This window comes from Drosophila gunungcola (assembly GCF_025200985.1).
Source record: "Drosophila gunungcola strain Sukarami chromosome X unlocalized genomic scaffold, Dgunungcola_SK_2 000039F, whole genome shotgun sequence".
NCBI classification, from domain to species: Eukaryota; Metazoa; Arthropoda; class Insecta; order Diptera; family Drosophilidae; genus Drosophila; species Drosophila gunungcola.
In genome coordinates, this window is record NW_026453190.1 from 61,540 (window position 1) to 188,081 (window position 126,542).

General features: G+C 37.9%; 6 protein-coding genes and 2 long non-coding RNA genes across 11 annotated transcripts; 5 read left to right on the forward strand and 3 right to left on the reverse strand.

The window, feature by feature from the left end:
- Positions 1–7,540: 7,540 nt before the first annotated feature.
- LOC128260774 (decreased expression in renal and prostate cancer protein) lies at positions 7,541–8,027 on the forward strand. Its single transcript, XM_052994012.1, has 2 exons — positions 7,541–7,677; positions 7,749–8,027. Exons 1-2 carry the CDS (start codon positions 7,615–7,617, stop codon positions 7,866–7,868), a joined length of 183 nt encoding a protein of 60 aa, XP_052849972.1. The 5' UTR covers positions 7,541–7,614; the 3' UTR covers positions 7,869–8,027.
- Positions 8,028–8,248: 221 nt separating this feature from the next.
- Positions 8,249–9,013, reverse strand: LOC128260777 (uncharacterized). Its single transcript, XM_052994014.1, has 3 exons — positions 8,722–9,013; positions 8,525–8,660; positions 8,249–8,469 (listed from the first exon to the last, which is right to left on the reverse strand). The coding sequence occupies exons 1-3, from the start codon at positions 8,938–8,940 to the stop codon at positions 8,336–8,338; spliced, it is 489 nt and encodes a 162-aa protein (XP_052849974.1). The 5' UTR covers positions 8,941–9,013; the 3' UTR covers positions 8,249–8,335.
- Positions 9,014–40,713: 31,700 nt separating this feature from the next.
- Positions 40,714–41,770, forward strand: LOC128260783 (uncharacterized). The gene has a single exon (XM_052994020.1). It carries the CDS (start codon positions 40,762–40,764, stop codon positions 41,725–41,727), a length of 966 nt encoding a protein of 321 aa, XP_052849980.1. The 5' UTR covers positions 40,714–40,761; the 3' UTR covers positions 41,728–41,770.
- Positions 41,771–52,088: 10,318 nt separating this feature from the next.
- LOC128260784 (uncharacterized) lies at positions 52,089–58,193 on the reverse strand. 3 transcript variants are annotated; one of them, XR_008268180.1, is made up of 5 exons: positions 58,039–58,193; positions 57,889–57,978; positions 53,276–53,457; positions 52,723–53,212; positions 52,089–52,665 (listed from the first exon to the last, which is right to left on the reverse strand). XR_008268180.1 is itself a non-coding variant. In XM_052994021.1 (3 exons), exons 1-3 carry the CDS (start codon positions 57,962–57,964, stop codon positions 53,108–53,110), a joined length of 363 nt encoding a protein of 120 aa, XP_052849981.1. In that variant the 5' UTR covers positions 57,965–58,145; the 3' UTR covers positions 52,691–53,107. The 3 variants fall into 3 exon arrangements, 1 of the variants encoding a protein (XP_052849981.1); XR_008268179.1 differs by having other exon boundaries at positions 52,090–52,665; positions 57,889–58,145; XM_052994021.1 differs by lacking the exon at positions 52,089–52,665 and having other exon boundaries at positions 52,691–53,212; positions 57,889–58,145.
- Positions 58,194–59,397: 1,204 nt separating this feature from the next.
- On the forward strand, positions 59,398–60,163 carry LOC128260786 (uncharacterized). The gene is made up of 3 exons (XR_008268182.1): positions 59,398–59,688; positions 59,753–59,912; positions 59,983–60,163. It is a non-coding gene; the product is annotated as an uncharacterized LOC128260786 (long non-coding RNA).
- A 13,835-nt stretch (positions 60,164–73,998) lies between these two features.
- On the reverse strand, positions 73,999–121,612 carry LOC128260782 (uncharacterized). 2 transcript variants are annotated; one of them, XM_052994019.1, is made up of 9 exons: positions 121,494–121,612; positions 120,727–120,788; positions 76,131–76,409; positions 75,714–75,987; positions 75,353–75,553; positions 75,073–75,294; positions 74,767–75,015; positions 74,420–74,551; positions 73,999–74,094 (listed from the first exon to the last, which is right to left on the reverse strand). In XM_052994019.1, coding segments are annotated over exons 3-9 (1,329 nt in total). In that variant the 5' UTR covers positions 76,380–76,409; positions 120,727–120,788; positions 121,494–121,612; the 3' UTR covers positions 73,999–74,092. The 2 variants fall into 2 exon arrangements, with proteins under 2 accessions (XP_052849979.1, XP_052849978.1); XM_052994018.1 differs by lacking the exon at positions 73,999–74,094 and adding an exon at positions 74,227–74,366.
- On the forward strand, positions 96,348–96,785 carry LOC128260802 (uncharacterized). Its single transcript, XM_052994044.1, is given in 2 exon segments — positions 96,348–96,672; positions 96,675–96,785. Coding segments are annotated over 2 exon segments (348 nt in total). The 5' UTR covers positions 96,348–96,435.
- LOC128260785 (uncharacterized) lies at positions 101,701–102,465 on the forward strand. Its single transcript, XR_008268181.1, has 3 exons — positions 101,701–101,991; positions 102,055–102,214; positions 102,277–102,465. It is a non-coding gene; the product is annotated as an uncharacterized LOC128260785 (long non-coding RNA).
- Positions 121,613–126,542: the final 4,930 nt, after the last annotated feature.

A 126,542-nucleotide genomic window follows, 5' to 3' on the forward strand; every position in this document is an offset into this window, starting at 1 on the left:
GTCACTTGCAACCTATTTTTCGCCTTTTTGAGGCAGCATTTCATTTAATTTCATAGTTATCAGGACAAATTAAAATAAGCAAACCGAAAACGAATTGGCGAAATTGTGACATTCCAAAATGGGCTCCAAATCTCCCTTGACCGCCCCCCAAAGAAAAAAACCCCTAACCATCAAAAAAGAAAATAGAGTGAAATTCAGTTTTGGTATAGTTTGGTAGGAGTTCTTTCATCTACCAGCTGAAAACAACAACAATACAGTCGACAAATATGCGCAGTTATGAACACGTATTCCCGGAAAACTGGGTTAACCCATTATTAACAAAGTGGTCAAAAACACAACAGAAATTGGTGTATTTTCAGAATAAAATAAAATAGATATAATTAAAGAATATTATTATAAGATGAGCAAAATCTACACAAAAAAGTTAAATTTTTTAAAAGAAAAATTAAATATAGAAAATCTCTTGATACATTTTTAAGTGAAATTTTTTTGTAATATCATTTTTGCAAAAAAAAAAATATAATTCTTTCTGAAACTCTGACAAATGTTTAGTTTATTTAGTCTTAAATTCAGTGGTTAAGAGTATTGTGGGGGTTAAGAATTGTGGGTGATGGGTTGACTGTCCAGTCGTGCAAATTATTGTGAAATACACAAGAAGCGCAGGGGAACGAGAAAAATGAGAGAAGCCATAGCATACTTGACCAAAAAATGAAGTCATCGAGCAGGAGATGTTTTTCCCACAACGGGTGGTGTGGGGAAGTAGGATGTGAGTCCTGTGTGTGTGTGTGTGTGTGTGTGTGTGTGTGCTGCATGGAACCCTTAATTAAATAAATTCAATATGCGCAACGGGCAGTCAAAAGCCACCCAAAAAAGAGTCCCTGCTCGGGCGCCATTCCATAGCACCCATAGCACCCAACCACCACCCCCCCCACTCCCACCCCATTCGCTACTCAAAGAGCAAACTGAAAACCCAAATAACGTCCTGGGCCAACTACAAAATTATATGGCGAAAATGTTCGTTGGAAATCGTCATGGATTTTAATATTTAAAAGCGTTTTCAAAAATTGTCCCCAGCCTGACGAAGTAAAAGAGAGAGGGAGAGAGAGAGAGAGAGAGAGTGAAAGAGTTGGGAACAGGGGCGGGATGACAGAGAAAAGGGTTGGATATTATAGGTGGCAACCGGTCTGGACATTTGCTGACCAACAGGGTCCCAGTTCAGAGGGCAAACGCATCGACTTCCTCCGGTTCTCCGGCTCTCCGGCTCCCCTGCCCCCCCCCCCATCTACTCCATCCATATAAATAGTATATCCCCGTCCTGCTTGGTCGTGTCCCAAAAGTCGACCCAGACCCGAAAAGGGTACCCAAACCACCCGTTCGACAGGCAGCGGCAACATTTTGATAAGCGCCGCATGGACAGTCGCCTGGGCATGGGCATCCCCCAGCCACCATCCAAAAGCCATCTGAAAAACCACCCACTGACCAGCCATCCAGCCATCCAGCCGTCCAACCGTCCAGCCATCTAACCATCCAACCAACCAGGCAAGGAAATAAAAAAGTAACAGCCTCGCCCAGGACACTCACTCACACTTACAACTCGCTCGTCGCCAAAAAGGATATTATTTAATGAGCTACACTTAAAGCATTGGACATGGAGGGCTTCAAAAATTAACGGGGGGATGGGGATGGGGATGGGGATGGGTCGAAATATGGGTTCTGGACACAAATTGAGTTGACCTGTTCGAGAATGAGTGTGCACTGCAAATATGTTTCAATAATCATGTAAGTTATAGGAACTTTAGCTTCAGTACTAATGCATTTATTGGCTTATGACTTTTCTAACCTATCAAAACATGTGGCTCACTTCTCTAAAAATTGGTCTTAAAAAATTCGTCGGTTTTACATTTTTGGGAAATGGCCTTTCAGAAAGAAAAGTAAACAAAAATCTGCAGTTTAAAGTGCATTACTTTTCTTACAGACATCCGATTTCGATGTGGTATATCCTTAAAGTCTTGCGGCTAAAGTTTTTAAAAATCTGCATTTAAAACTTGTTTTGTAGTTTCGTTTCGAATTTGTGTCATTTTTATGATGCTAACACCTTTATAAATTTCTAAAACTGGTTTTGCGGAAAAGTGGCCAAAAACCTGCAGTACTAATTCAATAACTAGTCTTAAAGACATTCGATTTCGATGTGGCATATCTATAAAGTCTTGTGGCTAAAGCCTCTAAAAATCTGTGTTCAAAATTATTTTGTTTTTTCGAGTTTTGGGTTTGTAAAAAAGTTACCAAAAACCTGCTGTTCTAAGTCCATAAATTTTCGAACAGACATCCGATTTCGAAGTGGTGTATTTTTAAAAACATGTGGTTTAATTATCTAATATACTGCATTTCAATCATTCTTTGTAATTTTGGGTCGATTTATTGTCATTTTTATAATGTAACCGCTTTCTAAGTTTTTATAAAGTGGCTTTGCGAAAAAGTTACCAAAACCCTGCAGCTCCAAGTCCACAACTTTCATAATGAAGTCTGATTTCGAAGTGAAATTAAATCCTGTGCTGAAATTTAAGTCGATTTTTAATAACCCAAATATAACAAAGCAAACAACAAACGATCAAAATTAACCTCTTTTTTTTGCTGTGCAATTTTATGTCTGTATATTTGGTAGTTTGGTGCATAGTTTTCGAGTCCCAGCCGCTTGGCTTGCATATTGAATGGAGGCTTTTGCTCTTGTTTTGAGACCGACTCCAAGCGATTGTCCTGCGAGTGAGTTTTGGGGTCAGGGGTCAGGGGTCAGGCGTGTGCGTGATTAAAAATTCAATACCGAAACGAATGTGGAATTGAACGGTAAATTAAATGAGTCGAAGGGGGAAGGGTTTAAAAATGGGGGCAAGTAAAACCCAAGAAGGGAAATTGTAATGAATCTAAAATTATTTCAAGCAAAAGGGGAGGAATATTGCACGATTTATAACTAAAACTGCAAATACAAAAGCTATATTTATTTTAATTATAAAAAATTACTAAATATATTCTCTGATTAATCAAAAAGCAGTCTATTAAGTTAATATCAAATATAATATTTTACTTTCCAGATATTATTTTATATTATTATAATAAAACCACAATTTTATTGCCGCTGGCCAAAGCCTTAACGTTGGCCCCTATTAAGAGATCTAAATAAAAAGAGGGGAAATTCGAATAGAGTTCCGTGACTAGAATCCTTGGACTTCTTGAGCCTTCAAAAGGGTTAGAAGTGGTGGTGGTGGACTATGTGGGCCACAAGGGCTGAGGAGACAGGTTCTTATCGTAATGCCCACCTTGGCAGTGCCATCAGTCTGCTCCGGCGAGGAATGTTTACATAAATTCATAAAATTATTGCCATAATCAACATTATGCATTTGGAAACAAACAAAAAACAAAAAACCAGAAACCGCAAAAGAGTTTTCCACCCACGGGGGTGGAAAGTGTACTATGTTGGGATATGCAGCTTCAGCTTCAGATTCAGCTTCTCGTAATTATGCTCGCTTGATTTGCCAGCAACATTTTCTTTTTAATTATTTATATTTGGGGATTTTAGGTAGTAGGCAGTAGGCAGTCAGGCAAAACGATTCAAAGGCCTTCCAAGTTTTCCCCTTTCCCTCGTATGTTAGGGATGGTATTTGCATACATCAGATTGCCTGACTGACTGGCTGACTGACTGAATAACTGACAATATCTTTTATGCTTTGGCAGCCAGCCACCCCTCCGTAACACTCCGCACCAACCATTGGCTCGCTTTTTTGGGCATGTGTTTTATTAGGCATGTTAATTAAAAGACATGAAATGAAAATAATTAAAAATATGAATAAAAAAACACACACACACACACATACACAGTTGTTCGCATCTGCATACGTGCGATATTTGTAAGTATGCTTTATGTACAGCCCACACACAGATGCATAAGCACTTTTTTAGAGAGAAAGAACAGTATCTATGGGCACACAAGATATGGCTGTCGAACAGGTTCCACTACTTTATGAACCAGATTGCCATTGAAAGTGTGGATTTGTGAATTCAATTGGGTATATAGGGCTGGGTGGTGTGAATATGATTGTTAATACAATGCAGATAAGAAATTAAAATGTATAAAAATTTTCATTTTAAAAATATTGTGACATATTTAAACAAAATTATTTAAAAAATAATAAGAGATATTTTATGTCTGGGGAACTTTGTAATTCATAGTTCTATATTTTGTGAAAAAGGGTGTTCCTTTAGTATCATATGTTTTTCTTCTTCTAAATTCATATGTGACCATGTGCAAATTACCTTTAACCAGCTAATAAAGGAGCACATTAAGTTACATGATTTATGAATTGAAAAAAATGTTTGATTTCTAAAAGGGTTACAAAAACAAAAAAATAATAAGTGAGGGAGAGGGAAGCACATCAATTTTCCGGGCCACTTTGCGCCAGATCGCCTTATTAACTCATTGCTGTGGTGTCAATTTACACGACAACGGCACCAAAACAGAACAAAACAAAGGCTAAAATATGGCAACATTACTTGCCACCAACCAACCAATCCCCAGTCACTTTTCGCTCCTTTGTCTTAAATTTCCAAATTTCGGGGGCGGGGGGGTGGCGTTGGAAAAAAGCTACCCCAATCCAACGATTCCCAATTGCTGGCGTCTTAAGTGTTGCTAATAACGCCTACAACTAAAAACAGCTGCGGGGTCAAAAATACTGGATGGGTGGTGGTGCCATGGTTGAGCGACACTTTTAAGAAATTGCAAAGTTTTCGTAACAAAGGCAACTTGAACAATACTTTGATGCGATTTTGCGGATATTAGGTGTTAATTTTTCAAAGAGCCAACGACATTGTACTCCCTTCCCTTTGGTGTTTTAAGACCTCCCACCATCGCCTCCTCACCATCCCATTTTATTAGCCCCCCTTTATTTTTCGTTGGTGGCCTGGTGGCCTTGTGGCCTGGTTGCCATTGCCATGGCACTCTGCCTTTTGTAATTTTAACTGCTTTTGGTTAACACTTTTACGCATTGCCAACTGTGGTGGCGTAGCTCCAACTCCTGTTCCTCATTCACACCATCGATATCACATGGCAGCACACCACTCGTAACCCCTTTGTCTTTCAGCCAGCAAGTCATCGATGGGAAAACTTTTGCCAACTTTTTCTCGGCCAGCTTTTTTGTGTATTTTAATTGCCCCCAAAGGGGGGATTGAATTGGTGGATGGGTGTTTGGTGCTAAAACAAGCGCTGAGTTACTGTTCTGGGTGTAGGGGTATGCCATTTATTGAGCATTTTAGCCTTTCATCGATGCTTTCAGCTAAAATTATTTTGCTCATTTTAATTATTATAACCGCCAAGTACAGCCCAGCAACAACAATGGAACAATGCCATTGTGAGTGGGTATTGTAGCACCACCCCTCCCCCAAAAACACAAATTTTAACGGTTATGCCACGGCGAAAAAGGGTCCTTTGGCCCCTTCTTGTGGTTGTTGTTGCTGCTGATTGGGGGGCGATCGTTTAGTGGGCGGGGCCATTTTGCGGTGACGTCCCTTAAGACTTCTTCTCAAGCTCCAGACGAAAGATAAAATGTCTTGTAGACGATGTGACGCAAGGAAGAGAACCACGTTAGGCACTAAAATATGCTGAAAATGCAAGACGATGATATTTAAGACTTATTTATGAATTAATCTAAAGAGAAAAACAAAATTAAAAACAAAATAAACAAGGAGGAATATCAAAGAAAAAGCCCTACGTTGGGCGCCACACCTCTTAAGCAAGCATGAAACAGTTTTAATAACTATGCATGAATAAAATTTAAGAAAATAATGTACAAAATAAATATACAGTAGCTCATTCAGATTCGTTTTAGGTCAGAAAGTCAGACTTTACTGCCTTTCAAGTCAAAACTTTAATTACACAACACACACGAATCACGTTTTCGATCTGGAGCTTTCTGAGGGATCGAAGCGATGTGCATTTGCTTCTATGTTATAATCGCCCTGATTATCCTGCTCGTCATAGTGGTAGCATCGGTGAACTTAACCCGCTAATGGACCGAAATCGGAGGAATGGAGTTCAAGTTTCACTAATCCAACTAGTGGAATAAGCAATGTGACCGCCACTTACCCCTTTGGTTTTGAACGTTTTTACTCTGTAACTCTCTTCTTCGGTATTAGATAGCCGGCAAGTTTTTGGTGTTTATTACTGTAAACATTTGCATACAAGACTGCTCTGCCTCCGCTCCTCGCTGGTTACTATAATTAACTGAATATTTATTACTGCGGTAGATAAAATGTTATGCGGCTATTATTTTAGTTTTACGGCCAACCAAGAAGCCAACAAGCCAACAGGCAAGCCCGGCTAACTGAGCTTAAGCCTCAGACGGAACATGAACATGGCAGGCCACCAAAGTGGCGGTTCGTACATGAATATGCAATCCGAGCCAAAATGCAGTCGGCTTCCCCCTCTGGCCACGTGTGCCACGCCACCTGAACCACCTCTCGGCCATCTCTTAGCCACCTCCATGGATAAATTCAGCCGGGATACACCTAAGCCATTGAACAGGCGGCGCCAATTAAGCCAACAAAAGAATCGGCTTAGGGTTTGCAGTGATGATGAACTGTAGGCTGTAGGATGGTTATTATTTTATTACAGCCTTTAAAATAAGTTGCCAATTTATATTGGATGTATTGGATTCATCGTTGTTAATTCTAAATATAACAAATTATCAATATTAAATAATATCATATTTATATGTATGCCATGGCTTTATTATTTATGTCTTAAATATTTGAAGATTTATGTATAAGACCTTGTTCCTTGTTCCTAATTTTTTAGTGATAGCTTATTAAATATTGATTAATTATTAATAACGATTGATTCTTAAAATATACATTTTGTATAAATAATTGTATGATGCCTGCCAAAACCTGACGATTAACTGACAATAAAATTTAGCTTAAGTGTAAGCCTTCTTAAGGCGCTGAAAATAAATTATTTAAGAGACAATAAAAGCTCCGCCATCTCCAAGTTTTCAACACAATTCCTGGTGTAGAATTCTCCTGCGCAAAAGGTGAAACAATCGCTAATTGTTTTAGGACCTTCGCTCCAGATGCGAAGGCAATAAGGTGTGAAATTCCAGACCGGGTTTCGACTGTTCGCTCGCGGCACAAAACTTTTTCACCCAGCCAAGCGCAAATTACGCATACGCCGCGTTGTCTTATATGGAGTGCGGGGGGCAAGTGGATATAACTCATACGTCACGTAGATGCAGAGTAATTATAATCATTTACTGAAGAGGCCTGTTACCGGAGTTATGAGAGCTTCACTAATACGCAAATCGCACACCCATTCACCAGTTGATCTATAATGATTTAATACAGATACTCTGATTGTTTTTCTGGCCACAAATATAATTGGCATCTGTCAGACACGAAAACAATTTCCCCAATTTCACACCACGGCTAAAAACTCAATTCGTATTAATTGGAAGTGGATCGCCGTGTTTCGTAATGACAATTCGACACGCTCGGCAGATTTAAACTGGGTAGCTATAAAAGCGGCCAACGAAAATAGAACGAGCAACAGTTAACATCCGAACAACTGGCAAGATGCATCTGAACCTGAACTATTTCATTGGGCTTTTGCTGGTGCTGCTTTGCAGCACATTTGCGGTGAGTTGGAGCCTCAAATTGTTATTGATTTTGATTGGTGGCTAATCTATAACAAATTGTTGTCCCTGCAGATGGCCTATCCTCAGGGTCCTGGCTGTGGGCCACCACCCAGTGGAACTCCTCCTCCGGGACCTCGCCCATCGGGTCCTCCGCCTGGCTGCAGACCTTCAACCACGGCTTCCTCCGGTTAAAAAGATTCCGATTTCGATTGCCATCTTCCGATTCCCGACTCCAATCCGCATCACAAGGCTTTCCTGGCTCGACATATTCCAAAATCCTTTAGCTAAGTCTCCGTTTTTTTTTTTGTTCGTTCGATTCAATAAAATATTTGCGTACAACTATGTAAGAAATGATTTTCATTAGAGGTTCGGCATATTGTTCAGAAATATGCAGGGCAAACATTTTACAGATGCCCTTTCAAAGCAATATAATTTTAAACAAATTCATTTTGTTCTCGGTTACATATGTGTGTATAATTTCTGGACTTAATATTATTGGATTTTATAGACACTCCTTCGGTGAAAAGAAATTGAAATGCATATTTTGTGGCGCTTATTTACACTTTAACATATTCGACATTCATAATTCATTGTTAGTATAATTTACAATTTAATTTTGATAAAACAAATGCATATAAATTAAACAGTTAACCTTCTTGTCAGAAATCTAAGCTATTAATTATTATTGATCCCTTTTTACGCAGATCAGGCGAGGTGCCGTCATCTTTGAAGACATCCTCCTTGCACTCAAAATAGAAAGCAAGGGCCACGATCCAAATGTAAATGCCCAAAACTATTGAAGAAAATTAAACATGTATAATTTCTCCAATTCGTTAGCTTTTACATACCAATGCCAAGAATAGACAAGCTTATATCGACGATATCTGCATTCCAAATAACAACTTCCGCCACCAAAAAGGCAGGATACAGCAGAGTGTGCAATGAGCTTGTGGCAAGAAACAAAGATACGAGAACGGATGTTTTCTGGTGAAGCAGACAGGTAAAGTAAAAAGGAAATAAAGCAATGTGGGCCACAAAAACTCACTACGAACGAGGCCACGAACAGCATCAGGCAGCCCACGAAGTTCACTATTTCCAACACCCTATAGACAACTGCAATGACTCCTTCAAAGGAATCGCAGCAGGGCTTAGCATTCCTCAGAGGAACGGCGATAAGTTCGAAAAATATCAATAACAGGGCACTGATCATACAACCCACTCTAAGGGAAATCACGCAGCAGCACTTCCTCAAACCGCATATCATGGTTTTTGATTTGTTTCGTTGTATATTAGTTGTATTTGTTTTGTTTATGACGGCTGAAGCCCAGATTGCTTATAGTTTAAAACTGTTTTTGTTTTATTATATAATACAAAAAAATAGTTGTTTATGGTAGACAATTATAATATTTTATCGGTTTTTTTATATTTATATATTTTATATTTTTATTTTAAGCAGTCATCACAAAATGCTTTTCTTTTTCAAATGGTTAATTGAATTTAGTTAAAATGTATTCAAATTTGTAGATTTTATAAAAGTATAATAGTTAGAAAGTCATAGTTCTCTTAATACCAACATTTTCGGCTACTAAATATGTTACCATTTCGTCGCAATTTTTCCGTTGGAACTTTCGGTATTCCCCAGTCAATATGCAACTGGCTGATGAGGAATTTCCCTGGCTTTCCACAATCCATCCGCCCATTTTTCGACCCCGCCCGCTCATCTATTTTGCATATTTTCCGAACTTTTGCTAGTTGCTTGTACAATGAGTAAAAGTAGAATTTCGCAGACTTTTCGAGACTGTAAAATATTACACCACCCCCAAAGCACCCGCCAGTCGATATTAAAAAAGATAAAGTTTTATTAGTTGTGCGGTGAAAATGGACGTCCAATGGGTGGGGGGGCGTAAAATGTTCAAGGGGCGAGATGTAATAAAAGTAATAAAAGAAAATATGCAACACACACACACACAAGCAAATGAAGATGCAGATGAAGTTGAAATGTAAATTTCGTCCGAATGGAAAGTTCCGTTTCAATGATTGCAAACGGAAGCGGAACCACTCCCCCTTGGAAAATCCCACACACCAATCCCACTACGGGGAATGAATGGCAAATGAAACGCAAGTAAATACGATAAATAAATGTTTAAATAAATAAGTAAATAAATATGTGGACAGTCGGCAACAGGAACCGGTCCAAAAAGCCAGCAAAAAGGCTCCGAGGGGGCCAAAAAGTCCAAATGTAATAATTAAATTGCATTTTGCGTCTGCGGCCAAACAAAATGGCGGCCAACGTTCGAATAAGTGAGTATGTGTGCGGTCGAAAATGTGCGGAAAGTAGTGTCAAATGCCTCAACACCCTGTACATAAATTTTAAGATACTAATATATTAAAATATATATAATAAATAAGAGAGAAATCGAACTAGAACCCAATCTTATTCAAGGTCAACACAAAAAAACAAGCAAGCCTTTTACAGAAATAAGATGCAATAAATAGCATAGTGCTAAATAAATGGTATATAAAATTGCAAGAAATTTGTAAATGGTTTTATGCATACATTTAGATACCTCTTTTGTAAGTCAAAAGTCTATTTAACCTCGAAGTTCCTTTTAAGTGCCCAGTATAAATATTTATATGCCTTGGCCACAATCATTGGTTCATATAAACACAAACATACATTTATTTATTTTTTCAGATTTTTGACTTATTTCTTTCTCCAGATTCCATTCCTCGTAATTTACAATATTATATTCCTCAGTTTCGCTGATTGTGTGCATCAATTGTTGGTTTTTTGGTGTATGGGAAAAGGCTTAAATTTATTTACAATTCAATTAAATATTTAAAATACCAAAAAATGCTTTCACCGCCAGCCAACTTATTTATATTTTTACGCCCACACACACACATGCCACACACCTTTAATATTGAAATTGAAATCATAAATAAATGAGAAAATTTGCGTTGGTTTGGCGAGCGCGGGTTTTTCCGCAGAAGAGAGGGAAAATGGGGGAAAATTGTGGGCGGTTTGTTTATTTTTGCCGCGTATGCGTAATATGTACAAGTGCGATTCGCATTCGCTGTAAATTTTATTGTTATGTGTATATATTTATGCCCACATATGTTTTTTTTTCTCTTGTGTATTTTCACTGCATCGCTGCAATGTTTGTAAAATTAATTGACATTTTATTTGTTAATTAATTGTTATGGCCGCGTATTGTTGTTGTTGTTGTTGTTGTTTGGTTGGCCAGGCCAAGAGTTCACAGTTTTTGGCCCGGGCTAAAATGGCCAAATGACCAAATGGCCAAATGGCTTTTCATTATTGTTATTACAAATGCCGCGGTCATTATTATTTGCTCGTTAAGCGCACCTCTGCAGCTCCCCCTTTGTTCAAACGCAATGCATTTGTAATTTAGTTTTGTAGTTTTAATTGCAAAAATTGTTAATATTCTGATAATTTATTTATGCATTTGATTATGTTTAGCCATGGAAAACATTTGGATAAACTGGAAACAGTCGCGGAGTTTTTAAGCTTCAAATTCTTAAATATTATTTGTCCAATATATTTTGAAGTATAAAAAGACTGTGACTTCCGTTACTTATTATTTCTTTATTTTATTTAATTTTTTTTTTAAGCAGTAAAATGTTTCCTAATACACAAAATAGAAAATTAATAAAAAAAACGTTACCTTAATAACTAAAACTTACTGACTAAAACTAAAATCTCACGAATTGTTAGATAAAAAATGTTTAGCTTTTTTGATTAATAAGTAAAAAAAAAAACAATTTTCTTAGATGTTTTTTTGTTTTTACATTGGCCAGAATAAGAAGCATATAATATACATCCTCGGTCGATTTTATTTATCAGGAGTTCGAAACAAAAAACGATATTTTTGTCCAAAATGAAAAAGATTTGATTTTACAACTTGATCACAAAGTATAAAATACATATACCCACGGCGAAGACCTGTGGATAAGTGAAATATCCTAGGCAGCAATCCCGGACAGTGCGAACCATCAATTTTTACAACTTTAAATACCAGCAGGAAGTAACTTAGGAATTCAGGATCAGCTCCCCAAGAGCAACATTTCGAATGGCAATAAGAAAAAAGTCATAACAAAATTTTACGACAACTTTGGCGGCGTTTTCATTTCGCTGTTGGTCCGCCGAAAGGAGGTGGATGGAATGGAGCTGGATTTTTGTTTATATATATATATATTTTTTTTTTTGGGTAATACGAGATACGAGATTCGGGATTCGGATGGATGGACTGGATGCAAAATGCAAAACAAAGGGAAAATTACCAGACGACCGAGAAAAAGCGGCGTATTCTAATGGCTGCCATCCCGCTGGTTTCCCTCCTTTTCCTTTTCTTCTTTTCTTCTTTTTTTTTTTTGTCTTGGGGGAGTGGGGCATATAATAATCATCTATATTCATGGATTTGGATTCAATTTTTATGCCACACGCGAGAAGGTGAAATGGAAAAACCGGCGAGAGAGCAATGAGGGTTAAATTGAAAATAAAGCGTTAGCCAAGAAAAGAGAAGACACAGATATACCGAAAATGCGATGGAGGAGTGGGGGGAAATTATTCAAAAATTTATGCAAGAAAATATTACCAAAGAGCTAATAATTTTCCCCAGCCATCGTTCCCGAAAAGGTGGCAAAAGCGCCGCGTGGGGGCCGCCAGGGGGTGGTGGGTGGGTGTTGGGTGGTTTTTAGCTGGTTTGGGTGGATTGGTGGGTTTTGTATTAATGAATAATATCGCGGCTAAGGCGAAGGCGAAACGCGTTCATCTTTTTCTTTGGTGTTTTTTTTTTGTTTTTATTTTTTTTGTGGCACGCCACAGGGGTTAATAAGTAATCTGCATTTTTTGACATTTATTTATGTCTTCAAATATGTGCGAGGAGTCTTGTCGTTGTTTCTCTCTTTTATCGCGGGGCCAAGGAGCAAGGGAAATCTAACAGCTGTTCAAAGTGTCATTAGAGCGAAATATGCCCGCGATGTGGACCCATCCTTAATTTTCATCTCTGCGCAAAATGGGAATTATTTTATCACCAGATATACATATACTTATCCTTGGCCCTCTTCAATCTTGATTGTTTTCATTTGATTAGCGGGGGATATAGGGAAATGAAGGTGCAGAGAAGGTTATAAATAAAGTCCTTTTGCAAAACCTGTATATTGTGCTTCACTCAAAAAAAATAAACATATATTGAATATATAAACATATATTGTATATATATATGTATATATATATATATATATATATATATATCCCCTTATACTTATTATACAATTTAAATAACTATGTTTGTGTAGATATTTTAAATACCAAATAAAACAAAAGATCTAAGGTTTTAAAAACATTTTATCATCACAACTTTTCATTATTTATATTTATTGAATAATAATTTATTTTTATTCAAAAATCAAATTCTGAATACTATCTATATTTAATACAAATTTGTGTATTTGTAGGGATATATGTTAGAGTTTAATTAGTTTATTTAAATAAAGCTTAGACTAAAATACATATTAGTAAGTTATATAATGTTTTTATATATGAGCGTGACATTGTACTCTTGTTACCTACATGTCTGCCAAAATCTATATTTACGATTATGGAAGTTTATGGATGTGGCTTCTTCGACGTTTTAGTGTCATTCAGCGTTGGGCTGTAAAGGCCGCATAAAACAGGGGGATTGGGTGGTGTTTAGGAGGTGGCAGTGGTTGGCAGTGGGTGGGGGGTGGAGCAGTCCTAATGACAAATGCCCATATGAAATGGTCACACACGCAAGGACCTTCCCCTTCCGCTGTTTTTGCTTTCGCAGCTCTGGTGAAAGTGAAATTGTCATAAAAAGTGAAAGGCAACTGGGGAACTTGAGGGGGGAATGTGGGTGGTTTTCACATGTCAAGGTAATTTGGGCGCACTTTTTGCACTCGCCTCGTTTTATGGGCGAATTCAAATAGTTCTTTAGGCCACGCCCACACGCACACACACACACATATGTAATTACTTAGTTTATTATATTGCAAGTATCCAAGTGGACCAGCGAACTAGTACGCCTCTGTAAGCCTCCTTTTTCTATGTTTTTTTTTTTTTTATTCACCCCCTCCTCGAAAAGCCCTTCCCCCTTTTATAGTTTGGCAAATCGTAAAAACTTTTACAACATTTACATGCAAGGCAAAATTTAAGAGGGGGCGGCAGGGTTGCCCTGTGAGCCAGAGTTGTCGCCGCAAAAGTTTGCACTACAGTTGCGCTCTCTATTTGTCTTTGGCCTCCAGTTTTGTGCCACTCCTCCATTTTCCCCGCAATTTTCTGCCCACTTTTCCACAGACGATGCTTTTTCAATTACTCAGGTCTGGCCTTCCTGGTAAAAACCCCCCCTTTGGCCAATTGAGTCGCCACTTAAGTCGCCTGACCAAAAAATCATTAACTATTTTAATTTCAGTTTGCAAATTCCATGCAATTTAAATGCGGAATGGCAGGGGCGTGGCTTTACTCTCTGTGTATGTGTGTGTTCGTGTGTGTGTGTGTGTGTGTGTGCGTGTTGTGTGTGCACTCTGGCCAAAATGCTATGCAAATACAATTAAAGCGTCTAAGAAATAAGCCAATAATTAAAAATGCACAAAACCAAAAGTGAACACTGCCCTTCAAAAAAGAAGGACTAAGATGTTTGGCAAAAGCTAAGTGAAATAAAAAATGGTCGAAGAAGTTTGGAGAAAGGGAAATTGAAAGCAGTCAACTGGATTGGCGGAGAGTCCAAAGTAAACTCATTTGTTGGTTTAGCTGGCAAGTTCGAAAATGTCCAAAAAGTACTCGGCAAACTTTAAATGAAATTTCAATTTTTTTTGTTCAGTTTCCCATTGATTTTAGGCAAGGAGTTTAAAATATAAATGTGGTGAAAAAATCTGTTGATTCTTGAAATCGCATGCAAAGGTGTTCAAAAGTATGCTTCAAACAATCAATTTGTAGTCCAGAAGTACCACGGATCTTTTAGAAACAGCGTTCCTAATTTTCATTGCATACTCTTAGACTGTTTTTAAATCTTTTAAAAACCCAATAAAAGGGCTTAAAGAAATATTGCACATTTGGCTGTGAGAAAAGTTGTGTTATGCTTAAGAAACAGTGCTTTTTTAATAGCTAAAAATTCGAATTGCCTTTTTCGTTTGAAATTTACCATAATTTGCCCAACTCTTTTTTTCCGGCTAATCTAATCGAAGGCGGACATCGACGACTTTCCGCTGAGGTGGCCCAAAAAACAATCGAGGTGGACCAACAAAACGGATGCGAACGCAAACACGGAAAAGGACACGGCATATTTTCCACGCAGTTACTTGCGTTAATTTCCACGGCATAAAGCACTGGCAAACAACAAGAAAATAGACAAAGGCGACTGGGGAAAAGCGTGGAAAATAAAAAATAAAAAAGGGTCGCCGGTCGCTTCCGTTTTGTCTCACGCGTTTTTATTTACTTGGCGCGTTTTTCTCATTATTTTGGTCAGGTGGCTTGAGGTTTTCAATCCTTTTTCGTTTTTTTTTTGTTTGTTGCCCAGCTATTTTTATGTTGCATACTTTCCGGTGCGGTTAGCTGGAGGGTCACACACACACAAAAAAACACCGACCGAATGGTAATAATTAAAAATTAAAATTTTCTTTTCTGTTGCTGTCCCGCCGCTTAATCGGATAATGCGAATTTTTGTAATCGAAGTTTGTCGAGTCCTTGTAGTCGAGCTTTCTCCTTTTTCCTTAACATTTGTATGCCCTTCTGTTCGGTATTTTAGATTTTGGCAGGGGTTTACAAGTGAAATGAGGGGAAACTAGACCCATTGTCCTTTGACCTTAATGTGTTTCTATGGAGATTTGGAGACTCAATTTAAAAGCTTTTAATATGATCCGTTCATCCTTTCTATTTTGGTACATATAAGGACTAAAGAGATAGACTGTAAATATTTTATTAGGGAAATTTACTAGCTAGGTTTAAAATCAATCAACATAAAACCTTTCTATTTGTGATTTGTGTACGATCGAAAATAAAAATACAAATCACAAGGCATCGAACCTAAGCTTTTGAAGGTTATCTTAGGTCACCTGAAATATTTTTGTATAAACTTATTTTTAAGTTTGCTTAGTTTAGAAACTAAAAGGGTATTTAGACCGCGGCTCACCTCATCTAATTTCCCTGCTCATTTTCTACCAAGTTTACTTTGGTGTACATGACTTGAGTCAATATATGCAGTATTTTATGAAAAGTTAACCCTTTTCTCGATTTGCATGTCGCGGCACAGACGACCCCGAAAACCACCGTTTTCCCACCCACCAGCGACTTTTGTTTTAATGTCAGCGACGTCGCTGCTCAATTGTCTAACATTATCTGATTTAGCGTTTAATGCTTAACCCTTGCCGACACACGCTTCGGGAAAAGTTGAAAAAAAAAAAACGACCAGAAAGAAACCAAGCCCAACACACAGCAGAGGCGCAAGGATAACGAATTAAAAAATTAAAAATCGAAAGGCAACGACGACAACGAGACGACAACAAAAGGTAGAAAAAAAGAGAAGTGAACCGAAAGGGGTGAAATGTGATTAGGCCAAGGGGGTGGTGGGTGGTTGGGCGGTTGGGTGGTTGGGTGGTTGGGTGGTTTTCCCTGATATACCGCCGCTGATTAGGCAGCGCTCCAGGGGAAAAATCGAGCGGGGTTAGGGGGAGGGGCGACTGGAAAGCATAATTAAAACTCGCAGCGCCGTGTAATAAATGCCAAGGCAGGCACAGCCAATAAATAGCAACAAGAAAGGAAAGACAGGATGCGGAACTGGATATAAGCAACCCTTTTCCTGGACCGCCAGCACCACACCAACCCTTCCGAATAAAAGAAACAATCGAATTTTAATCAATTCGCACACCGTCCTCGTCCTCGTCCTCGTCATTTGCATTTGCATTTCGTAGGCTTTGTCTCTAGGCAACCAAGCATCCAACCGGGAAGTAAATTCACCGAGAACTCCGCTTCACTTCACTCGAGTCCCCAAGAACTCAAGAAGCGTTGTGTTCTATGGGTCTAATTCCGATCCCCCGATTATTTCGCACTCTCGAAGCCCAAAGTCCTCGAACAAGGGCTATTGAGAACCTATAAAAGGAGGTCTAATTGGGAATGGAAATCAATGGTATGTTATTATGCAAGGATCGAAGTTTCTTATTTTCAAAGGGGTTTCTTTCACAGGGTGCAGTCTGAATGATCTACAATAATAAATACATTTTTTATCATATACCAATTTTATGCTTCATAAACTCAAACAAAGTTTACCAATTTAATCAATGAACAAATACCTTTTTAATTATTTTGTTTTATTCCTAGACTAAAAAAAATACAAACTTAAAGCAATTGCATTTACTTATATAACTATTTTATTCTTATTGTCATCAATAATGGTTAATAACTTTACATTAGCATTTAAAGTTGAAATTTTAAATATTTAACATTGACTTATGTCCTTTATCTAGACTTACATAATTCATGTTTTATTATTATTTTCTTTCAGCTGCAATAATAATAATCATTTTAAATTTACGATCATTTTGCTTCTTTGTCATTTCAGTTCGTATAGTTTTAATCCTTTGTTGGTTTTGCATACAAAACTTTTATTAATTTCCTGGATTATAAAACACGATAGCCCCGTGTGGAAAATTGTCCAAAAATTATAGCAATAGTCTGGACTATGACAACTTTGGCTCCTCTTCCTTTTTTCACAGCCATTGCATTGTTGTGGACCATTTGCTTTGGCAATTTCTATTCATTGCAACTCATCAGTCGCTCCGTCTACATATTGCACTGGCTTTCTTCTCGTTTCGCCGCTTTCTCCTCCTATATAGAGTCATCATCTGGTCTGTGGCACCTGATTCTCCATTTTCCGGCTCCATCTGTTTGTTATTGCGGCTCATCATCTTTTGGGCTGCCAACTCCCCCTCTCCCTAGCTTTCCATGGCCAGTCTTTTGGCCATCCGAGTGGCAGAGGTAGGTTGCCTCCATTTCCTCGGAGTTTTCCGTTTTCCATTGCCAGTTTGGTCGTTGCTGCTGTTATTTATAATTTTCGTTTATTTGCATTCGCATCCAATTTGTTTGTTCGTACCTGGTCTTCTGGTCCTTTCGCATATTCCTCGGCTCTGTCGTTTTTTATTTGGCTCCTGTGCAGAAGGACCGACCCCCTTTGGATTTCCACACACAAACACACAAACACACACACACACACACAAATAGACACATATATATTTCCACTACTTTCGACTTGTATTTTTCTCCGTGTCCGGGTTTTCCGTCTGCCTTCAACCATTTTACGCCATTATCAACGTCATCGTTGCTCTCGTTCCAATTCGTTGGCATCTTCTGTTTGCGTTTTGTGGATCGTCTACACGGCGAGAAATGCTAGTCAAAAAAATATTTCCTTAAGTAGCTTGGGCTTTCAAGCTTATTCCTTTATGAGAAAGTGCAATTTTGTATGCAATTTGTAGTAAAATATCAATTCGTTCAGAGTACAATTTATATTTTTATTGCTTAGTTTCACAACATTTTTATTGTTTTTTTTCATTTGGTTAAAAACAAATTTGAACAATATTCAAGATCAAAATGTCCTCTTCAAATTTCATTAGCTTAAATAACTTCAATATATTTATTTTGTTAATTTATAAATAACAAAATGGTCAAATTATTTATTTTTAAAATAATAATCTGTTTACAAAGTTTATATTTATTTTGATTATCATCAGCTTTCAACGATTAAGTATTCTGCCATTTTATTTATAGATATTTAATATTGAGTAATTGATTTAATATATAAGACTGTAGCATTTTAAACTAGTAAGTTACATTTTACTGAAGTATTAGGCCTTAAATTATATTTTTATATTAAAACCAATAAAGTTCAGAATGCTAGGTTAAGTTGCTGTAAATAATATTTTACCCTAAGTGGCTTGCATATTTTAAAATTCTTTAAGTGCACTGAGGCTGGCATTGTTGGGTTTGGTTTGGTACACCTTTTGCCGACTGTTGTCCCATTGTTGTCGCAGTTTTCCCCCGGCCATTTCCCACCGTTTTCCCAGCACCCAGCCCCCCATTTTCCACACATTTCCTCCTGACCTGCCAGCCTGTCCAGCTGTCAGGGCATATTATTGGTGTGCGGAAAATGTTCGCGTAATTGGAATGTTGACATTCGCATTTTCAGATGGGGCGTTCTCCGGGTGGCTCCCCATCACCGCACCCCCGGAATCCAAATCCAGCATCTATTTGAGTGACATGACTCCTATCAAAGTGCATCCAATGACGCCGAACAACACGGATATTGCCTCGAGGCCAGCCGGAAAATCTTGGCGTTTTCCCAGAGTGAGACATCACCCTGAAAAAGTGAGTCCTTCGAGCCCTGCAAGTCCTGGTAGTCCTGTTGACTTGCACCCTGGTCGTGACACTGCTAAAGCTTCGACAACTTGTCAAATTACCTTGAGCAAGCCGCCGGGCGGACATTTCCCTCCGCCCACTCTCGCCCGTTTGTCAATATTTAAAATTGAAAAATACAAAAATACACCCCCCGTCAGGTATTTTCATATCATTTCAATATCATTGATGTCAAAATGCTGCTCGCTCTGCTAATGTGCACATCGCGGAGCAAAGACAAAAAGCAAGTCAATGAAAGCTTACAAAAATAGATGATTTAAGAAGGTATCGAACATTTGGATACCATATAATAAAGATTACTCTTCGGGAACTATTTATCCCGAGCTTAGACTTTATTTAAAGTACTCTTAGTTACAAGACTGTATGATCTATGTGCAATTACCTATATTTGAAAGGCTTATGAATATATTCTAAGCACATATAACTTAGTTTTCCTCCTAAATCTAACACCTAAGTATTTTTTATTTAATGTTAAATATTTATTTATATCCACCGTTGTCTGCAAACTCCAAGCCAACGAATCGGATACCCTGTAATGAGGCAAACCTGGGTTGAATTGGTTCAGTTAGGCTGAAATTATAGGTGGGGTTATGGAAAAGACACGACAACGACAACGACAACGTTGACGACAATCGGAAGACACCCTTAGACACGGAGTCACCAAAGTCACCGGGGGTAACCATTACCGACATCCATCCATCCATCCATCCATCCAACCATCTATCCATTCATTCTGTCGTATGTATATTTCATATGGATCGGGAAATGGTAATGGGGGAGGCGCGTCTTAGCATTTCTCGATGTACTCGAAAGCGATTTATTAAAAAATATCTTTGGCACGGCGGCGGCAGCCAGGCAAAACAACAAGCAAGCTTATTAAAAATTTATTACCGAGCTTAAAAAATGTTACCCCAGTCGCCTGCACAATATATCCGCATCTATGTATATATATTTATATATTTGTTCCTTGGGACCCGCAGGGCATTTCCTTCAATGAGAATTTAGATGCGGGGTGGCGTTGAGCACCTTCGACGACAGCGGAAAACACACAAAATGCCGGGGGCGGAGATATTGAAAGGTATTTTGGCTGATTTGTTTGAGTTGGAAATTTAATTTACAACTGTAAATGGTTTTAAGCGGGCCAACGGTGGAAATGGAAAAGCCCCTGGCTAAAAACTGATGAGCCCGGGAGTTGGGGCTTAGAAATATACACCTGGAAACGCAGGTAAAAGTATTTTAAATGGCAGAATGCTAGACAGATTAAATCCAATTTTAAACTATCAAAAACTAATCAAACAACAAGAGAATTTAATGATAAATGAAATAGAAAAACCCCTTTCACATATCCTAATGAGGCGATGCCCAAATGCGACCCTGGAAAAAGGGATCCATTTCCCCCGATACAAATATGCATATGTATATATATGAGCCTATCTGCAAGGCCATTAAGTGACATATCAGTGCCAGGCAGAGCTGTAACCTTTTTTTCTGTTTTTGGGCATTGGTCATCATCATCATTAGTAATGAGCGAAACCCAAAATTGAGCCACCACCATCGCCACCACATGACCCACCCAAATATATATGCCATATAAAGCCCCTGATTCCGATTCCTATTCCTATTCCTATTCCTATTCCAAACACTGTCTCAAGTCCAATGACAAATGATCAAATGTCACACATGGAATTTAAAGTAGCTGCAGCTGTGCGAGGATTGGAGTGGAATTCCTTGGGTTGGAGGTGGAAATTTCAGGGAATGGGGATGGGGATGGGGATGGGAATGGGAATGGGTTATTAGCCAGGGGTTGGCTACCACTATTTTTGATAGCTGAAACTCATCAGCGACGTTGTGTCATCATTTTTATGATTTAGCCGAAATGATGAAACGAAAGCCCATGAAGGCTTAAGTGTCAGGCACACATGGGCGGTGGGAAGGGGGTTGCTGCCGACACACATGTGGCGGTAAGCTCCTAGGCATTTTTCAATATTTGACAAACATTCGGTGGTGCACGGTCCGAGTCCGCAGTGCCTATGAAAAATGGCAACTTTGACAGCTTGACACTTGATCCATCGTATCCGGAAAATCCGGTTCGTACAGTTAAAGTCAAAATATTAGGTGAATTTAAATTTTCAATATTTAAGTATTTACTTTAAGCTTTGAAGAAGATAATCATAATATAATTAAGGGCAAAATTTATCTAGAATTTACTATTATTTGTTTAATTAATCAATTATTTAAGAATTTTTTAAATAACACTTTTAACCGCAACTGTAAGAACGCACACTGGGTGTTTAAAAAGATACAAATTAAACGCTCTTCCTCTTCAGTTGACAAAAACGTGTTTTTTTTGCCTTCTCTTCGAATTTGACACAATTTTTGGGGTTACGGAATTCTTGGCGCCCTTTTTCCCACCCATACCCATGCCCATACCCCTGCCTTTTCTCCGCCCCTGGAGCCACCCATTCCGCTGGTGATTGGCTGATATTTTGACAGCCAAACGTCACAGCTGACAGCTGAACCATTTGTCAAGAGCCCAGGAGCCCTACTCTGAAGCTTTAATTAGTCGATTTCTGGACGGGGGTTAGCTAAATGAAGATGTCTCTGCAAATGTACGAAAATTAAGGGGTCACTTAATTGGCAGTGAGAGAGGAACTTAAATGAATATATTGTTTTATGTAATAAGTAAATGGATAGTTGGGGTATCTTATAGATTTGTTACATGATTCATGAATCTCGAATTGGCATTATGTAACATAGTAAAGAACTTATTTTGGGGAAACCCATGCAGGGACGAGAATTCTACAACAATGATGCTTATATTTACAGACACAAACACAAACTGGCATTGATGCTCTCAATTTTTAATTGTGATAAAAATACTATAATATTGACTTGCCTAACATCTGATCCTAAGCATATTCCTACCTGAGTAAATGTCGCCTCGTGTCGTTTTCCCCACTCATCTTCTTCATCTTCATCTGCAGCGCCTTGTATCAACTCATTAATTTCTATTTCTGTTTGTTTTAAGCCCATGAGAGAGTGCAATGAGCTCTGGCCCCTCCAGATCCACCACCCCTTTACCCATTTTTAACCCCCCTTGTAACCCCCCCCCCCACTAGTAGCTCCTCGTTTTAAGGGCGACCTCCTCCTCTTGGGCCCTACTACACATATCTGAAATTATACTTTGTCCCTTCTATAACAATAATTATTATTTTGCTTCAAGCATCAGCTACAGCTACAGCTACAACGAGCAAGGACCAAGGAAAAAAGCAGGGGTGTCGGTTGAATTGGGGATGGGCGAACAAGGGGGGGAGCCAGCAGTCAGCCCAAACAATCAGAATGCTCTCTGCGAAAAAAAGGGGTTTTCGGGGGTGTCGGAGACGCTTACTGGGCAGAGCCAGCAAACACTTAAAATGCTAAATAAAACATATTCCACTTACACACACACACACACACACACAAATAGAAACAGCAGGGGTTTGGGGGCTCTGTAGGGTTAAGAGGGGGCTGTAGGGGGTTAGGTGCCAGCTCACAGGTGCCGCTTGTTAAGGAGCAACTCGGAATGCACTGCTAGAATAAACGTAACATTTGCTTAGTAATAAAATATGACCTTTATTTGCATTTTCTTCTATATATAATATCTACTAACTTCAAGAATTTATCGACAAGAAGTTATACTGTATAAAATAAATTTAAATGCATTTCAAAAAAAATATATATATAAATACAGTGATGGTTTTAAATTGTTTCAATATTTGTTTTATTAATTTGCTCAGTGTAGGCCCCAAAAAGAGGCTGGGTTGGCTTCTATTTTTTATTTGTGGAATGAGTTTCGGTGTTTTGTGTTGTTGGGCTGGTGGGCTTGGGTTATTTGCAATTCACATACAGCAGACATCGCACACACACGCAGTGAAAAAAATAATTTGCAAAAGTAGCGTCGTGTGACAATTGCCGAGCCTCAGACCCAGCCACGCCCCCCAATGTTAGCCGCCCCCTTTTTGGATCTTGAGCCTAGGACTTTCTGGGAAAGCAAAAAAAAAAAAGGGGGGCAGGGGCCTGCTTTTCGTGCCCAACTACAGTTGCTGTGTTGTTGCTATTTGAATTTTGAGGACATTGTGATGAGGCTTTAGTTTGCAAATCTCTTGCACACATACACACACACACACACACCCACACACACTTACATCGAAATAAAACAACAACAGCGGCCAAAGATGAGCGCCCGTTTCTACAACCACACAACCATTTTTTCAACGCTACTTCAACGCTTGATATCACATAGCCATGGCCAGAAGTTCCCATTTTGCAACTGCTCAGGTGTGTTTTGGTCTGCATTTGGCGTTGCATATTTTTGAGGGCATCGCCTGTTTGAATCCAAGATGAAATCAAGGGAAGTAAGCGAAAAGCTGATACAAAATAATTATATTCAAAAAAGGTATGTCTTTGTTTAAAAAAAAAAAACGTATATATATTTCATTAGGCCATAAAATTGAGGACTTTCTTTTTAAAATAACGAATTTTGTTTGCTGTGTGTAAGCCAATGAACCAATATTAGAAAAATTTGAACAGTTTTGCAATAATATTAAAGTTGAAGCTAAAATATTATTTATCATAATAGTATAAATTATGACTATATTTCATTAAATATTTATAACAAGCAGCTGATTGTCTTTTTTACCCACAATACTCTCATTACATACAGCCCTTTTCCATACCTTCATAATCTTGTCTACTTTGATGTTCCAAACAGCTCATTAACTTGGTCTATAAGTGTCTTAAACTCTTACCCACTGGGCTCTAACACTCTATTCCCTATTTTATTTTCTTTATATTCCTTTTGCCATTTCTAATTCTTTAGAGCTTCTGCAATATTTTTTATAATAATAATTTTTCGCCCGCCTTGCTGAGCACTTGGCGGGAAAACGGTGAAAAGCGGGGGAATGGGGCCTGTTTTTAAATAGTGGCTGAAGGGACAGAGGAGGGGGAGGTGTGGTGGTGGTGCAGGTGTCACGCCCAGTTTGGATTCTCGAGTGCGCTTATGGCTGTCATGACGCCCATAACATTGTCATCAACATTAGTTTTCCCTCTATGTGTGTATGTGTGTGTGCGTGTATATCGCATGTTGCATGCAAGTGTGTGTGTGTGTGTGTCCTTTGGAGTGCGTGGAATGGCCGCTAGGTGGCGTTACGCCTTTCCTTTCCTTTCCCTTCTTTTCTTGTGTTTTTCGCTTGCTTGTGCTGTTGACATCGTCACGAAAATTGGTGCAAAACGCTTCAGTCTTCTTCACTGCGCCTTTGGTTGCACCGAAAGAAATGTTATAGCACACATACATATATCAACAAAAAAACACTTAATAAACTAATATTATTAATACTCAAATACTCAATACTCAAAATATTATTACTATATTAATAACATGAATTAAGCTTAGCTCGGCTAAATATAAAACCCCATAAAATTTTCAATTTCATCTGTTTATTCTAAGATCATGGTTTTTATAAAAAAAAACAATTTATTTTTATAATCTTAGGATGATTTCGTTCAGTTTACTTTATCCTTGTCTCGTCCTTTTTTTCGCATAATTTATTGGTAGCCGCCGAAAGTAGGCTACTTACACACAAGGAAATCACACACACTATAGTTCAATGGGGTGGACCACTAAAAGCAAATTTTAATAAATAAGTTGCTTTGGTATAAGCATTGGTTAACAATAATAAATACTTTCAATGTTATCTCATCCTAAATATAAAACAGGATTTAAGATAGATCTTTAAGACAAAAAATAATGTTTTTTAAACATATAAAAAAGTGCATTTTACAAAGAAGTGCTCAACCAATTTTTTGTGTTGTTTTTAAGCAAATACAAGTTTTTGGTTTATTTATTCTCAGTATAAATATTTTGGTTATTAATTTTTTTACCAACTTGTCCGAAAAGTAAATGTTTAATAGTTATCCCCTGGGCTTAACATTAATCTCCGGTCCTTCTTAATGCCCCACACCCCACACTCCACACACACACACGCACACACACATACACGGACACACATAATTAAGCGTTGACTATTTGTAATTTTTAATAAGACAGCCAGGGTCCTGCTAACATTCCCATACCCCCATTTTGGCTCCCCCCTTTTTCCCCGCCCCGTTGTTACCCCTTTTTCACCGACAAAGCAGCGCCCATACACAATATAAAATAAGCATGAATAATTAGAATATGTTAAGTGTTTGGTGGGTGGTGTTGGGCGAAATATGCACCGCATATTGTATATTTATATACAGACAGTGAGTCAAGCCACGCCCACCGCCCCCCCCCCCCCCACACACAGATATATAAATATATATGTTTAGGTGTATATGTATATACAGGTGCTTGAGTGGTGGCCCACCTGACTTTTTGTCATTCAAATGAAAACTGTACATACGTTGTCGTCATCGTTCTCAGATTCTTTGTCGACACAGTCATCATCAACAGCTCAACACACACGCACATACATCATATACACACATACACACACACAAACCTAACACACACCCACACAGTTACACCTGCTCTGATTGCTTTGTTCAGCATTTTTTCTTCATTTTTTGCAGCTTTTTCGCTCACAATTCCTTTTCTCTGTTTCAGTTTTCTGCATCTTTTTGCATTGCATACACTTAGGCGCGACTTTTTCACTTGTATGTGCGTATGTGTGGGTGTGTTTTTTTTTTTGCACATGTATTGCCGGTGTGTGTGTGTGTTGCATAGAAAAATTTACAATGCAATTGAGTATGCAAATATTGCCTACTTGTCATGTAGACAAATACACATTCAGCGCTTTCTTGCTCCTTCTCTCCTTCTTTCTTTGGGTCCCCATCTCTTTCGCACACTGCCCCATACATATGCAAAAGCCGAGATGCATATGCATATGTGTGTATGAGTGTGGATGTGTTTGTTATTGTTAGGAGCACTGCATTGTGATTGTTGCAATTTTCGAAATTAAAATAACAATATGGCTAAATCTTGGCGAGCACAACTGTACCTTATATCCTACAAAGATACAATAAAAAAACAGATAAAATTCTCATTACAGAAAAAATGTTTGGGTATATTTTGATCCTTCAATAACGATCCGAATTCCTTTGAGGACAAAACCATTTTTGTTACCTAGAAAGCTGTATCCCGACCGTTTAAGTCAATATCAAATTATACAAAATTTCTATCCTTTTTTTTTATAAAAAAAAAGTAAAGTAAAATAAATCTTATTTAAAAAACTAGGTATCACGTATTGTAATGTTAGTTATTACTAAGCAATCTCTTAGTATTAAGTTAATTTTTTTTTGTTGACTAAAAAAAATAAAACAAAGCGCATTGATTATAAATAGGTATTCTGCTTTAGATCTATTTTAAACCATGTTCCAATAAAATCAAACAGAATTTCCAAGTACCAATAACCACTGTACTAGCATCCCGTCGTAGCTTACATTTATACCATTGCCATTTTATTTATTACAAATTGTTTGATATTAAAAATGTATGCCGACAAAACTTTTTGCTTCGAGTAAATCATTATTCTGAGGGGCTCATGAAATTTTTGTGAGGGTTGCATATGCATATAGAATGTCAAAAAATTAATGGCACTTGGCGGAATTTATGAGCATTCTGATATTTATGCGTCTTCTTCGTGAGAGGTCCTTGGAGAGACCCGCAGCTCGATATATTATTGCTCAAAGACTTTACACAGTCATCACGGCTCAACCAAAAACCCAACCCACTTACCCATTCCCATTTCATTAATGGCCTTGTTAGGACTCTACTAACTTTTGGTATTCTTATTTTTTTTTTTGGCTTTCGCCCTGGGTTTTTCCGGATCTTGTCAGTGAAAAGGGTTTTGTTTTTTCCTGTAAATAAATTCAATTTACAAAATTAGTGCGTGTGTGTATGTGTGAAGGTAATGCAATTTATTTGGACTCGTAATAAAATTAATAACGAAAACGTGTCGGGCCAAAAAGTTGAGTTGCTATGTGCCACTAATATGACTTGGCACAAACGAAAAAATATAATAACAATAATAGCAAAAAGGGGCTGTATTTTGTAGCCAAGGTCCGGTTAGTGCCCTTGCATATTGTCTATCTAATAAAAATCAAACAAATTATGCTAACAAACTAGATTTCATTGCTGCTGCCGTTCGTTCCCTTTTGTCGCCCGGTGATTTGCTCAATAACCCTTGTAATATAAACACAAAACCCACATATATAAATACCCACACACACCCGACATGACATGACTTTCTTTTTGGCAGCAGTCCATCAGGGTGCAAACACCAAACACCAACAAAGAAAAAAGGACATGACTTGAAAATCACTTAATCTACTTGGCCGACAAAGAAAGCGAAGAAATGGAGAAATGGAGACGGAGGACAAACAAAGAAACCAAAAGCGAAACCGAAACCGAAACCCTTTCGACTTGAGGGCCCCACTCCAAGAAAGGGCCAAGAAAAAAGGACAAAAAGAAAGCACATACGGGCTGCAGAGTGGCTGCACTTGGAAAAAAGTAGCACATATAACATAATTTTGATGTTTGCAATGTAACAAATAACACAGCCTCAAAGACCATAGCGTTGTTCTATAATAGAAAACTATCTAAGCATCAGCCAACCTTACAAAAAATTATATACACATTTTTTTTATTAGCAATATTATTATGGCATTAATAAAATTGTTTATTAAAATATTTTGTAACTCATAATGTTGAAATTAAAATTTTAGAATAACATTAATAAGTCAACGTAAGACACTTAAAAGTTTTTAGTTTTTAACTTAAAAACCACTTCTAAAAATGTATACAAATTTATAATAATAAGAAAATGTTAAGCTCTAAAAATAACGTTAGCATTAAAATTTATTACAAACTATAACTTATTTTCATTTCTAAACGGAAGGGATAATATCCCAATTTTAAGGGGTTTATTGCAACAGTGATATATTACCTAAGAAATGTTTTCCATATTTTTTCCCAGTGCATCGCTGGGTGCTTTTTGAGTGGGTTAAGGATAAGGGTCTGGGGTTAGCCGAAGGACATCCGCACTGAATAAACAAACCATGACAACGGCATATTTCACATGTGAGCCAAGGCGCGCATCGAAATTATTGCAAATCACTAAAACCAACAACACAAAAAAAGGCAAAGAAATTGCGAACAAGGCGACATCACCCCAAACAATCGGCGAAAGGGGTTGGCGTTGTAATTGAATTCAATCAAAATTGTTTGGTCCATCAAACAGACAATTACAAGCAATACATTCTGCCAAACATCCCAGAGAATTGGCAACAATACGGGATCATGGAACAACATATACTATATATATTTTCGGGTTATATTCCACCCTCTCAATGGGCTTCCAAATATAGTTGTCAGTAGTCCACACACGAACCACCAGGAAAAATCGCATTACGATGGCAAGAAACCGAGGAACACACACGTAGACAACCAATTTGTCAATCGCTCGATTTGATGGGCTTAACATTCGCATCCGCATTCGCATCCGCATACGCAATACAAAATCCACAAATTTCTGAACCCTCGCGATGAGTTGGTAAAAAAAAAAATAAAACTCCCAAAGAGTTGCAATTTATCGAAAGGGAGTGCCCGAAATTTGGCCAAGCACTGGGTCTTTGGAAGTGGTTTAGTTTTTGGAATTTGGGTCACATTTTTATATATTATCAAAATTATTTTTGGGATATATAAGATATTTTAAAGATCATTAGTTGAATTTTAATCTAACTATAATTAATAAGAACGAAATAACATGTGGCCTGCACTGTTTTCGATCCGGAAGTTCAGTTTTCAACCCCGGCCAGAAGCTTCCTTTATCGCTTGACCTTCTGACCCCATCCCAATTTCATCCACATGGCCTATAGCCTCCCTTATACCCGCATCTTTCGGTCCATTTTTGTGCAAAATCACTTGACCAATTTGTCAAGTGGCACTAAAGCGTGTGCGTCTCACTTTTTTGGGGTATATTTATTTTTTTGGGGTTGCCGCGCTCTACTTTGTCGTCATAGTCGTCCTGTCGTCTGGTTTGCGGTGGTCTTTTGAGAGTTTGCCATTATCCTTGTTACAATTTGCATGCATTGTGGTGCCATTCGGCCAAGTTACACCCACAACCCTCTGTTTATACACATGCAAAAATTAGCCCACTGGACACAAAAAAAAAAACCTTAAAAATCATGTTTTTTTATTTTAAGAATATTTTTTATTAGCGAAAATAAGTTTTACACAATGACATTTTGGGACAGAGAGTTGTGGAAAATTGTTTAGCCAATATTTTTAATCAATTTAAAAAATTTTAAAAGTTTATATAAGATTTTATAGATTTCATCATTATATAATTTGACTAAACCCAATTTGAACTGATTGTTTAAGAATTTAATAATTAAAATCTCCGCAATTGAACGCTAAAACTTAAATGGTAAATTTTTTCCCATTGTGTATTCCAATACCAAAGCCTCTTTATCTAGGCAAAAAAAAGAAAAGAGAAATGAGAAAGCCATTCATCCATACATCTATTTTCCTTGGGCTATCGAGGCCGGCGCCTTCTTACCGAGGTTAGTGATAAAAAATCCACTTGTCATTGCCATCCCAGACCTTAACCCTCTGGCCACTTATGCCCGGCTATTTGCTTATTTTTTATGATTTTATTAGCTGCAAAAACAAGCAATCCTGCAACAATGTTTATTGGTTATAGTGTTCTTCGGGGGATCCAACGCAAAAGGAAAAGGGGTTCGGTCTTTGATGTGCCCTTAAAAATCATAAGCGTGAGTTATGCTTTATGCCCGAGATTTGTCAGATCTCCGTGTGTGTACGTTTTGGGGTTGTTGGCCCATGTTTATGGCATCTATATGTCCATATCCATATCCATATCTATATAGACGACTTGGACTCGATGTTTGCCAACGGCAAATTGCGACAGCGATTTGGCCTGATTTGTGTGATTTGCGTTCATTTGATTGTGTGTAATGTAATCCGAGTGGAATTGCTCTGATTTCCGACTGTTTTGGGGCCCAATTAGGTTGGCCATTGAGCTCTCGGGATCAAAGTGCACCATCAATCTGAATCAATCAGGGAATTATTGATGGGCGGCAATTTATGAATAGACGAGGAACGAAGGCTTTGTTTATAATGGAAAGAGTGTCTTTATTTGTAAATTAAATAATATATTTAAAAAATTAAAACCACTGAATGTCGTTTTATTTTCAAACAATTAAAGTGTATTTTAATTTATTTCGGGTATGCAGTGATAATTTACTTGGATTAACTAGCCAAATTTATAATAAATTTAATAGGTGATAAAAATATTGTTAATATTCTTTAAAAACTTTGCTTAGATACATCTTTATTTCAAAAAAAATAAATTTATGAGCAATGTTAAAACCTTTTAAGGTTGAAAAGCTTCACTTAGTTAATTTTACTCTATTTATATTACAATTAGGTAAACGACACACTGTTTTTAAGGCTTTAAAACTTGTTTCCATACCAATCAATTCTTTTTTCCAGGTCCAGTATTAAAGACGATGTAATTACAACTTTTGAGGCAGACGGCTGACCTTTGGCCGAATGTCTTGAAGACATCTTTATGTCCAGAGAGCCGGATGGCCCTTAATTGCCCAGTGACCCCCGGGCCAGGTCATCTCCACCCCCAACTCGCGCCCCAAATTTCATGCCCTCCACTGGTGCAAAATGGTCCACAGAATTCATTTGAGCCATGGCCATTTCATTAACTGGCCCAAGGCGAACTGAAAACGCTGCGGCGATTAGTTCACAGTCATAACACACGGCCGATTCCTATTTGGCCAACCTGCCTCGCCCCTCGCAACTATAAAATTTTATGACTTTCTACAGGCGGCCACTGTCCTTACAAACACACACACACACACACTCACACACACACTCGCGCTCAATTGGTTTCTGGTTTTTTCCATGTTTGCAGGTAGTTTAAGCCCCCAACTACCCCTCACCATCCCCTCGCCAACCCACCGCTTTTTGGCCAAATTGCGCAAAATGTTAACAAGCAATTGAGCAGACAAACAAACAACTGTTGCCGAGGGGTGAAACTAAAAGTGGGTGGCACTGCGTTGATTAGTTTAACGCGTCCAACGTAGCGGAAAGTTGCGACGTCTGCTCATTAAATTGAACCAGCCTTATTAGTTTGAATGTCCTTGCCGCCCCATTCGCCACCCACTGGCCAACCCCCACCTCGATGCTATAAAATGTAATTTTATATTGAGCCGAGCTACTTCATCTGCAGTCCGCCGTGTGCGGTTTTTATGGACTTCGAACGATCAAGAACAGTCCAGCACACGGAGAAAATAATGTTGTGCTAGAAAAAAATCAAAAAAAATGCTTACAAAAAAATAGCCCCTAGACTATCCAGCACATAACCATAATTATCAATAAAAGAACTTTAAACTAACAATTTTAAAATGTTTTAATTTCATGCATTTTAAAGTTGGCATATTCATTTTCCAACAATCTGACCCAAAATATATAATTTTTATGCTTTAATGATCTGCTTTTAAATTTTGATTTTAACAATGATCAATTTTTTTTACCCATTTTCGCGAGAGTTATTTCCAAGATTCGCATGGCTTGAGGAAAAGTTACCCAAGTAGAACCTTCTAAAGCCAATAGCCACAAGAAATAAGAGAATAATTTTAAATGAACTTGCCTCTACAAATATGTGGTTGTTTTTCTATAAATCTGCATTAAAATTTTGTTTTTACATTTGGTTAAACTTTTGCCCAATTTCCTTTCGATTATGTCGCATGTGAAACGCAGCTATAATTCCCAACTCTTTTTTTTTGCCAAGGTAAAATTAAATAGAAAGAGCTGGGACGACAGCGAGCTTAACTTTCAATATTGACACTTCGCACAAGTTTCTTCGCTTCAGTTTCAGTTTATCCGCCCGGCGGCGCATAATAACTGTCAAAAATCTTTCAAATTTTAATCAACTTTATTTTTGGCTCAGTCGCATATCCCGTCCCCTTTCAAACTGAAAAGTTTGTTGACTCCTTTTTTCCTGGCCAAACAAACACATATGAACATTAATGTAAATGAGCGACGAAGGATGCTTCATTCGTCTCTTTCCCACCATCTCCCTTTCTCTGTTTACCAGCAAGCCAAAAGTATTAAAGACGCATTTAATTAAGTTGAAATTGTTGGTTGAGGTTTTGGGTGGTTAAACAATCAGCAAAGTTTTTGGCCAGGTAATCTTTATGATGCAGACTTCCTGGTTTTCGGAATTCGTATTTTCTGGTGACATATTGATTAAAATAAATAGTACAAAGGAAGTTATATCAACTGTTTACCGATGTGTGTTATTAATGATTACATGGAATTAAATGTCATATTAAGACTGTTAAAAAAAAAAAAACATTTTCTCTTAAAAATATTTTTTTTTTGCTTATAGATTTATTAAGTGTAAAACCAACCAGATAAGGATTTTTGTACAATCCGTTGAAGAAAGTAAATACATAAACGACTTAATACATATATTTTAGTCCCGCTTGAAATGAAATATAATAAATATTTTTGTAAAAACTACCATTGTTAAAAAATGTATTTTCTATTAATGTGATATCTCTAAAATATATATAGATCGTCTGGTAAGCTTCTGTAACGTTTAATAAAATATCTATAAGTTTGCATATCCCAGGATTTCCCTTTGACCGCACTGTACTTTTCTGTGGCCCTATATCCTTATCCCAGGACCTCAGAATCGAAAACCCTCAACCAGAGCAATTACAATAAGGCAACTCTCGCTCCCACTCCGCCAAAGATGCCAAAAACTTTGATATATTGTCAACTATGTTTGCCCAGCGCTTAGGACAACGTCCGACTCCCCCAATATACACGTATACATATTGTACAGTGTACACCATATATATATACCCCCCGATTCGACGTCGCTACTTTGTCTTGTGCATGCCAACAATAATTTTTGATTAAAGATGAATTTTTAATTTAATGTATCTCACAGATAGAGACGCAACCGTTGGCCATGGCCATCCGTATCCGTATCCGCGGTGGAAAAGGAACGATGAAAAACATCAGGGAAATGAGGGAAAAAACGCTCGAAAATGTTTTTTAATCTCAACGGCAAACGGAAGCGGAAATCAAACGACCAGAACAGCGGCCGAAAAAGCTAAAGCCAACCAAAAAAAATAGAAGTGATGTAAGTGGTGGCATACGATTTTGGGAGTGGGTTTTTTCTGGGGCTGGCCGTGTGGCAAAGTATCAAACAAAATTTTTAATGTCTTCGTCCGAGTCTCTCGGTTTTTTTTTTTTTTTTTTTTTTTTTTTTTTTTTTGGTGTCTTCTGCCTGGGCGCCTTGTTAAAAAGCCCGCGAAATTCTACAGCCCAAAAATTCTCACCCTCTTCGGGAAACGGCCTTTGATTTTTTCCGAAGTTTTTCAACTTTTTTTATTTTTTTTTGGCTGCTGCTCGTCGCTTGGCTCATTAGGAATTTTTCTTCGCCAGTTTGTTGGAAAAGCGATAAAAATTTTAGAGGCCCCCCGCCAAATGGTGTTTAATGATTTATGAATAATCGCCATTTTGCATTTGAGTGGTGGTAAGTCAGTCAGTCAACGCACACCCAAAAAAAAAGCAAAAGAAAAGCCCATTTACACGTTTCGCTGGGGAAAGGTGAAGGCTTTTTTTTTTGGGAGGGGTTGCTTACGATTTTCCAGGCCTTATCAAATTTTGGGTGGTTTTGTCTACATTTTCTTTTGATAAAATTTTGGAAAATTCGTTGCTCGTTTTTCGTTGTTTTTACCATTTTTCCACTTAAGCGTTAAATATTTTTGACAAACAACACGCGTCGAATTCTGGAGAATGGGCGGTGGGGTGACAGCCTTGACAATCAGGTGGGCGGTGGATGTGGTGTGGGATAATGACACTGAAATGGATCGTTCGGCAATTAAGAATTTTTTCCTAATTGATTTTGCAAGCTGGCTGCTATTTAAAACTTGGGCATGATATAAAAGCTGGGTGGTTGGGAATGTCATTTATGTGTTCTAAACATTTTGATCTCTTTATTTTCAGTTTTTTAAGTAATTTTATATTATATTTATCGATTCATTTATTAAATAAATAATTAATGTAAATAAGGCGCTGAAATGATTGGTTTGTTATACTATAAAATATTTCCCAGCTTTAATATGTGCGTTTACTTAAAATACAATTTGTGTATTTTAATAAATATAGTTATTTTGCATTTGTGCTCCTTTAAACGGTAACATTATTTCCATTTTCTTAATTTTCCCACACCTTTTTGTAACCAAATGCTCCTTTTTAGGACATTTAATGGCAGCAGTTCCTTCCATTCTTCCCTTGCATCGTGTAAAACATCCGATCAGGCACTCTTAACCCATCAATTTACCCCCACCAGCCATTTCCCAGCGGGTAAAGCGATCAATTCCGTTTCGAATCAAATTCAAAATCGCACAATTCAGCTGCCATTTAACTCCTGACAGTAAAGGGTCTTAAAGAAAACAGAATGAGAAAGCCAAGGATAATAAAAGTATCAAGCCACCACACACATGTCACACTCGCATTTGCCTATCAAAAAGTTTTGATCTTTGATTGTCTGGCTGGGCTTTTTAACTAATTTGCGACACCGAGAACCCGTGGCCCATTTGAATTTTCCACCCAACCCCCGGCAGACACCTTAACCCTCAGTCACCCCCGCACGCTAATTTTGTCCCACAGCCGCTCAAATGCTTGGAAAACGCGGGGTAAACCGCATGCAAAACGCGTCACATGCAGTCACTAGGGAATTAACGCCCCACACACACACACGCCCCTTACACTCCGCACATATTTTGCATACACTGGGAAAAAATCACACTAAATAAGCTGGGAGAAAAAAATGTAATAGCCCATTTATATAGAATTGTAAGTAATTAATTGTTAATCTTAAAACAATCTAGATTAAACCTGAGACAAATACAGTTTTATTTATGCTTTCATGTTCCTTTTATAACAATTTAAATATTTTGTTTTAAAGGCAATAAAGTTTTGTTATAAAATATTGTATCCATTAACTAGGCATTTCCTTATGAAAAATATTTGGAATTTTAACAGATTATACAAATTTTGTAAAAAAAAAATGTTAAGATTTATTATTTGGGCTTAAAAACTAAAAATTTCTGTTTCCTTTTTTTCTTAAAAAGAAAAAATATTCTAAATAGCTTAGCTTAAACTATTTACCCATTGATTTTTTCCTGTGCAGTTTCTTTTCGTTTAAGCCGGTGGCAATCTCACCCCCATTGCCGACACCCCTGGCTTTATTTGCGCAATATTTTTCTGATAATAACAAATTCGCGAATATGTTTATCTGCGTTTTCATTGCCGTCTGTTTTTCTTGGCGTTTCTTTTGCCGTCTGCCGTTTTTCCATCGCCTCCCGACTTTCCCACGTCTTTTTTTCTGCTATTTTAGCATGGAGCTTTCGTTTGGGGTTTTTATTTGGATTTGTCCTTTCTACAGGTCTACCCGCCTTCGTTTATTTTTTAGCGTGCCACTAATTCCATTTGAGACGTAACGAAAACGAAAATGACATCAATTTATTTGTGTATTGTTGTTTACTTGTTCCTCGTTGTATTGCCCCCGCTTTTCCGGCCTTTCCCACCGCTTTTCATTGGCCGGGACCGCCCTCGGCTTTTCATTTCTCGGTGACTATCAGGGCTGCTAATTCCGCTTTTTTTCCGTTAAATCTTTCAGCTTTTTCAGTTTTTTTTTAGTACAGCCGATTTTAAAGTTCAAATTATGAAAAAGAGCCGGTTTCACAATAGTCAGATGCACAAACCATGAAAAAGTTTAAAAGGGAATGACCGAAATAGATCGCCAATATAGCGATCTAAATTTGATCAAACGGGAGAGAATCACCGATACCAAAAATTGTAAGTATTCTGGTGACAACCGCCGGTTTTTTGAGTTGGCAACTATAGCCATCGATATGTTATGAATTCGATGCACCTGAGCACGGCCAACAGCATTTTGTCTAGAAGGTAAAGTTTTATTATAAGTCAAAAGATATACAGCACTAATTTTCATTTATACATACAGATACGGCTTGCGAAGGCTTGAAAATTCAGATTCGTCTACGGAGTGCCCAACAATTACCTGCACAAGATTGGCACAACTTTCGCTTACGGAATAGAGGAAGAAAATGCATGGGACTTGGAGCAAATTATTAACATTTTGTAACAAATAAAAAAAAATAAGTATACAAAATGGATTTTTTAAGCCACAAAGGCTTTTTTTTTGGCTCTTTTTGTTTTAAATGTTTCAGCTTTATTTCTTTTATCCAGTAAAAGACTGTTTTTTTCCTGATTAAAAGTTGACAGCACTGGTGACAATATCTTGAGGGGGCGTTGAATAAAAATAGAAGAGGGTACAAGATTCCTTTGCCAATTGTTTGCCGAAGTCAGTTAATTAAGTTTCCTCCTTTTTTGCAGGCAATACTTTTGTTGACGAAATCGTGAGTGTGGGAAACTCAATAAAATCTAATGACTGCGTTTTTTTATAACTCATTATTTATTAACAAAATTCATTTTATGCTTTAAGTTTTTAAAATACAGAGTACTGATTGAGAATGGATTACATTTACATAATTAATAGTTACAATAATTAATTAAACATATGAGTAAATAAAATACCGGTAGTTTTTGTTAATTCGGTATGTAAATAAATGTTTTTTACATTTGGTTTTTTAAATTTGAAATAATGATTTTGATGATCTTGATTTTCTTCATTAGTATTTTACAATATATGTACATTTGAAGTAGTGATACTTATATTCCCTCGGATTTTTTAATATTTTAAAAGCAAATCCGCAATACTTCTACTTTTTTTTGCAAACTGATTTCAAAAGAAAACGGCATTTAAATATGCACCCAGCCCTGGCACACAGCTATCGATCTATCGACTGTGCAATCGATGTTTGACTGCACATTGTTCTTGATCGTATGGCGTGCTTTTAATTAGTGATTTCACAAGTGCGCAATTAATATTAAAATTCGGTGATAATGCTGCGGTAAATTGTGAAAAACATTTGCATTGTATTAATAAGGCTGATTTGTTTGTTTTTACTTAAACCTGCTTGAATAACACGTTGTTTAACTGCACTGCACTCACTTTAAATCAGACGCGGCGTGTGGCTCAAACTTTTTTAAGTTTTAATGGACAAGTACTAATATAGTCAAAACTACTTGACTAAATGTGTAACCGGGCTGTGAGCAAATTGTTAAGTGTTTAAACATACATATATGTATGCATCTTTAAACATTTATAATTACGCATTAGAAGTGCAGAATATTTATGGCCGACGCCGAAAAGGGAGCTGACAAATAAGAAAGAACAAGAAGAGAGTGAGCTTGTACAGTTATATTATTTTTGAGCGCGAATACGGTGTAAAATACTTATATTACGCACTAAAGATGCGTGCAGATGTATATGAAGTGTGTTAATGCATTGCAAAATATATAAACATGAATGTTTTAAAAAGTGGAAACATATTTTAAATCGCCATTAAAATCCGCCACTGCAGGAGTCTCAAAAAAAAAAAACGTCATTTGCTTTTGAGAGAGACAAAGAAGAAGAATAAGAAGAAGAAAGAGCGAGTGTACAGCCAGAATGAAAAACGTGCTCTTTTTCGATTTGCTTTGTAAAAAATTTATACGCATAAGATTTTTCACAGTTTTAAACAAAATTTGTTTTTAAATTACAGGTCAGGTGATCTTGGTTTTATAACAATACAGGTAAGTTAAAACTTCATTCATGCTTTTAGTTGTTTACATTTCTTTATTATTTCATATTACATATTCAATAATTTATTAAAAAAAATATATTTATTTATATTATGGGTCAAATTTTTAATTTATAACGAGATTTTTAATAGGGAAAAAACTTAATTGTTTGTAATGCATGAATTATTGTGTTAAGATAATCTTTTATCTTCTATAAGGCAGACCAATTAATTAATTTTTGGGAAATTAAGATATTTTTATTTTCCCAAATTAAATATTTTTAATCTGGCACCTGAAATTTCAAACGAATCGGTGGGATTGAAAATATTAAATACGCGATACAAAAAGTGGATAGAAAATAAGTCATCATTACATTCACATGCACTTTTTTAAATTAGTTGGGGGTTCACATGGTTTTCTCTATTCTGATACATATTAGAAATCAATCAAAAATACTATAATTATTCAAAAAACATAGCAAACACAATGTACATTTTTTCATTTTGCTATAGCAATGTATTTTAGCTTCTTAGGCATTTTCACTGGCTGCGTACTGAGTGAAATAATTTCAAAATTAGAATTTGTTTCTATTTTCAATTTTTATAATAATATTGAAGAACATTTTTCACTATTTAAAAAGCATTAAAATTTTATGTTTTATTATTTATTAGTCGCTCTGAGTATTCCCTTTGTCTCCTGCATATTATTTTTCCTTTTTTCACAATTCTGGTTTTTTGTTTTCCCATTTGCGGCATCTTTGAGTTTTAAAATGCAAACAATAACAACAATTACACCCAAAGGATCAGTTGAAAAGTCAATAAACTCCCGCGGTCAGGATGTATTGGAAAATGGGAAAAGGGGAAAACGCGAAACCGCAAAATAACCGCAAAAAGTAAACAACGGCGGAGAGCTTTATACTTTACCCTTCTGCAACGCCCCCGATATAACCCACTATATATATATATATATATATATATATATCTTTGCTTTTTTCAACTGCCCCCGTGGCGCAACCTTTTCGAGAATTTATTTTTTTTGTTGGTTATTTACAAAAACCATAAATCAATTGGACACGCCAAACACACCCAGAGAAACAAACAAATGCAAATCTATTTTTAAATGCGAAATAATACGGAACCCGAAGGAAAATAGTGGTTGGGGGTGGCGGGAAGAAGCAGCAGAAGACAACCCCTGAGGTTCATGCGTTGAAAATCGCGAAAAAACCCGAAAAACCAAGTATAAAAAGGCCGAAAAAAAATGCCAATGGACGTAGGCAAAAGCACAGAAAAGGGGGAGTGAACAAAAAGTCAAGGAGAAGTGGTGGAAAATGAAGTAAAAAAGGGGCTGGTGGCAGGACAGTGGGCAAAAAGCCACGCGGGAAAAGCCGCTGATACGACATGTGGGAAAAGTCGAAAAGTCACAGGCAAAAATCAGACAAGATAGCATAGGGGGAGAAAAAGTACGACTAAAAGATATCCTTTACCCAATATCAAGTTTACTACCTTGTACAAAAATATGTTCAATTTCTGCAAGGGAAGGCTTTTTTTTTTAAATTATGATATCTATACTTGGTCTTGGTCTGACATAAGTATTTCTTAATTATTAATTATTTCATTATTATTAATTAAATAGCTTATTTTAAGAGGGCTAATATGTTATATTTTATAAATATTCCTAAAATGTTAAAACTTTATTTACTTGGAATGTTGCAATATATATTTAACGTTTTGTTTGGAAATACAGATAATTAAAGCTTAATAGGACGGACTACATGTAATCCTCATATTACTCGTAGATGTTTATTCCCATAAGAATATGAAACCACCTAGAGTTTGTGTAGTCTAAGTGAAGGTTTATCTCTTAACCTACATATTTGTGTTAAGAATATACCCCACAACTCTACGAGTAACGGGTATACCAATATAGAGGGGGGGGGGGGGGGCGTAAAGTGGACAAAGGGGTGTGGCAGATCGACGACTAAAGATGCGCCGCCGACGCCGCCCGCTGGCAATAAAAGAAAAACATGAACAATAAAAATTTTACATTTCGCAGGCCCAAAAAGTGAGAGGGAAAACTGAAGGAAAAAAAAAAGATGGGTAAAGAGGGCTGAAAAGTGAGGAAAAAGGGGTGTTGTTGCAGGCGCACCGTAAAATGACACACTTTAAGGTCGAGTTGCGGTTTACCCAGAAAACAAGAAAAAAAAAAACAACAAAAACAAACACAAAAATAATAAAATAAATAAAACTGCACAGTCCACTTCGCTTTGCCCTCGAGGTCTTCAGATTTTCATTGCTTTAGCGCCTGAAGGCAAAGTAAATGTGGATAGTGTGGGCGGAGGACATTGTAGCATTAGTTTTGATAGACTTGCACGCATGTCCTTTCCACCATCCTTGGACGTCTTTTTGTTATGCAAACAAATCAAGCGCAAGAAATGCCAGACACAAATCTGATTTCCGTTTGACGGCCTCCCCTTTTTAACCCCTTACATCTGCATACCTTAACCCATGGCGAACCCCGGTTCTTTGGGCGGCAAAGTGGCTGGCTTATTGGCTTTCGGAAAAGGGTTCCATCTGGGGTTCCTCAAGCAGGACTTCCGTATGTTAAACCAGTTCTAGCCACAACACTCTTCAATAACTTGCAGGGGGATTACATTTTGGGAGATTAGAATATAGGAGGAAAATAAAACTTATTAAAATACTTGCAAGGTATCAGTCTAGAAAACGATGTAGTACAAAAAAAAAAAACTTAGATAGCCAGGGCAAACTGTCAGTTTGATCAGTTTGATACCTGATTTGAAAGTATCATTCAAACAATCGCAGTACATAAGCAAACAACTCAACTGATACAAATAACTTAGAAAGATGGGTCGCCATCAGGTGAGAAGAAAGTCGCGTACCGCTGTTAATCAAGCAAACGTGAACGATTACTGTTTGACGCTTGAAGAAGTTCGAAGATCGGCTCGGCGATGGTCTTACATTTGGCAAATGAATCCGGATTCCGATTCCGAAGCGGAGAGCAGTTCTGCAGCGGCACCACTTACTTTGAAAGATCCCAGTGCATATGGAGACTGGCATTTGATGAATGTAAAGTTCGATTTTGAAAAGAGTGTCAGGGAAATGGTGTTGCATCTTAACAAGTTCCCCTACCCACAACTGTTCCATTCACCTCTCCCTTTGGGCGCCAAGTTGCACAAGACCGTGCGCTTAAGTTGCAGGCCCAACGTCACTAATATCTTCGAGGACGCCATGCCGGAGATTCGTGCCCGGGCCAGGAAGTATATGGATCCGCCACCCGAATGCGAGGGAGCCGTCGGCTACGATTCGCGCTTCTTTCAGACCTCCATGCTGATCAAATTCCCGTGCCGGCGTCCCTACTCCCCGCCCATTCGAAGGAGCTGGGGCGGCGAGTCCTGGATGGATGGCCTCTGTTGTGCCAAGTTGAGTGCGGATTTCACCTCGGAACCTCGACACAGGAAACCCCCATCGAGACCCAATAAACTGTTGAAGGGATTGCAAAGGAAATCAGTTCTTCAGGGAAGCACAAGATGGTTCCGTCCTCGAACCGGAATCCCATTGAATTCAAAATCGGAGGAGTTCTACCAACCATCGGTGGAACTTGACGAGGAGGAGCAGCAGATTTCGGGGGACTACTTGGTGGAGTTGGCGAACGACGAGACGGAAATCCCCTGCCACTCCCCTCCGACCGAGGATTCCGAACCAAAGATAAGCCGAACCCAGTCGGATATAACACTGGATTATTTGAGGACCCGTACCATATTCAGGCGTTGCCACAGCTTGGACAGTATTGATTTTATTGCCAAGAGTTAATTATTTCATAATTCATCAATTTCGGCAGCTATTAAATTTTAATGTTCTGCAATGGCACACAAATATTTTATGCCTAAAACATGTAAAAATATATATATTTAGTTAATAATAAATAACATTTTAGACAAACTATATAATGTTTTTCGCAACTTCTTCCGTTTAATTTGCATTAGATGAAATAAAGCGTTCAGGCGAAAAAATCCGAGGCTAAAACGCATGACGGAAACACGCCAGAGAAAGGTATAAAAAGGGTAGTGGACTCCTGGCTAGTGGCAAAAGTAAAAAAAAAAAAGGAAAAACGTTGAAGAAAAAATAGATGGTGCGCACTTATTCAAATTAACATAAATCAAAAGAATTTCCAGTGCAGAGAAATGTGAGAGAAATCTAAAAAAAACGGGTGGAATGGGGCGGAAAATGGAGAAAAATAATTTTAAAATCCAGGTTGCCGAAATGCTATATAACTGAAACTAAACTGATTTAAAAACAAGTTAGTTGGAAGAGTATCTAAAAAGGAACCATTAAATATCTTATATTAGTATTTCAACAAAAGAAAAAAAAAACAAGTGAACATTAAGTTGTTTAAGTAATTAATTTTATTTTCAAAATTTAGAAACTAAATTTAAAATAAGTTACATTACTGAAATAAATTAATAAATTTTGTATTTTTAGAAAAAACATCTTTAATAATTAGTACTTCATGAAATTTAAGCATTATCTCATGGTGATATCAGATCTTTTTTCTGTTTCCTTTGAAAAGTTCTTATCTTTACTCCATAAGCTTTTCTCGACCGATGGAAAACCTCGAGGACTTTGCGTCGGAAAATCTCGAAAGTCCGTGTTCGTTTTTCCAACTTGTGTCGCCCTGTGAGTGTGTGTGTGACTAACGCTAACATTTTTGTGATTTTTCATCTTCATCTCTTTTCGCTCGTTTTTTCACACCTTTTGCGGCTTCGCTTCATTCGTCGTCGCATTTCCATTTCCATTGCCACTTCCGTTTCCGTTGATTTGTTGCTGGCGCCCCTAAAAAAAAGAGAGGCGTGGCAGGAAGTGGCTGCTTAAAACGCCGCACGCAGCAAAAGGAGTAAAAAATAGTAGAAAAACTGAGTGTGAAAGAAGAAGCAGCACCGTCAGCTTATGCTGCACATAATTTGTAACCATTTCACACCGTTCCACTGAAATAGGTGAATTTTTCTTCTTATTTATTTTTGTTTTCTTTTGGAGTAGGAGGAGAGGGGAAGTCCTCTTCAAATTGCTCCAAATTTAAAATACACCAAAGGCAACTCACCAAAAAAATATCCCTTCGCTCCTCCCTTCAAACTTTATAACATTTCTGGCTCATTCTTCTTCTGCCCAGCTAGCTGCTTCTTCTTCTGAAATTTCCTTTTTTTTTTTTTTTTGTTCTTTATTTTTACGTATATATGCGAATATAAATGAAATTTTTGTTGTTTGGACGTGACACATTTAGTTTGAATATATGGGAACTCAGTCGTCAGTCAGACGAGCATCGGAACGTAGATGGTTTTGTTTTGCGAGGGGGTAAAATGTCAGGGGTGGTGGGTCTAAAAAAAAAAAAAAGGGGGAAGGAGCGGGGGTGGCAGCTTGACTGACGACTGCTGATGACGTAAACGCAATTTGGCTTACAAAACAGCAAGAAACAGTCGGAAACCAAGATGTCGATGGTTTTTATTTAACAGCAGGTGTGGTCGGACCAGTTTTGTTTTAAAACTAAACTCTGAGTGAGTTTTATTTTAAAACAAAATGATGGTTCAGCAACAGTTGACTTCTAATCCTGTCTTTGAATAGTTTTCAATTATGTTTGCAGTACAATTTGGGACACAAGTTTACAAAAGCAAATTGGTTTAAATACCTTACAACTATGCAATAATTCTACAACAATATAAATGTTGTTTTGAAGTGACATTGATAAACGATTTAAGCACCTGCTTAATTTGCATTATATTTATACTGGATAAACCCCCGTCACTGGCTTTATTTTTCCCTCCGATTGCCAGATAAATGTTGCACCTTCTTTCGCTTCTCAACCTTAACCCTTGAAACCCAAAATCCCCAACCCCTCGAATTCTGTGCTTGTCTTTGGCAGGCAGTGGCAGAAAGAAGTGGCGAAAATCCAACATAAATCACAAGCACTCAATGTCAACTCAATGAACTGCTCATGCATGCAAGGACCCCTTCCTCGAATCCTTGAAAAATCCAGCAAAGTGAGTGCAAGTGGAGCTGGCATCGCGTTATTTGTGGAATTTCCTCGAGTACATTTCGATGATAAGGAAAAGGCTAAAGGAGTCAGAGGACCACATGTGAGGGTGGGAAATCGAGGAAAGCAGGAAAAGCAGGAAAAGGCGGAAAAGGGCCTTTCCACTGCGCTTTCTTAACAATTTGTCATGCATGGAGCGCCAAATATGCCGAAAGTAGAAAAATGTATTAAAAGCAGCTGCGAGTCCTGCGTGGAAGTCCTAGAAATGCCACAAATAAATCATTTCTTTTTGCCATCCTCAGATGTGTGTGTGTGTACAGATAACGGAGACTATCTATATACAGACTAAGCAAAAATATTAACAAAAATAATTCGAGATTAAAATTTTAACTTATTATTTTGTACTGCTATATTGTATAGTAAATAATTCATAGGTTTAAGCTTAAAGAAAACTATTTTTCTAAATTTGTATATCTAGAAACCCAATATACATTTTTCATTATAAAGTTTAGTTTACTGGATAGCCGAAGATTATTTTAATAAGCTTTTGTAAGCAACTTAATGCTATTATTTCGACCTCCATTGTGATGTTGCGTGAGTTGGGGGAAAAGATGGGCTTTTGATTCAGATTGGGATGACTGTCTGAAGTAGTTTCGTTTTCGACTGCGAAATATTTTCACGTGCCTTGAACAAATGTCAAACGCACACACACACACTCACACTCACAAAAAAAAAAAAAAAAAAAAAAAAAAAAAAACAGACACTTGCACATAAATCAAAAAACGAAGGGATTGAGGCAAAAGTATTGAAATGTAACGCATTTATTTTCATTACAAGAGCCCACAAAAGTATGCTATGCAAAAATATTAGGCTGCGATGCGTCGCTAATATGACAGCCAAAAAAAAAAAAAGAAAAGAAAATAAAAGGATGGGATGGAAAGGTTGTGGCTATAAGCCACCGTTGCGATATAAGCACTTTATTGGATCATCAGACTTATTTTGATATGTGACCAAATAAATATGGGAAAAGGGCGGTGGAAAACCAACCACGAGTGGGGGAGTAGAAAAGTGTGAGGCATTGACATTTTGCAAGCGACGACGAGACCCATAAATTCTTGTCAGCGGGGAAGAGACATCAACTTTGCTCAAGTTATTTTCATTTGTGTAACATTTTTGCATACTTCTACGGCGCATCTCGAGCACGTCTTTTTGCCGACTACTTTTTGACAAATCTACTTAGGCATTTCTCCGGTTTTGGTTTGTTTATTTATGTTTATTTGTGATTTATTTCGATAACATAATAAATATCCCCAGCAAGCCATGTGTGTCTGTGTGATAAAGGCATGTGTATTAAATTCGAAAGGCATGTCCCTCGTCTGTCTGAGCTGTGAATTCATCTGCTTGAATATTCAAATCACCTTCGGAACAGTCATGGAAATAGGATCAGGGATCAACAGCCCTTTTTGAAGTGGAACGGAGTGGGGTAAAAATGTGTGACTGACAATTTGGGTTCTTTAGAAAATACATTTAACTACTTCGATTGTAAATGCTAACAACAAAACACTGCTAATTTACAATAATTTACAAATGTTCTACGGAGAAAAATTACAAATCAAACATCTTTACAACAAACTTAGCTAAAACAACCGATTTCTCTACACTTTTATTTCCCAATCAACTTGTATAAACTTGCTAAACCATTTCTGAATTTCACCCGAAATACCTAAAATGCTAAACTCACAATTACTGTAAGGTTCGTAACAAATTGTCAACATTCCCCGAGATTTGCATATCAATTGCCGCGAAGAAAATACATTAAAAATTAGACACTAATAGAGAAAATCAAGTTAAGGACGACATCAACTTATCTTAGCCACCCAGTTTTTCCCGCTTTCCCATTTGCATGCTTCATTAGCGCGGTCCATGGAGCTCTGCGAATTAAAAGTAATGTTAATTGCGCCCCGACTGCGTTCATCCATAATCAATTTTAGCCGCTGGCCCCGCGTTAAAAAAAAAAAAAACCAAAAAAAAAGAGGAAAGAAACGCACAAAATATGACATAAAAATTTTTCATTTCCTTGAGGAAAAAAAAAAGACGAAAAAAAAAAGTAAAAATCGACAAGCAGCGAGTCGCCTTGGTGGATTTTTCAAGCTCAATTCCCAGCGGACGCCGAACTTTGGCAATGAAGTAGAAAATGAAGTAGCGCCACGCCCACTTTTCCCGTTTTGCCGCCCAATCCACCACCTCTCAGTGGGCCAGTGAATGTATTCATCAATGCAACACATTTGCATATTTCAAGCGTAAAAATTAATCACTAATTTTAATACGCAACGAGGCCGAAACACAGAGAAAACTGAACGAAAATAAAAAAGCGGAGGAAAACCGAAGGAAAAGCTCGGGAGCAACGCCCCCCAAACTTGTTAAGTGGGCAACACTAATGTAGCAATTTTGAAATTGATGAAAAAAAAAAAACGAGATAGCCCAGATGTAAGGTAAACAAATTGCGCGATGAGGCGATGTCATTTATAAGAGCAAAACGGACCCAAAGATATTTCCTGTTTCCCTCATAATAATAAAAAATAAATAAATGGAAAATGAGAAAACGCAGCTCGAACATAAAAATGACCAAGACAGAGACAGATACAGAGAGAGAGAGAGAGAAGTAGACGACCAGTAAAATCGCCGGGGGTGGTGGCCTGGAAAATGGGTAGGAAAAGCGCTCGGGAAAATCATCTATCGAAACGCTCGCCGCATTTCACCTGCAGCATTTTGATAGCCAAGCGGATGGATGGGCGGGATGCGCACCTCCATTAAAACTAATGGGAAATTTGCTATAATTTGATTTCACAAACGGCGAAGAAAATGTTTCTTGGTCCTGGGTCCTTGGTCCTTGGTCGTATCCGACAGATTGAAGATGGGAATATTGCTCGAGATTTGATTAATTGCAAATTGGAAATGAATTGGGCAGGCAAATCAATGGCAAGTTACTTGGAGCTGTGCAGAAAGTGAAAGGAACTCGAGCAACGGGGTGGTTTTCATAGTTAAAACTTGAGTTTGAGTGAAAATCATACTGAATGTATATTTAATACTTTTGATAAACATTAATACATATATTTTTGGTAAATATAAACATTCAAATTATTTAGTGTTTTCAGTCGCGTGTTAGTTGAAAAACTAATTAATTTGTATATTTAAATTTTGTTTCACGTTTCAATTTAAAGAAGGAGCGCCTTTTTTTAAAAACTTTTGAGATTCCAATAATATAACAATTAATAGGATTACAATAATGTGCCCTATTTTAAGAGTAGTGATAAGGGTCTGTTTATTTATTTATTTGTTTGCCAAGCATTTGTTAAAATATAATATATCCTTAACTATTTTAGAGATAGTTTTAAGAATGCAGTATATATATATATATATATTTTTTTTATATATTATATATTTTTTTGTGTATTTTCCATTAATCCTTTACCAATTGAATTGATGTCCTTTTGGCGAATTCCGAGAGCCAATTACCCCCTCTTTCCTTGGGCCTTCTTCTCCGCCTCCTTCTTTGTGTGTAAATTTGAGTTGCCTAATTCCAGGCGGGGCTGCCTTAGAACGGGAAAGGGGGGCCAGAGGTCAGGGTTCAGGGGGTGGCAACTTGAGTCTGGGCCAAGTACACGCGCCTGCACATGCGAAATGAGAAAACTTTTCGACCACAACATCGACGTGGTGGCAAGCGTTAACAGCCGGCGGCCCACACAACTACAACGCAAATACAAACACCAATGCTCGTGGAAAAGCGCCAAAAACCCAGCCCCACCTTGGCCCCACCCAAAATTTTCGCACTGCATCGTTGTTGTCTGCCCGCAAAAGATTGCTTTTAGAAATTTATAGTTTCAATAATGTGGCGACCGCGTTCCACGAACCGTTGTTGCATCGTTGGTGGGTCGGGAAAAGCAGGGCGGGTTGGGAAATTGTGGGGAAAAGGACGTTGTGTGTATGTGTGTGTGTGTGTGTGTGTTGTGTGTGTGTTGTGTGCATTCTCATGTGTATTTTCAATTTACGCGTCCATAACTTCAAGTTTTGCAAGTTTACCTACCGAGCAACACCCGAAGGAACAAGTTGTCGACGGGCCGCATATCGAACACTTGAGCAGCAGCCACACACAGTTACGCTCATAGATACTTCACACACACACCCACTCAGAAGCCAACACACACGCACATACTCCATCGGAGTTATAATGTTGCAGCTGAAATCGGAGCTAAGACTTAGGCTGCTGTAAAGCCAGTTTTGCACTCAGAAAAAAAAAACCGCTGTATTGGCTCTCAAATACATAGAAAACATTTTTCAAGGCTAAAAAAAGAATATTTTACACACCATAATTGTACTTGTTTTTTCTAATATTTTTTTATACTGAGCTGTGCCATTTACAGTAAGTGTGTTCTAATATCTAAAACATTACAAATGAAGCTGAGCTACATTCAAAATACTTAATCTATATTGATAAATATATTTTTAAGACCTTAAATTCTACGATTTTTTTTAAAAGTGCACAATCTGGAGATGGGACTTGGGACTACAACTGAGACTGAAGCAGTTGCCGTTTCCGCAATTACAAAACTTCCGCAAAAATAACAAAACACTCGCGCGGCAAACACTGCTAAATGTGAAAGTCGAGAGGGGAAATGGGTGGGAAAAGCTCGTAGCACATGTGCACCAAGCCAAACACACACACTTTTCCACTTTTCCGTGCATTTTTTTGGGCAGATTTTAATTTCTTAATGCAGAAAGGGCACACCAAGGGGGTTAAGTGTGACTGAATAGGAGGAGTGGCGCTGCCAAAGGGTTAAGCACCGCCGGACAACTTTGTCTTTGTGCATTCGCAATGAGACAACGGTCGCATCTGTTGCCAGTCAAACTGCAAGTCAATTCTGGGAACTACAAAAAAAAAAACAAACGCACACACACACACACCAAGGATGTTGTGATGGATGTGTGTAATCGCCCTCTTTTTTTTTTGCTGATTTTTCTCCCAGTTTTCTCAACTGCTATTAGTTGGCTGTCGCCCAGCCATTAGCCTCGTTGTCCCGGCTCAATTTTCTCATTACCTACCATATTTTCATCCACATAGATAGTCTACGCGTCTTGCATCAAAAGAAATTGATAATCTCTTAATAAGCCGAGAGGCAAACAGGCTAAGAATATTTTTCCTTAGCCGAAAAACCAACAAACAGGCGACTTCAAAAGGAGTTTCCTAGACACGTGTATGTGTGTGTGTGAGTGTTTGTGTGTGGGCGGCTGAGATCCCAGATATTATATGCCCAATCCCAAATACTTGGACAACTCCCTTTTGACACGCACACAAATCACTTGATTCAATCATCTCGAAAATTGATAACATGCCATTTACAAATGACATCACTGGGAAAAAAAAGCAAACTCATTGAGCGCCTGCCACAAATTATTTATAGGCCAAAAGCACAAAAAAACAAGATACCCCAAAAAATTAGGACACGTGCCGCCAGTTGACCAGCCTCTTGGCCACGCCCCCTTCTCATGCCGGGTGAAAGTTGCACTGGCCAAGTGAAAGTGAAACCTTCTAAACGCACACGGCACGCACCCAAAAAAAAAAAAAAAATGAAAAGAAAAGAAAAGAAAAGAAAACAACCAAAAACATTGCTGTAGTCTCTAGTCTTTGATACCCTATATTTATATAGATATTCATAACTTAAGTAAATCTTTAAAACGTTTATTATGGGAATGCTATTTTTTATAATTCTGTTTCAAAACGATTTGAACAATTTAATTAATTTTACAAATTTATTAGCGCTCAAAAGGTACTTCATTTGTTAATAATTTTCCTAACCAAGCACCGAATCACTTTTTGTTTTTGGAAGCATTGCATTAATGGATGACTATATCATACAGCTTTCTATGGAATCCAATACATAACTATACTAGTATTTTATTATAATTTTTTATATTTTTAATCCGCAGTAAGGTACTTACCTTTAGCTGCTCACTCAATCAATATAACCTCACTAGTACTGAGTATGAAATAAAAAAAAGGAAAAACAAGCGGCGGGAAAATTTCACCACCCCCCTGAAACTGCCTCATTTGGGATGCGTTGCACGCTGAGCTTTTCATTTCAATTTGAACGCATTTTTTTGCGGCCAAAACAAGGAGGGCAAAAAATGTAAGGGGGGGCAGAACAGAAACAGAAGGCTAACCATCACAATCTGAACAATCGGCGCAATCGGACAATTGATTCGAACGCATTTGCGTGCTTGCCTCAAATAACTGCAAATTATTTTCAGTCTGTTGTATTCTTTTGTTGTGTGTTTGCCGGGGATTCCCCATTGTGCCATCAGCCTCATCAGGCGGCAAAATGGGGGGTGGTCATGGAATCAAGTTAAGTGATTCGCTACGTGATGCTCTTTTGGGGCCAAGCATCGTAAAAAGGTTCCAGCAAAAACTGGAAGTGGACAAAAAACAGAAACGAACAGGAGGTCTTGCAGGATTGCCTAAAGAGCAGGCAACCCAAGATATACGAAAGACTATTCCGTAAAAACATAATAAATTATATTGAAATCAGAAAGGTATTCTCATCAAACTAGTGGCCAATTTGAACATGTAACTAATACTAATACAGATTTTTCAATGTAATTTAAATTACCAAAATGGATCAAATGATTTGTTGTTTCGGCTTCATAAGAACATTTGAATAATTTAGGGTTCTTAAAACTTAACTTGATTAAATTCAATTGAAAACACAACTGCTTACTTTGCCTAGAAAAATGAGAGGTTTGAGTATGTAAAGATATATACGAAACTATTCCCTTTGGAACCGAACCCCCCAACCAATATCAAACTCTCATTATGACCCAAGGCTGACCGATCCATTGAGCACTAAACAGTTGGCCAAACTTTAATTAAGAGTACAACGAAAACAGGCAAACGAAAGCCACAGAGAAAGCCAAACAATGGGGCGGGAGAAAAGAAAGAACTAACCGAAAAGTCAGCAACACTTGAGCCAAATGTCAAATACACAAATAGCCGAATCCGAAGCTGAATCTGAATCTGAATCTGAATCCGAATGGATGTGGAAATGGCAATGAAAATGAAAATGAAAATGCCCTCCGGGGTGCATTTGCCAGCCAAACTAAGTGACCCGACCCTATGCGACCCGATTGAATAGAAACTATAACGAGACAAACAATAACTTGGACCCGGAAAAGGTTAACACTCAAGCCCCCCACCCAACATGGTATTGATAGCTTTAGTTTGTTTGGGCGGCCCCGACCGGAGACAAAAAGTGGACAAAGAAGAGTTAAGGCCAAGGCAAGTGACAATAACAAGCACAAAATGGACACCACTGCTGATGATGACAATGGTCCGAGGATTGGACTTTCTGCTCCTTCGGACGGCTTGACATCCGGCATAAATGTCAAACGCCAACTTTGACCGCAAATGTTAGATGGTAGATGGTAGATGGTAAATGGAAGATGGAAGATGGAAGATGGTTGGGTCACTGCATCGACAAAAAGGGACAGCGGATGACCGACCAACCAGCAAAGGCTGGACAAATATATTCATGTCGATTTTCGAGTCAGAACCTGCAAGTCCATCACTTGCCAGACCGAAACTTAAATATCTATATATGCTGGCCGCCAGCCCAGTTAAAGCACATCTCGTCGCATCCGCTCCCGTTTGCCATTCCAGCTCCCAATCCCAATCCCATTTCAATTCCCATTCCCAACCCAAATCCAACCAAGTGCGTCGCTTAATTACAAAACGAACAACGCATAAAAACCAACAGAGACTGGGTTCGTCGATGGGCCACCTCCTTTACCCCCAAGGAAGGACACTATTGTCTAACGGGACTCAATGCCATACTATGCCATACACTGGGAAAATAAAAGATCAGCTTAAAATCAAAATTAAACGTATTGAAACAATGGTCCTGCTTTTATAGTACATATAGCTTTCAAGTCCGTTCATTAACAAAATCAAAAAACTTCTTAAATAAGGATTTTCTTTTATATACAAAAAACTTCCCAATAAGTGGTTTTGTTATATAAAAAATTACATTAATTTGAATATAGTTTGAAAATATTTTTGGGGGTGTCTCAAAATAACTTGTTTTACATTTAATAAAAGTTTGTTGGGCGTTAACGTACATACTTTGAGTGATTTAACTATGCCATTTTCTTATTATTACATGTATAATAATTTTTATGTATGTATGTATGTATGTTTGATGATCGATTTTCTCCCAGTGTTTTATTCCATATCCCCACGCTCCTTCACTGGCCGCCTCATCGTTTGACATTTGCAATATTTGACATTCAAGTAAAGGCATAAATTTGCGTTTAATGAAATCCAAAGTCGCCCAGGCCATGGGGATGTATCTCTCTATGCCGGGGCGTCTGCACCATATGACTGTGGCCATGGCTGTGAAAAGGGGGGAGGGGGCTGCTGAAATGGGGGTCCTTTGGCCCCCCTTCCGCCCCTTCTCGACAGCCATTAGGCGGGCAACCGCAGCGACAGCTGGCAGGGCCAGCAAATTACAACAGCAGATACGAGGAGAGTCTATTGAGCGGCCATTGAACATGATGAAGGCAGGAACGTGTCCTCTCGGTTGTGGGTTTTGGGATCGCACTCGGTTTTAGGTTCCATTTCATACGAGTTTTAACCAATGATATCACATTGCGGGCAAAATAAAAGTCTTGCTTTGCTACAAAAAATATTTTTTGGTTCGTAGCTAGCTGAATTTTATTGCACTGTTTCTCACCTTCCCATTTTAAAAAGTACAATAGATGACAATATCATAGTTGTTGGTCGAATGATTGAATTATACAATTTGTAACCAGCTATTTGTGAAATGTTAACATTCAGAATTTTGCAATTAGGGAAGGGCGGATGACGGAAAGTACAATAAAACAAACAAGAAAGGTTTCTAGAAATAACAAACATTAAAATAATTAAAACTCGGGGATATATGGCTGAGAAGTTTCAGGGGCTCCGTGTGTGTGTTCCACCTGGTTAATGTTGACTTCTTTTTGAGTATTACGCTTGTGTATCCTGGAAGGATTAGCAGCCCCCCCCAGATGATGGAATTGATGGTTCATTTGTGGCTTTGGTGTGGTGGCTTTGGTGGTGGCGTTGATGGAGATCTCCTAGTCCTCCTCGTAGTCACGATCATTTGACCCAGAACGAGTGCTTGAACTAGTCACTCTCAATGGAGTCTTTTTTGCTGGTGGACCGCCCTGACATATGTTACTCTGGTGGGGGGAAGGCGATAGGATTTCAAATAAGTTTAGACGGTTTTTATATTCGACACTCACCAGAAGAGGAGCTCTCTGACATTTCATTAACAAATAAATCGAAATTCCGCAAACTGTCACGGCAACAACTGCTAATCCCAGCACCAAGTTGGTGTGATAACTCATTTCCTCTCGATTCAGCACTCTGTCTATCACTTCATAAACCCTTAAAGCGATCTTGTTGCCCATGCCAATGAAACCCTCTGCAATGGAGAGTGTTCAATAAGAATATATAGAACAAGTGCTTTAAAATATAATACAAAATACAAAGAATTCTTCAGATTTAAATGGCTGCTTCAGCCAGATTCTTGTAAAATAAATTCCATTAAGCTTGTTTTTGAGTAGTACCATAAGGTATTGTGCTTTACGACACAGGTAAGACATGGCAATGGCAATATTGGATTGTCGGTATGTTTATATAGAGAGTGTGTGTGTGCGTTTCTGAATGGGGAAATAAGATTTGCAATTAAAAACTTGAAATCTGCGCAGCGAAAGCAAATAAAATGCAATTAGCAAGATTTGAATTAATTAAGTAGTAAGTACAGTCGTCACCGGCTACGGCAAACAAGTTGATATGGAAACCCAAGGCTCGAAGTTTCACTTTATTAATAGCCGAAAAGTAGTGGCAAAACTCGGTGTTGTGGGTGGAATGGAAAGCGAAGACATGTGCCAGACAACTCACACACAAACACGTGGAACAGTTGTCTTTTGTTTATCTTGCGCACAGACATGCCAAAAGTGGGTGGGCGAAGATTAAGTGGGAGGTGGGTGGGTGGTGGACTTGGGACAAGGTAGAAGGTAGAAGCTAGAAGGTACAAGGGTAGCTGGCAAACTCTTTTTGGCAAGGACGAAAAGGGGCAAAGGCAACCCTGTAGAAGGAGCAACAACAGCAAAGTGCAATTATCACAAAATACCTTAAGGTTTACATCGTCAATGGGGGGGACAAGAGGGAAAGGAAAAGGCGGGGAAAACAGGAAAATTCGGAGCGGCCCACAGGTGTGCCCTCCGTGTGCCGCCCTGCCGCCCTGCCCCCCTCGATTTCCCTTCCCCCTTTGTCTGCTGGTGTTTACCCAAGTGCTTTGTATTGAAGTGCATTTTGGCATGTAATTTGTAGTTCTTTGCTATTTGATTTTTCGAGCTGCGAGCTCAACCCAAAACCAGTTTTTGTCCTTTTCTCGGCTCTGATTTAAACATTACAGAAGGAGATGTTCCCACAAAATAATCGCTATTAAATTATATGTATAGAATAGATTGCAGAGATATGTATGTCCTCTAAAATCATCTCACACCTAATAATCAGCCCAGTGATTCCTCTGAGCCGCGATCAAATTTGTAAGATGATCAGCACAGAAAACGAGAAAAACGAGAGGTGTACAACAACACCAGAAAATAAAAAAAAAAAACAGATATGGAGAGAGGGCCTTTGAAGTTCGATAATTGCAAATTCCTTGTGCATGTTTCAGTTCGCATCAAATCGTCGCGCAATGATCGGATTTAAATCAGCGGCGACTGTGGCGCAACTAAATTGATCTTTTATCGCTTCAACGACGCTGCTGCTCTCGGGAGGATCGAGGATCGTATCGGATCGAGACGGAGAGGAGGAATGGAATGGAGGGGGGACTGATGGGATACTACTATGGGATCGGATTGGTTCGGTTTAGTTGGGGTTTGAGGCTCTTGGTAGCCGGCGCGTAAAAGCTTACAAAATACGACAACGCACAGAAGCGCATAACTCAGCAGATGGAGCAAGAGGCAATGCGAGCCAAGAAGTGTTAATGCACTGGAAAAAAAAAAACTAATTTGGGAATTCAGATAAGCTTTACCACATTTTCTAGTCTCATAAACAATGAGCAATCTTTGGGCGACCTTCTTAAGGGCTCCAATTATATAAGAAAAATAGCTGTTTTGTAATCATTATTACTTGTTCAGGTCAAACTACAAATAATTATTATTATAACATTACGAACATTTTTATGTGCTGGTATTGATAGAAACGATGAGCATGGGGCATTTTAAATGGCGTTGGCCATATCTAGGTCTTAATATCTCGAATATTACTAATTTATTTTGTTCGGTGCACCATTGAAGCTGAAACCGCTCTTGGGATTGGGACATGGGGATCGACGACGACAACGACGTTCACGCGCTGGGATTAAATCGGAAGTTATGCGAATGTCAAAAGCTCGTCTCCGTCTCCCGCCCCTCGAGGTTCCTTGATTGGTGTGGAAGCCACCAGTTTCAGATACAGATACAGATTCAGATGCGGCCGATGAAGAGATGGCCATTTGGTTGCCGGTAGAGTGATGAAGTAAAAATTGTTACCGTATCGAATGCGGATTAAAATCAGCTAAACAAGTTGCCAGTCGCATTGGTCGCTCAATGTCTGTCGATCCTCCTCGCTTTGGCCGGCCCCTCTTCTTGTTCACTTTTAGCCATATTGATGGGCCATGAAGAGGGTCAAAGCGAATCGATAACGAATCAATTAGCCGGTGTTCGAGGAAGAGTATAGGGAATTTAGGTAGGGAATTAAGTGGGCATATTAATAGTTTGCCTAATAAGATGCTCAATTTAATACTTCATTGGAAAATAAATCTCAGCTTTTAATAAATGCCAAGAACTGAAGCTCGCTCGTTCAATTTCGGATGAATCTCAACTCCCCACTCCCACATTTTAGTTGCCCTTTTCATCACTGGCCCCCGGTCCTCTGTTCTTTTTGCTCTAATCAGCAACATTTCAAGTGGCCGGGCAAGAAAATAAATAAAAAGAAATCGGTCGAAAATGAAAAGGATTAAACAAATAAATCACTTGGCTCTGTTTTCAGGACATTTTCGTCCAGATTTTTCACAACGCAACGCGAGGGTAAAACCAGAAGGGGCAGCAAAAAAAAAAAAACAAAAAAAAAAAAAGGGTTTGCCCACACCAATTAATGAGTTAAAAATTGTGCAGCATTGAATGAATTGGAAAGGATAGAGGCAAAGGATTTCCCGCTGTCCCACAGCAAAAGAGCAAAATTAATGAAGATATTTCGCTGTCGTCGGACGGGTAGAGACGTTTGAGTTGAGGACCAGACCAAGGAAAAAATCATTTGATTTTTAATTACGCTGATTTTTTATATTAGAACGGAAACAGCTTGGAATAGCAAACACCTTGGAAATTAACACGCCCCAAGTTAGGACGAGAGACTCGACTCGATTCGACTTGACTCGACTGGACTCGACTCGACTCTTGGTGACTTGGCCACTTGAGCCACTCGGATCGGAATCTGTGGAGCGGGGAAAGTGGGTCCGAACCCGGACCCGGATTCTCGGATGGCACTGCCAACTGGCCCTGGCACGCACGAAAGGGTTTCAACTTAATTAAACCGTTTCTTCTTTTTTCGTATACTTTTATTTTTGCCCTCTTTTGACGCAATTGAAAATGGTTGGCAATATTGGGCAGAAATGGGGGAAACGGGGAAATGGGGGTTCTAAACTGGCAACTGTCATCGTATTGGGCACTGCGAAAAGTGGGCACAAATTGACATCTAAAGTGCTTAAAATTTTCTTTAATTAAGTGTGACAAACTGTGGGCGAAATAAGCGAAGGCAAATGAAATATACTTCGAAAAGGGCTTTTGGGTGGGGCAAAATAGCTGATAAAAAATGGAAAAATCCTAAGAGTAATTTTTTGTAACGATTCATGAATATTAAATACTATCGATGATTATTAAAATTTAGGTGGTCTCACATTATATTTATATACGCAACGTATTCATACATTTCTTTTAAAGATTTCTTTCTAATGCATTTTAAGTAACGAACTATATATAGCTTAGCCATTCTTTGAATAATCTAAGGAGCAGCTGCTTAAACAATAGTATGTTTTTGATGTTAAAAAATTTTATTTACAAGTAGCCTTTAAGAAACTTGTCACTAGAATATTAATTACGACATTTTCAACAAATTCAATCTCTTGCTACAAATTCCTAAATGCGATTCCTTCTCGAACATGCAAGTCCCCTTAACCCTTCCCCCTTTCTGACTCATCGAGGGCCTTCGCCATCCTAATAAATTACTCAAAACCGAAAGATGCAGATGTTGGAACGAGGGGAGGACGAAAAGTATGAAAAGGCAGAAAAAACGAGGACGAGGAACAGTAGCTGCCCACGCAAAAAAGAAACGGACGACACTCAATGGAAGTCATTTGGAGCTCGTAAATAAGCAAAGTGCAGCATTAATAGTTGCTGATTAAGGAGCGCCTACGGGAAATTAAAATTAAGTAATTTAGACCCACGTTGTTGGCGACAAAGAAGCCAAGCTAAGAAAAAAAAAAAAAAACAAGAAAGAACGCTATAGTCGAGTTCACCGACTATAAGATACTCGTTACTCAGCAGTGGAAAATTATTGTGTCTGTCGATAGATATATATATGACCAAAACACACACACAGAGTACAACAGCTGAGGTCTAACATTTCTCGTGGCTCTGTTTTGAAATAAACGTGCGCAGCGTAAAAAAAAACTATAATCTGCATGCCAAATCTCTAGCTTTTGTATTTTCTGAGATCTCGACGTTCATACAGACGGACACTCGGACTGACATCAATTTTGGCAGCCTGAATACCAAGCCTTTAGATCGAAAACTCGCGTAAAACTTACCGAAATTACCATCGGGATCAGAAGAGAAGCATAACAGACGAGTCACATAGTTGAGAAAATCATCAAAAATACCCATTTTGCAGATTAATCCTTAGAAATTTTCCGTAAAATATCCAGTACGACAAAAAATATTTGAAGTCTTTCACTCACTTCACTTTTTGTATATAAATGTATGAAAATTATTCCTTTGAAATTTTCAGTAAAATTTCCAGTAAGACAAAAAATTTAATATGTCTTACTCTAAGGCCTGTAGTTTTACAACTGAATTAAATGCCTGTGAGCGTCAAAGGTAATGACAAGTTGATTTCCAAGATAACTTGATGGGAAAAATTGGCAATACATTTTCGAATATTAAAACTGAGTGTTAAAGCAAAATATTTAGCCTACTTAGAAATGTTATGAGTAAATTGTAAACATACTTTATTTTAAATAAAATATAATGTTTACAATGTCTTTGAATTATTTTTGTAATAATATCTTGTCTTTAGTTGTATAAATTATTAGTAATCTTTGAAAATTTCTTCAGGATCCAAACTTCGCCAATTAGCCAAGAAAAAAGGGGCAGAGGCAATTGGTCCCCGTCTGACATAAATAATAATCAATTTGATATCAAATCGAGCCACCAACAGACGACAATGTCCTTGCCGAAAAGCAAAAAAAAAGAATCAGAATTGATGATTATTGCTTTTTGACAGAGATTCGCCAAGGCGACAATAAAAACGAGCCGGGGAAAAGGAAAAGTCCGCACTCACATGTCCTTTTATGAGGATGCGTGGGTTTTCTGTATTAGTATCAATAAAATAGCCGCACACACAAACGTGTGTGTCGAAACTGGGGGGCGAGGCAAAAATATTTATGTGCATGTTATAGTAAGTGCAAAATAATAGCCGGCGGTCGAAATGAGGGGGGTGGAGTGGCAAAAAATAAAGGGGGAGGAGGGAAATGGGAAATGGGGTGGGAAAACTGGGGGTGGAGTGCAAAAAGGGCACAGACACGTAGCACGCAGACTTGTACTAAAAATGTTTCAACAATTACCAAAGAAAATGATATGTGCTTGTGTTTGTGCTTGCGTGAGTGTGCGTGAGCTTCTATATGTATTTCTGTCTCTATCTGTGCGAGTGTGTGTGTGTATATGTGTGTGTGTGTTTGGCAATAATACACTCGACACTTTTATTTCTTTTTCATTAGCCAAAAAGCGACATTCTCTTCTTGCTTTCTTCGTTCTTCGCCTGTGGCGACTTTCTCCTTCCACTTAAGGGTCGTGACCTTCACATGTGTGTCCTGCCTCGCCCACTACCACCCCCCAATAAATGGGTGGGGGTGATTGTATAATTTACAAATACAAAATAAAAACTTAAGATTCTATACGTTTCTAAGAACGTTTTTGCATATTAAAATTGAGAAAGTTTTTATCAACAAATTAAATATAATTATTTTTGATTAACCTTTATGATAGAATCACATTTTTTTGAAATTTGTTCCCTTTTTCTTGATCAAATTATCCATGCTTTTAATTTCGAGTTCTACTTACACCCATCAGTGCCTACAGAGTTCAGTATACACAGCCATGTCGGAGAAATAACACACAGGAAAATGCCTTCTGAACAATACAAAAAAAGCCAAATTTAGTTTTAAGCATAAAGTGATAAATAACATTTTTGAAAAACACTTTCTTAATAAACAAAACCCAACAAACAACATCTCTCGTGTGTACACCATCACAGGAGCTTCTATACAAATGCTTACTAAAAGGACATAAAAGGAGATTGTACAAAAAACCCGGTTAAACCATGCCCAGGAGTAAGTAAATAATATTAACCCAACTTTTTCTGGCTATATTAAATATATGAATTACATTTCAAAGCTTGCTGACTGAATGTGATTGATACTTTGTTCTGGCTTGAGAACGTATACTTCAAATTCCCTGTTAAACACTTAAACCGAATGGCAAACAAGTTGAGTGGAGGATCAACCGTATCATGCAGTGCAGTTCAGTTCTCAATCAATTATCGACTGGACAAATGGTGAGTAGTAACCAAACAATTATTTATTAAAATACTTTATATTTATATATTTTGTATTCCAAATGGCAAGCACTTGAAAGTTCGAAAATAGATGTCCAACAAGGAGGATATTGGAGTCAGCTACTGAACTGCACCACCAAAACTAAAACCATCCCACCACTCTATTGGATCTTGTCCCTGCTCTTCGTGTCCGGCACTATTATTTGTTAACACAAAGACACTAACAAAAATACACTTGGCAAAGAAGCAAACTTTCGTCCATGGTCTCGATATAAATTCCAGGATTTATGGGGAAGGGAAGGCGCAAATTGCCTGGGCTGTCATATTTTCTAATACCCGGAACCCCCAAATATAGGGGCTCCATAACCCTACTTTATTAGCAGTGTGTGTGCGCCAATAGTTTGCAATTAACTGGCTGGTAATAAAAACGGCAATCAACATAAAAATAATCGAGAAAAATCGGACGATGGGCATTCGGAGTCTTTTATGTGTGTTCTCTTACAGCATAATAATAATTGAGCATGCCACGCCTACTGCACTCATTATTGACAAAAACGAGAGACCACTGTCAGTATTTCCTACCGCAGAAATCTATTAAAAAATTCGGGCAAAAGTAGCCCAAAAAGTGGGTTGTGGGTTTCGTGTGCGCGTTGTAACGTACAAATTATGTAAACATCGTGGGTCGAGGGGGTGAAAAATTATGAACCTTGAGGCAGATTGAAGAGAAGTTTTTTGGGGGTTTGGGAGGCGAAAAAAACAGGGACAACTGCGGGCCCAGATGAAAAATTCGACCCTAGGCAATATTTACAATTAAAAAATTAACGTAAAACAGACCGAAGAAGGTCCGAGAAACGGGGGTTGTGGCTACGGGATTTTCTTCAAAATATAAATTGGGGGAAAAAATGCCGTGGAAAAAACTGTGAAAAAGCCCTAAAATCAATAGGAAAAAACCTCAAGTGGAATGGGCGGTGAAATAACTGACAATGTTTAATTTCTGCGCATATGCACTCAGAGAAAAGTTAACTTTGTTATAAAATAGTCAAAGAAATACCTTTTTCCAATTTTTGTTTATTTACTATTAGCAGATATTAAAAAAAAATAAATTGTATTTTGCTTTATTACAGATCTAATCGATTGAATTGTTATTCCTTAAAATTGTTTGATTATTTCCGATTAATATAATTACAAATTTTTAAATACTTATAATTAAATAGTGAATCTAATCTGATTAAAATACCTTCATTAACTTATAATAAACCTTTTCTAAATTGTATACATTTCTCATGAATATGTATATTAAGAAACTCTTAGCATAAAAAATAGTTTAGCCTTAACATTAAGTAAGAGTATAAAAGAATATAAGGATTATAAAGTATAGGAAAGCTAAGTAAATCCATATTTACGCATATATTTTTTAATAGTGCATCTATATGGAAAATAAAAAGCATGAATATGGTTCGAGGGGATTTTCTGCGAGGCCTAATGGAAATTGTATTTATCTCGTTTGAAGTTTTTCTCGTTCCACCACCGAGCAACGTGTCTCGCACCTTCACCCCTCCACCCACTTTTCTCCGCCCACCAGGCGACACTTGGCCTCACCTTGCACCCCACATCACATACCCCCTCCCCCTTCCCCTTCCCCTTCCTACCAAGAAGCCTCAAGCGTTTTTTATAAATTAACAAACGAAGAAGCAGCAGCGAAAAAAATTATCAGAAAAGCGGCGTAAAAAAAGGAAAAGCGAAATGAATATTTTTTTTCTGGTAATTTCTCTACCGTTTTTATCCTCAGTTTGTGGCTGTCAAGAACGCTGGGGAAAAATGTTTAAAATATTTTCATAGGTAGTTCGGTGGTGGGTTGGGCTATCTTCTCAGATCCTTAGTGTTTTTTGGGCTAATTTAAGCGTTAAACCGACTCCGGGCAGCCGAAAACAAAAAAAAAAAAGGGGGAAGCTGTAAAATGAACAGTTGGCTGAGTGATTGGGCGGATGGCAGGTGGGTGGGAGTGATGGAAATCGGGGTGGGGGAAGAAGGCCACCAGAACTGATTATTCAAATCCAAAAATCTGCAGGCCCAATTTGAATAATTGTGCTCGAGCTCCTTGGAACCGAGTATCGATGGAATAATTCATAAAATAAGTAAACAATAACAGAGATAACATATTCAGGAAGTTAAATGCAAATAAGTAAATTCTTGTTTTTGATGGGTTTAAGTTAAAAATTCGAAAATATATAAGTAACCGTTGAAAAGTAATTTAGTTACGCTTCCATACTTCATAAGATATACCTTATATATATACCTTTATATATACCTTAATGGACATGATTTACCTTTTTTAAGTATTGTAAATCAAATTTGATAAAAAGTTACTACCAACCATATTCAAAACTATTCTTAAACAGAAAATATATGCTGGCTAGAACTTCAAAAACAATGCCACCACATATCAACACAAAATAACTATTTATGTTGGCACGTTTCAGCGCTTGCAAAACGCTTCACAAAATTGCCAAAAATAGCCAATAAACTTTTGCACAGATATATGTGTGCATATATAGAGCGTTTCAGGGACTGTGTATTCATAATGAATATTCGCAAAACGTGTGGGGAAAAGGGTGGCAAGGACGTGCCTGGTTTGGCCAATTGCCTTTTACGCTTCGATGATGGGAAAACTTTTTCGATAATACTCAAAAATAAGTGCGAAAATTGTTGAATATTGCACATGCAAAACACACACACACACAATTGACAGAGCTATAAGCACAAAAACCCACACTCTAAATTGTGCATTAGATTTAATTGTTGCACACTTTTCAGTGAGAGGATTTCAAATGTAAGAACACAAGAAAAGACTTGTAGATACTTGTTTCAATTGCTTTAATGGTTCCAATAGGAAAGGCATATATTTGTGTTTTGTAAATCGGCTGGAATCCTTTATCTTTAACTTTTATAACTTTTGGCAGACAAATGCGCCACATGACGTCATTGATTTTCAATAAGAATGCCAAATTGTCGAGTGGCAAATATACTCGTCCTTACCCCCTTTTTATTCACCCAATAATCCAGCAGCACTTTCACTTGGTACACAGGCAGAAATGTAGGAGAATAAAATAAATATATATATAATATTTATGAAAATTTATAAAATAATAACTATATAAGTTAATTTAAATTTAAAAAAATTTAAATAGATAAGTCTTTTTAAATGAAAAATGTATTTCATAGTAAAGCATTTCACTTTGCCAAATTTTAAACAAATATTTTTTTAATGACACTTGTTATTACAAAGAGTGATTAAGATAGTCTTAATTTTCCGAGATATTTTTTGTCTTTATCAATACCAAATTTTCTGTCAAGTGTAAACAATAAACCTAGACGCAGACAAATGAAGTGTGAGTTGGAGACGGGGAGCCGCAAGCCTTTCCATCGACTTTCTTAAATGTAAGCTTCCGTTTCCGCCGGGAAATATTTGCATACTCCGAAGCGAGCGATTCGATGAGGCTGCCAATGGGTGGGCGAAATCGGGTGAGGGGGAGGCCTGTCAAATTTTATGATAGCGCCAAACATAATTCATTGACAGCTTTGCATTTTCACATGCCGCCCTTCGCCACGGGGGGCGTGGCTGGGTGGGGAGGGGTGGGTCTTTCCCGGGGGATGGGATTTTTCGCCGCCTCCTGCATATTGCACAAAGTTATGAGCCGCAAATGATAAACGGCCTTGAGAGTTTTCCTGCGTTTCAAAGTGGGGGAAAAAAGTGGGAGAGGGAAGTTATTGAATTGTATTAAAGGGAATATTGAATTTAAAATTTAAGTCTATGCATAAACATTGAAACTATACATGCAAATATTCTTAAAATTACTTTCGAAACTTTAAATATTCATGAGAGCTACTTTTTATTTATAATGTTCATTTAAAATTTATTCAATAATTTAATCAGAACCATGTTGGTTAAAGATTAATATACAGATTAAAGATATTGTTTAATTATTCGATTAGCTGCAATTGTTATTTTCTTTAATATTTCAACTACAGATGCCAATATTTTGCATCAGTCTTAACCTTGTCGCCCGTTTAAATTTACATTTTCCAATTCCATTACGTTTGTTTTTTTTTTTTTTTTGTTTCAAGCTCATCAGCAGCGCGTTTGTTTTGTCATCAAGCTAATTAATTAATTAGAAGCGGCAACAACAGCCACCGCAAGTGGTGTGAAAAATCGCCGGGACACACCTCGAAAGGCACACACACTCCCACACCGCCAACCTTTTGACCCCCGACCTCCGAACTCAAAGTGAGTGTGCAATAAAATTGTGTCCCCAGTCTAATTAGATGTGTAGTTGATTCTAGTTGTTGTTGCCGCTGCTATATGCGTGTAATTCATCAAATGTCAAAGCCAAAAGCCAACTGACATCGACTGCACCTTTTGGGCGTGTTGTTTTATTATGCGATATATCCCTGAAACGAGTTCGCATTTTTACCTTCTGTACCCCCTTCTGTCACCCTTGAATTGAACTCGAAAAATTGAACAAAATGTATATAAAGCCTGTAAAAGCAAAGCTTCTTTCGTCGAAAAAACTTGCATAGTTGCATTTCCTCAGCGTCCACTCTATACAATTCCAATTCATTCGAAACACCCCAAAACTGAAATCTTAACACCCTCTCCAAAATAGAGATGACTTCATCTTGAGCATGATATCAATTTAGAGCAGATTGCTGTACATTAAACCCTTTCCGATTCGATGGCCCCTCAACAAAAAGTCCAGACAAGCCGCAAAATGCTGTTAAATCGCTCGCTCTTTTGGACGATTTCCGTCTTTATAAAGATAGCATATTCTCATATATCCGGAGTTGACGCCAATTCATTTTTATTGCCTTGCTGCCAGTTTTTTTTTTCTTCTTATTTTTTTTTATAGACGTTTATAGTTTTTTATGTGGCATAAATTTCGTTGTCGACAAAAGGGAGCAACACATCCATCTAGCATAAAAGGCAAAAAAAAAAGGGTAGTTCAATTGATGAGGAGGGTTTTTCTCTTGGTTTTTGGGGCATTTTGTCAATTTCGATATTAGAGCGTGCGCCAAAAAATATGCAATAACAATTGTCATGCATGCAAATGACTTCATTTGCTGGCAATATCTTCGTCCAACTCTCGCTTTCCCCTCCCCAAATATTTTCCCCAGCGAATTTCCTCTATTTAGTTGGTCGCCACTTTGCATGATTGAACCGAGCTCTCAAGCTTCGGCCTTAGAGCCACCCATTCCAGTCGAGCTCATTTGATTTCTTTACAGTCGCTGGCTCGGAGTTTTATGAATTCTTGCATATTTTCAGGCGCTGCCCCCCTCGTCCTTGAGTGGGCGGTGGTTGGGGGTGGTTTCGCGTGGTTTTTGGGGGGTTTCGGGTGAGTGAAGTGGTTGCTTCTATGACCAAGTTATGTATGCAGATTGCGTGGCGCACGTAAATTTATTTAATTGTATTGTTTGCAACGGCTTATAGAATGAAATTGTGTGTCTGTGAATCGAGAGGGGAAAAAAAGGCAAATTAAAAAGCGAAAAATTAAAGCAGGTACTATAGGTGTTGATTAAATCGTCAATACATTAATCGATATGCTGTCAAAAATATATTGCTGAAAAAAAACAGAAGAGAATTAGACACAAAACTATGAAGGTACGTACATAAACCATCAAAAGAGTTATCAAAAAATGGCTTAGAGTTATTAAGGCTTCATAATATCATAACTTGGCTAAAAATAGTATGGTTATAGAAGAAATTAAGCTTTTAAAAATTTTAAAAACCTATTACGCTCCAAAAATGCAGCAAAGTTAAATATTAGTTTTTAGATACTATTGATATTATTGATTTTGCTCAGCCGTTACTTTGATAGATTTCTAATCTATCAATCTAATTTATAGTCAAGCCAGCGATTTTTTTTTGTTTTTGAATGTTGGTTTTAGTTTCGTTGTCCCCCAAAAATCCGCCCGCCCCTCTGTATTTGGTTAACCCTTGTCGAGTCGAGTTTCTGGCCTGTGGGGAAAGTTGGTCCGGGGGTATCTGCCCCGTTTCATCGGGCTTCATTCATCATCCAAATCGACTTCCGTTCCATTCCGTTCCGACGGAGAGCGATGCAAACTATCGATAAGGTTCGCCGGGCGGTGCTTTAATGGCAATTTTATCGATAATGTTCGTGCTGAATTTTCGATTTTGTTTGCTTGCATGGCATGTCGTTGGGCCGCCGAAAGCGAATTATGAGCGATCGACACGCCAACACAGCCAGTACCAAGAAATTGTGCAAATCCCTGGTAAAACTGGTAAACTACTAAACTGGTAAAACGGGTAAAACTGACCCGCACCCGTTGAAAATCCCAGGTCGAACCACCCTTTGATTTAGTAATTTAGCACACAATGTGTTTGTGGATTTTCCGTGGCATTTTGGGGGCTCTACCTCTACCACTACCACTACCGCTACCGCTCCACTTCTGCTCAAATTATGAACACGCGAATATATCGAACGGCTTGGGAGGGTGGGCGGTGGTGGGCGTGCCCGCCCTATCAATTAGAACTGGCGACCGAACATCTTGATAAGGATTTCCCTAACCCAAAATGGAAACCCAAACCCCAACCCAAACCCAAATTCAAACCTTCACCCCTCGCCAGGATTCGCATTCGTACGTAAATAAATAAAAATAAAGTGCCAACAACGAAATGCGCTTCAAATGGTCATTAAAATCGCTCGCCTTTGGCCGCCAGTTCAGTTCCTAAAAGCATGCACCGCTAATTGCCACATAAATAATAAGCCCAAACCAGGATCTGAATCAGAAACCCCAGTGGAGTTAACCAATCGAGGGGGGGAAGGGGTGGCCATAATAATTTATCCAGCCGCGATTATCGATGTGTCTGGGCATGTATATCATGCGAAAGGACCAGCCAATCGGTAATTATTGGCATGGACTGTAAGTAGAGAAGGTTATCGTCGTGCGGAGATCTTCAAAAGGGTCCACGGTCTTCAATTAGGTTGGTTTCTAGTTAGGAATTTTGAAGTCTAAGGGTCCCTTTAAGACCCGTAAGCTATGCATTTTTGAAGCATTTAGAGTATTACTCCCTCTATATTTCTTAAATAATAATTATTCTCACATTTGGATAAAAGGATTTTTAATCATTTCAGATTCAAATATTCGTGAATACATTACCCTTTTCTTTTTCAAGCACAACTGTACTTCCGAAAGTAACATCTTGTGATGCGACTTTTTCCTTATATATTTGCCCGTCTGCTGTGTCTATGTCGCATTAAGTTCAATTTCGGCTACTAGATCAGAATTTATGACATTGACGAAACGATAAAACTGTTAGCCACTGGCCACTGGCGACATAAATGTGCATTACACACAAGCGGGCCATAGATGGGGATTTCGGGAGTTCCGGGTGATTCGGTGTTCAGGGGGCTACGGGGTGGCAATATAACTGACCAGGCAACGGGAAAATGAAATGCGATGCGATGCGATGATGCTGGGACGAAAGCCTAAAACTATTAATTTCAACCTACCGAGGATAGGGGAAATGGAGAAATCTATATTTACGATTATTGAAGTTTATGACGAAACGTTTTCGTATCATTCTGCGTCGTCACATAAAGACAAGGAGAGTGGTGAGGCCAGGATGTCCACCAAGGGGTTGGGAATTTCATAAATGTTTTTGCACGCAAGCTGCTAATAACATTCCTGGGACTGGGATTGCACGGCAAAAAAAATAATATTTGTCTTATTTATAAATATTCAAAATTAAATTTTCTATTTAAGTTCATCTATATAAATATAAAATTAATTATATTTTTGAAAACTGAAAAAACGTAAGAATTCAGGAAGTGTTTCCTACTTAATAGTTACTTGAAAATAAAAATACTAACACAAACTTGTATTTTTATACTGACAATAGATAGTATATTTTTAGTTCTGCAATTTCTTCAACAAATACCATAAATAAATACAAGTACCCTAGAAAGTAAGGTAATTATTTATGGCTTATTTTGTGGCAGTGTACGCCCACACAATCGGTGGACAGACAGGTGGCACAGCCTCTAGTAAACAGTTACAGTTACCGCTTCGGTTCGGTTATTGTGGGATAGTTTTTCGTTTCGGGGTTGCTGATGATGCTCTGATGCTCTGATGTCCTGGTGTCCTGATGTCCCGGATTCTGATCCCGATGATGGCCGCAAAAGTGCAGCACGCTCGTAAAACCAATGGGCAAATAGCCACTGGCGAAATGCCCAGCTAAGAATGTTGTGTAATTACGTTGCGTTACGCACAGATAGACGTTTGGACAGCTGAAGGAAAGGTTTTTGGGGGCGGACTTTAGGATAGGCAGGATAGGACAGGGCAGCACATGCCACCCCTCGATAATAACCTCCCAAGGCTGTTTTGACCGCTGTCAGTTGGCGAAATCATAATTAGGCCTTCGGTTCCGTATCTGTATTTCTATCTCTATCTCTAGCTCTATCTGTATCTGTATCTGTAGCTGCGCGTGTGTTCTTTTTATTGTTTTAATGAACAGACGAGTACAATCTTGGCCAGGGCCTTTGTCAGTCACTTAGGTGGATGGTTGCTAATTTCTGGGCTTCATTGGGGGGCTGGGTAAATATTTCCCCAAGCTAAACCATAATTGAAGTTGTACCGATTGCCTCGCTGTCGATATGAAACCATTTGAGTGGCGAAATTGCAAAGCAAATCCAAAGCAAATAAATAAAGAGCAGCTGACGGGGTCCTAAACTCTCTTTATTATAATGGAAATGAGTAAATTAAATTGCCAACAAATACAATCAGAAAGTATAACTATAGATAAAACTACAAAGTCTTCCATAACTTCTTGGGTCTAATCAACCTTTTTATATAATACCAAACAAGTAGCCTTTTCTTTAATTAATCACTTCCACCCACACCTTGTCCTTTAATTACCCAGACAACAAGGAAAATCCTGTAAATGTAATCGGGCATCTGAAAAAAATCCCCCAAAACCACAAGCAAAAACCACCCATCCCAAAACCCCCAAACTGATCCACTGTTGGAGCCGCAATAACAACAATGCAGAGATAACATTTAAGCGAAATCGCTTTAAAATCAATTAACCGTAAAATCACTCGCCTATTTGCAACAACAATCGAAAATGTGGGGCTCACGTGGTGTGGAGAGTATGAAGGTCCCGCAGGCGCCGGGAAAATGGACAACAATCAAATGTGGTGGCAATAACATTAGCCCCGGTCCCCCCAATAATCCACCATATCCATCGCCATCCTGACCTGCAAACTGCAGATGCGAAAGCCAATATGTTGGGCCAACACACAACACACAACCCTTCGGTTTTGATGCTGCACTTGACCCTTTCCGCGAAAAATGGACGTGCTGCCAGGTATTAACCTCCATTAAATGTTAAACAAAGCCGCGTTACACATGTGCGATGAACGAGTCGGAAAAAGAAAAAATATGCCCATATATGCATATACACATATATACGAAACGCCCCCCATTCAGGCCGCCAAACATTTCGATTATAATACGCAAACATGGGCTGAAAGAAAAGCGCGGCAAAAAAAGTGAAAAGTGGGAGAAGTGACCGGCCTGGAAATTGCGAAAAAAAAAAATAAATAAAAACAGTGGGTGTACGAGTATAGAAAGCCGGCAAATTGAATTGCTGGCAAACAAGCGGCTCCTGCAGGAAGTGAGATGGGGTAAAAAAAAATATACAGTAATCAAAAGGAAAACCACGACTCTACAAATACTCTTAAAAACTTTGCTTAAGAGAAAGAAAAAAATTTAAAAAGTGTATCAGTTAATTGGTTTAATGTTTAATAACAAGTTAATGCTAAGATTTTGTATATTTTACTAGTTTAAATTTAGCTCAATCTGTTACAAAAGTTCGCTGAAAAAATAATTTTTACAAATCATTAAATCATTAAATTTCCTCAAAGTATTAGAATCTATGTTATAGATATTTGGTAAAATATAGTTTTAGGTACAACACTAGAAAAAGCCTAGTTTCGACTGCAAAAATTATTTAAATTGGCCAAAAATGTGTATAAAACTATGAACATATACATATGTTGATAATGTTTTTATTAAAAAAAGAATGTTAATTTGAAGCATTAATGTATTTTTTTCTAAAAACAAATGAAAGTTTATTTTTAAAACTAGTTAGCAGCTTCACCTTTCATATTTGAAGATATCTATCATTTCAAAGATCCTAAAATTATAATACCCCCACAAAAAGAGTATGGAAAAGAAACGCCCAAACATATATAAGCATGTGTATATGCATTTATCTGAATATGCACACACGTATATGGGGAACATGAGAATCATCATCAGCTCCATGGTCATCAGAATCGTTTTAAACAAAACGGACTAATTAAGCGCACGTTGGCCGTGTTGGTCCTTGAGTGGCTAACCAGGCAAAATGGGGAGTGGGGGTGGGTGGTGGGATGTGGGTGGTGCCAAAGGTGAGCCAAGGGCGCCAGGTGTTTGGGTGTGAACTGGCTTATTAATGGGTAGCCGCCTTGAAAAGAAAAATAAGAACGAGAGATATTGCACACAGCACTTGGCTTATTTTCAATTGGCAAGTGGCTATAGGATTTGTGTGTAACACACACACACACACACACAGACGAACACACTCACTTTTACCCAGAATTTTCCTATTACTGAAAATGGCTTCGGTGGCACATTCAAGACAGGCAGAAAAATCGCTTTTTGAGTAGTCAAGTCGGTAGGAATAAAACGTCTGCTTTTCCCCGGACTTAAGACGCTTTGATGTATGTGTGTCAGAGTTTTTCCCCCGCAAATCCATTCCCATATGTATCGCCCCGCTAAATCCGTCTTTGAATAATGATGCCGTTGATAGCTGGGATTATACTCAGGCCCACATGTACCATATATATATATATATATTTATAAATATATATATATATATATACATATCGCATGGTTCATATAGTGGGTGTCGGCGTAGCCAGGCCATTTATTTATTATGCCACAATATTCAATGACCCTTAATGGCATTTCGTAATAAAAATATTGGATTAGTTTGTTAGTTTTTCGGGCCAGAGACAACCGATAATGGCCGACATCAACCACCATCGAACCGGCCCAGCAATCACCCAAAAACCCATCCAACTGGCCACTCGTCACTTTATCAACTCGACCCATGCACATTACATATTCCATTAAACGGCTAATGAGCCCATTGTGCTGCTGGACGAAATTGTGGCATTTTAGGCGTGATGCGGTTCACGGTTCAGGTGCCAGGAGATCAAAAGAAATTGCTACGATTTTATGCTATTTTTAAAGAAATATTTCAGGGATTATTCGAACAACTCGGTATAAACCTATGATTTTTGCGGACATAACATACATCTTAATTTTCCACTTTCAAATAAAAATGTTACAAATTTTTGGTAAATTTGGGAAACAAGTTAGGTTTTATTAAAATAAATTGAATTAAAAATGTTTCTTTGCAATCCAGTGGATTATTAAACTTTTTGTTACATATGATTTCGATTTTATTTTATTGATATATTGAATGTATTTAATGTAGTTACGAAAGTGGAAATCTAGTCAAAATGGGGTTTATACCCAGGATCGGCATCTCCTGTCGCCGATTGCCTACCATATTCATGCGGCTTATTAAAATATTAAAAACCTTTGACCCAAAACTTCTTAGCCAGCTGCTCCGGCACGTATTTTGGATGGGAATCCGGAACGAAGTTGGAAACCGGGAAACCGGATCCGCATCCGGAGTCGAAGTCGATGTTTTGGGCCCGAGCATGCATGTGACATAATAAATATTAATGACAGCTGACCGGCAAGGAGATCTGAAAACCGCCCAGTGGGTGGTGGCATACTGATGATGATGTGTGGTGCTACAGGAGGTGGGTGGTGGTTCGGTGGGTGATGGGTAATGGGCAATGGGTAATGGGTGGTTCGGTGGCGGATGCTACTACTTTTTCTACTCTGCGTTGACGTTGACACACATTCGACATGTGACAGATAAATTATGGCAATTGGACGAGTGCCGACACACCTACATTAGAGATGGTAAAATGTGATAATATGTATCCGTTGTATTTAAAATTATATAAAAACATGTATAATATTAATTTTAAAAAATCTTCTTTTCTCCAAAATGTAAATATATTAATCCGATAAATAATTAATAGATAAATCGATATCAAAATAGTTGAATTTACTTATCGATTTATTACAAAGAGTTACTTATATTCGGAGTTTGCTGATTTTACAATTCAAAATTAAATTTAATTAAGACTAACGATATGCATCTCTAGGTAGAGCGCCCTCAGTCTTAACACCCAAGTGGCCAACAGAGTTAACCCTCCGGTGACCAGGCAGTCATGCCATTTCTGCCATGAGATCATTTTTCATTTTTTCCCCTGTATTTGCTCCTGGGGTTGTGGCATATGTGCGTTGTCTTTGGAGAAGGCGAGGTTTCACTACTAATAGTTTTTCTTTTTTCGTTATTCGTATTTTCGTATGGGCTTAGTTCACTATCAATAAACGTCTCTCGTAATCGACGTATTCAAAAGTGACCAAAGGTCTCTGCTGAGTTTTTGTTTCGATTGACGAAAGGCGATGCCACCCACTGTCACCACCCCCTCCCCACACCAAAGGTCATTAGTTCAGAGTCCTGCGTGTTGACTTTCATTAGAAGCCATGGCCCAGGGTCATTGTCAGGGCGATTTTTCAACCTCCCCGAGATAAATGCGAGGTCATCAATATCGGGCAGAATAAGTCGGCGAATGCATAAGAAATCGCTGATCCAGGTGGAACATCGGTTGTTATAGGTAATGATATCTTTCAGTAACCGCAATAAGTGGGCTGCACTTAAAGAAAAGCAAATTTGCTTTCCAATAGAATATATGTATATATGTTATATGTTCTTGAGGGAGAATTTTATAGGTTTTTACTCGGAACTTTTAAGCTTTAAATGTTCTACTAAATTGTTAAAATATCCCAAATTTCTTCTTTGAATGTAATTACATATAATCATTCTGGTTTTTTTTTAACCTTAACCAGAACGTTTTTAAATAGGCACAATATGTTCTTAATCCTTTTCTGTATAAAATATTTTGCTTGCAACTAGTTTGCAAACCAAACATCGCCAATATGAAATGAATGTTGAAGAAATTCCTATTGAAATTACATTTTGGTAAAATTTAAAGGTGTCTTAAACTTTGGTTATTATTTAAGGAGCTCTACCAGTTCCTTTTGCTCAGTGCTCGCCAACCAATAATGGTAAAAAGGCAATACAAAAGCGTCACAGATTTATTTACAAACAACGGGCTTAAAGCCAATTTCAAGAGAATAAAAGAAACCCCAGCAAACAATGTAAACTCCGACCCCAGTTCCGTTTTTATCGGAGGGGTGGTGGGTGGCTACGGGTAATACGCGTGTATAAAAGAATCAAAAATCTTGATTTTGATTTCAGATACTCCACCCCCTCCCCAAGGGGGTTTTCATTTACAGGGGCGGAGGTCAACGAGGGGGGGGGGGGCATGGCTGCAAGTAAAGTGGCGCTTAGTATCCACAGTCCGGACTCTGGAGTTTCCCAAGTTCGGGGCTTCCTATGAATTCCACTTCAATGAATTGAAAAATTGCCTCGAACAAATTTGATGCGCTCTCTTTTTAGCTGCTTTGCATTTCAGTACTAGTATTTCAGTTTGAGATACGCGAGAGATGCTTCAGATACAAGATACAAAAAAGAAAGAAAGAGAGTTCAAGAAATAACAAAAAAAAAAAAAAAAATAGAGAAGGGGGATTGCCCACCGAACATGACATTTGACATTTGATAATGTCATTTGCCGCGTAATTGTTTTTTGATTTGCTGCTTCGCTTTGCTTATTTTAAATTTTCCATTTTTTTTTTTTTGCTTTGATTGCTTTACTTGCGATAGCTAGGTATTAAAATGGAAATAAATTCTGGACCCTCTACACGGGCGGATATTTTTTTAAACTTTTAAATAAGTTCATGGCTTTTAAATCTATCTAAAGAAAAAAACGCTCTTAAAAATTAAATACCCACAACCTCTGGTTTTGTTTATTGGAAATAACATAACAGTTTGTAAAACATACCAATGTTTTAATTTAATGTATAAATATATGTTTATAAATCCCTCAAAATGTCAAATAAAGAGGTTCTGCAAAGAAAAAAAAAAACAAAACTAAATGAAATATGTTATTGTAAAATAAAATATAATATTGAAAGATATTATTAAGTAGAACCTGCCACTTTTAGACAACATAGGTCTCATCACCATAATGGTTGGTATCGTCAACTTATTCATTGACATATCGTTTTTTGATAAAGATCTTTTTGTTCAAGTCTAGCAATGCTACTTTCACTTTTTGTTTGTCTTACAGATGGGTTGACCTTCCGTTGATATTTTGTCAATGATGGTAGTCCTAAGATCTTTCAAAACAGCTCATTTTGGCTAATGAAAATGAAGCAATGATTTGACTTACAGATGCGTCTGATTTCATTCAATGTTATTTCCTTCTTTCGGGGGATCCGATAAACACGATTGCCATTATTGACAGTCAAAGGTGCCCTTTCGTCTGCAGTTTCCTTAGCTATGCCACGGGCTTTAGCTTTTCCTGCGCAAAATATTGTAATTTTTAATAATTTAAATGTGATTGTAAAAGTGTGCCAAGCAAATGTTAAAAAGTTAACATTTTTAAATTAAATCAAATCAATTAATTTTTTTAAAATTAAACAAAACTCTAGGAGACTTATGATATTGGTAATATTTAAATTTTGTTTTCCGTAAACATAAATTGTGAATTTAAGATTTCCTTAAGACAATACTAACCGGATGTGTATGAGTCCTTATAAATTAAAAAGTCCCAATTTGTGTTTGCTGAGTTCTGGATCTTATTATGGCCCGGCTCGGGAGTACAAGGTCGTGTGATGGGAGTGCAAGGTCGTGTGGTTCTGGCCTCATCTATCAGCCATTTTGGCTCCCTTTCAAAGCGCTTAGAGGAGGCCTTGCGCACCCTAAAGTCCTCACATTTCGAGAATCCGTCGAAAAATTCACGGTGGCCACTTTTTAAACGGGGCTCTTAATTTTTAAAGAGTAAATAACATTAGAATATTAATTTAAATTAGGCGCAATTACCATTCTTTTTGGTCACTTCCTTTTTGACAGTATTATCAGTGATTTCTTCCCTATCCGTTGCAATTCCTGGTTCTCCAAAGGAAAAATCACGAACCTTATTGGCTCGAAACTTCTCGATGTGGTCCATTCCGAACTCGCAGTCCAAATCGAGTTCTAACTCCGGATTCATCTCCAGAGATCGATGATATGATTGCTCACTACTATTAGCGTAACGTTGATTCTCTGCAGGTGATTTTAATGGAAATATAAAAATTCCACTTTTATCGTTTTGCTCACTCACTAGATTGGTTCAGTTTTTTTGGCTCCATGCAACAAGGATAGTCATGGACAAACTTATTTATAAAGCACCGATTTTGGGGCCTGGATTTGGGCACTGTTCCTGTGGAATGCGTTTTTGTGTCTCTTTCGTTGTCTGAGTGCTCGCTTAATTTACGGAAATGCTCCATTTGCAGCACCAAACTATCCACCAAAGTGAAAATGTCTGTCAAATTGATAGTAGGCGTTAGGTGTTTAAATATTTTTTTTCGTGAAAAAAAAAACAACTGGAAAACTGTACAATTACTTCGGAAATGGATTTTTGTTAACATTTTCCAATTTTGTCAGATTAATATTTATGAGAAATACCCTCATTGATAACTCACACTTCACACGACTTTCCTGGTTTTTGGCAATGAATTCGGGATATAGAAAGGGCGGATCGAATCCCTGACCTCTGACCTTTGGCGGTGTGCATTTGCCCATAAAACTAGGGCGGTGGTTCATGGGATAGGGATACATTTGCGGAGACAGAGACGGAATCTCTTCCAATGCCGGAGGATTAAAAAACTCCCCAGCATCCTCGGCCAGAATCACGGGATCTGACTTGTCATTAAACTCCTCTTGATTATCCTCTATCGCATTTTTTGACCGCTCCATCTGAAAATAAAGAAATATAAAATCAATTTATGGTTTAGTTAGTTTTTTAGTTCCTAAATAAAATAAAATAGTAGTAAAATTCCCCTAATTGTGTTACAAAATAGAATGTAGAACAGAGTTATTTAGCTCTTAATTCGATCTACCTTTAAGTTTAACCCATGCAGAAGCTCAACATTTCCATCATCCCCATCCTCGTCCTGAGTGTCGAACTCGTAGTTACTCTCGCTCCCAAGATCTTCCAGTTGAGACTCGATGTCTGGATGGTGGTGACTGGCCAGAAGGTTGTGGAGTAGGTGACTCTCCAGGAAATCCTCCGGCGTGGGGGCCCGAGTTCGAATCCTGGTTTTATTCCGGTGCTTTGGTCGGGAACGGGGTCTCTCGCTGTTCGGCATTTGTCCTTCGAAACACGGTCGGTGCCACGCCTACAACAAATTATGTATATGTATTAGGCATCGGTATTGGGTATTGGTATTGGTTATTGGTTATTGGATATCGATTGATTCGATGGACAGGCGCAGTAGAGACCCGAAGGCGGTTCCCTATAGAAAGAGAGCTCTCGGTTCGGTTATTTCTTTTATGGCCAGCTGCAGCCGTTGTTGTAAATTTAATCAAACGCCAAACGGGCGCATATTGTATATAGTACATCAGAATGTGCGCAGTAAAGAATGGCGGAAATGCAGGAAACACATCAGATATAGGAGGTATGAAATCGAATAGGAGATACCCTTCAAGTGGGCCCAGCTTTTTGGAAATATTATGTGAATTTATTTATTGTTTTATTTTAAAATTATAGCCTGTTAGTTATCTTTACTTGATTTTATAATAAAATCTTTTGAACGAAGCTATAATCGCGTAAGGTTTCTACAGATATTTGAAATTCTAGTTTTTTTCAAACTTATTTCGAATTGTTTTGCTGAAACCTTTTGATTTTCCAAGAAAACCTTGTGTATTTCATTTGCATATAGAATATCCCCAGAAGTACTTAAAATATAGGGTAGTGGAACAACAACTCATTGGGGAAAAAGAGGAAATAGGAGCCGCAGCAGAAGAAGATTGCTGCGAGAGATGAGAGCGATGAGAACAAAAGAGGGAGAGCATAGCATGAAATTGGCAGTCGTTTGCCAGCACCACCCACTTTTGCCCCCCGTTTTGCACCACCACCCCCTTGATTTTTATCTAGGTGTACGGCACCACCCACGAAGCACCAAACACCACCACCCTTCGGCGAACCGTAAATTGCACTGCATTTTTATTTAGTTTTCGTTTTCGCTGGTCAGCCAGCCGATGTCAATTTTCCCGCTGTTCAACAACCATATAACCTAAGAAAAAATATTGGAAGTATACAATCTGGTTTATCATTTCAAAAATAATATCTAACTTAAAAATTTTGTTTCCATTATTTATAACAACTTTTTAAAATGCACTTTTTGTGTACGTTGTTAAATACATGGATTATGTAGCAATTAATTTCACTTGAATTACAAGCTTAAGACAATAAGATTAGTTAAGCATCCATCAGAGTATATCTTTATAAGCTTTTCTAAATTTGTTTGTCCATTTTTTTTTAATGATTTAAGCACAGCTTGATATATGAAATATTTTCCGCATAACTTGCAGCTTCCTTCGAGGGGCGTTACGCTTACGATTATCTTGTAGTTTTCCCGATTCCACTTTTTTAGATCCACGCCCCTCTGCCCATTTCTTCCCTTGGTTTATCAATGTTTTCCGCTTCCACCGTTTCGGTGCATTTTTTCGAGTGCTGAACTAGACATTTATCGCCACTCTCATGTTCACTCAACCCATGGAGCCACCGACTAATAACTAACGTGGCTGGCTCAGCTCGAACTGGTGCTACCCTTTACCCCTTAATACCCTACCCACTACTCTTAACCCCCTACCCACTACCCTTAACCCCCCAAATACCCCCCCCCCTGTGCAACATCAATTCTCCCTAGACACTATCAAGCCCCACCCGACAAAGTTAGTTTACGGCCAAAGTTTAACATACAAAAAAAAAGAAGAAAAAACAAAAAAAAAAAAAAACAGAACAAAAAACGCGAACTGAAAAAATTGCCAAAAAGAATATCATAAAAAATTGTGTGCAAAAAAAATTGGAAAGGGGGGTGAATTTTTGGTCAAAAGCTAGTCAGGAACCATGCAGGAAATCATGGGGCAAAAAAAAAATTGGTAAGAAAAAGCAAGAGAGGAAAAAATTGGTTTGCAATGCATTTTTTTTCACGCGAAGCTTTTCATTTGGCGCTGGCAGCCATTAGAGCAAAAATCAGCAGCATCATTCAGGGGCGGTGGGAAAAGGGGGCCTAGGAAAAACTAGGAGCAGTGGAAAGGGGTAGGAAAATGGGGAGGGGTGAAAAAGAAGTGGTGAGCTGTGGTTGTTGCTGCCACACATGTGGAAATTGTGCGCGTTTTGCAGTTTTTTAATTGACCAACAAATTTATTTGATTCGTTAGCAACGCGAATATTTCCTTCCACTGTCCTGGCTTTCACCTTTCGACCCCACTGTTTCCAAACCCATGGAAAATCCTAGCCCCCTTATGCTTAAATTTATATCTGCATATGCATACAGTGCGTTTCATTAGAGGACTGTACCTCAGAAAAGTCGTAATGCATATAAAGTTTAGATTATTAATAGGTTTTGGCTAACAAGCCCACAAAGTACAAAAATCTGTAACAGAGCTAAAAGCTTTATTATCACATTAAAACATGCTATTAAAATATGCAAAATTGAAAAAAAAAAATTTACACTTTCCAAAATGTTTACCATTTTTGTTTTTTAATTTTGTAAAATTGTGCCAATTTTTATGGCAATGGAAAGTTTTTAGAAAAGGCCTTTTTGCAGTTTTGAAATTAAATTAAATTTTACTTTGTTATTATTTTAGTGCTACAAGTGTTTTCACTTACAAATTAATACATTAGTTAAAAAAATCCAAACTTGAAGAAAAAGAGTTTAGTGCACACAGTATTACCTACTCATAAATCTGCGAAACGCACTGTCCTTAAAGCTAGTGCCAATGGCCTGATGTCCGATGTGAAACCCGACGTCCCTCCCCCAAAACCGAGTCAAGGGTAATTGAAATTCAAAGCAAGCAGACCAAAGACCCAGCACCCTAAAATCTGAAATCTAAAATCCCGAAATCCAAAATCAACCCAGGACCAAAAACCGAAAGCCCGACACCGAAACAGAAACAGAGCACAAGGATACGCACAGGACAGCAAGGAATCGTCGGTGGTCGGTCTCTTGTTGTTTCTAAGGATTACATATTGGTAAACAGCGATTACAACAACCAAGTAACGACAACTTATTGTGCTACAAATTGGTTTGTTTGCCCTGCCCACCGCCCCCAAAATGTTGTTTGAGGGGGCTGGGTATTGTGATTGGGATTGGGATTGTTTGATTTGATTGTTGACTTTATTGGTCAGCGCAACGGCGGCCTTTTGGGTGTTGTTCTTTGGCCTATATAATGCCATTGCCCCACGCCACGGTCTTTGTTGTTTTACGATATTTAATCTATGATTAAAATCAATTAAATGCTACACTTGACTTAATTTATTGTCGCCGGCGAAATCAGACAAGAGTTTTTGTCGGTTTCCAAGACAAGTAGCCGCTCATATACGTAGTAGTATCCCAAATAACCGATGCGATGCAAAACGAAATGGAATGAAATGCTCGTAAAAATCAAATCGGTCTCTCTTTCCATCTTGTTAGCCAGCTATCTCTTTCTGCCAATAAAAATCTGCCAGCAAAAATCTACGACGAAAAAGTCGGAAACACTTTGTCGGTGGCCACTTGGCTTGTTTTTTCGGGGCTTTGGCTTTGGCTTGGTATGGTTTTGTTTTGTAGTTTTAATCTTTATGGCTCGATCTGGAGTCTCGGCTTTGTGTTCTCCATTCCCTCACCCTCTAACGAGAATTCTGGGTATCGCCGTCTCGTAGAGCAGGGCAGATAATTGTCCACCTTAAACGAGAATCCGAATTGCCAAAACAAATAATAAATATTAATATATATATAAATGGCAAAAATTTGGGAATTTATGGAGATTGACTAGAAGATACTCTTGAAGAGAAAAGAAGGTTTGGATAAAAAAAAGTGAATGGTACAGAAAAGACTAGGGTTTTAAAATTAGTTATAAAATTTTCCAAAAGTATGCAGTGAGAAAAAGAACGTCGTGGTATTTCATAAAAAACGCATTAAACTTCCGGATTATAAATATATTGTTGCATACTTTAAGACACCTTTATAAATGATTTCAAAAGCCTTTTTGCCACAGAAGTGAATGAAACAAATTTGTATATTTTCTAAAGGCTATTTTGTCAAGTTTTTCTGTATTAGCACAACTTGTAAAATAGATTACTAAACTAATATTTAGATTAATTAACACACCCTTTACAAATGTTAAAAAAATGCATATGCCTTTTAAGAAGAGTGTTGCTTAATCAGCCAGTTAATCGCTTTTGGGGCGGGGCTTCGGAGCTTGCTGGAATTGTTGAAGCTTTGGTTTGCTTGACTTTGCGTTGAATTGATCAATGAACTCCAAGGCGACCTTGAATGCAACAAAATCCCTGCCAAAGACTCAAAGAAAAGGCAGGCCACGCCTGGAAATCATCAATCGAAACCCCTACTCAAAAGGGCAAAACTCAATCAAATCCGTAAAACACACAAATGCAAATGAAAAGGGGCAGAAATCCGAGCAGAGTAAATCAAAAATTCCGTTTAATGATGCAATTGGAGTTTGATGAGTTGGAAAACTGAAGCGACATCCAGTTGCTGATGGAACGCAATCAATGCAGCTGAATAGGATGGGTGCGATATGTGGATCCGCTCTGGCCTGGCCGCCAGGTAAATTGCAACCAATAATAATGAATAATTGAAAATCCAATCAAACACCAAATGAAAACGGAGGCCAGTCTGTATGGCCCATATCCCCATATCCACGTATCCCGAAATTTCAGAGGAGTGAGTCCGTGTCCTTTGGTGGCTGGTGTTGATTTTGCCGGCTTTATCGAAGGACATTAGCAAACGGTCGTTGGGTTTTCGCCTGCAAATGCAATCAAACGCGTGGGGCAACACCAACATACCCAGCAGCAACAGCAACATGGAAGGATAAACCAAAGCAACCTGCATAGATGACACCCCAGGGACATGGCAAAAGTCAATGAATGGTAATAGGTGTCGACATGGCCTTCTCACACAAACACATACACATACACATAGACACCCACCCAACCTCCGCCTACCTTTGGACGCAATAGGAGGCGTGGCAGGCAGCAATATCAACGTGTGGCGGCCTTTTGTCCTGCTGTTGTTTTTGCTGATTGCCACTTTCGGCAATGGATCGAATACCAGAATACTGGACTTTCGAAATGGAGAATGGGGCTTGGAATGAAACTTGGAGTGAAGAAGTAGCAGCATACATTAATTGACACTTAAATTGAGTCTGACTGGTTGCTTTGCAATGGAAAAGGGTGGAGAAGATCTATTGTCAATCAAAAGTAGATTCGATTTAAATTTTCTATTCAGCATTACTTTACCATACCTTAAATTGATAAATTTAAGATATTTAAAATTCAGCATTCTCCGTTTTTAAACCAGAATACCCATGGCTCCAACGACTGATTTGATTTAAATTATTGTGATTCATGATTTTTTACATTAAATTTTAATTTGCTTAAAAAAAAAACCATTGCAACTGAATGTCATTTGGGTACTGCGCCCAAAAGTAGGCAACGCGAAAATATTGGGGTTTTCCCCGCACAAAGCGGTTGCAAATTGTCGATTCTGAAAATGAGCGCCGCCGGCGAATCGTCGAAAAATGCTTACCGCCACATCCCGCCATTCTGGGCACCAGCAAAGCAAAGGACTCCCAGGACTCAAAACCCCGAAAACCCAGTAGTTCACTGACTGCCACGTCGCGATGGCGTGGTCGAAAAATGTTAATTGATTTATGTTTATATTTGTGCAACATGTTGATGCCGCACATCTCGCACATTGCAGTCGCCAGAAAACGCTCGCGGTTGTCATTTTGCTGCCAATTTTGCGATGCTGGGGTTACATCGACAGACAAACCATAACAAAAACAACCCAGCCACGTTAATTGAACAACATTCGTCGGACAAAACTGAAACCGAATCTGTGCAAATCCCCCGAACCCATGTCGAAACTCAATTTGAGGCGAATTTTCAGCGTTAGCGGCATATTTGCTTGTTATTACATCTATCAAATATATATCTATCTATATGTATATACATTTATATATGCCAGAAACTTTTGTCTTTCTCTTTAGCGTTGCCAAACGCAGGCAATTGGCCGGAAAAATATTTTTCAATATTTGTTTGTTTATTTGTGAAAAATCAAATTACGAACGCAAACAATTGGTTAATAGTAAAGGGTGGAAAATATTTTTTTTTTCTTTGTGATGAATATGTTTCAATCAGATCGAAAGTATTTATTTTGGGAATACGGCCTTCTAAATGGCAAACAAAATATAATGAATATGAAATAATTTTTTTGTTATTATTAGTTAAATTTATTGATCTAATAGTAAAAGCAAAATGTCAATAATATCGGAAATTTCAGCAATAAAATATTAAGCATTTAACATTCAGGTCCTTTAAGTCAATATACAAAAAAAGGTTTTTTAATTAAAATATTTATTTACATAAAGACATTTTCTAAAATATACAAAAGCAATTTTCTTTTTTAAACCAAAATAGAAATATTTGTTTTGGTGCCTTAAAACTGAAAACGCCTTCAATATTTAATGACATATCAAGCCGGAACTCAAAACTCCTCCTTCCATCGACCACCAAACAATTTATCCGCACTAATTATAAATAGTTTCCTCTTCGGCTACCTTTCCCCCAGATACAAAACAAAGATTTTTCCGCAGCCTGCCCGAGGGCAAGGCATTATTATAGCCAAAGCAGACGCAAAAACAGGGAAATCCAGGGGCAAAAGGGGTTAGATAGATGGCGACACAGATGAAGATGAAGTCCGCAAGCGGAATAGATATATACATATATATATATATATTCAAATACATGTATAAATGGAAAGAAAGACAATCGGGCACACATGCCGACAATGACTTGCCCTGTGGAAATTTTCAGCTATGAAACGAAAAAAGGAAACCGAACTGAGCCCAAAAACTGAACCGAACCGAACTGAAACTTGTTTCATAAATTTTCTATTCAAAATGTAATTAAACCCTTGCGCTGCTCTCTCCTCATCTAATTACAACGAAAAGGCGACCATTTGGGAAACGATTCGGCAGGACAGAGGGGCGGCTACGCAATATACTCGATAATTGCAAACGAAATGGCAAAAGGCTTGTGAGCTTGGGAGCTTGGAAGCTTGGGCGCCCAAGACTTGGTCTATTTCCATAAATATCTTCAAAGTCATTAAATTTCACACATGTTGGCGGCAGCGCACGCAGAATTGTTTTAATTTTAAAATTATTGTCATTAATTGATTTTTGATACAGAACGTGGGGTCCCAGTTCCGGTCCCGCCCATAAATCTCCATGTGTGTAAATCTAAAAAGGGGGTTGGAACTAAAGAGCACCGCAGCAAATAATCACTAGACTCCGAAAAAAGCCAAAAGGGGTAGCTGGCTTTAATGGCTCTGCCTTGATTATTGAGACCATTATTTTTGTTTAATTACGTTACGGGCGTTAATGTGCGGAGAGCACCAGCTCTCATCGTTGTGTGGACCCCGAAAACACCGAATACGGAATCCCGAGGCCCGAGAAGATTTTACCAGAACCACATTAATTTCAACGGTGGCTTTAAAAAATTTACCATTTTTAAATTAAATAACACTTTTTCCGGGTTAGCTGTTAAAGTTATTTATGATGTAGTTTAAAAAATGCTTTATATTTGTATGGTTATAGGCGTTATCTTAAAAATACACTATAATATAAAACTTTGTAGCATAATTATAATGCTCAGATTACGTTTTCGCTGCTGTGTTATTTTCTTATCGAATGTTTTATTTTGATACTTTCTAATTTAATTTTTGAATATATAACTCTTATCAAGACATATTTCTCACTCAATAGCTTTGAATTTTCGGTGTATTCTTCAGCTTAAAACGATCAGTTCTGTTAGTTTTTAAGTAATCAGTGTGATATCATAACATCGTATTTGTTTATAATTGGTTAGCATTTTAATAGTTTTATTCCCATAATTATACCTTTGCAGAGGGTATTATAATTTCAGTCAGAAGTTTGCAACGCAGTGAAGGAGACGTTTCCGACCCTATAAAGTATATATATTCTTGATCAGCATCACTAGTAGAGTCGATCTAGCCATGTCCGTCTGTCCGTCCGTTTATATGCAAACTAGTCTCTCAGTTTTTAAGCTATCTGCATGAAACTTTCCCAAAAGTTGTCTTTCTATTGCAGGTAGTATATAAGTCGGAGCGAGCCGGATTGGACGACTATAGCATATAGCTCCCATAGGAACAATCGGAAAAATAAATGAAAAAAAATTATAACTTTGCTGTTTTTTACTTTTTTTTTAGTTCTTCGAGATATAGTAATGGTTAAATATTTCAGAAATACGGTTTAAATTTCATCAAAATCGGACGACTATAGCATATAGCTCCCATAGGAACAATCATAAAAATAAATGAAAAAAAATTAAAGCTTTTCTGTTTTTTATTTTTTTTTTTAGTTCTTCGAGATATAGTAATGGATAAATCATTCAGAATTACGGTTTAAATTTCATCAAAATCGGACGACTATAGCATATAGCTCTCATAGGAACAATCATAAAAGTAAATAAAAAAAAATATAACTTTGGTGTTTTTAAATTTTTCTATAAGTTCTTCGACATATAGTAATGGATAAATATTTCAGAATTACGGTTAAAATTTCATCAAATAGGACGACTATATCATATAGCTCCAATAGAAATAATAAAATTATATAAAATAACTACCTAATAATGAGCTGCAAATCATCATTGCTTCAATGTTTGTAGACATATACGCAAGTAAATCATAATTTTAATATTTTCAAAAATATTTAATTCTTCCAATAGCTGCAAGGGTATATAAACTTCGGCTTGCCGAAGTTTGCTTCCTTTCTTGTTTTTAGTTATATTCAGTAGTTAAGCAATCAAAGCGATATAATGTGTCTAAGAAGGAAAAAGGTTTTAGTTGAAACTTTATGACTACAAAAAAATTGTAATTTAGTTTTAAAAGAAATATTACCTCAGACCATGACTTATTACCGAAATTTCTCCCTTCCGTGCTTTTTCATTCCGAAAATCGCATCATAGCCAGGGCACAACGCAGTGCTAGTTTAAAACAAAGCCAAGGCAATCTGTTACTATACCAGTACCTATTTTGTGTTCTTTGTTTTTATTTTTTTTAGAGGCCTGGCTTATGTGTATATGAGTCCGTAATGGACCGCTCCGTAATCCCTGAAAGTGGGCGAACGCGTTGCCATTCCGATTCTGCTCGACGCCCGACGGACAAATTTGCGACACGTTTCCGACACGTTTGCCATGTCGATTTTTCTTGAGCCAAGCGTTTGTCGTTTGTCGCCCCTACTCATATATATTTTATAACTGTAGACGACAACGGCGATACATATCAAGTGGGCGTAGTGGGTGGGGGCGTGGTTAGGGGTGTGGGCGGACTGAAAGGCGGAGAGGGGTGCATACCTGTGTTTTCTGATGGGTGGTGGTTGCAAAGATAAACCTCCTTGCCGTTGACTCATACGCAAATTTTTACTCACATGATGGAGTGGGGATGGCATTTAAGAACTGAGAAAAAATTAACATTCCTTTCTTATTTCAGAAATCAATGGAAATTTAAAATCACTCAAGACTTGCTTTAAAAATAATGTTTTAAATAACATTGTCTTATTTGACGAATAATGTTGTTAATCCACTATTTTTAAAATCAGTAATCTTGAATGCCTAACATCTCTGAATATGTTAGCTAAATTAAATTTAAATTTGATAATACAATGTATTCAATATTGCTTATATTAACTAAAGAGATAAAAAAAATTTTCAGTTGTTGCAAACCATTTTAAATATAAGTATCTAGTAATAGATAACCATTTAATGAGTTTGCAGTATGCATTTTTTTCAGTGTAAAAGTGGATGGTAGAACTGTCTTCATCCTATTGTTGTTGTTGTTAATGGTTTGATGGGTTTAAAGTTGTGTAGGAGTGAGAATTTTTGGGGTGGAGGGGTGCGTCAAATGTATCGCTCACAAAAAACATAAAACGCACAGCCGCACACATATATTATAAATTTATCTGTACGTATATGCAAAATATGTACATCTCCATATACGATTTTCTTATTCTTTTTTTTTTCTTTTTGCATATGGACGCCTGGTTGGTTGGGCATTGAGATTGGATTGCGGGCGCCCGTCCGCCTGGCTGTGTATCTTATGGCTTTAATAACTTTAGTGCTGGTACGTGCCATTGATCCTTGATGTACGAGCAAGGATGTGGCCCATTTTCCTTTTTGCTATATATATGTGGGGTACATGGGATCAAGGGAGACTATTTGAAACTCGAAGGCGGAGCTTTAGATCTCAGTAATCGAGAATGTTACGAGTTCGTAAATAGTTTTTACTTAAAATATTCCCAATTATATATATAAAAAAAAAAAACAGCATTTATTTGGATATAGTTATAAAAGATTTTGTCATATATTCCTAGCTCTTAAAGTTCTTTAAAAAAAAAATACCCAACTACATTTGGAATACATGTTATAGAAAAATGATTTTTAAATATATTTCTGCATTCATTTCTGCCAGAGGTAACAATATATTTGTACCTTCTTTAACAGGATTCCCACCCCACAACAACACATTCAACCACATTTTTCCTTGCAACTCAGGGCATATATAATTCGTTTTTAATTTTCAGCGGCATCTCGAAGTCAAGTGCTCAGTACTCCCAGACCAAGAAAAAAAAGAAAAGAAAAAAGAAAAACCCCACCCCAAAGAGCCACCCATCAATTCATCCAATTGCTCTTCCTAGTTTGGCGTTTTCTTTTTTTTTTTTATTTTTACTTATTTTTTTTTTTTTTGCTTGAGTATTCCTCTTCAGTTTTGCCTTTTATTTGCCGCTTTTTTGATGGGCCATTCGCCTGCTCGCTTTTCGGCATTATGCATAAATTTCATTTTCGCCTCTCCCCGCGCTTATTGTTCATTTTTTGTGCATTTTGTATTTCTGTTTTGTTATTTATTTACGAGTGTGTGAGAGCGTTCGCCTCTATGTTATTAATCTTCGTGGGAGTTATTGCTATTTACTGGGTGGCTGGCGGGTGGGTGGGTGTATATCTCTCGATTCGCGTTCATTTGTGTATGAAATTAAAATCACACCCATGAGATATGTCCCAAACAAGAAGAATATGAATATGAGTCTTCTTCCCGACTATTTTCTTCGGCAATTTTCCAGCGAAAAAATGGCCGACCCGTGGGCAATGGAATTTCGCTTCGGTCAACGGAAAGCAAAAAGAAGAAAAATCACCAGGAACAAGGAAAAAAGCCAGCAAATATAACAACTGTAAATTGAGTTGTTGCCCTTTCGCCACCGAGAGCCAAACTTTGCCCACCGCCTAATTCATTCATGAAAACCGTTGCCCCGGCCCCGCCCCCTTTTTGAAGGCCCCTCCCCCTTTCTCAAGACCTCACCTCCCAGCCCCCGCCCCAAAAAAAGGCAAAAATAAAAAAAAAAACCATTGCATTTGCTGCTTAGCATACAATTGCCACATTAACTTGCCAGCCCAAAGATAAATCGCATGGCCAGGCTGCAAATTGTTGCTGCGCCAGCAAAACTACCAAAATGCACTACAAGAATATGTATAATTTTAAGGTTGCATAGAACCTTATCGCAAATTCCCAATAAACAAATACAAATTATAAACGAAATACATTTTAGACATGTTTCGAATGGACTTTTTGAAAACTCCACTTCCCTTTTCCTTTATCATTAGTTACAAATTATATATTTTAAAACTTCCATTTTGTACTAACATTATTTCGTAAAATTTGAATTTTTAAAACGTTCAAAACTAAAATTTTACCATAGTATTGGTAAGTGCAATGTTATCTTGATTTCTTTCAGTGTGCCAAACTGGCAGGCCAACAAAGAGAGCTATTTCGCACTAAAATCGCCGCGAGGCAAGCAGCTAAAATCGAGACAAGTTTGGAGGAAATGCTTTTTTCGCAAAGTGCATTTGAGGCCTCAGGTCCAAAGCAATGGCCATGGAAAAATTAGTTACCAACGTTCGAAAATCAAATACACTATGTAAACGGAACGTTTTCGAATTGCTTAGCTTATAAAATTGTGAATACCACTCCAATACGAATATTCTATTTGGATTAACGTGAAAAATCGAATTATATTACATGCACACCAATTGAAATACAGAATTTTCTTATTTGTAAAGCAGTTCAGTCCAAAACTTCGAAAAATGAGAGCAAAATCAAAAAACAAATTGTATTTCTGCATTTCTTTGGAAGCTGTTTAAACATATCATAAATTAATATTTTAAATGAATTAAAATATGTTTTTCTTTTAAAACAGTTCCTTCGATTAAAGCAGTTCAGTAAAAGCAGTTTGTCACGATCAAAGCAGTTTATTCCTATACGAAACTGCCCAAAACCAACTAGACATTACATTTAAATAAGATCTAAAGAGCTAAAATCGTGTTCAAAGCAGTTTTTTCGTATAAGAAAATATAGTACATTTTATAACCTACCAGACCTATTTTTTTTGAACCCCTTAGAATATCAAAGAGTTGTTTTGTTGCATTTAACATATCATGGCAAGTAATAATAATATCTTGCCTTTCAACTCGTTAATGCTATTTCCAGGCAACTCCATAGGGTATTTTGCCAAACACCAATAGCAAAAGCAACAATCTAAGACAGTTGCAAAGAAATAAGACGAAGACGAAGAAGGAGCAATTTTTAATGTGTTTGCGCTTTAGCCAAAAGTTGGCGTTGGGCCCATTTTTCTTTGGCTTGTTAGACGTTAGCAACCGAAACGACGGAGAGATTCCAAAACACTTTGCCACAAAAGGTTCCCCAGAGGAACTTGTTGTTGCTGTTGCTGTTGCTGCGTCGCAAGTTGCAAGTCGCAGGTTGCAAGTGCAAGAGCAACATCGCGATGTTGCTGTTGTTGTTTATGATACACCAGTTGTTGCAGTTGTTTGAAGAAGTTGTAAGAAATAGGCTTGCCACGACGATGAGCTGCTCAAGGGAGCAAAGGGAGTAAAAATAGACAAATGATCGCCAGCACAGTGGAACGAAACCTTATTGAGGAGGAAAAAGTAATTAATTTATACACAGTCAATAGCCAACGAAATCAAGACAAATGAATTGATTTCCATAAAAAATCAGACTTTTAAGTGTTACACTTTTAAAAGCTTGTAATTTAACTACTTATTTATAAACTATTTTTTTGTTAGTTTTATTAATTTAAGGTTTTTGTTTGTTTACTAAAAGAATATGTACCAAAGATGCAGTTATTAATGTCAAATGGTTTTTAATAGTGAGCTAATGTTTGAAGTTATATTAACATTCAATGCAGAACAGATTTTTGGTGGATTTCATACCATAATTGTTTAGCCTTTTACCAATCTAAGCCGCATTCTACTAATTGGAGCTGCTGCGAATAAGTTGGTTTCCCAATTTCTCTGAGTGCACGCTCTGGAATTCTTTTTCTGCTCTGGGCACATGCAAATGCAATGCAAAAGGAAACCCCAACGAAATCTGGTGATGGATTACGAGCTGCCTTTGGGGCAACGGGAAATGCTCGTCCTCTGGAAACGCTTCTTTGCATGCTGGAAATGTTGGAAATGCTGCGGAGGCTGCAATGGGAGACAATTCATTTATTAAACTGCACTTAACATCAACACCACATCATCATTAATATTAACCGGCCGGCGGGACACACGGGGCAAGTCAAGGTGTTAACAATGTTATGCCGTGTCTGAAATCCCAACTGACCATCAATTTGTGCCTGTTACAGCGATTTGTACTTGAAATCAGTGGGAAAGTGGCAAGTAAATGGAATTGAAAAGGTCACAAATAGTTCATTTGTCAGGAAAATATAGTACTATCTATTTATTTGTAAACCAACCGTTTGGAGAATTTATAAAATGTAACATAAGAACGGTTTAAACATTTTAAAACAAAAAGTACTTACTTTAAAAAGCAATAGAATAAAACATGTATAAAAAATGCAAGCTATAAATAGAATCAACCGTAAAATAAAAGCCATATTCCAAAAGTGATTTAATTCAATTTTAGGAGAATTGGCACACACAGGCAAACTCAATAAATCCAAGGTCAAATCAAATCAATGGGATGCCACCAAAACCCAGTTGCTAACCCCCCAAAGCCCCCTTAACCCCTTGACACCCCATACAAATCGGCTGTGAGTGAAAGAGAAATGTCAAGAACTCATGTTCAAATGTCAAACTGAACCGACAAACCGTTAATTAGCAAATCAAAGATATGCCACGCCACAGACACACATCCAAAACCGAGGGGGCACCGAGGGGTTAAACACGGGCCATGGAGGGGTTAAGGAGGGGCACAGTCGCCACGGCAGAGAGCCACTGACAGCTCACAAAATCCGACAGTTGCGCACATTCGAAAAAAGATCAATGAGAATTGTGAAAGAAGCTGAAGAAATCCAGCAGACGGCGAGCAATTAAAAGGCGAGGCGGCAGGGGGGAAAGCTCAGGTGAGCTGCAGTACACTTAAACAAATTGAGAAAATTTTTGGAAAATAAATCTTAAATTTCCTGATAAAAAAAATACTTTTTAATAAGCTATTTAAACCAAATTTTTGTATAAAAGAAACACTTAAATAGTTGTTATTTGTTGTTGTTATTTAAATTTGTTTCTATTAAAAAAAAAAAAAAAATTTAAGTACAAAGTCGTCTAGGCAAAATTTATTTAAATTTTTTTGAACGTTCAAATTTTAATAATTACCTTACGTTGCTGAAAAATATTTAAACAATTAATGTTCCGAGAATGTAATAGTAAAATGTGCAACAGCGTTGGACTATGAAAAAAGTCATATATGAAGTACCGAGTTCAAATCCCAGTCGTTATAAACATTGTTCATTTGCTTTGAGTTTTTTTAATGTTACGAGGATAATCTCTTATAATTACTTAGTCTAATTGTATCTCTAGTTGAAATAAAAATGGAAAATCAAAGAATATTTTTTTTTTGTTTTCTAAAGTGTCATTAAGTCATTTTTTTTCTGAGTGCTTAGAGAGGAGCGGTGAGGGAGGTAACCGAAACGTTTAAATCGCCCAAAGGCCGTCGAGCTGTCAGGGATTCGCGGATCGCTACGGTTCGGTTTTCAGTTCAGTTCAGATCTGTTTGGTTGGGTTCTGTTTGGTTTGGTTTTACTTGGGTTTGGGTTTAGGATTGGGATTGGGATTGGTCCTGCGTGGTCTTACAGCGCGGCTCAATCCAGTCGTTGTCAATCATAAGCCAGGTCCAGTCTTTGGCCAAAGAATCCACAAGCATCCACACCACACATCGCCAAAAGCCGGAGGAACTGGGAGCGGAGCAAAAAGCGATCTAAGATCTTCTAACAGTCGCGAGTAGAGCGAGTTGGAGTCGCATCTGTCGGATTTGCATTACCGCGTCCGACTTGCCTTGAAATTATGTGAAATTGATCAATTTCAACGTTGCCCGCTCGCCGTGGCCACTTTCCGCGAGCTCTGGGTGCAGAACATTTAATGTAAAATGTCAATCAAAAATCGCACAGAATGGAAAAGTAACTTTGAAAATTTAATTAGAAATGTGTACACGTCTCGGGCACTGCGGCCGCCATGGGAAAATGGGAAATCTTCTCAATTGAAGCGATGAGAACCGAACGGCAGAATTGCAGAAATCCAAGGAAAGTGTCAGAAGTTGTACTAATCGTTAGTGTGTGTTCGAAGAAAATTCCTGGAACTGATTCGAAAATATTTTATAATAATAAACGGATGTCAGAAGAGCATTGATAAAAAAAGTTGATCAGCGGATATTTAAATAAATAGCTAAGGACAAAATATGTGAACAAGAACTAAAAAGCTAACAAACCGTTTAAGCTTATCAAAATATATATTTTGTTCAGAGAATACTCCAGACTTACAATTGAAGATCTGTTTTATAAATAAATCCAGGAAATAGATCTTGTTACCTGTCATACTTTAAACGTTTGATTAACGAAATCAAGAAAAAAATGTATATTTAAACATTCTTAGAAATTTCCCCACACTCCAAGTAAGGGAACCTCTTGTCTTTCCCTGAATTTCTATCTCCCGCCGAATATTGTCGTGACTTTCCATTGAGCTCAACTAACATGGATTTATGAAGACATAACTCACAGTTTAATGACTATAAATTCATTCCCGAGTACGAAATTTTCGTTGGAAATTGTAAAAGAGGCGGCTTAAATAATAATAATAATAGTTGTAAAATAATCGTAAAGCGAATGGTGAGAAAAGCGGAGTTTTTAGCTGTTGTAATCAAAGTATGAACCTGGTTTAATAGCACTGGTCGGTCGACTTCAAAAAGGGTTTAGTTTTGTATATTAATTTGTCAACCACAAAAAGCCAAAATAAAAGCAGAAAACAAACAGAAAAAACCAAGCCATGAGTACGAGTGGAGTTATCAATGGGCGGTGGCCACACATGCTAATTTAGTTATGAACACTTTTTTTTCTCCATATATCATAATTCTCGTTTGTTTCGAGATGGTTCGGTTTAATGCTTCATTTCTTTGAATTTCATAATTACACGGCTTTGACCGCTCAACGACGGCTGGTAACTGTTTTTGTCATTGTCAGCTTTTCTTGAATGAACTTCGGCTTTGGGCCAACTGGTTTTTGGTTTTTTAGCTTTTTAGTTGTGTGTCTTTTGTTTTTGTGGCCAAGAGCTTGGCTTCTTGCCTTAATTAATTATTGTTGTATAATTAGTAGTTGGTCGGGGGCATAATAATTCAACAGAAGTCTGGCTGACTGGCTGGCTGGCTGACCACTAAGCGATTCATTCATGGCTACTCGCATTTTCACACATTTCCGGTACAGTTGGCCGCAAAAGTTGGCCACCATTTGGATGGAAAGACCGCCCCAAGTTGGCAAAAGGGCGTTGTGGGCAATGTCAATCAATTGGTTCGCCGACTTGGTTGGCTGATTTCTTGCCCAGATCCAGATCCAGATCCCCCCAGTTTAATTCACTCAGTTTTAGCTTCAGTTTCAGTTGCCAGCTTCTTCGGCTGCCGAGTCTCAAGTCTCGAATCTCGAGACTCGAGTCTCGAGCCAAGCAAAAATGGCAGCTGACTGACAGACAGATCGAAAACGCTGGTTCAGTTCGGTTTGCCATAGTTTGGCTTGACTTGGTTTGGTTCGGTTCGGTTTGGTTGGACTCTGGGCTCTTTTGACTGCTTTGGCCTGGCTAACAGCAGCCACGGCAGCAACAACTACCAACTACCGACTGAAACTGTGGCAGCAAACTGAAATTGTGCTGAGGACTGGTCGTCGAATTGTCTGATTTTGGAGACTGCAACGTGACACGATTAAAAAAAAGACATTTAAAAGCATTTTATTTAAAAACTTAGATTCAAAGCCAAATAGTATTTTACTGCATCATTCAAAATATTCTTTATATAAATATGTTGCTTATTATTTTTGTATATTTATTGTTAAGTTTTATAAAATTATAAAGAAAAACATTGGTTTTAACTATTTAAATTGACATTTTGTGAATTTGTTTGTTAAAAGCTGACAGCTACTTTAATAGAAATCGTTAAAACTTTAATGTTGTTTTCTGTGTAAATATAATAATAGTTTCTAGAATTGTAAAAAATAAAGGAACAGTATAAATGCATTATATAACAAAAATTTAGAGTTTGGATTGAGCTGCTCTTGAATAAAACAATTACATTATATGATTTAAATACAAATATAAATAACAAATTATGAATTAAATTATCAATAAATTAATGCAAAACAATAAACTTTTTATTGTTCAGTTACAAATGATCAGTTTCTTTTATAAAATTACCTGACTAATTCTAAAAACAAAAAAATTATATAAAGAGCCCTACAATTTCCAGCCAGGAAGTGCCGTCTCTAAAAATCAAATCTGCAACTGGAACTGGAAATTGGGTCCAGGCTGAGGAGGTGGGGCTGCCACGATTCGCAGCCAGCCAAATCGATCGAACTGCCTTCATTAAACAGAAAAAACAGAAAAGAGAGCGAGCGAAAAGTACGGAAGAAATACAAAAAGGTAGACCTGGGCCACCTCTGGCCATCCCTTTCTGTCTTAATAACTCCTTTCCTGCCGCCGATTTTGCAGCAAAAGTAGCAGCAGCAGCAACAGCAGCCGTGATCTCCATTCTGCGATTTTTTTTAACTTTTTTTTTTTTTTTTTGTATTTTTCGATAGCCGTCGCTCCATTGCTCCATTAATTTCCATGTTGGCCACAAGTTGACTTCTGTTCGCTGATCGCTCGGCCCTCTGTTTATCCTTCTCTTTCACTCTTTTGTCTGAATATATCTGGGCTATAGCTTACTTTTTTTTGTATTTTCGCAAATTGCCAGGCACGCAATTTGCGCTTGAATGGAAAATAAAAACAAAATCTGCAACAAATTGGAAGCCAATAATCAAATGTCAGTCAGGATCCGCCTGGCCAGCCCCCCGCGATCTCTTTTGGGGTTCTGTCAGTCAGTCCGTCAGTTAGCCATTCGCTCAGTCAGTCATTCAGTCAGTCTTTCACTCTGTCATTCAGTCAGGGCGGTCAGTGAAATCGGTTTTGCCGTGGCTCTAACTCCAGGGCTCATTACTCAATCCCCGGCCAAAGCTCCCTTTCGACTTTGGTTCTGCACTGTCGGAAAACGTGATTTTTCAATGATTACTAATTGATTAAATGGATCCAAACCCTTTTGGAGAAATAATATTGGGAATATTGTATTTATAACTCTTAATTACTTCAGAGTAAAGCTCATAAAAGTGAAGATAAATGGAATTCAAGCAAGTGCATACATATGACTGTATTCATAATTGTTCAAGTACTTGTAGGCAAAGTTAAATTATAATAAAATTATATTTTAAATTATAATAACAAATGATCACCAATTTTAAAGACTGTATGCTTTTTTTTAAGTTTATAGTCTTGTAATGGACTTATTAACATATTTTACTAATAATTCTCCAAAAGCCATACCTATTTTTTCTCCGTGATGCAGGGCTCAATCTGGATCTGGGACTTCAACTTGTCGGCTTGTCCGATCCGCCTGTCTATTCATTTGAGCGTTTTTCGAATTCGATTTTGATTTGATTTCAGTTTCGGTTTCACGCTTGGCCTGCCTTATACTTTAATTAGTTTGGCAAATTAATTCCCAGTATTCCCCGAAAGAGAATCGAGAAAAGGTAATGAAAAAAAATCCGAAATCCAAACGACAAACGATTAATACCGAATTCCAATTGCGATGCCGATATTGTTTATTGGTTCCACATTACGCCCGCCGCGTATAATTAACAATAAAAAATTTCAAACACATTTTGACACAATTTTAATAGTCAATAAAACTCAATGGAGAGCGTGAAAAGGGGGTGGGTGTTGAAGGCAGGGGGGCCCGAATGCCCCATCAAGTTGAACAACAATGAAATGTCATTTTCGCCGCTGATGTGGCCATTGTTCGACTTTGTTTGCGGGTTATTGTTGTTGACAAATCGATAAACAGCTCAATTAGCATTTTTGATGCTCAATCGTTAAGGAACCACTCAACTTACCCTTCTTCTGCCGACTGACTGACAACTGTATGGCAATCATAAATCAAACCATAAAAAATATATCAGGCATTCGGTTCAATAATCGATTTGTATGCGTTGCCCGTCGCGCCGCACAATTATGCAAAATGAGCTGTCAAACGAGTGAGGCTTTATTCCCTTCCCCCTTGGAATTTATTCTACATAAAAGGGAAAAGCCACATGTTTATTACTTGTTCGAACTCATGTTATATTAATATTGATCTAACTAAGCCAGGCAGGTGGACTGAAGTCAAAGAATATGGTACAAGAGTCAGCTATATTCATAACATATCAATCATATACATATTATTTAAAACACATTTCATAGAAGTAACTAAACATTTCTTGTTAAATATTAATTCTACTACTCATTCATATGTGTATTCAAGTTTAAATATTTTTAAGTAAGATATCAAACATATATAAGCATTGAAAAAAAATAAAACAACAAATAGTAATACACTTTTAAAATAACCGCGAAGAAAGCGAAGTGTGCTATGTTTCATATATTTTGTGACAGACAGACTTAAACAAACGCTGAAAGAAAACATATTCTCACAAACATTTTTCAAAGACTGAAAACAAAAATCAGTACCAAATTTAAAATATATTTATCTATATAAATCCCTCAATGGACGGAGATCAAATCCATAAAACCAGCAGTGATCAGGAGTTGGAATATAGTCGATGCCCTCGCAGTTGCGTTCATTATGCCACAATCGCGGAATTTCTAACCAGTCTTAATTCAAATGACACCAATTTGGGCTCGGTTCAGAGTATTAGGAGCCTGAGCTTAGAGGACTACCTTAACACTGTGCGATGTGCGAAAAACCAGCACGGGGATAATGATATTACCCTCGGAACCAGGAAAATGTGAAGAAACCGATGCAGGATATCAGCAGGCTAAAACAGAAGAATTCAAATTGTCCCAACAAACGCAAGCTAAAATCATTATTCCGAAAAAATGTGCAACTAAAATAATACTTCTTGGCATTTTCTACATAATTATTTTGTTTTTCGTATGATTAAAATTATAAACTTTTTATCAAAGTTCTTATAAAAGTAATTTACAGAACAAATATCTTTTTTGTTTATGTCAGAAAAAATTGTTGTTTTTTTTTTACTTGATATCACGTGTGCTTTATAAAAATGCAACGTACCATATATTTATGTGCTTTAAATAATTTTCGAAAGACGTAAAAATAATTGTACTTTATAGGCTAAATTTTTAGTTTATTTTCGAGCTCAATTTGCGAGACAAATTTATTTATAAATTGCTCTTTCACATGGCCAACTGCTATCCGATTCGAACTCTAACTTATTTCAATAATTCAATCACGTGGTATCGTATCGAATAAGTCATCGTGTCGAGCGACACAAATTTCATTTCAATACGCAGAACTTTTAACGAACGAATCGGGCCTCAAAGGCGATCGCCGATGATTGAACGCTCGAGGAAAGAGTTGGCACAAGGGGGTTAAGGTGGACTTTGGGAGGGGGGGTGTTGCTAAAGCGGGGACTGAGGAGATTTGAGACGGAACCGCCAAATGGCAACGTGAGTGATTGTCGCAAAAGCTCAAAGGCGACAACAGCTCTTCGAATTGTACTGATTTTTATTTATTTTATGTTTGAACCAAAACGCTTACGGAATCCCAAATGAAATGCGACTGCGCTTTTTTTTTATATAAATAGGGGGAACCCGATACATCGGGGATTGGAATAAACCCCCCTCCCTGAAATTCCCCTTCGATTGCCGATTGGTGTGGGAAAAATGCGGCTGTGGTAACAGGCGTGGCGATCTTCCATTAACATGTTCACCTCGTGGCGATTTCAATCGAATTTTAATTGCCCGAAAGTGGATCTAACCGATTGGGGAGAGATTGCTCGGGGTTTTTGGGTTTTTTTTTTTTTTTTTTTTTTTTTTTGGTAGAAAAAATTATGAAGGGTAAACGAAATTCTCAGAGGATCGCTAGTAACAATTCTCTAGTTTTTCTTTAAATAAAAGAAAGGTTAAATGGAGCTTTCTCACTTTTAGGGCTATAGAAATATATAACCCAAACAAGAAAGAATTTGATGTATTAATCATGCTTTTTGGCTTAAGCTGGTTGGTATATTTTTGTTTTTATTCAAATCCTATGTTATCAATTAAATTTAAAGTCATTGCAGTCGTCGTTACAATATGCTAAGAATTTGTTAAAAAAAAACGGGATTCTTTTTACTTTATATAGAAATAATCATTTAAATACTCCTAAAAATGTAAAATATATAAGAAATTATTTAAATACTTCTTAAAGCAAAGAACAATTTAAGAAGTCTGAGCGAAACCCCTTTCCTTGTCCACAACTAAAAGCCAAAGAATACCTGTGAATATCACGTAAACTAGGTCGATAACTGACCTACAGAATGCAAAGGAATGCAACCGATTGCAGGGGGGTAAATGAAAGGTATAAAAGATCGTATCGATCGTCGCCCTTCGATAGATTTTTGACATATTTTTGATCGGCACATTGAACTGGCCGCTTTGGGCAAGGGCCATTCACACGCTCCTTTGGCCGTGGGATAAAAATGCAGCGGATCTCCATCGAATCTGTTCGGCTTGCAAGCCCAAAATTGTGCGCCGAAGAGCAGAAGAGTTAAACAAATCAATACGAAAACGATGCAAATGGCAAAAGGCATGTCAACAATGCTGCCGAGTAATTGGCAGTGGTCGGCTGATGACGCTCGCTCTGATGTTGATGATTGCGCATCGCAAAGGCTACGGCGACTTCAACCTCAACCTGAACCTCAAACTGAAACTGAAGCTGAAGCTGAAGCTCCAGCTCAAGCTGAACCTGGATGTGATTGCGATCGCAGGAACTCCTCATCGAGCCGCCAAAGTGCAGCTAAACATCTGGAGCAGGCAGTGCCGAACGCAGTCGAATCGAGCAGCTCCACCCATCGCCTTCGCCTGCCCTCTGAACGCCGATCACTGATCTTTGCCGCCGCGGACACTGAGCGAAAATTTCACATTTTTTGAATATTTTTAAGCTTTGGAAATGTAATTCTCCATAACAGATTGTAAAGCTGCGCAGCAAAACAATTGGTGCATCCTCCAGATTAAATCACAAGGGTTTAGAAATCCCTTTGTCTTAAAGTATGCAACAATACATTTAAAATCTGAAAATGCGACACCTTTATAAATGATTTTTGTTTTCCTGACATCCCCAATAAAAGCTTTGACCTCTGGAACACATCACTAATGCTTATAGATGCTCTCAAATTATATTTTGTAATAAATAAATCTTTTAATTAAGTTCCAAAACAATTAGAGTTTCTTATTTTATCTGAGCTCTTACTGAATTAGTTTATACTTAGAAGAGTAAAACGATTCTCCCTATGTTTCTTACAGATTTGTCAACTCTGTAAGAAGGGAGAAAGGTACAAAATATATAGCTATAATATAAGTTAAAGTTAAAAAAACACAAAACACAAAGTTCTTTACAATTTTGTCAAGTTTCTCAACATTCGCCATATAGTTTTGTTCCGTGTGTAGAAAGCAGCGGCTTTGATCTGTCACCGCTCGCCAATCGAATCACGGCAGACGCGAGCGGCGGCAGATAAAATTATTGAAATTACATTGGCAAGACGCCGTCGATCAGGCAGAGCGTACTACGGGGACACAGGGATGGACCAGGGACAGGGGATGTATGTATATGTATGCCCAGGGAACAGGGCTAGCAAACAGCTGCAACAAACGCTGCCGCGAAACACGATCGCCAACACTTACAGCGCCGCGAGTTGGCAATAATTATCGCTTTTAGTCCCATCCCCGCCTGTCAATGTAATTCGAAAAATGTCGTCAGTGTCGCCCAGTGCCGGCGTAGTAGCTCATCATCAGTGCTCTTTGGGATCCCGGGATCCTGGATCCCCGATTCTCTGATTCCAATTCCGATCGCAATACCAAGCACCCAGATTGGACCTGTGATTTCTCCCATTCGATGATTTCGTGCCAGTTGCCAGTTGCCAGTGCACTGGCAGCAGCGCTCGTTGTTTTTAAAATGTAATCATCATTAAAATATTTATGGGTTATATCTCTCGCTCTGGCCAACGGACCTTCAACCGGAGGACTGGACTGGTCGGCTTGTAATGACCATACATAGCAATTGGTTCTCACGTTCGGGCCACAAAAAAAAGCGGGGAAAAAAAGAACAGAAACGCGTTGCCAATTTGGCGTCATCGTTCAACTTCAGCTTCAGCTTCAACTTCAAGTTGAAGCTAAAGTTGCAGTTAAAGCCGCGATACCAGCTGAATCGGCTGCTGAAGTTGTCATTGTCATTGTCATCGTCACCTGTGTCTGCATTTCGGATTTTCATTTTATTTTTATGTCTGGCAGCTGCTGAAAGTATCTGGATATCTGGAGGACGAGCATCTGTTCGAAGATCGATTGCGATTCGGGGATTTACTCAGTAATTTATTCATTTGGGTTGAGTCGTTTTCTGATTATATGTTACTAACTGTATTTAAATCTTTACATATGCATATGCATTTTAAAATAGCTTAATTATTCTTTAAGCTTTTAGGTGATCTCTCACAATTAGTTGTAATTGATCATTAAGCTTTGAGCTTAAAGTAAATTAAGAGAAGTTCATTTCAACTTACAGTCTCATATGGCTTAATTCAGTTATTCTTTTTTGAGGGTTGTAAAATAGATTTTGTCTTGTTAAACATAATTTGTGAATTATAGAATATGTTGTCTGTTAGCTATTAACAATTTAATGTAAATATTTTATTAAAAAGAACTTGTCGTCTTTTGGAAAAAAAAATACTTGTATGGTTTTCTGGCACAATCTTGTTGTAAGTTGTTATTTAATATTTAATATTTTCAAACGTATACTATTCTTAAAGAACTTTAACTTCTGACCATTCATGAGACCAGATACGACCTCCTCTTCCAGATTTTCATGATTAAAGATGTACAGTAGCTTCGATTTGTGTGTTCGTCGAGGCGTGATCAAAGTCACTGCCACTGTCACGGGCATGAGAACTGTGACCGGGAATCTTAGGATCGACGTGGTCCACCCCTAAAAAGTGGCCACTTCGATGGCTGTCTTGTCATTTTTCCCTGTTTTTTTTTTTATTTATTTATTTAATTTTTTTTTTTTTGAATGGAGGAGTCTTGAATGTTGCTGTTGTCGTTTATCAATTATGACAAATCTTTGCGCATGCGTGGCCAGCGGCGTCGTCAACGCAGCTATTTATAAACTTGGTAAAACTCCGGCCCCCCAAATGCCCCTTATATCAACATTTCAGAGCCCGACTCTTCCTCATGTGGATGTGTGTCTGTCTGTTTGTCCCATTCCGTGTTTCATTTTAATTTGTAATTATTTCTTCAGCTTTTTTGCGGCTGCCTTCCCCTTTTCCTCCCCTCTCGTATTATTTCAAACGATTCCGTGGTCGTTGTTGACTTTTCTCGAATGCCTTTGCATGTCGGGTTATTTCGAACTTCATTTGCGCTTCGGTTCGGTGACAAATAAATTAAGTGGCAGCCTCAACCAGAGAGCAGGAAAACAAGAGGCGAAACCCAAGAAAATAAAGACTGCCCCGGGGCTCTGCCCAGTATTACAACAATATCATCCAGTCAGCAGCAACAAGTGGCTATCCTTGGGAGTTGGGTAGACTCGACTAGGAGATACCATAGGGTTTGAAGAAGTTTCAGAAACGCATGTTAAGCTTGCTCCCTTTCTTGTTTTATAGTTATATGAATACTAATTTAGTGTAGTTATTAATATTGGTTTCAGATAAAAGGATTTCAAAAATTCTACATGGACTTATCTCATCATGTCCTCATCATAATCTGATCCAATCGGCTTTTCATTTTCAAATTTGTTCCCTTTTTCTTGATCAAACCATCCATGCTTTTAATTTCGAGTTCTACTTACACCCATCAGTGCCTACAGAGTTCAGTATACACAGCCATGTCGGAGAAATAACACACAGGAAATTGCTTTCTGAACAATACAAAAAAAGCCAAATTTAGTTTTAAGAATAAAGTGATAAATAACATTTTTGAAAAACACTTTCTTAATAAACAAAACCCAACAAACAACATCTCTCGTGTGTACACCATCACAGGAGCTTCTATACAAATGCTTACTAAAAGGACATAAAAGGAGATTGTACAAAAAACCCGGTTAAACCATGCCCAGGAGTAAGTAAATAATATTAACCCAACTTTTTCTGGCTATGTAAATATATGAATTACATTTCAAAGCTTGCTGACTGAATGTGATTGATACTTTGTTCTGGCTTGAGAACGTATACTTCAAATTCCCTGTTAAACACTTAAACCGAATGGCAAACAAGTTGAGTGGAGGATCAACCGTATCATGCAGTGCAGTTCAGTTCTCAATCAATTATCGACTGGACAAATGGTGAGTAGTAACCAAACAATTATTTATTAAAATACTTTATATTTATATATTTTGTATTCCAGATGGCAAGCACTTGAAAGTTCGAAAATAGATGTCCAACAAGGAGGATACTGGAGTCAGCTACTGAACTGCACCACCAAAACTAAAACCATCCCACCACTCTATTGGATCTTGTCCCTGCTCTTCGTGTCCGGCACTATTATTTGTTAACACAAAGACACTAACAAAAATACACTTGGCAAAAAAGAAAACTATGGTCCTCATTTAAAATCCACTTAAATAAGTCATTCGACTTAAAAAATCTTCATTTAAAATCCAGGATATAGCGGGAATACACTTAAAATAAGTCATTCGACTTAAAAATCATAATTTAAATACAAAATGGGAAGTAAATTTATAGCGCAACACAATCTAGTTGAGCATACCCAGCTTATTTCCAGATACACAACATAATAATCACAACAACTAGCTGCAATTAAGAGTAAGTCTCTGGTTTGCTGGAGCTTAAGAACGCCCCTTTGAGATTTATTAAACGCTCGGTGATTGGAGGAAGGTAATTACTCATAATGGCTACACAAAAGGTGAAATAAATAAATGGTTGACTTGTCAATGGAGTGCTCAAAAAACAATCAATGGAGTTTAAAGATTAATTGTTTTATATAATTTATTTATTATTTCGTTTTTTTTTCACCACGTGAATTTTTTTTAAATGCCTTCCTGATATAAACTTTGCAAATCGGATTGTTTTTACATTTTTGAAAGCAATCAACCGTTTTTTTTTAAGTTATTTTATATCTATTTATGCTTATACTTAAACCATGTTATTTTTTATATTATGTTTTGCACATATTATTTAATCAATCCAAAAACAAAGTAGGATACAGATCTGTTCCCCTAATTTTCAGAGGAGTGCTTGTACAAGCCATCCTAAAAATTATATTTGGACTACTTTAGTCGTGAAACCTCACACATCTGGAGTGTTAAAGTTGCTTTGCTCAGGAAAACTACTTCTACTTCTCTCACTTAGCCCTTTTAGTCACCATTGAAACCCACACACCACACCACACAATAGCACACAACACCACCGACAACTCATCCACTCAATCAAAGGACCGATTCTGCCAACTTGAGGCCAAAATCAGCTGCTAGTGTTTAGGGCCAACGAAGGTGCATCTTGGCCAAGTCGTTTATTAATTTGGCATGTGACAAATTGTGCGTTGGCCAGCAATTAGAATTGTGCTCGGCTTGACGGACAAGTTTTGAGGATTCGCCGAGTCCCAGAGTAACTTGCCATCGCTTTAGCGCTGATTTAACAAAATTTCACTGCCGAGACACGTACAAAACGGCTTCGATCTCTGGCATTCTGGGATTTCTGGGATATTCTCAAAGAAAGGAAGGAGGAGGATGGGAAAAACGGAGGACGAGGACGAGGAGCGTCAACAGACGACAAGTGGCACTTTGGCGCATTAAGAAAATCTGTACAAGTGTCACTTTGGCACACAAACACACAGGAACAGAAGCAACCTCGCCAGGAGGAGAGCAACTGTCAGCTGGAGGAGATCGGGGAAATAATGGAGAAGCCCCGAATGGAGGTGGGCTGGCTGGTAGAATTATAACGCCAACGTTCCGGTCCCCCAGTCAAATGCAATTCCACTGCACAGCAAGGATTATGCTTGCCTTGTTTAATCACCACAAAAAAATTCAAAAAAAAAAACGAAAAAAATGAAAAACATAATACGAATTTGTCCAGTCATCGGCATTATTTAATGAGTTGCCAACAGGTTGCCAGGCAAAGCCAAGCCAAGCGGAAAATCATCGGCTTCAGGCTGAGGCCTTTGGCTCTGGCTCTGGCTTTGCCTCAGCCTTGGCTTCATCTGCAGTTTCAGCTTCAGTTTCAGCGTCGGTTTGAGGTTCAGGTTCAGGCTCGGACTCGAACTCGAACTGGGATTCGGATCCATATTCAGCTGAGTCAGCGCCGCAAACAGAAGCCAACAGCCAAGTCCGTCAGTCAGTCAAGCGGCCTACGCCCGTAATAAAATTCAGACTTGCTGATTCCAAATCCGAGTCCAATACCATCAGCTGAACCAAGTTCAAAGCAGAAAGTCCAGGTGCACCGGGAAAAGTATCGGGAAGCATCTCGCACAAGTTTTTCAAATCGAAACTTTTTTTTTAACTATACGGAAAGGGCTACAGAAATCACTAAATCAGTTAAAAAAAATATCTCTAAAAGTATGCTACATAATTTTTTTTACCCCTAATGTAGTAAATTAAAGGTTGAGAGGTGTCCTTGTATTATTATAGCATACTTTTAGACGCCTTTTTTAAAAATAGTTTTAAGCGATTTCTATGTTTTTGAAACGGTTTCGAAGTCTAGGACATTTCAGTAACTTGGAACATTAAACAAAAAAAAAAAAAAAACGAATACCTCAAATTGTTTTAATTATAATTTATAATTAATTTTTAAAGAGAAAAGGTTTTGCGTTTCAGTGCTCGATTAAATGGATAACACTCTTTTTGAAAGGCATGTTATGGCCATTTCTACCCAATTTTGAGCAACATATTTTTGCTCAGTGAACGAGAGCAGAGCCTTCAGCCTGCGCCATGCAAATGCAACTTGTTGGTGACTCTGCCGACACTTGACTTACCCTCTGCCGGCGTCGCAGTCGCGTCACAGTCGCGTCGCTGCGTGTAATGTCAATTTGACAGACAAACTGTCGACCGTTTGAAGCGTATGCAGCTACTGTCTACCAGCCACCGATTATGATTTGTTTGACGTTGTGCGCTTCTCGTTCACTCACCGGGCATGTGGGTTTGGTCTATTAAGAGTTTTTGGGATCGGGGCGGAAACGCATTTTAAATTTGTAAACTTTAAATCCACTCAATAGAATGGCAGTAAAAGTCTGTTAAAATTCGTTTACACAACAGTTGTGCTCCTGTGTCTTTGTTGGTTTTGTAAGAAATGTTCTAAATATTAAGACATTGTCAAAAGAGCTTTGCCAGCTGAAAATTCTAATCAGATTACCAGTCCACATTTCAATAGCAAATACATTTAAAAGGATTCTAACGATCTGTTAGCTTCAAGTCTTTGAGAGAATCTCTATAAAAGATCCTGACAATCCCACCCCTTTGGCAGATCTATTCCCGAACCGATTCGAGGCAGAGGACCGGCAGTTTGCCTACCGTGGGCCACCACTTCAACTGGAGAAGTACTCGAAGTGCCACTCCACTTGGTCTTGGGGATTACACTTGTATGGTAAACACACACGGACCGATGTACACAGAGAGATGTCTGGCGTTGGCATCTACAGCATTCAATAAAGAATGTTTGCGATTTTTATCTTGCGGCCGCCGCGCGCGCCTCGCATTCGAGCCCTCTCACCCCGACGATCGGTGATCGGAGATACAAAATACAAGATACAAGATACACACACGAACCCTCTGCGGATCACCCTGGAGTATCTCGCGAATGCCCAGAGATCCCACATCCAGCGATCCCCATATGGAGTGCTGGCCCCTTGGCTTAATACTCATAATTGATTAAAAAGAAAATTTCCATGGCATTTATGCGTACCACGCCACTCATACATACAATGTCGAGTTGTTGACAGCCTCCGATGGAGTTGCCCAAGGGGCGGGGTGCACTGAGAGAAATTCGAAAACGAATTAAAATCAATTTAAGAACCCAAATGCAGCAGCTTAGAAAATTTTGTGGGGTGATTAAATTAAATAAAAAACATAAGCTTTTAATTAAATACGTTGAGTTCATTTTAAACCATTTATTTTTGGTTTTCTTTTGTAATGAAACCATCAGGAAACAAATATATTGACTTTTTTCACCTATATAAATTATTTCAAAACCCTTGTGATTTCTGTAGAGCTATTATTTTTATGTGTGGGGAATATTTTTATACCCTTGCAGAGGGTATTATAATTTCAGTCAGAAGTTTGCAACGCAGTGAAGGAGACGTTTCCGACCCTATAAAGTATATATATTCTTGATCAGCATCACTAGGAGAGTCGATCTAGCCATGTCCGTCTGTCCGTCTGTCCGTCTGTCCGTCTGTCCGTCCGTTTATATGCAAACTAGTCTCTCAGTTTTAAAGCTATCTGCATGAAACTTTCCCAAAAGTTGTCTTTCTATTGCAGGTAGTATATAAGTCGGAACGAGCCGGATCGGACGACTATAGCATATAGCTCCCATAGGAACAATCGGAAAAATAAATGAAAAAAAATTATAACTTTGCTGTTTTTTAATTTTTTGTTTAGTTCTTCGACATATAGTAATGGTAAAATATTTCCGATTTACGGTTTAAATTTCATCAAAATCGGACGACTATAGCATATAGCTCCCATAGGAACAATCGGAAAAATAAATGAAAAAAAATTATAACTTTGCTGTTTTTTAATTTTTTGTTTAGTTCTTCGAGATATAGTAATGGTTTAATATTTCAGAATTACGGTTTTAATTTCATCAAAATCGGACGACTATAGCATATAGCTCCCATAGGAACAATCGGAAAAATAAATGAAAAAAATTATAACTTTTCTGTTTTTTAATTTTTTGTTTAGTTCTTCGACATATAGCAATGTTTAATTATTTCAGAATTATGGTATAAATTTTATCAAAATCGGACGTCTATAGCATATAGCTCCCATAGAAATAATAAAAATATATAAAATAACTATCTAATAATTGAGCTGCAAATAATCATAGTTTCAATGTTTTTTTTTAGCACATACTCAAGTAAATCATAATTTAAATGTTTTCAAAAGTATTTAATTAATGCAATAGCTGCAAGGGTATATGAACTTCGGCTTGCCGAAGTTTGCTTTCCTTCTTGTTTAAAATAAATCAATAAGTTTGCAATTTATAGTTACATTTATAAACATTTAATAAATCAAATCAAAACAAAATTAATTATATTTATTTGACACCTGTTCTTGGTAATTACACAATTCAAGTGACTAATGCATTTTATTTAAGAATTAAGGAATATATTTCATAGCTTCAATTTAAAAAAAAAAAAATTTCCCTTATAAATACCAGTATTTTCTCTCACTGTAGCGAAAGGGAGTTGGGGCCATGGTCTTCTGCTTTGTTCGGGAGTTGGCACTGCTGTTTTGTGGCTGCTGGGAGCGCGTTCTTTGGTAGTAGTTGTCGAAATGTTTTTATTTGTTATCGATTAATCGCTTGAATCAACAGGCCAACAGTCGTCGCGGTTGTACGGTGGCAGTTGTCCGATTCTGAATCTGAATCCGAAGCCAAATCCAAATCCGATTCCCAATTTCGATTCAGATTCAGTCCCCTTTGAGATACTCGAGTATCTCACAGATATTCGGCTCTTGGAAATGTTGCTGTGTAATTGTTTTGAAGTCTCGACTCGCAGATTGGTAGCAGACTGGCTGTCAGCCAACTTGGCCCCCAGACCCAATCGCAATCGCCAGTCCAAGTCCAAGTCCCAATCCCAGTACAAAACCGAGTCGGGGGTTTCGAAGCCAAGTCAGCCAGCGATTTGCGGGCCTGTCAAATCGCTGATTGATCGATTGTTTGCACACGTTTTTGTGAGCGCATTTATTGAGTATTTTATTAATTTCAACTGATCGATGAGCTTGCCGCCTGTTACAATTGCCGCTCTTTTTCCTCGTTTAACTGCTGGTCTTTTTAATTGCGTGAAATCGGAATAGGGGGTCTTGAGAGGAGGGCTTTTTTTTTGAATGGGCTTTTGGACGGGTGTTTTTGAAAGAAAATACTCATATAATACTCATTACTAATAAGGAATAAAATGCTACAGCACACAACTTATTTAGTTTAAATATTCAAGTACTCTTTTGAATGTTTACTTTAACTTATGGCAATACATTTAAAACGTTTGTCTCGGAAACATTTGTGTTTTAGAACACAAAGTTACAAGGTGAAATATGATTAACATATATATGATGTACATACATGATGCTGCCTCAAATAGTCCAATTTTAAATCCGACTGGGTTCGGTTTACCTTCCGAATCTCGATTTATGTACTGTTAATGTTGGAATTAAAACCTATCATTCATACAAGTCAATCTAGCTATTTTTTTAAATTGCTTAGGTTTCTCATTTATATTCTAAAACCACTTATAAGCAAATATTGTTGGCCATTTTGAACAATTTATCCCTATGAACAAATTTAAAATGTTGTTTCTGGCTGGAAATTTTTTTTATATATTTTTTAAGTAGATCTATTTTATTCTTTTTTGTTTTATTTTTCCAAAATAAGATGAGAAAAAAGTACTGACTAAATAAAACACCATTTATAATGGTTGCAATCGCTAGACGTTCTGTAGTTAGAGAGTTCTATAAGAAAATTCTCAAAAAAAGGGTCTTACGAATACCTCGAAATCGATTAGGGCGGCAACAGGTCGATAAGATCCGAAAGAAGCTATAGGGCTCATAAGCTAGAAGCTCTCGAGGGCCTAAAGACTTCTGCGAACCGATTGATTGTGTGTGGCTTCCATTGAAAATTGGCTACCGAGCGACCAACTAGATCATAGGCAAGCCCGTCGTGTCGATCGAGGGCCGAGATAACCGCCAGTTAGTTGGAGAACCTTTCGGTTAGTGGGCTAAGCTTGGAGGCGACAATGTCGAGCACCCGAAACCCGCTACAAAAACGCGGAAAAAACGTATTAAATACAAATTTCCTGGTAATAAAACAGTGAGACAACTGGCCACTGGCTGCCAAAATAAAGAAATAAATCTCAACGCCCAGAGGGCCGGGTTCACAAAAAGAGACGACGAATCCGAATCCGTATCGGAATCGGAGTGACTAACGTATAACTCCGCAGCCAGCCTTTATTGTTGTTACTTTCGTGTATTTCCCTTGTATATCAGCGTGTAAATCTCGCTCACACACCAGATGAAATACGGAGACTCGACTCGACTCTCGACTCGGCCCAAAACCGAACTCTCAAGTCAACAGAATTTTTATTGGAAATCTGTACGCAGAAATAGTCATCATCGCATCGCATCGCATCCCCGCCATCGCCATCATCATAATGATCTTTGGATTGGGATTGGGATTGGGATTCGGATTCAGCCGCATCTTCATCTGCCGGCCGATCTTTTTCTTGTTTCTGATGTCTGATGCCTCAGATGCATATCGCTGTTCGCGCTGGCAATAAAAACATATATGAGCTGTTGATGACTGCATATAAAAATTATACGAAACTGCCAGCGAACGAGCCCTCGGATATACGGTGATATATGTGTGCCGATGCAGTTGACTCCTGGACTCCTAAACCCTCATATACCCATGTCGAGGAATTCGGGAACAAGGCCTCGGAAATTCCCGAAAAAAGCAAGCGCCAATAAAAGTCTGATCGAAGATCGAAAAGCGCCAGGGATGGCAAATTGTTGGGAATAATACGATAATATAAATAATATTATAAAATACTTCACAATTATTCAACTAATATTTATTAATATATATAGTACATACTTATTTATTAATGTCTTTAATATAGCTTTTTGAATGTTATAAATCTCATTCGTCATAGAAAAACATAAAATCATACATATATATATATATTTATAAATCTCTAAGTTTTTAATATATTTCTAAGCATTTCTATTCATTTCCATAAGTTTTTTATATTTATTTTTTGTTTTTATATATACCCGATGAATTGTTTAGTGAGTTCAACCACTAGGAACTCAACCGAAACCGCAATGAGCAGAACATATGCTATCGAATTGCCGCTTTCATTGATAGTACTGTAGACCACTTTGGAGGGGAAACGAAACCGCAATGAATCTAATCCCATTTCGCATTGCCAAACCAACTGGACCTTGGTCAATGCATTTTTCAGTTTGCAGTTTGGTCTTCACTGGCATTTAATTGCTATAATTTTTCAATTGCAACAAAAGGCAGCCGGAGACAATGAGCCAAACAAAAGGGTCTGACAAATGCGTATCCAAATGGGAATCGGTATCCAAATCGGAATCCAAAACCGAGTGCATTCAGGCAGGTGGATAATGTGAGAAAGAGATAGAGTGAGAGAGAGAGAGAGACGGCTGAGATTTCCTGAAATCAAATCTAGCAAATCAGACCGAAAACCAAACACCGAAAACCAAACTAAGACCGATGTGTCTGTCTATGGCAAAATGCTGGTTGTCAGCAGAAAACTAAAATTTTAAAAGCTCTCCAGGGGCGGCAAAAAAAGGAGGTGGGTGGATTTTGGTGGGCGTGGGGTTGAAAAGGGGGAGGGGCAGCGGAAAAGACAGGCGGCGGAGCGTGCCATCAATATGGCAAACGACGACAAACGCAAACTTAGAAACGACTGAGTGAATCGACGATGGCAACTACTACGGTGACGGCATTGAACAGAAGGCATAGGTATCCATCCCAGTGACACCCCCTTCCAACTTCCCCCTCACCTCGCAAACGGTATGCTCTAAGATACAGATACACACATGCACTGGGCGAAAAGTCCACTTTCGAAAGGCTTGAAACAGAAATTTAAACGGAGATTTTAAAAATTTCACCAAAAAATATTATTTTGTAAAATATATTATCGTCAGCTTACAATAATAATTTAAGAATTTATTGTAAATATATTAATTATTAGCTATTATTTTTGAGTTCATAATTTTATGTGCAACATATGATAAATGTAATATATCGTAATAAATTAGATTAGATTATATTTTAGATTCTGAAATGATAGTCGGCTCTCTAAAATAAACTATTAAATTGTGATTTCGGGAAGCGAAAAATTACGGAAATGCTGTCGAATTTTCTCGCTGTGCTGCGGCTGGATCGGCCTTGCTCCGCTCTGCTTTTGGCCAGGTCTAAACCTAAACTGCTGCCTCAGTTGGCAGCCAGTTGGCTGGGTGTACAATTACCTTAACGCATCGACAATTATACGAATGGTTGGCTGCTGCCACTTGGGCCTGGGTCTTTGGCTTTGGCTTTCGGCCCGGAGCAGAGCAATCCGGCCAAGAAAAATATGGGTAGTTGGGTATGTGGGTATATGGGAAAGGAAGGGGCCAAAAGGGTGGAGCGGTTTCAGCCGGCTGTTTTGGACCAGCCCATCAGGTGCGATATGCGATACGCAAGCGACGCGTCGACGGTTGAGACAATTGCGCCACAAAACGGTTGCGACTGGATGCCCCAGAAGATTGTCTGCCCCACTCTTGAACCACAACAAGAAGACTACGAGCAACCACCGCCCCCAAAAAAAATAAAAGTAGAAGAGTGTTCCGAACAAAAAAGAAAATAAAACAACATCTATGAGGAGCAATTTGAACTTCACTGAACTCGTCACCGAAAGGAAAAGAACAAAATTATTACGAGAAAATGGGAAAACCAACAGAGAAAAGCTCTTATAATCAATGGTTGTTTATGTTATTTAAATTACAAATTACTTCTAATGCAAGCAAAACAAAAAAGCTGTTTACTCATTTAAATTAAATCCAAAATTCTAAACGGTATTACAATTATTGAATTAATTTTAGGGCATAATATAATAATTCGATTTATACTTATGATTATTGTATGCCTTTTTATTTTTGTTTCCATTGTACATAAAAACTGAATTACTCTAAATTAATATAAAAGTTGGGAAAAATTATCTAAGTTATTTAACTTTTATATTGGTTTCAAATGTGATATCCGTTTATGAATTTAACTCATATTTTCTGACAATGGACAAAATTGTCATTTCCTTTTAAATTATGTTATGTGTTGTTCTATTTATTTTATTGAAGATTAGCTCCTTGGTTTCATTCACATTCAGTTTCATACAATTATTGCTTTTATCAAATTTGTAAAGGTACGATGGTACTTTATTACCTTTTGGCGATTTTAATTGTGTGGCTACAGTGGGCGAAATACCGTGGTTGCCAAGGACACATCTGCAATCACTGTGTGGCTTCCCCCGAAATAAAAACCACTGATTGAATCGAGCCAGGCACTTGGGGCAATCCAAAAATGATTCCAGGGGCGGGGGATTGACAGGGGGCGTGGCACTGCCTGTGGCATTCATCAACCGAAATATATTTATATACATACATATATGTATATATATCTGTATAGCATCCATCCATATGTGGGTGCAGATTGGATTAAATTGTATTGAAAACTTTTGCGCGCCCACAACAGAAAAGATGGTCTCTCTCTCTCTTTTCGCCACAGTTTAGCCATCTCTTTTCAGAGAGAGACGGGTAGATGGGTAGATATCCAGCGAAAGGATGCAGGCTCTATTTACTTTTTAATTGGCAAAATTAATGCAATGCAATGAAACGAAGCCCGCCGCGCGATGATACGGGATATGGAATATGTGGGGGATATCTGGTGGATATGGGATTGAAGGCAGCCAAATCGGAATAAGATGGTGGTGCGATGGTATCGTATCGTATCGTATGAAACGCATTCGAGGAGGGGGTTTTGGGATTCCGAATCGAATTGGGGTTGTTCAGTAGGATGGTTTGGGGGCCAAAGCGAAATGCCAACGGCACTTTGTTGCTGTTTTGCTGTTTTGTAATTCTTAGAAATTCAATTTTCAACTTAAAAACCCAACACTTGCCATCTCGCTCGCAACAAGTGATTAAGTGAAACCAACAACAAGAACAATAATACCAAAACCAAAACAAAAACAAAAAGAAGAAGACCAAGCTGAGCACATGCAAAAACAAAAACACAAACAGAAGAGTAATAAAAAAATAAAAGGAAATCAGAAGTAAATATCAACGGTGGAAATCGAAATTGCAAATACTCTTGGGATATATGTATCTTAAAAATATATATTGGCTTTAGCACTAGATTTTTAAAAACACTGGATTACCTTAGAGAAGTCCAAACTTCTATCGTATTTTGACACATTTGTTTTTCAATTTTTATTTATGCAATTTCATAAATGTTTTTAAAAAAGTTAGATATATTACTTGAGAATTTTACAAAACCCTGAATAGTTACATAATTAAGATAGGTCGGTAATGTAAAACAAATAATAAAACCAAATGAAATGTTATATATTTAACTAATTTCTTTAAGATACATTTATTATAGAATAAACCCCATTATACTTTAATAAATTATAATGTGCAAAAAATAATATTGCAGTAATTAATACAAATTAACTTATTTTCTTTATTTTTTTTTGCATTTTCCAGAGATATCCGAGCTTCTGGTAAAATTGTAAATACCCTCTGTGAGATCATGAAAAAAGCAGGCGAAGAGACTGAAATGTTGTTGGCGGCGTCGCGGTTTTGATCCACTCGCATAATGATAATGAAGATCATGACGATGACGATCTGGGACGACGTTTTGGCATTGGCATTGCCCTGCGATCTCGGTCCGTCCGTTTGTCCGTCTGGCAGTCAGTCATTCAAGCAAGTCAGTCACACATATTGAAATAATTATTATCTGCATTTCGAGATCGGCACAGCGCGACTCCGGAGCATCGGCATCGACTTATACTTCGACTCGACGTTCGGCATTTGGCCCCACAGCCACGGCAAATTGAAGGCCATACAAAATCAACGCATATTGCACACTGTCAATCCAACATCTCTGGCACATGTATTGAGAAAAACGGAAAGCCGCTGGGGGATACTACACCGAGAGAAAAAAGTACGTAATCTATCATTGAATTTAAATGCTATCATACATGATGAGTTTATAGTAACTGAGACCTCGCAATTATGTTCAATATTTTTGTGATCATTTTAAGCAGATTTTTGTGTCTATTCATATTCTTATTCTACAGCTTGTCCCTTGTAATTCTCAACTATTTTTTCGGAAGAAAAAACCCATTATTGCCGTTAAAAAATAGCCAAGCTGAGGGCTTTTTTAATATTTCCTTTTTTAAATAATATTAGGATCATTAATTGCCTTAAGTCACTACTAAAGAAGTTTATAAAATTTAAGTCACGGCAGATTTAAGATTACTGTTAATTTCGGGATTTCTGTGATTTCTACGATTTTACAGAAACACAAAATTGTGTTTTATTTCTTTAGTTCTTATTTAATTTTGTTCAGTGTACAAAAAAGTGAGAGAGCCAGTTACGGGCACAGCTCATTAGCACAGTTCAGCTCCTGCATCCAGAATGGCACTCGCTCTCTCTTTTCTTTTTACGCTCCTTTCAAATATCCCCAAAAGGAAGTGATAATCCTTTGACAAAGGCAACCACTCCCACTCCCCATCACCGCAGATCCCCTCCTTCGAAAACCTGAGAGATTTCGCGCGTTTCGAACGCCGCGTGAAGTGAACAAGAAAATCCGTGCAAAAATAAAAAAAAAAACGAAGCGGCAACCCCTTGGCCCGTTTGGAAATTCCCCAAAGAGCCAAAGAACCGAAGAACCAAATCCAAATGACAATACTCCCCCCTTGTAATGCGACGTGTTTGCCTCAATTCGAGCATATGAAAACGGTTTATTTTGCTCGATTAAGTTGCCTTTTGAAATGCGATTCAAGGCAGCAAACATCAAATATGGGGAATGGGTGAATGGATATCCCAGGAAGCTGGAAAAGCGCTACAGGAAGCAATAAAAATTGAGCTATAGGAAATGACGGGCCCAAGATATTGAAAATCGTTTTGCCCACCGAAATTTCCTTTGATGCAGTAAAGGACATTCAACAACAATGGACGCAAAAGCAATTGAAAATGCTAATCAATGGAGGTGGCTTATAGAAAACTAGAGAAGTTGACAGGAATTCAGAAAGCCAATGAAAAAATAAATCATGATAATTGTATATAATACCATGCTTACATATTACATATTAATATAATAGCAATATAACAATTAAAACTTATACAATTTGTATAGTCATGTAAATATTGTGTTTGCTTGTTCGAAATCTAAAATGCAAAAGTTCCAAACATTAAGACACAAGTTAAAGCTTTTACAACATTATATTTCAATTATTTTTCAATATATATAAAGAGTAAAACCTACATAATACTTTGGCCTTGGCAGGAGAGTGTGGCAAAACCCTCCAAAGATTAGATAACATCTCGGGGCAATAAGACAGATCGCTACCGCTTGGTCGATGGGAGTATTTATGTAGCTAGGACAGTTACGAGCGTAACAAGCCATAAAACTTTCACCGATAGACCAGACCGATAAACATCAATGGGCGTCCATTTCCCTCAATGGGCGCAGGTAGCTGGGCCACGGTAGCCCATCGCTTTACGATCGCCATAAACCGATCCGAAAGACAGGGAAAGGTTTCAATTATGCAAGTGCGAGTACATCGATACACCGAGTGGGTTATATCCACAAGTAGGAACGATCCGACGAGTACAACCGATCCTTAGACAGTAGCCGCGACGCCATAAAAACAATTTTAAACCGGGAACCCTAGACACCGGTGATCATAAATCCGAGGAACTTTTACGAGTGCGTGCGATATTTTACGACTTTATTAGATGTCATGGTAAATATGGGATCGGATTGGATTCGAAAGGGGCAATGGATAGCAGGGCAATGGGAAAGAAAGAGGTAACGCCCATTCGGATATTGATGGGAAAGTGCTATCTGATAAAGATGTTAAAGCTGAAAATAATTCTTTAAAGATCGTTTAGTTTTAATTCAAATTTAGAAATTAATAAAAAATATTCCATAATACTTACACTACATTTTTGTATGTGTAGTCATATTAATTTTATCAAATCCAATATGAATATCATTTAGAAATAAATAAAAAAGCTAGCTAGCATCGAATCCAATTTAATGATAACTTCGATTTCAAAGTGCGATTCAGTTATGACAGTAAATCATAATTCTCTCGAGGCAATTATCCCCCTTTTCGCAACTTTACCCCCTTGATTTCACTTCTCCCTGTGGAAACAGATATTTTTCGCGTCGCCCACACAAGGATCGCCGTACTTTTTGAATCCGCTGCAAAACATCGGGCCAAAATCGCAAAACGAGGCAACAACAAGGCGGCGATGACGCCCCTCTAGGGACAATATTTATAACTTTTCTGGCGCGTCTCAATTCATTTGGGTCCCTCTGCACCGCTCTGCTTCTTTCTCCGATTTTTGCCAGAGTGTCTGCCACCTACGTAAGCGTATAATTCGTTTAGCGTCAAAAGGCAGCTCCGCTCGCAACAAAAAAAGCGAACGCAAACTTAATCAGTCACTTTAACACCCAGCAGCCGCCACTTACACACCGTCGAAAGAGATGGCCATATGCGTGGCAGAAAGAGAGGGCCCGAGAAGTGCGTGAGCGTCGAGAAAGAGATGGGGCATATGTATATGCATGCAGGGGGAAAACTGATGTCTGAAGACTGGAGGAATTGGAAGACTGGAAGACCCGGAGACTGCGTCTGTCATGGTCGATATTGCGTTGACACCAAATTTGCATTAAATGCAATTGTGAACGCAGATCTTGCGACGCGTCTCGTCTCGCATTTGGATCGGATCGGTTTGGTTCGGTTCGGTTTGGCTCACTGCAAGAAATAGAATTACCCAGGAAATAGTCTAAATAAAATATCTACCCAGAAAACATATCTATGCATAGTTAAAATGGTTAAACTTAGTTTCCAAACAAACATAACATGATTAATTATCGAGATCCAAGCTAATTGTTTCAATTAATTTTTAATATTTTTGTTTTTACATATTTTGATCGGTTTGGTTTATTATTCACTTAGCCATAAAAGTTTAAAGACATTCTTATACAAGGACGAGAATTTATTAAGTCAAAGGCTTGATTTTTAATATTTTTATAATAATAATTTATTCGCATTTTCTCGCAGTGCACTTCCCTGGGTAGTGGGTAATGCATCTTTATGGTCTATTGAGCAGGACATTAGTCACGTGGCTGGTCGTGGGCAAAATGCGACAGACACAACGCCGCGAAATATCAATTAAATCGCAGAAAATAGAAAGTGAATTCTTTTCAGCAGTCAGCCCCGCTTTGATCTTGTCTGGTTTACGATCTTCGTGGTATCGCGTATGGGTTCGGAATCTGAATCTGGATCGGGATCGGAGTCGGAGTCGAAAAGGGGCCAAATCCACTCTGACTGACTTGCAACACCAATTAAAAATAGTTTTGACACATCGCAAAGTCGCGCCATCGGGGCAATAAATTAATTACAAAATTGCCCAGAGAGAGAGAGAGAGAGAGAGAGAAGGAAAGATGGAAATGAAAGCCCTGAAGATGAACTGAACTGCATTTGGAGGTTTCCAGATTTTATGGCCATGGCTCTACGCGAATCGCGAAAAGGTGGGCGAGTGTACGTCTATATGTGTGTGCTCTCCAAAAACTCTGAAAAATCAGAAAAACTGCCAACTTGTGTGTGGGCGTCTCTCAGTCTTCCCCCACTGACTTCCCAATTCCCCATCACTCCCATTCCCTTTTTCAGGTCTTTAACACAATCCAGGAATTCAATTCCTGCACAGAGAAAAAATTTAGAAAAACTTTCTGTGATTTCCATAGCCTGGTTTCTTGTTTATAAATTTATAAAAATGGTTAATAAGACTGATTTAATGAAGATTATTATATTTGAGATTGAGAAGTACTATGTTTTGTATAACCAAGTTTTAAAAGACCCCTAGATCTTTAAAATTCGTTATTAGTTGGTGTAGATTAGTACGCAGAGAAAGCGGAGCCTTAAAATTCGACGTTTTAGGAGAAAAAACAGGGTACAACATTTTCTTAAGTAAAGTAAAACATTTTAGTTACAATTAGTAGCACTAACTTTGTATTAAAAGTTTTACTTTAAAGATTTATCAACCCTGTTTTTGCACCTCAACTTTTGCTAATTTTCTTTGTTTATATGTTTATCATAATTAATTAATTAATCTCTCAAATTTTAAAGTTCTTATCTATTGTGAGTTGGTATAATTTTTTTCTGTCTGGACAATGGCCCTATCTTTGGTGATAGTTAAACCAACTTTCTCCCCCTTTCCCCCTTTCAAATTTCCCCCTTTGTTGATGATCTTGCAGGCTCTTGAGGTTTTTTTTTTTGTTGTGGAGTGTTTGCTAGCCTGTTGTTGGCAGACAACTCAGCCACTAGGCTTGAAAGTTAAGGCGGCAGCTCAAGACGGAAAAAAGCTTGTGCTTCCTCTTTGCCGGGATTCCCATTTAACCCTCTGTTGCCCCCACCAAGTATCAGCGAAAATTCAACCTGCTGCCGCTTTCAATTATTCACACATCATCAATGAACCAGCGCAAATATATAAACATAAAATATACTGAGTTGACTGACTTGACTGCAAGCGTTTTCTTGGCCACAATTCATTGTCTGCCATCTGCCAGGCGACCTTAACCCTCCGCTGGCCCCTCCTTAACCCTGCCGCTTCCACCGTCCTTAACCCAACATCGCCGCTTGGCAAACGTGTCTGCATATTGTTTCGTTCATGTCAAATTATTGACCCGCGCCAGGCATTTTGAAATGTTTATGCGTTTTCATGACTGAGATGTGCAATTGATAAATCCCCAACTGGAAATTATGAATATGCAACGTGCCGGTGTGAATCTTTCTCAGTGCCAAGCTCCCAGCTTCCAACTTCTTGGGACCCTGGAATCCCAGTCCCAGTGGATCTTGGGGAACCACCACCCGCTGACTTTTGTGCCAGGTCGGTAGCCATTGCTAGACACGGTCTACGTTTATGCAGAGCGGGAAATTGGGAAATAGCGTGGAGGTTTATAGGCTTTGAAAAACGTATGCAACATTTGAACGAAACAAAACAATTTTTGTTTTGCAACTTTTAAATTTATTTGCATCGGTTTTACTGATTTTTATATGAATTCCCCAAACATTAAGAATAAATTTTAACTATCAAACATAAGCAGTAATCATTAATAGCAAATAGAAAACAAATAAGAAACAATTTTTGTTAGTTCAATTTTATAAATTGAAAACAAAATTGATTATCTTAAGAAGTCATTTATGTTGACACTATTTTTAATATTCTTTAAAAATGAAAATAAAATGCAAGGCATAAACTCATTCTTTAGCCAGCAGCAGCTCATCATCATAAAGCAAACAGTGAGTGCAAAAAAATGTGTCTCGCATGGTGTGTCAAAGCTTTGCATCTTTGGATCCCACTGTGCCCCCTGGCCATTTGTTTGTTATCAGGAACAAGCGATCAATACAGCAGCAATCAATATGGTCAATAAAGTTCAGCCTCGACTTTGGTAGGGGATGTACGGTGATGTGGAGAGGGGGGAGTTACTGATAGAGGGGATCTTAGCTTTTGGGACCCCAGAGAGAAGTTTTTGTCCGCCTGGAGATGCGATGGCAAACAAGGCGACGTGATGTACAGCGCTGAAACCCAAGAAGCCTGGCTCACAGATCACACTGTGTGTTGCATATGGAAATGGTGAAGATTCGGTGTGGACTTAGGGGGCAAAGAGGGGAGCCGGGAAGACAGCGGGGCAGCGGGACACTGGGACATTGGGCGTCCCGTCACCGGCTCTTGTTGTCACTGTTGTTGTCGCTTGATCGCAAATTTGCCATGGCAAGCTTGACAACTTGCAACGAGCGAGCAAAAGTGCACAGAGAACAATTAGGCTGCACTTTGTCCTTGTGACATACAAATGAAAAGATAATATCATATTCAAAATATACTGTTCTTCCTTGACATTTGTAAATGCACAGTTTTATAACAAAAACTTGTTTAAATATTGTTGCCACACAGTTGTATTGATATATTTCTATAACTGAGTGGCAACACCTTAGCTTATTTTTGAAAATATCATCAGCAATATAACTTATATAATTATCAAAGAAAAAAAAAATAGTTTTTAAATTTACAAATACCAAATAGAGTAACAATATTAATGAAATATTAATATTACAAAAAAAGTTCTTAGTGGCGTTGCCACTCACTTGCATTGCCATAGTTCTTCAACTGGGTTTGGCAACACCTTGCTTTCTATTTACAAATAGTTATATAAGCAATTAAAATTCTTTTGGAATAATTACAATATTAGTAATTTTTTCTCAGTGTCGCTAGTCGGCAATCTGGCAAGCAGAATAGCAGCGAATCAAAGAAGCAAGGTAGCAAATGCAGTCGCAAAGCCGGCACCTTAAAATAATGTTACAAAACTTTTTTGGCATGTAGCTAAGTACGGCCCTGTAACCAATTCGAAGCAACGCCATGCCAGACCCAAAAGCCCCGATCTCCGATCCCCGATCCTCGATCCCCGATCCTCTGTCCCCGATCCTCTATCCACGCTCCTCGGCAACAACAAATTGGAGATCACGGTTTTCATGTACTACATGCAAATTCATTGCTACTGTTGCTCCCTGCGATCGCAGTTGCCCGAACTTCGGGAACCCAGAGGCTCTGGAGCTCTGGGGCTACTGTATCCATAACCATAAAGCCAGAGCCAAGCCAGTAGCAGCCGGAAGAGCAGCGAGTTAAATAAACAATTCCGAAACAGCCAACTTTGCTGGAGGACTTGCAAACTGGCTGACCAAAACCGAAATTCAACCGCGAGTCATTCACAAAATAAGCTGCTGCAAAGAATTTAATGCGCTACGCACTGTGTATTTAGGTTTTTATATTCAACTTACCTTTAAAATTTAATACCTTACAAATTGTTTAAGCTATACTTTAATGTTTAATGCTTGGGGACCTGTAAAACAAAAGATATATATATATATATATATATAATGTTATATATATTAAGTGTGCATACATTATTATTTTAGAATTTAAGATTTACATTTAGAATTAAAATTTAGCTTAGCACATGTATATTTTCTTGTACAGAATTTAATTTGTGTTTAATGAACGACTTCCCCTTTAAATCAATATACCCTTTAAAAGCATGCGTAGTAGTTGCCTGTGCATTATGCAAAGTAGATAAAACTGTTTGATCGGCCTGTTCAACTATCGAGTATTCGTCGCCTTTTTTTTGTTTTTGTGTTTGGGTGGGTGGGGAATACAATTCTCGAGGGACAGGAAATCGTAGACGCCTTCTGCAAACCCATTATCCTTACCATTTTTCCCTTCCCAAAAACCCCGTAACAAAGCACGTGGCGTCTGCGAAACAACTGACAACGGACAACTCAGAGAACTCGGGGATGTTGGGGATCTAAGGAGAGATCTGGTTGCAGGACCAGAAGAACCAGGAGCTGCAAAATCTCAGACAGAAACGAGTGTGTGTCACTTGTGGCGCCATCGTATAGATGGCAATTCTAACACCCCAACTCCGAGAACTTCGAATTGTGGAATTGCGACCCAATTGAACACTTGGCGACAGATTTCACTGGAATTTTCGCACTTGAAGCAGATCCGATCGTATCGGATTTCGGTGACGCGTCTATCAGGCACCCACCACGGATCGTTTTTGGAGCACTTGCAGTAATGTAAACACTTGCACTCGGGTTTCCCATTCGCGAATTAAACTCAAACGAGCCACTTGTTGTTCTATTTCTATCCAGACATCGACTGATGAAAGCTCATGGCTCATTGAATTTGAAAACAGTTTACTGGACTTCTGCGGGAAATCGACTTACGATCAACCACTATCGATATTATCACTTGAAAGCCAGGAAATAAGCTTTAAGCTATCGATTTGTGATAAAAAAAAAAAAAATTACAGGAGAACAAACTTTTAGAGGTATGCCTATAATCAATTTGATTTTGATTGATCAAGTTATGGATCCTAGAAATGCAAATCATTTTTCAAAAATGCAAAAGGGTTTAATACTATACTTTTTGAAAAACCACTTGCCTCATAAATCAAATTACATTACCACTTTAATTTAGTAATTCATGGTCAAAAATGTGCTTTTAGCAATGGGCTATTATTGCAAAAATTAAAAAAATATATATGGCTAAGATGATATCAGGTGTTTCGAAAATAAAATTACAAATAATAAAGCACGTTTGTCCTGAATGTGAGTGAGTACAGAAATTGAAATACAGCCAAGGCGATCAATTAACCCCTTGCTCAACGCCTAATTGTGGCATTATTCTTGGCGGAATTCCTCGAAGAGAAGCCAGATCGCCGGGGGTCACCACCGTTTGGTGGGTCACCTTCTGGGACCGGGTCAAACCCTTTTTTCCAGCCATTTGCATGCCATTCGCTTTGGGCTGGGTTGTTCACGCTCTCCGGAAACGCGGGCCGAGAAATTTGTAACAGAACCGGGGGACAAAGGCCGAAAAATCAACAGAAAACAATTCAAACATTTCCTGTGGTCTCGTCTCAGTCTCAGGTAGCGCTCTCGTGAGATTGGCCTTAAAAATTATTTATATTTTTTGTTAGAAAATCAAACAATTAACCTCGAACTTGCTGTTGCCGCCGCTGCGGCTCTGCGCTTACAACATGTTTGAGACATAAAAATTTCCAATTAATTTTTTCACCGGCTTGTTTCTTTTTTTTTTTGTTTTTGTTTTTTTGTTTTAGTGGCCAAGCAACTTCCACGGAATGGGATGAACGAAAAAAAAAAAAAAAAATTGTCACAGCCGCCGTTTACAAATAATTTTTGTGGCTGCTCGTTTTTTCGGCTCTTTGGGGTTTTCAATGGAAACGAAACACATAAAACATGGCCAAACAAGACCGGACAAACTGAGGAGCGGACAAACGGACGGACTGGCGGAGTGGCAGTCGAAGCGACCGGAATGCCATAAAAAATAAAATATAATAAAAAGCCAAACACTCGAGGAGATTCGTCGACTGCCGAACGGTAGCAATTAAAAGTTTGCTCCGATTGACCCCTTCTGACCCATCAAATGGTACTTAAATATTGTATACCATATTGGTATCTTTAGTTAAATTCGAAATCTTTTTTATTTTTTTTTTTTTGCAATTAAAAAAAAAAACGAAAATGAAATGGAGAAAAGCAATATTAATAGTAGTAACAATACTACATAAGAAAAAGAAATTGTCAATTTTGGGTAATAATATTAAAATACCTTGCAAGAAATTAAAACCATTTTATTATATTTTAAAAACAAATTATTGGAAAAGTATTTATCTAAAATCGTCTTCAAATCCAAATCTATATCTTCAGAACTCAAAATTCTGCTTATATTTTATTAAGTTTAATCTTAAAGTTCCATTCAAGATTCCCAATTGATTTTCATTAGTTGCGAGGTTATTATTGTATTTGCCACTATCTTCCCTCGAGGCGAATTAACCCACATGTTGGCCATGTGGGCCGATGATGTGCGATGACAAAAGTTCATTAGCGTCGCCTCAGTGGGTTAAGCAGTGGACACTCCAGTAGAAAAACCACATCCGGTGCGGGGGTGGTTCTTGATTTTCTGGGCGCCTGCTGGGCTTTATGGCTAATAAATATTGGATCATAAATTCATAATTAATATTGTGCTCCAAGAGGCAGAGCAGGGAAAAACTCACATGTGACAGGGGAAATGGAAACCAAGAAGAAGAATACAATCCGCAATGACTAGAGCCGCCATTTAACCCATTCCCAAGGCAAGGACTGAAATGTGTAAATGTAATTTAAGCAAATATTTTAATTGTTTTCGGTCCCGGAGCATTTCATTGTCATTGTCATTGTCATTGTCATTGCCGTTGAGACGGCACCTGAAAATACTCACATGTGACGGTGAATTTCGGGCGCGCGTCTTGGCAATATGGGCATGGTAAAATTTTATCGCTTGGAAATTTTTCAATTTCCAAATGAAACGACTATGGATATGGAAATGAAGATTTAAATGCCAATTCCTCTGCCAGCAGCACAGTAAAAGAACAAAAAAAAAAAATTGAAGTGAGGGGGTGAAGCGACGGAATCAAAAGTCCACCCACCGACAGATGATGCCTCTTATTAAGGCTAACAACCCGCAACAAAACCGGCATGTCGAAGCCCTCAATCTTGAAAGGTTCTCTCTTTTCTCCTGGGTTGTAAAAAGGACATGTTCCACTTGAAAATAACAATTTCATTCAATTTTTGATCATTTGCTACCAGAAATGGCAAATCAAAAAGCCATAAAAACCGACAAACGACCAAAACCGACCGAAAAAAAAGAAGTAAAACCCAAAAACCAAAAACGGACCAGGCGAGTGTCCCGTTTTGTCGTCCTGCCGTGTGTCGAAGTCCTTGCTCCTTAAGCGGTTGCTTGAGGGCGGGTTTTTCGCTCGACTTTTTGCCTACCCTCACCAAAAAGTTGATCTTTTTAGCAAAGAGGTTTGCAGGGACAAAGTATTAATTTTTATAATAATTAATTTCACTTTTTAAGAAACAAAATATTAAATGATAAATTAAATATTAACACAACCATGTTTTTGAAACCAAAAATTAATTATACACGTTCTTTAAAAGTTGTTTTTATATTTAACAATAGTATTTTAATTCAATACATATATTAGTCCAAATACATTTATTTATATATATTAAATATTTATTTGTTTATCAACAAGACATTATGAACTAAAACTATCAAATGCATATTTTATTAACATACATCCCAATTGATTTAATATTTTTTTGTAACCATAAAAAATAGAATAATACTCGTATTTGCATTTATTTATAGTAATATGTGCAAGAGTGTTTTTAGGTCTTTGGCAAGGATATTACCAAATTCGATGTATAAAATCACTTGTACTTTGTTTTCTTTTTTCGACTGCCTTGTGGAATCGGTGGGTGGATGGGCGGGGGTCAGGGTCGTTGGGTCGTCGCTCGTTTGGTTTTAAAATTGAAATGATACACACACCCGCAGCCGGTCCACTTGCACTTGTGATTGAGTTTTCCGCTCCCGCACTTTTCCCCTTGATTTTTTTTTTTTTTGGGCAATGGCCAGGCAAATCCTGCACGCAAAATTTATGTTGCATTAAATTTTTCAATGAATTTTATACCAGGAATTTGACTTGGCTTCTTTACGTTGGCTGTCTTCTTAAATTTTAAAACGACTTTTGAGCGCTGCACGTGGCATATGGAGCGTAAAGCATTCGGATTGGGTTTTTTTCGCCACCCCCCAAAGGATTGGTCCATATCCGGAGAAAGAAATAAGAGCCACCACCAAAAATGGTAAGAAATTTTAACGTATCGAATCGGGTTCTAGAACAGGTCAGTTTGCAACGGGTAAAGTCTAGGAACCTATAGGTCCTCGATTTCTACCGCTGATCATGTAACAAAATTAATGTCTACAAATTGCAGAAACTTATTCAGGTGGAGGTAATCTACAGACAAAAATACGTTACTTGTAGTTAATGAATAATTTAATTAGTTTTGTAGACGATATATTATTGCATTATTTTTTATGTGTTATTTTTAAAATTTTAAAAGTATTTATTATTTGATTTTATGTGTGTTTTTTATTTTTTGATAAGGTTTTTATGTATATCATATATTTATATATATATATTTATATATTATATATTTTTTTCTAGGGCCTTACAAGTTTATTTGGCAAAATATTTTACGGAATAAATACTTTTTCTTAGTGCAACTGTGGGTGCAGCCACAATGTTGCGATGTCGCTCCTACAATTATTGCCTTTTGCTGTTAAACAAAGCCACCACAAGTGGCCATCCTTGAGGACTTGTCCCAATGCTCCTCCTTCGGGAATCCAACACTTTTCCCCCTCCCTCCTCCCGGCACTACTTGTAACGAATTTGTCGCTGTCCATTTGCCAGTTATTTTGTTGTTGGCCAGAAGGTGTGAACACCAACAACAACAGCGGTCTAAATTTAGAACCAACAATGCAAGACAAAAGGTGCATCCATGAGATAAATCAAAATTTGATGCAGCCAAAAACACGAAAACCGGGGACCACCAGCGTCAGATAAACAAGAGAGACCACAAATCGGAGCAGGGGTATATATACTATATATCTTTAGGGGTCGGGGGGTTAGGTAGCCCAAACCCAGATCGATTTCCGAGCCCGTAACTCATTTGTTGGTCCAAAAACACAGCCACTAGGCAGATTGAAGAGCGAACAAATCTCAAAACCGTTGCCCATCGATATTAAATCGATTTGCCTGAGATTTCCAAATAATTTGTTTTAAACGTTTGCTCTTGTTATACACTTGAAAAAAGAATATAAACAAAGTTTTATGCTTTTATTACCTGCTTTCTAAATATATAAAAATAACTAACTTGTATTAAAAAACTAATTCATTAAAGGTAAAAGAGAAAATTAAGAAATTGTATACTTACAAAATTAAAAATGCTATATGCAAAACACAGACTTAAAATGTAGAGTAGTGTTAATAGTATTTAATTAATAAAAACTATTTCAGTTATTCAATTTGTTATTATTATTTATAATTAATCTTCATTTATTTCCTTTTTGTAGAGATAGAGATAGAATGTATTCTTTATTTTCAGTTAGTTTAATACTTAGAATCTAAGAAAAATCCCAAAAAATTAACTAACTAGTTCATGATAAGTTGGAAAGATACTAAAAAAAAACT

What these genes read in the sequence shown, in the direction of transcription:
- LOC128260782 (XM_052994018.1), bottom strand. Translation starts at nt 76,379, where the DNA reads ATGCCGAACAGCGAGAGACCCCGTTCCCGACCAAAGCACCGGAATAAA. An exon ending in TAAGGACTCATACACATCCG is followed by an intron (nt 74,552 to 74,766) that starts GTTAGTATTGTC and finishes TATTTTGCGCAG; the next exon opens with GAAAAGCTAAAGCCCGTGGC. An exon ending in GAATGAAATCAGACGCATCT is followed by an intron (nt 74,367 to 74,419) that starts GTAAGTCAAATC and finishes CTGTTTTGAAAG; the next exon opens with ATCTTAGGACTACCATCATT.
- LOC128260783 (XM_052994020.1), top strand. Translation starts at nt 40,762, where the DNA reads ATGGGTCGCCATCAGGTGAGAAGAAAGTCGCGTACCGCTGTTAATCAA.
- LOC128260784 (XM_052994021.1), bottom strand. Translation starts at nt 57,964, where the DNA reads ATGGGTATTTTTGATGATTTTCTCAACTATGTGACTCGTCTGTTATGC. An exon ending in TGATCCCGATGGTAATTTCG is followed by an intron (nt 53,458 to 57,888) that starts GTAAGTTTTACG and finishes TCTCCATTGCAG; the next exon opens with AGGGTTTCATTGGCATGGGC. An exon ending in GTCAGAGAGCTCCTCTTCTG is followed by an intron (nt 53,213 to 53,275) that starts GTGAGTGTCGAA and finishes TCCCCCCACCAG; the next exon opens with AGTAACATATGTCAGGGCGG.
- LOC128260777 (XM_052994014.1), bottom strand. Translation starts at nt 8,940, where the DNA reads ATGATATGCGGTTTGAGGAAGTGCTGCTGCGTGATTTCCCTTAGAGTG. An exon ending in TGTTCGTGGCCTCGTTCGTA is followed by an intron (nt 8,661 to 8,721) that starts GTGAGTTTTTGT and finishes CTGCTTCACCAG; the next exon opens with AAAACATCCGTTCTCGTATC. An exon ending in CTTGTCTATTCTTGGCATTG is followed by an intron (nt 8,470 to 8,524) that starts GTATGTAAAAGC and finishes TTTCTTCAATAG; the next exon opens with TTTTGGGCATTTACATTTGG.
- LOC128260774 (XM_052994012.1), top strand. Translation starts at nt 7,615, where the DNA reads ATGCATCTGAACCTGAACTATTTCATTGGGCTTTTGCTGGTGCTGCTT. An exon ending in TGCTTTGCAGCACATTTGCG is followed by an intron (nt 7,678 to 7,748) that starts GTGAGTTGGAGC and finishes TTGTCCCTGCAG; the next exon opens with ATGGCCTATCCTCAGGGTCC.